The sequence below is a fragment of the Rhinopithecus roxellana genome, chromosome 3, assembly GCF_007565055.1.
Source record: "Rhinopithecus roxellana isolate Shanxi Qingling chromosome 3, ASM756505v1, whole genome shotgun sequence".
In the NCBI taxonomy this organism is placed as follows: Eukaryota; Metazoa; Chordata; class Mammalia; order Primates; family Cercopithecidae; genus Rhinopithecus; species Rhinopithecus roxellana.
In genome coordinates, this window is record NC_044551.1 from 48,480,245 (window position 1) to 48,624,423 (window position 144,179).

Sequence of the window (144,179 nt, forward strand, 5' to 3'; positions counted from 1 at the left end):
TTTATGTGATTCTTTCACTGGCTCACTCAACTATTAATTTTATACTTCTGCATTGTATGAATTTTTGTAAAATTTCTCATTTTTTGTAGGATGAGGTGGCACATAAGAATAATATTTCTCTTTAAATATATACATACTCTGATAATCCCAGGCATTGAGATGGTACTCAAAAAATGCTGGCTGAGAGAAGGAAACTCTGAGAGCTGGCTCTCACCATAACCTTTTACTTACTCTTCTCTTTTCTGTTTCTATGTCAGGCAGGTATAGCTTAAGTCTGATAGTAGAAGAGAATATCAATGAATGGAGACACATTCTTCTTTCTAGTGCAAACAAACAAGCCAGGCCCACTAGAAAATTCAGTTAGCCTTCTTCCTCATGCATTTTCATTGGAAAATTAGTTTGTTCTTAGTTATTAATTTAACTCCCATCCTGCTCTTTTTAGCATTCTTCCTTGACAGCCAGCAATGAGACATGTGCAACAAGGGTTTTATGCCTTTCAGGCTGATCTTCATTGAAAGAGCAGTTTGGAAATTTTTGTTTTTAAAAAAAGACTTCTAATAAACTGTTTTAATGTTGACTTCTCAGAGAAGTTATTTTCTTAATTTCTTGATGTTAATAGTTTTTGCTTTTAAGTCACTGTCCTCACTGTACCATGAAGGGAACCTGTCACTCTCTATTTTACATATTTATTACTTCCTGCTTTGTATCTCTGTTCCCTACCCTTCTTTATCACTTTATTTCTTTCCGCCTTTGACATCAATATTTTTTTAACTTAGGAGAAAAATGTTATTTTCCAGTCTAGCAATGGGCACTTTGAAGTAGAGAGAAGTTATCATTTGTTAGTGCAAGTTGTTTCAATGATATCAAAATACATCTATTTGGAGTTCTAAAAAAAGAAATATCACTCTTTGACAATTTTTGGAGCTCAGAAAAAAAAAAAAAATCAAACCAAAACATATCACTAGTAAAACCAATGATAACATTGACAACCTCTGCCAAACCAAGAACATGTGTGCAGTGAAGCATTTCCTTTTCCTATTAACATAATTATTAGCCATTGCCTAGAAATTTCTCTTTTTTTTTCTAGCCCAAAGCAGTAATCTGCTTCCCTGTAATTTTAATTTATTGATTCCAGCTTTTCCTCTGGATATGGGCATAAAATATAAAATCCCTGTTTCACCTGACAGTTCTAATATCTGAAGATAATCACATGACATCAAATGTGCCACTGCAGAACCTATATTTTTCCATCTTGGCCATAGATAGATATAGATATAGGTATAGGTATAGACACAGATGTAGATAGATCATGAGAGACTTAATCATGTGCTTGGCTGAAAGCTAAATGTCAATTCACTTTACTTCAAGTTAGATTTGCAGAACCCTGGAACATAAAGTTACAATTCCCTAGCAGGCATACACCTCTCTGGCCTCAATCCATGCTAAACATGCTGATAGTCCTGAGGTACACATGGTGATACTTTGAGGATATGAGACTGGGATGTATCATCCCCAGAGGTAATTATTTCAACACACATCCCTAAATATATTACATATTTCCATATTGTTGTGCCTTTCTTTGTATACATTGGTCCTTCAACCGAGATGATGATTCTCCCGTTTCACTGTTATTTTTCAACAGGCAACTTAAATATCACTTGCTAAGAAATTTTCCTCCTCTTTCCCAAGCAGAGTTCATTGTTCCCTGTTCCATTCTTCTTGGACACTTGGTTCCTATCCTTGTTCTTTCCATTCCATAATGAACATAAGTGTCTGAGGTTTTTGAGGGCAAGGACCCTGTCTTTTAAAAATTTTTTGTATTCTCACTACTTAAACTTACAGAGTTGGCCTGCAGTAAATATTACATGAACTCATCATGCCTGAAGAATGAAAGAATGTTCTGATAAAGTTGGAAAGAAAGTTTTGGTAGATGACTAATCTCATAGAAAAAAGAAAGATAATAGAGGAGGAGGTTGCCAGTGATGCAGGAGAAAAGTCTTTGGGAAAAAAAGTTACAGCCTCAGAGGGTTGTAAACCCATGCAGAGAGTGTTCGAAAGGAAACATGTTGAATCAGCCGCAAGGTATCCCAGGCCTACTGCCACGTCTGCTGCAGTGGCCACACAGCACCAGCTTGTGCACTGCCCATCTGTGAAGTTTATGCTTGACAGGGCTTTGAGCCTATGCCTTCCTAAATCATTCACCCTGCAAGGTGATGCACTGGTTGAAGGAAGAAAGAAAGAAATTAATTCTGAAGGAAGACAATAACAACATGAGAGAAGGCTGAAGAAGAGGGCTACTTAGTAAGATATCTAATCATAAAAAGCCTAATTCCAGCTGCAGTGATAGTCTATAGGTTAGACTATCATAACTTGACAGGTGCAAGTGATAAGACTTAGAGGACATGAGGCAGGGACTCATGTCCTCATAATGCAAATAATGCATGCATGTGGTAAAAACAGTAAAAGCAAGGTATCAAGTAAAAAGTGAAGAGTCCTCCCTTTCTCATTCCCATTCCTACTCTCTAACTTTTTACATATCTGTTTTGTAAGCTATAATACAGAGAGATTCCATATATTCACATACTTTCCCCATTGGTAACATCTTGCATAACTGTAGAACAATAACACAATCAAGAAATTGACATTGATACAATCCCACCAGTTTCCCCCTCTTCTTTTTCATCCTGTTCCCCATGGCTTAAATTTCCTTAGGTTAACGTTACTGTAAAACAGAGGCATAAACTGAGATTTCAATGCTCTAGGTATGTTCCAATAACTGCCAAACAGGAGATTCTTTCTTCACTTCTTGTCCTATTGCTATCTCCAGCTACGTCCTTGCCTCATTTACTTGTCCAAGTTATAGAAATACCCACAAGGAAGAGAACTGCTCTTACCATAGCCAAATAAATAAATAATAATAACCTTGACTGTCAATCAATACTTGCTATTCCAGCACAAGATAAAGAAGAAATAAAAAGCAGATTTCTTTCCATCAAAGAACATGATGAAAACCAGATAATCCCAAACGTACCTTGACAGGGAACATCACCCTGGGAGCATCCAAAGGCACAGAGAAATCTTTATTTCTTTGACTGTATTCTCACTCTTGCCTAACTGGCTGATCTTAGGTGTAGATGGTAGAGACTGCTCTTAGGTGATGCAATGTGGAGACCAGGTGTCCCATATTGAAAAAGACAGGCCTTCTTTTCTCTCATTTGTTTTCTCCACTTGACAAAGGCTTCTGGGAAAGCACTTAGTTGTATGATTTGTCTGGAAAGGGAAGGAGTAGAAGGCTGTATATTGCAGTCAGCACAGTAAGCACTGTAGAAGAACTTGGTCCACATCATACAGACAGAAAGATCCTGAGTGATAGTTGCCTGGGACATGGGTGTCAGGAAAGAGAACAGAATATAAGGTTTGGAAAAGAGTAGCTCTAAGTGAAATCAAATGGGGAGGTATCCACTTTTGTGCCTTAGCCTCATCTTGGTACAGTTATATCATTGCTCTATTATTTCTAGTATTACCCCAAAACATATGGCATACCTCACAAACAGATGGATATAAACTATCATAACAACTCTAGGATATTTAAAATGAAACCACAAATTAATGGACACGATTTTAAAACTTTTGAGATTTTAAGTGCTGGCGAGCATGAGGAACAAGGAGAATGAATATATTTTTATATTATTGAGGGGAATGTAAGTTGGTACGTTACTTTACAGTATATTTAGAAACATTTGTTAAAATTGCATACTCTTAGAGCCTTCAACCCATCTATGTCACTGCTAAGTTTATACCCTAAAGTAGAAGTTGACAAACTTTTTCTGTGAAAGATCAAATAATAAATATTTTCAGTTTTGTGGGCTGTGCATTCTCTGTCATAACTGCTCAGCTCTGCCATTGTAGTATGAAAGTAGCCATCAGCAATACAACCACTGCTATGTTCTAATAAAACTTTATTTACAAAAACAGATGGTAGGCCATATTTAGGCTACAGGCATTGTTCGTTTACCCCTGCTCTAAAAAAATACTAAATCATCTACAGAAATAGAATTATATAAAAATGTTCATAGCAACATTGCTGGTAATAGAAAAAAACAAGAAACAACCTAGGTGTCCACTAGAAGAATGAATAAATGAGTTGTCATGTATATGTGCAATGCAAGGTTATAGCAGAATAAATGAGTAAGCAGAAGCCCTCTATATCACTATAAATAAATGTGACAAACACATTGTTAAGTAAAAAAGCAAGAAGGATGCATACAGTATGATACAATTGATTTAAAGTTTTAGAATATATGAAACAATTGTTTTTGTTTGTTTGTTTGTTTTTTTGAGATGGAGTCTGGCTCTGTCCCCCAGGCTGGAGTGCAGTGGCGTGATCTCTGCTCACTGCAAGCTCTGCCGCCTCCCAAGTTAACACCATTCTCCTGCCTCAGCCTCCCTGGAAGCTGGGACTACAGGCACCCACCACCACGCCCAGCTAATTGTTTTGTATTTTCAGTAGAGACAGGGTTTCACCGTGTTCACCAGGATGGTCTTGATCTCCTGACCTCGTGATTTGCCAGCCTTGGCCTCCCAAAGTGCTAGGATTACAGGCGTGAGGCACTGCACCCGGCCTTATATATTGTCTTGAGAGATATTCATATGTAGTAAAAATATGAAGACATCTGTGGGAAAGACAAACACCAAATTCAGGATAGTGCTAACCTATGGCAGAGAATAAGGAGAGTGCTCTCAGGGAAGGGCAAATAGGAAATGTCAATTGCACTTCGAAGGTTTTATTTCTTAAGCTGGTGGAAGATACACAAATGGTGAGTAAAGCAGTATTCATACTATTTCCTAGACCTTTTTGTATGTCTCAAATGTTTTGATTTAAAAGTCCTCAAGGTGATGATAAGCTTTTTTTTTCCATATGTTTTTTGGCCACATAAATGTCTTCTTTTGACAAGTGTCTGTTCATATCCTTCACCCACTTTTTGATGAGGTTGTCTGTATTTTTTTTTCTTGTAAATTTATTTAAGTCCCTGTAGATTCTGGATATTAGACCTTTGTCAGATGAGTAGCTTACAAAACTTTTCTCCCATTCTGTAGGTTCCCTGTTCACTCTGATGATAGTTTCTTTTGTGTGCAGAAGCTCTTTAGTGTGATTAAATCCCATTTGTCAATTTTGGCTTTTGTTGCCATTGCTTTTGGTGTTTTAGTTATGAAGGCTTTGCCCATGCCTATGTCCTAAATGGTATTGCCTAGGTTTTCTCCCAGGGTTTTTATGGTTTTGATTTTCATATTTAAGTCTTTAATCCATCTTCAGTTAATTTTTTTATAAGGTTTAAGGAAGGGGTCCAGTTTCAGTTTTCTGTATAGGACTAGCTAGTTTTCCCAGGACCATTTTTTAAATAGGGGATCCTTTCCCCATTGCTTGTTTTTGTCAGATTTGTTGAAGATCAGATGGTTGTAGATGTGTGGTGTTATTTCTCAGATCTCTGTTCTGTTCCATTGGTCTATATATCTGTCACTGGTAATTAGAGAAATGCAAATCAAAACCACAGTGAGACACCATCTCATGCCAGTTAGAATGGTGATTATTAAAAAGAGAGGAAACAACAGATGCTGGCAAGGCTGTGGACAAATAGGAACTCTTTTACACTGTTGGTGGGAGTGTAAATTAGTTTAACCATTGTGCAAGACAGTGTGGCAATTCCTCAAGGATCTAGAATAAGAAATAACCATTTGACCCAGCATTCCCATTACTGAGTATATACCCAAACGATTATAAATCATTCTACCATAAAGACACATGCACATGTGTGTTTATTTCAGCACTATTTACAATAGCAAAGACTGGGAACCAACCCACATGCCCATCAATGATAGACTGGATTAAGAAAATGTGGCACATACACACTGTGGAATGCTATGCTGCCATAAAAAAGAATGAGTTCATGTCCTTTGCAGGGACATGGATGAAGCTGGAACCCACCATTCTCAGCAAAGTAACCCAGAAACAGAAAACCAAATACTACATGTTTTTCACTCATAAGTGGGAGTTGAACAATGAGAACACATGGACACAGGGAGGGGAACATGACACACCAGGGCAACCTAGATGATGGGTTGATGGGTGCAGCAAACCACCATGGCTCATGTATACCTATGTGACAAACCTGCATATTCTACACATGTATCCCAGAACTTAAAGTAATATATTTTAAAAAGCATAAACATCATTGAACAACAAACAAATAAAATAAATAAAATCATTTGATGGGATTTCATTATGTATAAGGAAAGGAATTTCCCAAATAAAGTTTTGTTGTTTACTTAAAAAAAAAAAAAAAAAAGTCCCTAGGGCTTTTAATTTTGAATGTCTTTGCCTGTGCACTGGACTGCAGTTTTTGAGCCACTGTTGATGCAAGCTGCAATCACCTCGACCCTTTGTCTCATTCAATGGTGTGGCCCACGTGTTCCATGTTTTCAGCCCATTTGATAGCATATTTAACATGAGAGCATTTGTGCTGGACAATAAATATGCTTTAATTGCCTTGGCTGGCCAGCAGGATTATTATTTGTGATTGGAATAGATTGCTATGGAAAATTGCTGGTTGAGGAAGGAAAGAAAGGGTTTCCAGAATTTCATTTTGTTTTTTCTTTTATTTGTCTTTAGTTACTTTACTATGACTTTAGTTTTTTTGCTCAGGTTCCATGGTTTCATTGTTTTTCCTTGTGTTTCTCTTTGTACATCCTAGGAAGAGATTAATCAGCAATATTGTTCTTTGTTATTTATCTTAGCTGGATGAGTTTTGGTCACCAAGTCTTAAAGTTAGGTGACTTTCTTGTTCTCTAGAGAGAATGAGAAAAAATTAGAACTGCCTTATACATGGGGAATTGATTAAGTTCATATTTTTCCCACACTGGAAAGACTCATAGTCATGATATGAGTCAGACACAGCTGGGAACATTTCATCTACTTACAGTGAGCTGTTCTATGCTTGAGAAAGGTGATAGACTGATAGGGCAGGAGAGAGAAGTGTTGGATTTGTTCTGGTGTTTAGAAATTTTTTCCATAAGGGCATGTCTTGGACAACCAACTCACTTTTGCATGGCCGTTAGGCATAGTTGTCAGGGAGGGGCTCTTGTTTTTGTCTCTACTGGGTACATAAGACAAATGATTTTTGAACTCAATAGAATTGAAATATTCAGGATAGATTCTAGCCTATAGATAGTTGATATAGAACCAAATACTGCCAAAGTGTTTCTCTCATATGTCTCATATGTATGGCATAGGCCAGAGTTGAGTTACAATGAAGACATGAGGCATATAGTTTGCATGGTTGTTTTTCTAAAATAGTAGGAATTCATTTCAGTGAGACTTGGCTAGCATTTATCCAGCACACTGCAGTCTATTTTCTCCACAGCTGTTTGCTGCCATACATTTCTGATCCAAAATACAAAGCTGTCCAAAAATGTGGAACACGTTGACCTGATCTTTCCACCAGGGAAATAGCATTACAGGAAAGATGAAATTACTAGAATGAGGCTTTTGTGGGAAATTAAATATGTCTGGATTTATCAGGAAGATTAGTTTCCTACCTCTTTCAACAGCAATTTTTTTATTATTCAAAAATTGGGACTAACAAATGGATTTTCTAACAAATATAATATTGATATTCAAAGAATTTAATATGGTTCTTGGAAACTGAGGTGGCAGCAATGATTGGATTAGAAATTATGAGTAATGTGAGTGAGGTTTACAGGTATGGAATATAACTTGTGAACTTGCTAACTGGTAGTAAATGGGTCAGAGAAGTCTAGGAGTCTCAGTAACTCAGAGGAAGACATTTGTAAGATTGAGGAGGAATATGTTTAATTACTTTCTAATGTACAAGATAACTAAAATATGCTTTCAAATATTGCTTGCGAAGATGTCCTACTTTATGTATAACAATAATTTAAAATCGCTGCATTCATGTGCCATTCTGAAGAGCACTCACCTCTTAGAAGGAGGAAGAGTGTAATATTAATTAATAGGCTAATGTTTATAGGTATTTGAACCTCTATAGATACCACGTGAATGATTTCTCTCTGTAATTATGTTTTTGTATCTGTAAAGAACAGATTACATTACCTCATAGGTTTGTTGTGATAATTTAATAAAATTTAAGACAGTTATCATTAGCATAATTCCTTGCACTTCCAATAAGCTCTCAAAAAATGATATCTATTATAATTGCATAATATAATTTATATGTAAATGTAAAAACATAAACCCTTTTTCAAAGTCAATAAATAACCCTCCCTCCTTATATAATGCAATTGAATATTACCCATTATTTATTATGTAACGTTTCTTATTAACAATACCAAGATAGATAATTAGTTCAGTTCTTAATTGAAAGGTCATTGAATCTGAATTAATAAAATCTGAATCAAAAAGCTTTTTCTCTAGCAAGTTTAGTATGTAGGATCTCCAAAAACAATGTTTTACTTAAGAAAGCATTTTTAAGTAGCTACTGTGTGTAGACACCTATGAGATATTGTGGAGGAGTGGATACAAAAATAGGGACTTCTATAGTTACACATTATTTCTTTGAATTTATACCTTTAAAATGTCAAAGTTATTTTTGTTAAGAACGTGAAAAGTATAAACTGTGATTCGGAATCTTACAAATAGCCATTGTCCTAGGAGAGTTAAAACTCAATAACTGAATTATGCTGTAGAAAAATATTGGAATAGTAGTGAGGAGACTAGTATATTCTTATTTTTATTATATATAAGAATTATATTTTTTTGGTTGATTGGTTTTGGTTTCCCAGTTGGTTGACTACAAAACTGGAAGAAGCAGAGACAATTTTGGAGGAAGACGTGGCTGCTCTTGTAACAATAACATAGACATGATCATCTCCTAGCAGTGTTCCTGATTGGTCTAATTCTGCCCAAATTAGAAGGCCTAATTAGGTAGGGGTGGGCCTGGGCCCAAAAGGAATTTATTTTTTGTTGGGGAAGAAGAGTAAAGAGGAAATTCAGTGCCCTCTACACAGGTGTCAGCCCCTTAAAAAGAGGCCCTGATTGAGGCTGTACTGAGGGACGTCCCTAGGCTTTCTTTACATGTGACTCTACTAGAAAGAATGAGAGTAGGAAGGGAGGAAATGACCAATCCCATGTGACAAATGAGAAAGAGTTTTCAGGGGATTATCTTTTACTGTGGGCTGAGAAACAAATGCATCATATATAAAATTTAAAACTTTGTATTTTCTGGTTTTGTTATTCGGATCAAACAAGATTTAACATGAAAGGCTTTAAAATGAAAATCTTCATACTTGTATAGATTAATGTTGTGAAGAGCTTCAGTGTAGGGCCCACACTTAACTCCAAACATTTGCCATTTGTGATGTTGGCAGTACTTTGTTAAGGTTCATTTGAGGATCTTGTTTTTTGGGAGCAGCTGGTGGCATAAATTCTATGCCCATTTTTTTTTTTTTTTTTTTTTGAGAAAGAAACTAAAGCAAAAATAAAATTGAATTAACTTGACAAAATCTCACCAATGGATGATTAGCAGAATCGGCAACTCCACCTTATTAGATTATCCTGCTCACTAGCTTGTTCAAATTTATTTTCTTATGTGTGTGTGTGTGTGTGATCAAAATCTCTTTGGAGAGTCTCCTCTTTTCTACTCTTAGTCCATTTGTCTCAGGTAGGGCTCACATGACTCCGTAGCTCCAGGAATGGCAATGTGTCCTGGGTCTGCTTACTGTGTATACAACTTGTCTTTGGTTACAGTGATTGGTTAGGGTTGGGCACAAGATCCAAGGTGAGCCAATCTACAGTTAATGTAAGAAAGTTGCTGATGCTGTCTAAATGAGCTTGCTAAATTGGTGATCATCTTTTCCATCTTTTTTGCAAAGGCTCTGATTGAGAATGAAGCAGATACTGAGGAAAACAGGGCTGTGAAATAGAGAGAGACATAGTGTCCTAATGATATCATGTAAGATCCTGGATCCAACTATCCTGAAGCCAGATTCAGTTCTTACATTCCTAGTTCTCTGTGTCAACAATTTCATTTTTGTGGTTAATTTATTTTCAGAGTACAGTATGTCACTTTCAACAAAACAAACCCTTGTTTTCTTTCCTCTCTTCTTCTGTTTCTTCTTTTTCATTTTTCTTCTTTTTCCTTTTTATCCTTTCTGCTCTTCCTTTCTCCCGTTACTTTAAAAGTTCTTAATAAGAAACTATAGCAAATAGGATCAACTCATATGGAACCTTGAAAACTAGGATAAAAGCATTAGACTTTATCATTTATACCCTATTTTTTTAAATTTTGGAAATAGTATGATAAGAGTTAGGATGATAACAAATGTGTAATAAACTTCAAAGAATGAAGAGAGGGTGTGAAGAGCAGTTAGGGTGTTGTCCAAATCTTCAAGAAAGAGTTGTTACCTTAGAATGTTAATCGGTTAGAAGTAGAGATGTAGGGACAGGTACAAATAATACTAGTCTTTAAGAGAAGCATATGTAGACATTGTTAACTAATCAAATATGAGGGATAAAGGAGAGGTGAAGATGATTCTGAGGTTTTAAGTACATATGACTAAAATACAGATGGAACAAAACGTTATTATCAATGGAGAAATGAGGGGGATGAGCTAACTGAAGTCTGCAGGGGACTGTAGGTTAGGTTAACTTGTGTTCTTGCTGAGTCTGAGTAGGGGCTCAAAGAAGTATGTTTGTAACTCAGAGACATCATTGCTGAAAATATCAATCTGGAAGTCATCCTAATCAAAGTGATCTTTGGATACTGTGGGCCAGAATTGAGTCAAGAGAAGCAATCAAGTTAACAGATATTCAAGAATTTAGCTGTGGGAAACAAATACAATTGGAAAGAGAAGAAGGCTGGTTGTGATGGCCCATGCCTGTAATTCCAGCACTTTGGGAGGCCAAAGCTGCAGATTGCTTGAGCTCAGGAGTTCAAGACCACCCTGGGCAACATTGCAAGACCTCATGTCTACAAAAAGTACAAAAATTATTCACGCATGGTGGTACATGCCTGTGGTCCCAGCTACCTGGGAGTCTGAGGTGGAGGGATTGCCTGAGCCCAGGAGGTTGAGGCTGCAGTAAGCCAAGATTACACCACTGCACTCTAACTTGAGTGACAGAGCAAGACCCTTGTCTCAAAAAAAGAAAAAAATTGAGGAAGAACAAAGAGGAATGAGAAAATAGGTACAGGAGAGAGGTGTCAAAGTTCAAAAAGTAGGAAGAAACCTAACAATTGTACCGATAAACCAAGGAAGATTTAAATTTCAAAACAAAAATTGGTGGTCTCAAATGTTACGGCAATAAAAGAGAATGTCATCTAGGAATCCCTCATCCAATATACTAAGAAGACTTTTGGAAATCTTCATAAATAAGACTTCACTGATATCTCATCACAACAAAGTCTAGGTAGAATAGAATGAAACATAAATTAAAAAACTAGGGGACAAATTTGAATATTCATCAGCTCTCCCAATAGAAGAAACATTTCTAAACTTTGAAGTGATAGAAAAACCCATAAAAGGAAAGCTCATTAGATTTGATCACATAAAAATCACAATTTTCTTGAATGCAAAAAAACGTAAGTTGCTGAACAGAGTGTATGCAGCAAAATATGACCAGGAGTTTGTCAGTTTTATAAAGAGCTAATGGGAAAAATCCAAAGAAACAATTCACCAAACCGAAAATTAAGTATGACTTATTTACTTGTTTCCTCTACTATATCCCCCAGTTAGATTCTAAGCTCCATGAGGGCAGAGCCTATGCTTTTGCTGTTTACTTCTGCAAATCCAGCACTTAACCTGTTGAGGTAGGGGTATTTCCTCAGACAGACATGCAAAAAGGGGCATAGCTTCGGCATGAAAATGAATTCAGATCTGTTTGCACTGGCTTGGCAGTGCAGTGGGACATCGAAGTTGAGATTTCAGTGCCCGTGTATAATATAAAGTTATGGAGCTCAGGGTAGAAGTTCAAGCTAGAGATATAGGTTTAAGAGTAATCATTTGGTTTGTAATTGATGACATGGGCTCTTCATCACCCAGAGGAACGTGTGTAGAATGAGAAAGGGCTGGGGAGGGAATACCAAGGAAGCCCAGCATTTAAGAGCAAGACAGAGAAGGCAAGGAAAATCAAGGCAGTATGTTCCCATGAGAGTTCAGGCAAGAAGATGTATAGGGAGTTCAATGTGTTTCACAAAAGGTAGCCTAACCGGCACCTGATGAATGCTCAAAAATGTTAGCTATTATTAATATGGAAGTGACTAATAACAGGCAGCTTTATTCATATAATATTGAACTTGCCAGAGGACAGAGTGGAGATGCAAAAGAGGAGCCAGTTGTCAGAGCTGCCTAGAAAGCTGAAAATGGAAAAAAGAAAAGAGGACTACAGGAGACAGCAGTGATGAGATGGGAGCTGCATACATACAGGAGATCAAAGGGAAGAAAGGGGAGAGGATAACACTTTTAACCCCATTTATTGAGTGCTGCCTAGTGCCAGGTACTGTTCTTAGTGCTTTAACTGATTCAGTTTCAAAACAGCCTTACCATATAATTACTAGACTTAGTCACATTTTATGGTCAAGGAAACTGAGAAATGGATAGTTCCAGTAACTTGCCTAGCGTTGACTGTGACTATGAGATGAACACAGGATTTGACTTCAGGCATTCTGACTCTTGAGTCCATGCTCTTAATCTCTTTTATGTACAGCCTCTTAATTCTATGGGTAATGATAGTAAAATATTTTGACTAAATCTGGAGTATGAAAGTCTATTTTCAAGGCTTTTTTTTAGTACCATTATCTGATGCTGTTTTTTTTTTTTTAAACTAGTGCTTTAGAAGTCTTTAAACAAGAATATCAACTTCTGTATCATTTCAGATTTCTTTGCAATTATTTTGTACCCTCTCCCTGATTTTCAGTCTTGAGTCTCACTTGCTGCTATTTGATAGCACAAACTGCTTTGCAATGAATAAAAGACACCTGCAGTGTTGCAGATGTAGTTAGTATGATGCAGGCAAGACACCAGGAAGGGCAAAAGCGCCTATTTTAGGGACTGTTTTTAAGCTGAACCAGGGAACCGAAGCAATGACTGCATCACATGTGACCATGACTTTCACTTTTCTGATGGAAAGGCAACTCTCATGAGATTTTCTTAAGTGAGAAAATTCAGAATATGAATCATTTTTATTTTACTGTTTGGTGTCATTCTCAATAAAAATATTAAAAGATATAAACATTTTATGGTAAGCATCAGGATTGAAATTTTATTAACAAATAACAATTAAATCCTCAGAAAAAATGTTTGCTAAGATGGTTACCATAAGAAAATATCTTTTGTAAAGCTAAGTTAACTATTTTTATGATAATAAAATGATGTCTCATGGAATTGATCTTTGAGACAAGTACTCTTACCACAAAAGCAAAACAAAACAAAAATTAGTTTTGCTATCCTACAAAATGTTGTACTGAATTTACCAAAAATCTAATTCAAAGTTCACACACAGTATTAAAAATGCAGTCTACAAAGTAGTTAGGGTATTATTATGTTGCTATAACAGGTAGACATGTCTAGGAAGGAAGACATAGTTGTAAATAAGCTAGAATCTATTTAGAGGATAACAGAATGTAGATTTACATTACTTTGATGGGATTCTGTTAGGTCAACCTCTAAATTGGTTGACCTAAAACAGATATGGCATGCTGTGGTCCAGAATCACTGAAGTTTTTAGTATTAATCCCATTCCTAGATGTCCTGTCTCAAATGCTAATATTAATAATAGGCTTGCATTCATCAATTGTAAAAGTGTTATGAGCAGAACTATGTTGTCCCCAAAATTTATATGTTAAAATCTTAACCCCCTAATACTTCAGAATGTGACTCTATTTGGAGACAGGCTGTTTACAGAGTGTGTGCAGTTTACTGCACAAACAGGACACAACAGGTACAAAGGAAAGACCATGTGAAGATGTGGAGAAGACAGCCATCTACAAGCCAATGAAAGAGGCATCAGAAGAAATCAATCCTGCTGACATCTTGATCTTGGAATTGTAGCCTCCAGAACTATAAGAAATAAATATCTGTTGTGTAAGCCACTTAGTACTTTGTAATGGCAACTTGAGCAAACTAATACAAAAAGTTGTGATGTTGGACTTTCACTCAGGTGTTATACTCTAGATTATAACAAGATAATTAAATAGCCAGAAAATATGACTGATTAATAACTTCCCACATGATCTTCATCAATTTCTTCCTTTGCAATTGAATGCCTATTTACAATTGCTTCGTGGAAGAAAAGTTTGATGTCCATTTATTTCCTGGTAACCCAGAGATTTCTGGGATCCCATAGTTATTCTGTGGTCTCTCCAGCAACAACCTTAAAGCAAGAATCAGGGTTTGCTCCATACCCCAAAAAGGGAATGTGTTTTATAAAACATAAATGTACTTTGTGGATTTTATTGAAGACTTATTGAAGACATTGTATGACATATACATACCCAGAAATCTCGACCTTGCCCTATGTGCCTCTCCCTTTGGCTGATTTTTAATCTGTATCCTTTCACTGTACTATAACCAAAAGTATAATGGTTTTGTTGTGTCCTCTGAGTCCTTCTAGTGAATTATGGGGCATGAATGTGGTCTCAGGGACCCTCAAACTTGCAGTGAGTACCAGAAGTGAGAGTGGCCTTGGGCAACTCCGAACTTGGATTAGGTTTCAGAAGTGAGGGTGGTCCGGGGTACTCCTAATCTTCGCACGAGGTCACCTGCCTCTCTTCTCTGTCTTCAGAGTTGGGGCCCATCCCTATAATTATGACTCCCCTCCACTAGGACAGAGTAGGTGGGTGATGAGTGGTGTGTGGTAGAGAAAGCCATGCCTGCTTTAACTCTTCTCTCCAAAGTTTCTGCCAGTTGTAAGGGAGGGAAGATATGTGTCTACTGAATTCTCTTTCTATGGACCTGGAATGTGGGAGACAGACAGACACTTTGATTTCCTTGCCAATACGACTTCATGCCTGCTGTAGTTTGGGGTAGCAGAGAGAAGGTGGCAACTTCCTGGTTGTCTTCTGAACTGCACTTTGATAATCATCAGTAGGTAGAAAAGAGAGGGAACAGTATTTCAAGAATTGTTTTTGTTTTATTTTGTCTTTTATCCCTATCCTTAAACTATATTTTGTTTTTGGTATTTCATAGTCTTCTTTCAGGTAAGGGTATATTAGGCATCTTTATTTATCACAAACGGCTATCACAGTGTTTCCCTTTACATAAGGAGTAAATTTACCTCGAAGGAGTAGTTTCGTTTTGACAACTTACTGTGCTATTCTTGTAGAGTGGCTAGCAATGGCAATTTTTCTTTGAATGCAGTAATTCAGATTTAGATGTACAGTTGATTCTTCTTATTCACTGTAAATCTGTGAAGTTTCTATGAACACCAAGTTAATTGAACATTGAATGATTGCTCCCAGAGGAAACAGTCAGATTCCTATAAGCCTCTGATAACAGTATTTTTGTCAACTGATCAAAACATAACCTTGTCTTATATATGTTTCTTTTTAAAGACACCTTATATAATATGTATCACTGATTCATTAACTTTGGGCTCATGGCCAACAGCATGAATGAAGCTTATCCATTTTCTCCATAAGGCACATTGTAGCCCTCTTGTGCTCAGGAACACTAGATAGAGTTTCTGTATTACACTTGCAAAATCACCAACAAAAAGCACAAAAATTCAAATAACATGGTGCTAAATAGATCGTGAAAATGACACTTGTTTACAGTAAGAGAGCTGAAACAAAGAGGTAGAATGTTGCCTTGTTTGACCTCAGCTACAAACTTGCACATGAGGCAATTTGAGTTTTTTTGCCACACTGTGCTAATGACCACTAATGATCACAGACGTGCTGCAAATATTGATTTCAGGGTTACAAATAAATTTTAGTGAGTAGGCAAATTCACAAATATGGAATCTACAAATAATGAGGATTTCCCAGACAGTAACATCTGGGAAAAATGCTGATTGCTCTAAAATATCTTTAAAAGGGAAATTGATGCTTTGGTTATGATGTCCTGGCTCTGCCAGAAATGATAGCTCCTTGTATTTTTCCTACTCCATCATTCCAGAGGAGACAGGATCAGAATCTCTGCCCCTTGAGCCTACTTTGTGCATCAGATGTTTGCTATGAGAAGTAATGAGTCTTTGTAAAGGAGTTTGGTTCATTTGCTAGGAGGTGTTCCATGCTGAAAGATGTAAGGATCCATGGACTCTTTGCCAGGAATAAAAGTAGTCATAGGGAGAGGGTAGAAAAGGAAGGAAGACCAAGAGCAAGGGGGAGGGTAGTTTCTAGGCATGATTAACAACAACAAAATCTATCTGTGAGTCTATCCTAGATAGATTATGAGTAAGATACTAAGTAAGATCAGAGTCTCTCTAGTATTAATGGACTGATCCAGGTTGCTTTTCCAGCTATTACAAGCCATAATGGCAGGGTTATATTCTTTTCATCCAGTAAGAAAACTACTTTGTTTGTTCTAAAGATGTCATTATCTATCTTAAATACTCGTCAAAAGGTTTTGAGAGTGTTGTTAGAGTTCGGGGTGATCTCTGAGCTGATGACTGCAGTATACTAAGCTGTTGATCAAGAACAATAGTAGTGGTAGCTAGTATTCACCAGCTTTTTAAGCCCTAAGTTCTGTTCCAAGTACTTTACACGTGTGAAGGCATTTAAGCTTTACAATAGGCCTTTGAGGTTGGAAATAATATCATCCCCAATATGTGGCATAGGTTTGGTAACTTGTTCTAGAGGTCACACATATAGTAAGTGACTGATTTGAAATGCAAACTAGGCCGTGTCATCTGCCTACAGAGTCCATACTCTGATACCATTAACCATTACACCATACTGCTTTTTCTCAAGGAGAAAATGAATCTTGAAATTTTAGTTTAAGTTCCACTTGCCTGGATGCAAAGATTGATTTTAAATTGAGTAGCATACTCTTGCCGTGAAATAAAATAAAAATAGGATGCAATTATTGACAATAACTTCCCATACTATAAATCTGGATAATTTTGACTTACAAAATGTTTATCTAAATAGTGTTCAGTAATTTGGTGATCCACCTGATGACTTTATTAAAGATATGGGATAACTGGGAAAGGAAAGTAAGAATCAGCCTTTGTATAACAGAAACAAACTATGAGTGAGGGAATGGAGCGCCCAGAGAGGAATGCAGCAGGGGACAGAAGTCCAGTGCCCTGGGTGAGCATGGCCAGGAAGAATGTGTTACTACAAGAACTCATAGACCAAAGCTAGAGTCACTGGTAATCCTAGAAGGACTGGATGGACACAGAGCCAGAGGAAACCCTGAGGGAAAGCTGAGCCAGAATGGAGTCAAGGCAGAGAGGCAGACACTAAGGTTAGATTACAAGAGCAAGACAGAGCAGCCAGAAATGGGTGCAAACATCAGCACAAGGAGAATTTGGGGAGGACTAAGAAGTCAAGAGCAGGCATAAGTTGGAGGTCAGCTTTGGCCAACCTAAGTTTGAATCAGGTGACCTGGTAAATTGGAGTCATGGACTGTTGGGTCCAGTGCCCTGTGAGATTATGCGGGTGAGAGGCTGCTGCCCTCTCAAATCATGAGTTACCTGGTGGGACAGGAAGAGGGAAGGATCTGGTACAAAGATGAGAAGTAGAGAAGCCTGGAAAAGTACCCTTTAAAGGAGTTCAAAGGAGTTGGGGACTTGGGGCAGATTCTTCCTCTGGGGATAATAGATGGGTCCTTTCTACCTGAAGGTTCTAGTTTTATGTACATAAAACATAAAGTATGTGTTTTATACTTTAACCAAGATTGTGTCTCTTCAAAGTTTGTTGCTCTGTCAGAAGGGAGGATGTTAATTCTCCTTTTCTCTGCATGCAGTTAGAGCAGCAAGTTTCAGGGAAGAGAGGAAGTAAGTGTTGAGAGCAGTATATAGAAAATTAGTATTTGAAAAATACAACAGGAATAATCTTTACCCCATATTTGGAAAGAGACCATTAAAAAGCATTCAAAAGGCTTGAACAATTCAAGTGTGATTTGTCCATTTAGTGAATCATGCTTGAACACTACGTGCAGGATTCTGCTAATCTTGGAAGTTACTCTAGTGAGAAAGACGGATATGACCCCTGGACTCTAGGGGGTTACACGTATCTGCTACACTTTCTCAGTAAAGTCCAGTTTTTGCTTTTGGCATCATTTAAAACTGAAAACCTCAGAATGTACTGAAGTTTAACTCTTAAGCTCTTCTCTGATTATGTTGTGAATTATTTATTAGGTAAGATCCCTCTTCTTTTAAGGCGAAAGGTGCTGTTCTCCTGAAGGGAGTGGTCATTCCTATTGTCAATTGTAAAGAAATTAATCCCAGGGCAGGAAATGGAGTCAGGGAGGTAGATGCTGGACCATAGTGAAGGAGAAATACTTCTCTGGGGGCCTTAGGAGAGCCCACTGTCCAAGGGCACAGAGTCAAAAGCACTTCCATGAGTGAGAATAATTCGGTTCCTGCCCATGAACATAGCACCTTGTGTTAGTCAGAGAAACACCTAGATAGCCTAGATGCCCACTCAGAAAGTAGGCATTATTAGTAGAGTTTTAACTAATTTTCTTTGCTGTGTTACAGTTACTTTTCTGTGCACCTTTAGTAAAAATAAATCGTCAAGTTTCCACTTGGTTTCTCTTCTCTCTGTAGGAAATCAAGGGGATTGTAGTCATGCATTTGGGACAACTGTGTGGGCAGAGTGGCGACAGCCTCTGTACAGGGTTGAATACTGTTCCACTAAAATACATGTCCTCAGAATCTCAGAATGTTAATTATCTGGAAATAGGGTTGTTGCAGATGTAAATATTTAAGGTGAAGTCATACTGGGATAGGATGGGCCCTGTATTCGTCCATTCTTACACTGCTATTAAGATACTACCTGAGACTGGGTAATTTATTTTTTTTTTATTTTTTTTATTTTTTTTTATTTTTCATGTATTTATTTCTTTCAGGAATGTTTTGTAGTCTTCAGTGTATAAATCTTTCCTCTCAATGGTAAAATTTATTTCTAGTTATTCTTTTTTTTTCTTTTCTTTTTTTTTTTTTATTATACTTTAAGTTCTAGGGTACATGTGCATAACGTGCAGGTTTGTTACATATGTATACTTATGCCATGTTGGTGTGCTGCACCCATCAACTCGTCAGCACCCATCAATTCATCATTTATATCATGTGTAACTCCCCAATGCAATCCCTCCCTCCTCCCCCCTCCCCATGATAGGCCCCAGTGCATGATGTTCCCCTTCCCGAGTCCAAGTGATCTCATTGTTCAGTTCCCCCCTATGAGTGAGAACATGCGGTGTTTGGTTTTCTCTTCTTGTGATAGTTTGCTAAGAATGATGGTTTCCAGCTGCATCCATGTCCCTACAAAGGATGCAAACTCATCCTTTTTAATGGCTGCATAGTATTCCATGGTGTATATGTGCCACATTTTCTTAATCCAGTCTGTCACAGATGGACATTTGGGTTGATTCCAAGTCTTTGCTATTGTGAATAGTGCCGCAATAAACATACGTGTGCATGTGTCTTTGTAGTAGAATAATTTATAATCCTTTGGGTATATACTCAGTAGTGGGATGGCTGGGTCATATGGTACATCTAGTTCTAGATCCTTGAGGAATTGCCATACTGTTTTCCATAATGGTTGAACTAGTTTACAATCCCACCAACAGTGTAAAAGTGTTCCTATTTCTCCACATCCTCTCCAACACCTGTTGTTTCCTGACTTCTTAATGATTGCCATTCTAACTGGTGTGAGATGGTATCTCATTGTGGTTTTGATTTGCATTTCTCTGATGGCGAGTGATGATGAGCATTTTTTCATGTGTCTGTTGGCTGTATGAATATCTTCTTTTGAGAAATGTCTGTTCATATCCTTTCCCCACTTTTTGATGGGGTTTTGTTTTTTTCTCGTATATTTGTTTGAGTTCTTTGTAGATTCTGGATATTAGCCCTTTGTCAGATGAGACTGGGTAATTTATAAACAAAAGAGGTTTAATTGACTCATAATTCCACATGGCTGGATAGGTCTCAGGAAACTGACAATTATTGTGGAAGGTGAAGGGGAAGCAAGGCACGTCCTACAGAACAGCAGGAGAGAGAGTGTATGAAGGAGAACTGTCACACACTTATAAAACCATCAGATCTTGTGAGAACTCACTGTCATGAGAACAGCATGAGGGAAACTGCCCCCATAATCCAGCCACCTCCCACCAGGTCTCTCCCTCAACACAAGATTATGGGAATTACCATTCCAGATGTGATTTGGGTGGCAACACAGAGCCAAACCATATCATCCCCTTAATCTGATATGATCAATGTCCTTATAAGAAAAGGAAAAAAACCGCACAGAAACAAAGACACAGGGGAGAACACCATGGGAAGATAAAGGCAGAGATGAGAATGACTCACCTACAAGCCATGGGGCACTGAGGATCCCAGCAACCATAAGAAGCTAGGATGAGGCAAGGAAGCATTCCCTCCTAGAGCCTTCAGAAAGAGTATGGCCTGGTAACATCTCAATTTTGGACTTCTGGCCTCTAAAACTATGGGAGAATAAATTGCTGTTGTTTAAAGCCACTCGGTTCGTAGTCCTTTGTCATGGCAGCCCTAGCAAACTAGTACAGCCTCCTATCCAAGTGTGGTACTAAAGCCCGGGGCATACCATTAAAATGATAGAAAGGGGATGGTATTCCTTTATTCTAAGATGTACATTTTATGTTTCTGCAAGAGGAGTGGACATTACAATTTTACTCTATATTTTAATGTGATTGTTGTGGGGATAATTTTATCCCAAATCAGTTATGCCCTTGTTTTTCTCTATATTCAAACTTAATTTTTATTTTATTCTTATTGGAAAAGTGGAAACTTGATCAAGCTGCCTTTATATCTGCCTTCTCCCTGGAGTTATAACTAAATTTCAAAGTACCTGTGTAGTAAGTGCCATGGTATGGAAGGGAGTAAGACTTTATATGTTCTTTGTTCTGCAGCATGTCTCCCTGCAGGGGTATATCCTCCCCTCTAGTCTTCAGTCTACTTGGTCTCTGTTGTTCAAGGCTTAGATTTCCTTGTTTCTTTGTGCCTGGCCATTCAGGTCCATTGGTCCTGTCTGCTAAGTCCAAGCCATGCTGGGGTAAATTGATCTCTGGGATATTGTATAAGGTCCTAGCTGCCTACATTCAGTAAACAACTGTTCTCTGAGCTCATGAATTGGCTGCAAAAGTTCATTTTTCTGCTTTCCATTGCCACCTGCCTCCCATGTGATCATGAGCCCAGCTTGACTGTTCTGAGTGCATTGTATCAAAGGAGACAGTGGGGAAATATTGGAGGGAAATTATCAGTTTTCAAAAATACTGTACATCTACATTTCTTATCCAGAAAAATAATTACTAAAACGTTTTAAACCTACAAAAGTACTATTTCTTTCCCTGGTGGCCCTTCCATACCCCTCTTACTCACTTGCCCCACCCCCCCTACTGTGTTTCAGATATGGATCAGAATGTGTTCTTCCATGACGGTAACTCCCACGGGCAAAGCAACATCTGGCTCTGTGGGCTCTCCAAATTTGTGTAGGTGAGTCTGGCTGGAATTATTGCCTCCCTCACCTGGAGGTTGCTGCCTGTTCTCCCAGGAGGTTCTCCATCTTTCCAGGACAGGTTTGTTGTCGCCAGGCTGCTCAGCCACCTGTGCTAGTAGAGCTTCCCACTGGGATAATCCTGTGTTGGGCCTCAGATAATGGATATTGAGCAACTCATTGCTTAAGACAGCAGGTAATGTCTGAGCAGCTCATGTTTAACTCTAGGGAGAAAATCAACTAAGGGAGCCTAGTCTATTTTTCTTTTCAGGTCCTATGTGGTTTCACTCAGTGGACCTGTAACTGAGTATTCCCATTTTTCTAAGAGAAAGAAAATGAGTTATTTTAATTACAATTTTTTCATCTTCTTTTCTCTTTCCTCCTCTTCGCCTATTTTCCACTTCCTACTTAGCTCTTTCGAATTACGATTATAACCTTTACCTTCCCTTAACCAGACACTCCCTACATGGTAAGCTTATCTAACTATATGCTTACTTAGAAGTGCCAGACGGCCGGGCGCAGGTGGCTCAAGCCTGTAATCCCAGCACTTTGGGAGGCCGAGACGGGCGGATCACGAGGTCAGGAGATCGAGACCATCCTGGCTAACACAGTGAAACCCCGTCTCTACTAAAAAATACAAAAAACTAGCCGGGCGAGGTGGCGGGCGCCTGTAGTCCCAGCTACTCGGGAGGCTGAGGCAGGAGAATGGCGTAAGCCCAGGAGGCGGAGCTTGCAGTGAGCTGAGATCCGGCCACTGCACTCCAGCCTGGGCGACAGAGCGAGACTCCGTCGCAAAAAAAAAAAAAAAAAAAAAAAAAAAAAAAAAGAAGTGCCAGAGCCAGAATTCTCTCCTAACTGGAGCTTGCCTCAAGAGACAAGAGTCAATTTATAACCCAACGTATGCCCGCAATGGAACTCTCTCTTACCTGGAGAGTATCTTGAGACAACATTCACCTTACAACCTAGCTCTGCCCATGATGGTGCCAGCTCGACCACCTGGTAGATAAGGCACCAAAGCAAGCCATGTAGACCCTGTACCTGCTTGTTCCCTCCTCTGCATACTATTTGTGCCAAGTGCCCCTTTAAAAGCCTCTGCTTTCTGTCCCCAAAAGGAAAATGGTACCTTTAAAGGAAGGAGGCTGTACTTCTTCCCCTAAGCTAAGCTTTGGAATAAAGTCACCTTCTCTATACCAAACCTCGCTCTTTTTAGCTGAATTCTGCAAGTGGCGAGCAACCAAAACTGCATTTTGGTTATAGACCCTTTGTGGTTTCTGCAACTATCTAAGTCCTCCCTAGCTACTGGGTTAGTAGCTGTGGGTTCTCTTTATAAATGCAGTCTACAGTATAGACTTTCCCTCAAGCAGAGCAAAAAGAATTCTTCAAGTATTTTTTAGTTCATAGAAATTCTGGGACTCAGTGATACCCTTCTCAGACTTGCTGATGAATTGGATGTGGGAAATTGGGAAAGCTGTAGACAAGAAATCCCTCATATTAGAGAAAAACTGAAATTTGAAAGTTTGGGGAATGATGGGTCTGAGTGAGAAAAAAACATAGTCATTCTGTCCTTGGCTTGGATGGCAATGCTTCTGTCTCTTAGTAAAGGGGTATGGGCAATGAGCTAAGAAGCCAGAAAGGAGTCCAAACAGATTTACCTGCCATTAGGACCAAGGTGCAATTGTTATAGCATTAGAATCCCATTTTCTAAAATTTGACCACTGAAAAATTATTCCATAATTCCATTTATTTTCTTTTGGAGATCTCTGTTTAGATAACAAATACCTAAATGACAGCATGTCTCCTTCCTACTAAGCATACTGACTAAGGAAGAGAATTTGTGTCCTCACTTGAACCAGAGTTATAAAAGCAGCCTCCTTTCCCGGGTGGCAGACAAAGTGAAAACAGCAGGAATGAGATCGAGAACCATAGGCATGGAGGGAGAAATTGGGGTTACTTATATATCCAATTGCATACATTTGTTTCCATAGATCGCATTTCTGCTGAAGTCTTAGAGGGTGGTTTAATGTAGTTTGATTTTAAGAGTCAAAAAAATTCTTTGAAATGCTAAGGAAGAGTTAGAGGCAATTATTACCTCCTCAAAGCTCCCTCACTGAAGAATCTTTTTATTCTGGGCATGTCAAACTTGGCCCAGCCGCAGGACAGAACCATTTCCTTTATGGGACCTTGTCTGTTTAGGATAAGTCCTACTCAACTGCTGTGAGTGATCTTCCTACTCACTGTAGGAGTGTGGGGCTTCACTCACTTGACTTTGGGGCTTAACGTGATAGAATCCAGGGATTCTGTTGCCAAGGCACTACCAGTCAAGAGGGCTTTGGCTTCCTCGGCAGTATGAATCACAGGTGAGTTACGTGACCTTTTAGTTGGCAGAGGTGTGCTAATTCAGGGTCTTATATACCAGATACCAATATTTCAGAAATCTCTGAAAGTTTTTTCTTTATACCAAATGTTTCAGATGAAACATTTTCCTGCAGTAATAAACATTTTAAAAGGAGGGGGAAAAATGTTGTTTAATAGGAAACAAGAAGCTAATCTGTATGTCTGGAGTTTTGGAGACCAGTCCTGATCTTTTTGAATAAATGTACATGAGTCTTACTTGCTACTAACTGCACATTGATAATTCTTGTACTATTTCTGACTCAAGATCTAAGTCTAAACTTAGATGCTGCGGATTACTCAGATAATGAATGTGACTGTATAACTGTAGGATGGCTATGTTATTTTGAGTGTAGTGTTTTGGATTATTTTGATCATTCATGCTAATACATTCCATTCAGCGTATATTATGATGAGCTCTTCTCATCCACACCCATGTTTCTATGTGTTTGATACAACATTTATGCCCCAAGAAATGCTCATAGGTATGTTTATTGGCGGAAAGTAGTATGGAGGGAACCATCTATAGTCAACCTGCCTTTGAGAAATTCTCAGTTACAAAAATTAAGCAGATTTTTTCTTTTTCTTTTCTTTTTCTTTTTCTTTTTTTTTTTTTTTGCAAAAAGTCTCTATGGCCTTTAATATGCTGTATGTGTATTTTAAAACTCAAAGTCTCCAGCACTCTTTTTGTAGGATATCAGTTAGTATAATTCAGGATACTTTTTCTGTAAGAAAGTTTGGGAAACACTATTCTAAGGATACAATGAGATGCAATTGGTTTAATCATAACCAGAGTGATTTCAGCCTCTCACCAGATGGTTGTGAAAGTAATGCCCTGGAACAACTGTTATCTCCTTTTTCGGAAGGCCTAATGAGAAAGACATCTATTTATCTCAAAGAGCATTACGCAATCTTTCAAAAAAAGAGAGAATGAACCAGAAGACCCATGGAGGAACCTGTAATTCTCTGGTTTTAGGATGCAATCTTTTAGAACATTTTATCAATTACTGTGCCTTTGTCTGAGAAGGTCAGAGAATCCAATATTAGAAATTGTTTTAGTTATCTACTGCTGCATAACAAATGTCCCCCAAACTTAATGAGTTAAAACAACAAATATATATTGTCTCACAGTTCCAAGTCAGAAATTCTGGAGTGGCTTAGCTGGGTTGTACTAAGTTTCTTATGATGTTGTAGTCAGAATGTAGGCAGAGACTGCAATCATCTTAAGTCTTGACTGAGACTGGAAGGTGGGCTTCCAGTATGACTCACCTACTATCGATTGGCAGGTGACCAACTCAGCTCCTCACCATGTGGGCATCTCCTTAAGTTGTTTGGGTGTCCTCATGACATGACAGCTAGCTTCACCCAGTCTGGGTAATCCTGGAGAAAGTGACTAAAGAGGAAGCCACAGTGCCTTTAAGGCTTAGCCTCTGTAGTTGCATACCATCACTTCTACTTTATTCTGCTTGTTAGAAGTGAGTCACTAAATCTAGCTAAATCCACTAAATCATACTCAAGGTAGAAGAATTAGGTTTCATCTCTTACAGGAAACAGAATCAAAGAATTGTGGACATATTTTAAAACCACCACAGAAGGTTTAAATAATAAGGGCACAAGAAGAAGGGGCAAGCTAGGACAGTGCCTGGATTATTTAATTCAGCATCTCAATGCCATTGTCAAGGATCCAAATTATTTCTGTCTTCTACCCTGCCATGCTCAGTGTCTTAGTTGTATACTCAGGCTAGTTCCCCACATAGACACACAATGATTGCTTAAGTACGAGCTATCATGTACCATCACAACATCCAGCAAGACAAGTGGATAGTGTCTTGCTTGTGACTTTATTTTTGAGTAAGGAAACCTTTCCCGGAAGACTTAACCTGACTTCTGTCTTAACTCCTTGACCACATCTGTGTCACATGCTCATGACAAAACCAATAGCAGGCAAGAGGACTGGGACTGCCGTGAGTGACTTAGACCAGAGATGTATGCCTGAGCTAGGTCAAGCCACCTGTGCTGAAGGACACTAAAACAAATTAGAGTTCCCTCTACAAGGAGAATGGGAAATAGCTACTGGGCTGGCAATTAACAACTAATTAGCTGTGAATCCTTGACCTCCTTCTAGTCACAAAGTCATGTGTATAGGTCTGGCAACATCATCTCCTTTGTAGAATATAAAAGCTTACACTTCAGACAGAAGATCAAGTCTAGGGAGCCCTTTAGCAGCTCTTGACATAAAACTCACTCCGGTTAAAAGGTGTAAAAAAAATTTCTGGAAACATAATCATAAAATACATTTTTAACAATATCCGGTGTTGATAGAAGAGAAAGGTTAGAGATTAAACTAAATTCACCACTTTCAAAGAAACCATTATATCTTTGAGGGTGGGGGACTACGTTTATTCTCATTTGTTGTTAGTAACAGATGGAGTGGAATTTGTCCTTATGGGAGCCTAACATTTAAAGAGAAAACCTGAGCTGTGTAATCAGTTAACTTGGTCGCCTTATATCTCATCTCCTCTCTGTTCCACCTCTCCCCTTCTACCATCCCCTCTGCTGTTACTAAACCAGAGTATTGCATCAGACAGGCGATTGAGGGCCATAGGCCTAGTTGCTCTTGCCTCGCCCTGCTCCTGAGACCCTGACAGCAGTTCATGGTGGTTTCAGCATTGCTGGCCCCAAGCCTAGCTCTCCAGCAGTCTGTCATGTCTCAGCTTTACTGTTTTAGTCATTTCAAGGAGTTTTTAGAATTACTGGACACTTGCCTGCAGACAAATTCAGGGAAATAGACGGAAAAGGAAATGAAGGAATAATCTGCTCCTCGAGAGGAGAACTAAACTTGCTTAGTCCAAAGGAATTTGGCTAGATGCTTTGCATTTAATAGGTTTTCATTCATCCATTCAATCACTTAATCACTTATTTAGCTTTCAGTCTATCTGTGAGTGTCAGTTTCTCACCATTCAGAGAGAAAGTAAAGGATTGAGAATGAAAAACATGGTTTGCCACACAGGAATTGCCTTGACAAATTGAATAACACAGAAGTTCCCTAAGAATTTTGCCAGCCATGAAAATGTATAAAGGTTACTGTGTGAATTTCTCATTTCTTATAGAATTCTGTATCAGTCATGTACATGTTTGAGAAAGAAAGGAAGATTTCTTTTTAAAACCAACTTGACAATAATTGTGGAACCTAGGTTAAAAACTGTCTAAATATATGTGGTCAGCACAAGCTCTTTAGAGCATGTGGTACAGAAAGATCCTTGCTCTGAGGCCAGACCTCTGCAGAAGTGGTTTGCTGGTATTGGCTCCAAAGGCCCTGAGGCTTCCTACCATGGTAGGTAAAGAACCAAGGACTCAGTACCTCCCCATCTCATTGGCTCTCCTCTTTAAAACCCTTTGGCAAAATTCCTTAGTATCCTAAATTTTGCTTTTTCTTGAATTATATATTTGCTTTAAGTAGGATAGCACTTTATAAAATATTCATATCATTTCACAATTAAATGAAATATTTTGCCAAGATTAATTTAGAACCAAAGGCATTCTAGGGCCCCGTAAAAAGTTAAGCTTCTAGCAAAAGACAGTAGAATTCAATGTGTAATCTAAACTATTAGTACCATTTGCTAAGTGATCCTTTTTTTTAGTCGTAGAGGGGATAGGGAGGAGGAGAGTGTTACCCATTCCACCATATAAGTACTGATTGACTAAAACACTAGATATAAAACAAATACATTATATGCATCCTGATGGAAAATTCTACATATAATAATTTAAAGATTACTGAGTTAAATATTACTCTAGGGTTTTTTGTTTGTTTTAAACTGGGACATACACACTAATGGGTGGTATATGAAGATTTTCCAATGGGCATGTAAGCTGAGATCTTTTTAAGGAATAAACTTCCATACTTCTAAATGTATTCTTTCCTAAACTGGCAACCTACAAATGTGTCTGTGGTCTATGGGCTCTCTCTTCCCATTTCCCCTTTTGCAGCTGACTTCCTCCCACTTCACGTATCCTAAATTCAACTATGGTGCATTGCTCAGGACTTCACCACTAAGCTACTCAGGGGAAAACTTGACACTTCACAGCTCATAAGGGAGTATTGTATGAGAGGAAACAAAGAGAGCCTCCAGTAGAAAAATATTAGAGGGGGCAACACATTATTTCATCAGACCTCAAACTCATGGCTGAGTTCCATGCCTTCTCTATCTCTTCTAAAACGGGAATTCAGAAGTCAGATGGTAGCACAGGGATGTGGATTCACACATACATTTCAATTCAAATACAGTCAGATTTCTTTCTGACATAAATTAAGTCTGCTTTCCTCAATTTGAAACTGAGAACCTTATTTGTCATTTTCCTTATAGGGAAAGACAATTTCTAAAAATTAAAAAAACTAAATCAGAAGCTTCAAGATTTTGAGGAAAATATATTTAAAGCATCTCTATTATGTGCCAGAAATCACCACATTTTCAGCTATTTAAATTTATGATAAAAATTCTAGATGTTAACGTAAAAGTCTATGGGATATAAATAGTTTGCAAAATTCTTTTAGGGGATATATGAGCAAAAATACTTGAAGTCTACTGCTTCAAGTAGAATGCAATATGATCTCAGGGTGGTGGGGAGCAGGTGTGGTCCATGGTGCAACTGTCAAGTAGAGAGCTCTTTAGCAATCATCTCCTCTCTTCTCTTCACTCTGCCTTGTACCTGGATTTTTCTTCACACTGATTTCTGGCTGCCAGTCTTTTCCAGTCCAGGGCCTACAAAGCCTCAGACCTTTTCACAGTGCGTCCTATTGTAAACTAAAAAGAGAGTGAAGTGGATCTCAGTTGATTTAGAAGTTTGTTTTGCCAAGGTTGAGGATGCACCTGGGGAAAAATAACAACAACAACAACAAAAAACACAAGTTACAGTAGGATCTGTGGCCTCTGCCTTTCCCAAAGAGGTTTTTGAGGGTTTAAATATATAAAAGGAAAGAAACAAATAGGAAGGAAAGGATGAAAGGGAAAAAAAGTTGGCACGGTAGTTATTCTTGTGAGGCCTTGATTAGAGCTTACGAATCTACGTTTTACATGTGAAAGAGGGAGGGAGGGGAAAAGTGAATTGTGTATTCATCTTGTGCTCAGTAAATCTATATTTTCACATAGGATAAAATCACAATGTGAAATTACAGCTATCTGTTTGGGAACAAAAGAAAGGTAGTTTTCACATCACTTAATTCTCAGGCTTAACTTTCCCTTAGCTATAGTGGGTTTGGGCTCCCAAGATTTTCCTTTCCTTTCATACCATGTTCCATTTCCACAGAGTGCTTATCTCAGAGGGCAAGAATCTATCATGAAACTCATCCTTTCAACCATTCTACTAGCTTAGATAATAGACATTGGTCATTCTTTTTTGGATTGCTCATCATGTGGTTTGGAAATTTTCCCATTTTTGAGTTTTGATTGGATGCCGAGCTCATCTCTCATCATAAAATTTGAAACCCAAGATATTCCCTGTTTCAATTCTTCATGGCAGTAGCCATTGTATTAGAGTAGGAACCTTGTCAGCCATCAGCAGCACAGCAGAGGGCTCCCCCACCACACACCGGGAATATTAGGTGACTATCAGGTGATGGTTTGGCAGTTATCAGACCATAATAGCAGACTATAGGGCCCAACTCAGAATGCTCCCTTCATTGAGGGGCCTGGCCCAGATGCAACTATTACATAGTCTCTCCCGAGATCCATCTATAGGGGAGACACGCCGGCCACACAAATCTAAGGAATCAAAGGGGAATTAGCGAAAGACTAGGTTCTCACACAGGTGAACGTGACTATTTCTGCCTGACCCACTCCTCTGGGTCCTCCATCCATGGATCTGGAGGAGTGGGTCAGGCAGGAATAGTCATGCTTGCACCCAGGAGCAGTACCTTTAATGGATGCCAGGGCGCAGGGAACAAAGGAAGGAGAATAGTAGTGGGGATGCCCCCACTGTCTTCCTCTACACCTGGGTCACTCCAAAAGGAGGGAGAAGACTAAGGGATGTCTTTCCTTCCCTATCTCTTTCTAGATGGGTAACAAACCATCTTCAGCCTACACTCCTCTCGAGTGCATTCTGAAGCAGTGGAATTCCTTTGACCCCAAGACTCTGAAGAAAAAGTGGCTTATATTCTTTTGCACAAGGGGGTGGCCTTCTTACTAGCTTGGGGACAGACAAACCCGACCTTCTAAGGGAAGTCTTGATTTTAATATTATCCAACAATTAGATCTTTTCTGTAGATGGGAGGTTAAATGGTCTGAAGTCCCTATGTACAGGCTTTCTTTGCCCTATGGGACAACACAGATCTCTGCAAGCAATGCACAATTGACCCAGCTCTTTTAGCAGTCATATCTGGCACACCCATGGAGAATGATTCCTCAAACCTAAGAAAACAAATTTCTGGGGAATCCTCTGAGACAACTATTAAGTATCTCAGCCCCTCTTGTCCCCATTATCCAGGGCTCCCTCCTCCAACTGTGCTGTTGGCTCCTCTAGTTTCACCACTTCCAAAACTCCCCACTTCCCCAGTTTCACTTTTACCCCTGCATGAAATGCCCAATGGACGTGGTGCCAGTAGGGTTCAGGTTCCCTTCCCATCGAAAGACCTTAGACAAATAAAAGGAGACCTGAGTAGGTTCTCTAATGACCCCAACAGGTATACAGAGGCTTTCCAAAATCTAGCCCAGGTGTATGACCTCACATGGAGAGATGTTACGTTAATCTTAAACCCTAACAGCTGCTGAGAGGCAGGCAGCAGAAAAGTTCAGGGTCGAACAACATGTTTCTTATAGCAGGCCAAAAAAGAAGAGTAGAGATAAGGGAGCGGAGGAAATTATAGAACAACCATTCCCAACAGGAAGAGAGGCAATATCCCCTGAAAACCCTGGCTAGGACTGTAGTGACCCCACAGATGAATGGAAGAGGAAACACTTTTTAATGTGCATATTGGAGGGCCTGTGAAAAACTAGGGCCAAACTTCTTAATTACTCTAAGCTGTCCACAATAGATCAGAGATCAGATGAGAATCCCTTGGCTTTCATGGAAAGGCTAAGAGAGGCCTTAATAAAACATACTTCCCTGTCTCCTGACTCAGTTGAAGGACAGCTAGTCCTAAAGTACAAGTTTATTACTCAGGCAGCCCCTGATATTAGAAGAAAATTACAGAAACAGGCTATAGGACCAGATAGTATTCTGGAGAACCTCCTGAGGGTGGCCATCTCGGTCTTTTACAATAGGGATCAGGAGGAGGCCCAGGAAAAAGAGAGGAAGCACAGGAGAAGTATGGAGTCTCTGATGGCTGCTTTAGAGGCCTGTAAAGTTCAGGATCCACTAATTGCTATCCATGTGGCAAACCAGGGCACTTTAAGAAGGACTGTCCAGGCAGAAGGAAGCCACCTCAACCCTGTCCAGCCTGTGGCAGGGACAACTAGAGGTCGGACTGTCCACAGAGACATAGGTCACCAGGTCCAGAACTGGTCTCCCAAATGCTCCAGCAGGACCCATGGGTCCCAGAGCTCAATTCCTCAGCTCCAGTGGCCCAAACTGCCATTACATCCAGGAGCCCCAGGTGATTCTGGAAATGGAAGGAAGGAGGGTAGACCTCCTTCTGGACACTGAAGCCAGTCTCTCTATTCTCCAATCCAGGCTTCCCCTCCTCCCATAGCACGATTGTGAAGGGTGTCTCAGGAAAGGTTCTAACCCTATATTTTTCCCAACCCCTTAGTTGTAGCTAGGGGGACCTACTATTTACACATGCCTCTTTAGTCATACCTGAAAATTCCACTACCTTATTACGTAGAGACATTTTAGCTAGCATGGGAGCCAGCATCCTTATGGCCCCAGTACAGACTCTGTCTTCCCTTGGTGTCAACCAATATTAACCCAGAGGTGTGGGCAAGCCAGGGGAAAATTGGCCAAGTTATAACTGCTATACTGGTCCAAATACATCCTGAGGATCCCACATCTTTTTCTAACCAAAGAAAATATCCCCTAAAGCCAGAGGCTGGAAAAGGGCCAGAGATCATTATTAATAATCTGAAGAAGCAAGGCCTCCTCAAACACTGCACTGGTTTCTGCAACACCCCAATATTAGGGATGCAGAAACCCAGTGGGGAAGGGGACTAGTTCAGGACCTCTGCCTCATTAATGAGGCCATAGTCCCAATTCATCCATATACTTTGCTAACCCAAATACTTGAGGAAACTAAATGGTCCACAGTGCTCGACCTAAAAGATGCCTTTTTTTTCTGCATACCACTACACCCTGACTCACAATACCTATTTGCCTTCTAAGATCCCTCTGGCCAGACTGCCCAGTTAACCTGGACGATGTTGCCACAAAGGTTTTGTGATACCCCTCACTTGTACGGACAAGCACTGTCTAAAGACCTTTCTGAGTTTTCTCATTCTCAGGCGAAAGTCCTACGGTATGCAGATGACATTCTTCTTTGTGCTCTAACGGAGAAAGCTTCTCTGGAAGACACCAAGGCCCTTCTCAATTTCTTAGCCAATAGGGGATATAAGTTTCAAAATCCAAGGTCCAGCTTTGCCAAACCTCAGTGAAGTACCTGGGTTTAGTGTTATCTGAAGGGTCCAGAGCACTGGGAGAAGAAAGGATTAAGCCCATTTCTTCCTTCACCCTCCCTAAAACCCTAAAGCAGCTAAGAGGATTTTTGGGTGTTATAGGATTTTGCAGGCTATGGATACCTGGGAATGGGGAAATGGCCTGTCTCTTATACCAGTTAATAAAGGAAACTCAGGCAGCCAAGACTCATTCCTTGATATGGGATCCAGAGTCAAAAAGGGTCTTTAACCAGTTAAAACAAGCTCTGAGGCACCAACCCTTAGTCTTCCAATAGGGAAGGCATTGTCTTTACATGTCAGAAAGAAAGGGAATGGCCCTGGGAGTTTTAACTCAGACCTAGGAGCCAGCTCAACAGCCAATGGGTTACCTAAGTAAGGAACTGAACCTGGTGACTAAAGGATAGCCAGCCTGCCTCCAGGCAATTGCAGCAGTGGCCCTACTGGTGCCAGAAGCCACCAAATAAACTTTGGAGAATAGTTTAACTGTTTATACCCCACATAATGTGGCAGAATTGCTGTCCTCTAGAGGAGGCCTTTGGCTAACAGAGAGCCACCTCCTTAAATACCAGACTCTACTAGTAGAGGAGTCTGCAGCCCAACTAAAAACGCTCTCACCTGAATCCTGCCACCTTCTTCCCAGAGGAAACTGAGGAACCTGAACATGACTGTGAGCAAGTTGTAATAGAAACCTATGCAGCCATGGAGGATCTCAGGGAAACTCCCCTAGAAAATCCAGGCTGGACCCTCTTTATAGATGGGAGCTTCTTTGTAGAGCTGGGAGTCTATAAGGCAGGGTATGCAGTAGTCACCCCGAATCTTTGAAAGTGTGTCTCTCTCACTAGGCACAAGCTCCCAATTAGCTGAGCTGATAGCTCTCACAAGGGCACTTGAATTAAGCAAAGGAAAAACAGCTAACATTTATACCAACTCCAAATATGTCTTTCTTATCCTCCATGCTCGTGCCACCAATTGGAAGGAGAGACACTTTCTCACTCCTAATGGGTCTCCCACGAGATACCATCAGGAAATTAGCAGGCTGTTATCTTCAGTTTTCCTTCCACAAGAAGTAGCAGTAATGCATTGTAAAGGACATCAGAAAGGAACGGATGAAATAGCTGAGGGAAATAAGTTAGCCAACTAGGCAGCCAAGTCAGCAGCACGAAAGCCTCAGAGTGCCAACACCCTCGAAGGCCCTCTAATCTGGGAAGGCTCCATCAGGGAAATGAAGCCTCAGTATTCTCCTGCAGAAACAGAATGGGCCATTTCTCACGGATTCACTTTCTAGCCATCAGAATAGTTGCAGTCAGAGGATGCAAGATCCACTTGCTGGCCTCCAACCAGTGAAAGGTCATTAAGACTCTTCACCAAACTTTCCATCTAGGGAAGAGTAAAACTTATCAATGTGTCCAAAGATTATTCTCAGAGGAGAACCTACTAAAAACAGTCAAGCAGGTTGTTAATGCTTGTGAAATCTGCCTTAAAAACACCTCCCTCAACAGATGGCTTCTTCCCCCTCGAGCTCAGAGAATGGGAAGTTATCCAGGGGAGGACTGGCAAATAGACTTCACCCATATGCCAAAATCGAGGGGCACTCAGTATCTCCTGGTATGGGTGGATACGTTCACTAACTGGGTGGAAGCATTTCTATGTCAAACATAAAGGGCATCCGAGGTAGTAAGAGTATTAATCAATGAAATAATTCCCTGCTTTGGACTCCCTAAATACCTCCAAAGTGACAATGGCCATTCATTTAAAGCAGCTGTCACTCAGGGGGTCTCAAAGGCACTAGGCATACAATATCATTTCCATTGTGCCTGGACACCCCAGTCCTCAGGAAAGGTAGAAAAAAAAAATGACATTATCAAAAGACACCTCAGAAAGTTGTCTCAACAGACTCATCTTCCCTGGACTAGTCTCCTTCCCATGGTCCTACTATTAATAAGAAATACCTCTCAAAATTAAGTTTAAGCCCTTTTGAAATGTTGTATGGATGACATTTTCTTACCAATTGTATTAGTCTGGTTCCACACTGCTGGTAAAGACATAACTGAGACAGGGAAGAAAAAGAGGTTTAATTGGACTTACAGTTCTGCATGGCTGGGGAAGCCTCAGAATCATAGCGGGGGTGGGGGTGTGTGAAATGTACTTCTTACCTCATGGCAACAAGAGAAAAATGAGGAAGAAGCAAAAGTGGAAACCCCTGATAAACTCATCAGATCTTATGAGACTTATTCACTATCGTGAGAATAGCACAGGAAAGACTGGCCCCCATGATTCAATTACCTACCTCCCTCTGGGTCCCTCCCACAACACATGGGAATTCTGGGAGATACAATTCAAGTTGAGATTTGAATGGGGACACAGCCAAACCATGTCAGTTGGGAATAGCAGCAAGTGTAGGGACAGGGCCTGAAAGACTAGCAACCTCTCTGTCCTACTATGAAGGCTCATCCAAAGACTTTACAAAAAGTTTAAAGGACATTGTCTGAACCATTGATACTATACAAAATCAAATAGACTCGTTGGCAGAAGTTGCTCTATAAAATAGGCAGGGACTAGACCTCTTAACTGCTGAAAAGTGTGACCTACACCTTGTTTGGGAGGAAGAATGCTGTTTCTATGTCAGCTAATCAGGGATAGTAAGGTATGCCACCCAAAAATTAGCTGATCAGACTTCTGAGATACAACAACTGTCAGAGTTATGGGGCTCTCGGTCTAAATGGCTAAACTGGAGATTGTGGCTCCTCTCTTTGGCAGGCCCACTATTAATGATTGTACTAGCTTTAATATATGGACCATGTTTGTTAAATCTCCTGACCAGCTTCATCTCCTCACCTAGAAGCTATCAAACTCCAAATGGTGCTACAAATTGAGCCCCACCCCCGCCCCACACACACACTTGGACACTCCATTCTCCTGAGGACCTCTAGATTGACCTCAGGAGGAACCCTAGCTGCTGTTTCCCCACTCAGTGACCCTCTCCAGCAGGAAGTAGCTAGACGAGTTGTTGCCCAAACCCCCTAACAACTGTTAGGGTCTCCACTCCTGAGGAAGGAATGTGAGATGGGGGGGCAGGGAGAGAGAAAGAGAGAGAGAGAGAGAGAGAGAGAGAGAGAGAGAGATGAACTAGGCAGATAGGGCAAGGGTCCTCGGTAGAATTCCCTTCTAACAAAAAACATCCTCTCTTCTGACAAAAAACAACCCAAGAGGTCATTTCTCTTTCAGTAAAGAATCACCTGAGAGATCAGGCTGCAAACACAGATAAGGAAGGAAAGCTCTAACGCATCTAACTCAGAAAGGGGCCTCCTGTGTGATGTACAGACATACAGTGGGCCCCAGTAAGCACAGCCCTCTCCTTTCCTGGACATGTTCAGACAAGGTGGCTCACACAGGGGAAGTGCTTGAAGCAGTACCAATTAGGAGAGCTACCTTGAACCAGGCACATCCACCTTGTAGTGTTCTGCCCCCTGCCTTTTTAATACATGAGCAGTAGGAAGAGATAAGCAACATGGAGTAACTCAGGCTAAAAAGCCCATATAAGCACTAGAAAGGGTGGGATGGGGATTAAGAAATTAATGCCTTATGTAAATGAAGCACCCCTCCACACCAGCTTGTCTATTAAAGCCCTTGCATTTCACTGTAAAATGGCAGCCCATCTTTCTGGGACCCTTCTCTGCTTCAGAGAGCTTTCTTCCTTTTGCTTATTAAACTTCTGCTCTAACCTCACCTTTGGAGTGTCTGTGTCCTTGATTTCCTTGGCTGCAAGACTAAACTTCGGCTGACACCTCAGACAATGAGGCAGGTTTCGTTAGGACAAATAGCTAATGCACGCAGGGCTTAAAACCTAGATGATGGGTTGATAGGTGCAGCAAACCACCATGACACACGTATATCTATGTAACAAATTTGCACGTTCTGCACGTTTCCTAAAATTTAAAGTAAGCTTAAAAAACAAAGTAATTTTAAAAAATGATAATTAGCATCCAGCACCAGGGAGACACAATTTCCTGATGGTCCAAAGTTGTCACACTAAAGTGATAATTGATCGCACCAGGGACAGGGAATTGTCCAAACAGATAAAACACTTGAAATTGGTAATCAGCTTCCAATAAAATCTCAGGAATTGGGTCAGTAGGCTCAGGCATGCACATTAAGGGAAAAAATGATGGAGTATGACCTTCCAAGGGTATTCCACTGGAAAAGGGAAGAAAACCTCAAATGACCATGCATACAACTTCTTTTATGTGTTTCGGGTTCCTTTAATACATAATGGACAATTCAGATTTCTCTTTCTTTCTTTCACTTTAAGTTCTGGGATGCATGTGCAGAATATGCAGGTTTGTTACATGGGTATACACATGCCATGGTGGTTTGCTGCACCCATCAACTTGTCATCTACATTGGGTGTTTCTCCTAATGTTATCCCTCTCCTAGGCCCCTAGCCCCTGACAGGCCGCAGTGTGTGATGTTCCCCTCCCTGTGTCCATATGTTCCCATTGTTCAACTCCCCCTTATGAGTGAGAACATGTGGCAGTTTGGTTTTTGTGTTAGTTTGCTGAGAATTATGGTTTCCAGGTTCATCCATGTCCCTGTAAAGACATGAACTCATCCTTTTTTATGGCTGCATAGTATTCCATGGTGGATATGTGCCACATTTTATTTTATCCAGTCTATCACTGATGGGCATTTGGGTTGGTTCCAAGTCTTTGCTATTGTGAACAGTGCCACAATAAACATACGTGTGCAGGTGTTTTTATACTAGAATGATTTATAATCATTTGGGTATATACCCAGTAATGGGATTGCTGGGTCAAATGGTATTTCTGGTTCTAGATCCTGGAGGAATCGCCACATTGTCTTCCACAATGGTTGAACTAATTTACACTTCCAGCAATAGTGTAAAAGAGTTCCCATTTCTCCACATCCTCTCCAGCATCTGCTGCTCCTGACTTTCTAATGATTGCTATTCCAACTCGCATGAGATGGTATCTCATTGTGGTTTTGATTTGCATTTCTCTAATGACCAGTGATCTTTTTCTCATATGTTTTTGCCAGCATAAATGTCTTCTTTTGAGAACTGTCTGTTCATATCCTTAGCCCACTTTTTGATGAGATTGTCTGTTTTTTTCTTGTAAATTTGTTTTAAGTCCCTGTGGATTCTGGATATTGGATCTTTGTTAGATGAGGGGCCTATAAAACTTTTCTTCCATTCTGTAGGTTGCCTGTTCACTCTGATGGTAGTTTTTTTGTTGTTGTTGTTTTGTTTTGTTTTCTGTGCAGAAGCTTTTTAGTTTAATTAGATCCCATTGGTCAATTTTGGCTTTTGTTGCCATTGTTTTTGGTGTTTTAGTCATGAAGTCTTTGCCCATGCCTATGTCCTGAACAGAATTGCCTAGGTTTTCTTCTAGAGTTTTTATGGTTGTAGGTTTTACATTTACGTCTTTAATCTATCTTGAGTTAATGTTTGTATAAGGTATAAGGAAGGCATCAAGTTTCAGCTTTCTGCTTATGGCTAGGCAGTTTTCCCAACACCATTTATTCAATAGGGAATCCTTTCCCCATTGCTTGTTTTTGTCAGGTTTGTCAAAGATCAGATAGTTATAGATGTGTGGTGTTATTTCTGAGGCCTCTGTTCTGTTCCATTGGTCTACATATCTGTGTTGCTACCAGTACCATGCTGTTTTGGTTACTGTAGCCTTGTAGTATAGTTTGAAGTCAGGTAGCATGATGCCTCCAGCATTGTTCTTTTTGCTTAGGATTGCCTTGGCTATATGGGTTCTTTTCTGGTTTCATATAAAATTTAAAGTAGCTTTTTCTGATTCTGTGAGGAAAGCCAATGGTATCTTGATGGGCATAGCATTGAATCTATAAATTACTTTGGGCAGTATGGCCATTTTCACGATATTGATTCTTCCTATTCATGAGCATGGAATGTTTTCCATTTGTTTGTGTCCTCTCTTATTTCCTTGAGCAGTGTTTTGTAGTTCTCCTTGAAGAGGTCCTTCACATGCCTTGTAGGTTGTATTCCTAGGTATTTTATTATTTTTTTAGCAATTGTGAATGGGCGTTCACTCATGATTTAGCTCTCTGTTTGTCTCTTATTGGTGTCTAGGAATGCTTGTGATTTTTACACATTGATTTTCTGTCTTGAGACTTTGCTGAAGTTGTTTATTAGCTTAAGGAGTTTTGGGTCTGAGATGATGGGGTTTTCTAAATATACAATCATGTCATCTGCAAACAGAGACAATTTGACTTCCTCTTTTCCTAATTGAATACCCTTTATTTCTTTCTGTTGCCTGATTGCCCTGGCCAGAACCTCCAATACTGTGTTGAATAGGAGTGGTGAGAGAGGGCATCCTTGTTTTGTGCTGGTTTTCTTTTTTTTTTTTTTTTTTGAGACAGAGTATCGCTCTGTTGCCCAGGCTGGAGTGCAGTGGCCAGATCTCAGCTCACTGCAAGCTCCGCCTCCCAGGTTCATGCCATTCTCCTGCCTCAGCCTCCTGAGTAGCTGGGACTACAGGCGCCCGCCACCTCGCCCGGCTAGTTTTTTGTATTTTTTAGTAGAGACGGGGTTTCACCGTGTTAGCCAGGATGGTCTCGATCTCCTGACCTCGTGATCCGCCCGTCTCGGCCTCCCAAAGTGCTGGGATTACAGGCTTGAGCCACCACACCCGGCCTTGTGCTGGTTTTCAAAGGGAATGCTTCCAGCTTTTGCCCATTCAGTATGATATCGGCTATGGGTTTGTCATAAATAGCTCTTATTATTTTGAGATATGTTCCATCATTACCTAGTTTATTGAGAGTTTTTAGCATGAAGGGGTGTTGAATTTTATCAAAGGCCTTTTCTGCATCTATTGAGATAATCAGGTGGTTTTGTCATTGTTTCTGTTTATGTGATGGATTACGCTTATTGATTTGTGTATGTTGAATCAGCCTTGCATCTCGGGGATGAAGTTGACTTGATTGTGGTGGATAAGCTTTTTGATGTGTTGCTGGATTTTGTTTGCGAGTATTTAATGAGGATTTTTGCATTGGTGTTCAGCAGGGATATTGGCCTGAAATATTTTTGTGTGTCTCTGCCAGGTTTTGTATCAGGATGATGCTGTCTTCATAAAATGAGTTAGGGGCCGGGTGCGGTGGCTCAAGCCTGTAATCCCAGCACTTTGGGAGGCCGAGGCGGGTGGATCACGAGGTCAGGAGATCGAGACCATCCTGGCTAACACGGTGAAACCCCGTCTCTACTAAAAAAAATACAAAAAACTAGCCGGGCGAGGTGGCGGGCGCCTGTAGTCCCAGCTACTCGGGAGGCTGAGGCAGGAGAATGGCGTAAACCCGGGAGGCGGAGTTTGCAGTGAGCTGAGATCTGGCCACTGCACTCCAGCCTGGGTGACAGAGCGAGACTCCTTCTCAAAAAAAAAAAAAAAAAAAAAAAAAAAAAAAAAAAAATGAGTTAGGGAGGAGTCTCTCTTTTTCTATTATTTGGAATAGTTTCAGAAAGAATGGTACCAGCTACTCTTTGTACCTCTGGTAGAATTCAGCTGTGAATCCATTTGGTCCCGGACTTTTTTTGGTTGGTAGGCTATTACTGCTTCAATTTCAGAACTTGTTACTGGTCTAGCATACAACTTCTTAAACACACTGCGCATGCTCACCTCCAAAGTACAAGGACATCACACATGCGGAAGCCCACCCTAAGGGAATAATCATGGGAAAAGGGAAGCAAGACCCTGGAAGCAAGACCCAACATATAAAACCCCAAGTCCAAAGGTCAAATGCCACATTGGATCTCCATGGTGCCCATTTGGGTCTCTTCCAGGTGTACTTTCCTTTCTTTCCTGCTCTAAAGCATTTTAATTAACTTCCACCCCTGCTCTGAAACTTGGCTCTGTCTCTTTATCTGCCTCATGGCCCTCAGTCGAGTTCTTTCTTGTGAGGAGGCCAGAATTGAGGTTGCTGCATACCCATACGGATTTGCTGCCAGTAATTCAGATATTCGTCATAACCCCAACATTTGATTCTAAGCACTTTACTAGTAGTAACTCATTTAATCCTTAAACAACCCTGTGAAGTAGGTACTACTACTATCTAATTGATACAGTTGAGGAAACTGAAGCACAGAGAGAGAAAGTAACATTTTTATGATCACACAGCAAGTAAATGGAAAGCCAAGATTTGAAGCCAAGGAATCTCACCCCAGAGTCTAAACTCTTAGTCACCATGCAAAGGCCCATGGCTCAGATTTAAACAGTAGGATACAATCACTTTGGATTTATATTCCAGAGCTGTTGCTTCAGAGATGTGGTGATAGGGTGCTCCATCTAGTATTGGTGAGGTCTACTGTGGCTGCCACATAGACTTTTCCAAGGCCGCAATGGCAGTGATGTCAGTGATAGCAACTGGGGTCCAGGGTGGGCTGGGAGTGCTGGCCATATATGCTGTAGCTTGAAGGGCTCAGCAGAGGCAGCAAAGTTCCACTTCTGGGGTGCAATGATGACTGTAATTATGGCTGTACAACTCTCTACCTTGTTCTCTCCCTCTCCTGATAGTCCTGGAAAAATGACTCTCTCTCTATCTATCATCAACATCTACTATATCTCTGTAATTTTAAAACTATATACATAGTCATATTGAACACTGTATACTGTATATAATATATATTTCATGTTATTTCAGTCAGTCAAAATGGGCTTCTGTTGCTTGTGACTATGGCTCCTAATAGTGAACTTTTAAAGGTGAGGTTTGATGCCTTCTTCTGTTTGTATCCTTTTGGCTCCCAGCAAAAATGTCCTGCACAGCGCAGATGCTCTGAACACATTTGTTGCATGAATAATGAGCTGCTGCACAAGGTGTTAGTGGATGATAATGACTTATTGGGACAATTCTTCTAGTAATATTAGCATTTAGATGCAAACACTTAATGTCCCAAGGTACTGGTTATAACCCATTAATGGGCCTTGAAATCAATTTAGTTGGTTGCTGCTAGCATTTAAAAAAAATGAAATAGACTCAATTATAACAGAAAACAGTGAAAATGGAGTTTATCACAGGTAGGGAGAACAAGCATTATTTCACAAATATTTGTTTTATGTTTATATGTTTTGTGCGTATGTGCACGTGTGAGGGAATGTTGGGTTGTGGTATTACTATGGGCCAAAAACGTTTGAAAACCATGCCAAAATGGGAGCCATGTCTACCGGTTAATGGGTCATATTTCCTAGCAGAAGAGCAGAGGGGAAGGATTGTGAATGGTTGGAAGAGAAGCACTAAGACCTAAGTGCTTTTGAGTTCCAGTTTCCAAGAGCATGCTGTGCTGTTTCTCTGTCATTGCCTCTTGTAGTAGCCTCACTAAAATGACTTCAGCCTTTTTTAATGTGAGCTGGTATCTTAGGTCAGGTTCCCTAGAGGTTGACTCTGCAATGAGGATTCATGTGCAAGTAATTTATTAAAGAAATAGAGGAAACATTACAGAGAGAAGAGTAAGGTATGATTTCAGGCAAAGTCCCTGGACAATTTCTCCAACATCAGAGCTCTCCTGACCTGAGGCCAGAAAGCTGGACTCTCATTTTCCTTCACCATCAATCATTGTTTTAAAACCACCCTGGGGGAATGGGAATGCAAGTTCTCAGGCACTTCCAGTTTCCTGTGTGCATAGCTCAGTAGCCTGAAGGAAGTCTTAGAAATAAAAGTCCCTGATGAGGCCACAAGAAACAATAGCACAAGGAAACAAGCACAAAGACAAACAGAAATAGTCAAAGGGATTCAGAGGGCATCTGATTGTAGCTGGTTTGAGTGGCTACCTTTACCTACAATGGAAAGGCCTTGTATTGTGCACAGACATACTTCAAGAAACTAATCAATAAAAAAGAAGAGCAAGATTTTTATAAAGTTGGAAAAATCTCTTCCTGAAAGCAAACTTGGGGCACATTCCTAAGTTCATATCAGATAAAATTGCATGTTTAAGCTTTTCTAACAACCTAAGACAAATGTTCAGCCTTAAAAGTGTATTCTTTAAGTGGAGAGAGAGAGGCCAAAAACTCCATTTTGTGGTACTTCAGCTTGTTGGGAACAGATGCTCAGTGTTGCAAAAATCAACACTGAGACAAGGGATCTCTCAGCAAGGCTAGTTTACTTTTTGCAGAAAGGGTTCACTCACTAGCAGTTTTGCCACAAGAGTACACCAAACAAAGGAGACAGGGTCATTTATAACCTGACGCATCCATGCTACTGCTGAGTTCAGTTTCCACTGGCTGGAATGGGACCTCACATTCTGTATTTGTCCCGATTGGCTAGCAACTTACTAATTTCCAACAGAGGCAAAGGCAGAGGAGAACAAAGGAAGGAGGAAGTACCTCGTGGAATGCTGAGAAAGGTAAAAACACCTTCAAATAAGGAAGAGGAACAGGCTATGACCTAATGCTTGCTTGGACCAGTATAAGCATGCCAGGGCAAATATTTAAGCTAAAATGTGGGAGCTCAGAACACAAAGTACATTGATTTCTTTGTTATGGCTAGCAGACATCTAAGAATGTTAGCGCAGGCCTTTGAATAAATTTTGCTTCTAAGAGAAGTTATTATTTATTCCTAATTAGACAGGGAGGAAAGTCTCTTTGAAGAGGAACCTCTATTTCACTTTTTACAAGCTAAAGACCTAGTGGACATGCTTAGATGACTCTTTATGGTGACCTGTGGACCTGAAGTAAGAATTTATCCACAGCTTGGTGTCACCTTTTGCATCTGGTTGCCATTTCTATTACAAATTTTTATCTATTAAATTGACTCATATCTAAAAGTACCAGCAGGCACCAAATAATTTTGCATTTTGATGCATAAGAATGGTTGCTTCCACTTTATTCCCTAATTCAAGCTTGGCATGCTTTTAGTTTTTAAAGTACATCTGTAGTTTGACTTGAATGCCCTCGTCCATCATTAGGTAACTTTTAAAAGTTGATGTTATTTCCGGTTGGAATTATCTTCTACTTCTCTTATCCTCTCGTACCCTGTTAGTTTTTTGTAGTAATAGCCTCATCCCTATAATCAAATCCAGAGATGGGGAGAAGGTAGAGCTGGGAATTCACTTTTCTCCCTACAAGTCTTAATTATTCCTCAAAATATTTGTGAACTAGGAAAGCATGTTTTCAGCACCCATTGCTCACTATCATCCTCTTACCCAGTTGTCTGATTAGTTTCTCCTTTTGTCTTTTGTTACTGTCTCATCTGGGCATTTAGCATTCTAATTTTATTCCTCAGTCACTTAGAGCCCTGAACTATGAACTCACCTCCCTGTTAATCTGGGTAGAAGTCTTCCTCTGAATCTTTTCAACTTCCTTTTCTCACATCAAAATATACTGACCCTGGGTTCCATTTATTCAAGGTCATTCTTTTTTTCTGCTAGGAAACAGCTAGATGATCTTGCAACCTAGTCTGCTGCAGTGTATTAATGAAAAACAATGTGCTAGTTCCATCTCCTGAAAAAAACCTGAAAAATTTTAGCAGGATATTTTATAAGACTGCTTTTACAATGAAGTAGTGCAAAATAGCAGAAAGAGTAAAATGATTCAGAATTTGGAGTTAGAGTGACATAGGATCAAATCCATGACTCCTATTCATTTCCTAACAGATCTTCCACAAATTACTTAACCTCTCTGAACCTTCTATCCTCCCTTTACTGTAAAAAATGGATACTAACACTTACCTTCAACTTTTGTTGTGTTATAAAATGAAAAATTGTGAAAGTACTCAAGATATTGGCTGCTATACAGTAGGTGTCTTACACATTGTAGCTAATAAGTTAACAATATTGTAAGCCAAGTAAGCGACTCAAAATCAATTACTGGTCAATGCTAATAATCTTAATGAACAAATATTTCTTAAACACTTTGTGTAGAAAGAAAAAAATACAAGTGGTACCTATGAAATAATATTCTACTTTACCTATGTGCTATGCCAGCTCTTCTCCAGCTGCTCATCAAACAACCAACTATTCCTTCTTTTATTGGTTAACTTATTCATGTAATATTAAGTGCAGAAGGCTGGGCTGGGTACTATGAAGAATACGAAGATATATAGCACATAATCCCATATTGACTTAGTGTTGAATGTGACAAAACCTTTTGGTATTTTGGATAGGCTAGGAAGATAGAATATCTTGATCCTGCCTTCAATTATTAGCCTAATAAGAATGGAAACTGCTTGCAAAAGTAAGATGCAAGTAGGGTAGCAGCAGGCTTATCTGGGGAATTACTTGTCTGAAGTTTGGGCACAGATTATCAGAGCCAAAGAAGAGCGAAATCTATATCCTTTAGGAAAGTTGAAGTAAAGATCATTTTCAGAGATAGAGATAGAATAGATTATGACTCAAGCTTCAGTGGCAAGGTGTGTATACAGTCACAATAGATAGAAAACAGACTAGTAGTCAAGGGCACCAGGGGACAGGGGAGGCAAGGTGTTGGTTGGATGAAGTGAGGAAGGTCAGGAAGTAAATCCAGATCTGTCTGAATTGTAGCAGGGCAGATGCTAGCTCATTTTGCCAGGGTGGTTTTTAGTCACTTATGGAAGCCATACCATTCTGGATGAGGGAATTGGAGAGAAGAACATGATGAAAAAAGGGTGCAAGGAAAATGCTGGAGAGTGTTACCATACCAAAGTGTGTAAGATGAAAGAAAAAGTGGCCAACAAAAGTTCAAGGAATGCTCTAGTTTAAATATTGGATATTCTAGCGTAAAATTTGCAATTCAAGAGAAGCTGGCTCTCCTAAATTTACATCATTATAAGGTAGATAGATAGGAATTTATATTTTGTCTTTGGCACTTGTCAGTCGTGTACTATTAGACAAATTATTTAGCCTCCCCACAATTTAGTTACCTCATCTATAAAATGGGATGAAGACTAGTACTTGCTCATAGGATGGTGGCAGGCACTACCTGAAATGCTGTGTACACATGGCTCAGCACAGTGCTAGGTACGTAGTAGGTAGGCAATGAGTATAAATTATTTTGGGTTTGGATTCTATGTCTATCCAGAGGTCTCCTCAAGCTTTCGCAATTTGTCATAAAATTGGTGTCTATTTTTATGTCTTTTAGATGGTCAAAAAATAGACCCTCTCACCAAAACCAAAAAGAGGTCAGGATGAGCCTGAAGAATAGTAGCACACTTCTGAGTCATTTAATTTCTTTGACATCTCCTTTTCTCTTCTAGTTGTGAATTATTTATGAGATCTGTGCTCTTGGGAAGAAGTCCAAGCATATAACATATTTCCAGCTCACTCCTGTAGGGTCTTTCCAAGGCCCAGGGTTTCAGCCACTTAGTAGGTGCTTACTCAATGTTGTTTTGATTAATGGCATTGGAAATAGAGATAATAGCAGTGCAGAATTAATGGGCTAGATACTTTGTTATTGAACACAACTGTGTAGGGTTAAACTAACATATAGATAATGCTTCTGCAAAGTGTGTAAATAAAAAATACAACATAAGTAAATAGATTATATATTCATCAATCTATTGAGAAAAACTTACTGAGTAGCTACTATGTGTCAGACACTGTTCTATGCACTGGTAATATCCAGAACTCTGGATGCAGATATGAACATTGGGTACAGGGGTGATATCCAGATTACTGGGTGCAGAGGTGATATCCAAAACACTGGCTGCAGTGGTGTTATTGAGATCACTGGGTACAGAGTGATAGCTAGGATACTAGATAACCAGTGTTCTAGAGTATTAGTCAGAACTGATACTGGTGGTGCTCAAACAGTATCCTGGAGTTGCTCTTCTCTGCCAGATATGACCCTTCTGCCAGGTGATGCCTCTCTGAAGCATCTAGTACCAAGAAGGGGCTGGAGCAGTAGGAGATCATTTGGAGGAGTCACAACAGCAGCTATCCATGAACTAGTCAGTAATAATTTAATATTTTGAAACTTTTGCTTTAATAAGTTGAGCAAACTCATGCTTCTGGCAGTGACCAAGATAGATAAGGTCTCTTAACACAGAGCTTCCTTTTGGAGGTAAACTTGGTGGCATCAGAGGGTTTCTCTCCTGAGGGAGCTTTGAGTTTGTTCCAGCCACAGAAGCCAAGTTCCTCAGCTCCACAGCCTGGTGCTTTGGCAGTGCCCAAAACTTCATGCGTAAACTCATACTCGGTCAGCATTTTTTATCCTTGGCACCTTTCAGACTTTTTTTGAATCTTACATTTACATAAAATATATAATTTTCCGTAAGTTTCTTCTCATGAAGAAAACCATTATAAATATGTGGGTCTTGGCCAGGTGCGGTGGCTCGCACCTGTAATCCCAGCACTTTGGGAGGCCAAGGCTGGCAGATCACGAGGTCAAGAGATCGAGACCATCCTGGCTAACACGGTGAAACCCCATCTCTACTAAAAATTCAAAAAAATTAGCCGGGAGTGGTGATGGGCGCTTGTAGTCCCAGCTACTCAGGAGGCTGAGGCAGGAGAATGGCGTGAACCCAGGAGGCAGAGCTTGCAGTGAGCCAAGGTCACGCCACTGCACTCCAACCTGGGCGACAGAGCGAGACTCCATCTCAAAAAAAAAAAAAAAAAACGTGGGTCTTTCTGAGTTATTCCATTCTTAAGGCCTTTTTGATTGTGAGAACACTCTGCCCCTAGTCCCCCCCCAAAAAGATAGTGGCCAATTCATCTCCACACATTGACCCTCTGTGCTATTCCTTTGAGAACTGTTATTATGGAAGAAAAAGATGCTTTAACTTGTCTTTATAGGGAGGTAAGCAATAAGTTCTTTGTTCAATCTGTATTCAGAAAAATTGTAAATGCTTCCATGTCAAAGATGAAACTGAATATTATCCTTCTTTGGTATCCAGAGTGAAAATTCAGGGAGGTATATGGGCAATCAAAAGTGCAGATGTTTTAACCAGGATATAATCGGGATAAATGTGACTTGCTGAGGATAATTGAATTTAAGGAAATGGAAAATATAACAGTCTAGTCTACAACAAATTCAGTAATATACATTCTCTTGCAAATGTGCATTATATGTTAACAGTAAATTATACTGTGGCTGCTAAAACTTACTAATCAAGTCAGTCTTTTACATGAAAAGAAAGAAATCACAAGTATAGCTGTGGCCCAGGCATTTAATCATAACTGCCTACTTAATCCATGAAATAAGCATTTTATAGTTAGAATTGCAGGAATAATAATGCAGTGACGGTAGAGCAATCTATCCAATTTTGCCTAACATGTTCATCACAGAACTGTCAGATAAATTGTTATCTCGTGTTGATAGAAAAGGCTGAGAGAACACAGCTTGGCATTGAGGCTCTGGGAGGAATTCGTGTTAGAAAATGAAAACTTTGACATGTAGGTGGAATACATTTCATGTCCAAGCCATTATGAAAGGATAAATGGAAATTCACATAAAAATCTTTCCTGCTGCAACCTCAGTTCAAGTATCTGTTCTCTCTTTGGTAGTTTTAGATCATAAAGGCTTAGAAGGCTCTTGGACTGCTTCGTGTGGGGGAAAGCACATCTGTCATCCAGCCTATTTCCCAATGATACCTTGAGCTGCTAAATATACTAACAGATATAGAAGCTGATTGCATTTTATTTTAATATATACTATTAATAAATTCTTTAAATCATCATTAATATGAAATAGATTAGAAGGTTTAAAATATTTATAATCAAACCAACTCCAAGTATGCAAATTAACTCATTATGTTTTGTTCTGCATGTTTTAAACCATTGGTTAAAGGAAGATGCTAAGCTCTAAGTTCATCTTCTTACACCATCTTAGTCTTCTTTTTATGTCTATGGCTTTGTTCCCATTGATAAATTGGCACTTATTACTTTGCAACTTAATTATTTCTGATGGCAGCAAAAGAAACTCAGCAGAGTAAACAGACAACCTACAGAATGAGAGAAAATATTCACAAACTATGCATCAGACAAAGGTCTAATATCCAAACCACATAAGGGTTTGGATCAACAAGCAAAAACCAAAAAGCCCCATTAAAAAGTGACCAAAAGACGTGTACAGACACTTGTCAAAAGAAGACCTGCAAGTGACCAGCAGACATAAGAAAAATGCTCAATATCACTAATCATCAGAGAAATGCAAATCAAAACCACAATGAGATACCATCTCACACCAATCAGAACGGCTATTACTAAAAAGTTAGAAAAACAACAGATGCTGTTGAGCCTGCAGAGAAAAGGGAATGTAGTATGGAGATTTCTCAAAGAACTAAAATAGAACCACCATTTGACCTAACAATTCCATTAGTGGGTATATATCTAACGGAAAATAAGTCATTCTACCTAAAAGATACATTCACGTGTATGTTTATTGTAGTGTTATTCACAATAGCAAAAACATGGAATCAACCAAGGTGCCCATCAACAGAGGACTGGATTTTTAAAAAAAGTGGTACATATACAACATGAAATACTATGCAGCCGTGAAAAAGAATGAAATTATGTGCTTTGCAGCAACATGGATGTAGCTAGGGGCCATCTCAGCAAATTAATGCAGGAACAGAAAACCAAATACCACTTGTTCTCATTTATAAGTGGAAATTAAATATTGGGTACACATGGACATAAAGATGACACTAAAAGATGCTGGCACTCCTAGAGTGGGGAGGAAGAGATGTGGGCAAAGGTAGAAAAACTATTGAGCATTATGCTTACTACCCAGGTGATGGGATCAATCACACCCCAAATCTCAGCATCACATAATATCTGTGTAACAAACCTATACATATACCCCTGAATCGAAAATAACAGTTAAAATTTATTTCTTAAAAAATTATTTTTTGTGATGGGCTTAGGACATATTTTACTCATTTTTTTTTGTTCTATTAGCATTTAGTACAGAATCCAGCATTATAAAGAAACTATTAAATAAATAGATGAATAGCAGTAATAATCAATGAAGAAAATATTGGTTCAGACAGAGGAGTGAAGTTCTCCGTGGAAGCTTAGTAGTCATTTATTAATTTTTACCAGCTTTTTAATCAACTAGTCATCATTCATTTTCCAAAATCAGTTTCCTAGCTTACTGTTGTCTTTAGCCTAGTTTTCAGCTATGTTATATTTATATACAGACAAATACTCATTAGTATTTTCCTAACCAGTGTTTAAATGTCCATGTGCCAGCGCTGATCTTGGTAACAGGGATATAAAAAAATATAGTAATAATTCAAATAATTCCTTTGAATTCCAAAAATTCAAAGAATTCTATGGAAGTCCTTGAGAGAAACACTTCCTCCACAATGGTACAGTCTTAAAAGACTTCTTGGAAGAAGTGTCTTATTAAGTAGGAGTTTTCTAGGTGAACAAAAAGGTAGATAAAGTGAACAAATAAAGTCTTGAGGGTTAAGAACAGCAGAATTTTACAATAGAATTGGTATATGCTAAGAAATAGAAGTAAAAGTTTAGGGTAATAGGGATTATTTGTGCTATTATAAAGATTATTTAACAATTATTATTGAAGACATACTATAAAGTTATAATAACCAAGATGGTATGGTATTGGCAAAGGAATAGACAAATAGGCTAATGGAGCAGAAAAGAGCCCAGAAATGGATCCAAACAAATATTGCCAATTGATCTTTGGCAAAGAAGCTAAGGCAATTCACTGGAGAAAGGATAGTTTTTCAAAAAATGTTGCTGGGATAACTGGACATCCAATGCATAGGTATAAATCTAGACATTTCCTTACACATTTCACAGATACTAACTCCAAATGGATCATAGACCAAAGTAAAATATATAAACTATAAAAGTACCAGAGTATAACAGGAGAAAATCAAGGAGATATTGGGTTTGAAGATGTGTTTTTAAATACAATATCAAAGACATAATCTATGAAAGAAAAAATTGATATCAGACTTCATAAAATTAACTGCTTGGCAAAAAAACACTGTTAAGGCAATGAAAAGACAAGCCACAGGCTAGGAGAAAATATTTGTAAGACTTCCCTCTGAGAAGGAACTTGAATCCAAAGTATACAGAGAGGCTAGGCGTGGTGGCTATAATCATAGCACTTCGGGAGGCCCAGGCAGGAGGATTGCTTGAAGCCAGGAGTTGGAGACCCAGTCTGGACAACAGTGCGAAACCCTGTCTCTATAAGAAATTAAAAACATATTTTTGTAAAAGGAAATAAAATATTTAAAAACAAGCTATAGAAAGAATTAAAATCACATAGTAAGTAAAAAATTTCGTTTAAAAAAAGGACAAAAGATACGGACACTTCACCAAAGAAGATACTAGATGGCAAATAAGCACATGAAAGATGCTAAACACCATATATCTTTAGAGAACTGCAAATTAAAACAGCAATGAGTTCACTACACACCTATTAGAACAGCTAAAATCCAAAATGCTGTAATAAGTATTGTATATATGCTAAAGGCACCAGGAAAAAACCTAGGGAGCCCAGTAGAGTGAGTAGTTAACTCTGCCAAAGGGGATTGTATCATTTGTGATATCACTAAAATGCTTTATTATCTAGGGTAAAAATTAATTTATTTTCAAGCAATATTATACACTAGCATTAAAGCATAGCAATTTTGTATTAAAATACAGTAATTTGGATACATCATTATGAAGTACTCCATCATTGTCTATATTCTTAAAATTGTATTTTGTGTTCCATTTGCTTAATTGCAGCTGAATATAGTTCATAATTCTTAAAAAGCTACTTGCCATCAATTTCGTAATAAAATTCAGACAAAATCCAAAGACTATTTTTTTCTGTGTGCCTCTATAAAAATATTTATCTTTTACCACATGTAATAGAATACAATAAGAAATACAGTGCAAAATGCCCGCCTCTATAGAGATGCCAATTAAAAAACTCTAGATATGCAACAGATATTAAAAGCCAAATAAAATAATGGTTATGTTATGAGGCACCGGCACAGTGGTATCACAGGCTTATGATGGGGTGCCAAATGAACTCTGTAATTCATAAATGCTTTACACTTAAAGGAATAAAAAAATTAAGAAATGGTCAGCAAAAATTTTTAAATGGGCTCTAATCCCTGTTTTCTTGATTATATTCTTTACTGTTTTTACTGATTCTTATCATGAATTAGTAATCTTAACTTTACCACTTCATAAACCAATGTAAGTATTACTATGTAAGACATGTCTTAAACTTTTCCAGATTACTTTTCAGAGATTTGGTTTATTTATGTACATTTACACAGGAATGGGTCAGATGTATTTAATTTTATTAAACCAATCAATTTGCACTAAAGCCTTAAAAAGTCATATGAGTATAAAAATACTCTGCATGTGTTAGTAATAGTGTATATTTGATTTAAGTCTAGCTATGATGCTTATAGTACTCTCAGCTTTGGTGTTTTGTTTCACTTGTTTTTTTACCAACAGCACTAAAACATTGAATCATAAAGTTCTCTTTGCATTTGAATTTTGCTGTCTTGTGAAATTAAAATGCTGCTGTATACATGCAGTAGCATACATATTTTCAAGCTGTAATCCATGATCTGTATATTTGGAATTAGAAATAATTTAAGCCATGGTTTATTCTTCATTCTGCCATGGACTGCTATTTATATAAGAATGTTACCTTGTGTTATTGGTTTAACTGTTTTATTAAGTCTACTTCAATATTTTAGCACAATTAAAAATCAATACTTTTTTAAAAATCCAAACTGCTGATGATAACAAATATCGGCAAGGATGTGGAGTGAAAGGAGCTTTCGTTCATTTCTCGTTGGAATGCAAAATGGTGCTTTGGACGACAGTTTGGTAGTTTCTTACAATGTTAAACACGGACTTACCACATGATCTACCAACTGCTCTCCTAGGTATTTACCCAAATGAATGGAAAACAAACTATGGTACACACGTATGTAGAGTTCAACAGAAAATTTTGCCCTCTGCAATTTTGCTGAAAAATCATCTGAAAAAAGGCATATTAATAGGAGAAATAGCATACAAATTTATTGGTGTGCATAGGGGAATTTACAGGGTGATTACCCAATATCCCAGTGGGGTCCAGATACTTACATAACCTTATGTCAAAATGGAGAGAGAGAGATGGGGAATATAGGTAATTCTTTTGGAAGCAATAAATGATTACTAGGGAGGATGAATGGATCCTGAAACAGAGGTTAACTTGGAAATGGTTCTCTTTGGAAGTTGAATGAGCCTGAGAGACTGATAATATCTTGTGAAGGGTCTGTTCAGATGTGGTTATGTTCTTGGTCTTCTTTTCTGCAATAGATAATGAGATAACAGAGAAGGGAAGGAAAAATAATTGTTCTCCTTGGTGGGCTCCTGCTGTCTTTATTTAAATAGCAGGGAAAGGTTCTAGCATCTGTCGATCTTCAAGGACCTTTAATTCAAAATACTCATTATACCAAGGAGCCATATTTATGATGAAGTTCCCTGGGCTTCTTCACATACAATGAAATATGATTCAGCAATAAAAAGAAAATTTAACTATCAGGCCACAAAATGACATGGAGGAACCTTAAATGAATATTGCTTAGTGAGAGAAAACAGCCTGAAAAGCCTGCATACTATACAATTCCAATGATATGACTTTCTGAAAAAGGCAAAACAGTAGAGATAGTAAAATGATCAGTGGTTGTCAGGGGTTTGGGAAGAAGACAGGAGAGATGAATGGGTGAAGTACTTGACAGTTTCTGGCCAGTGAAACTAAATACATGGCTAGTGTAACTAGCAGTTTATCAACTTACTTTTTTTTAAGAAAATAACTTTTCATTTTGTTGATTCTTTGTATTTTTTCAGCCGCTATTACATTTAGGCCTATTTTGATCTTTATTATTTCTCTTCTACTAATTTTGGGTTTGCTTTTTCTAGTTATTTGAGGTGCATCTTTAGACTGTTTATTTGAATTTCTTCTGCTTTTTTATTTAGGCATTTACTGCTATAATCTCTCTCTTACCACTGCTTTTGCTGTACCCCATAGGTTTTTGATATGTTGTATTTTAATTTTCACTTGTTTTAATATTTTTTAATTTCCTCTTTAATTTCTTCCTTGACCTGTCAGCATGTTGCTTAATTTCCATGTATTTGTGCAGTTTCCCAAGTTTCTCTTGTTATTAATTTCTAGTTTTATTTTGTTATGGTCTTACAAGACACTTTATATAATTTAAAATTTTAAAATATATTGAGACCTGTTTTGTGTCCTAATATATGGTCTCTCCTAGAGAATGCTCCATGTGCTGATGAGAAGAATGCGTAGTCTGCAGCTGTTAGATAAAATATTCTGTAAATGTATCTTGGCAGATTAAGTCTGATGTTTGTTGATTTTTTGTCTAGATGATCTGTCCAATACTGAAAGTGGAGTGTTGAAGTCCCCAGTTATTATTGTGTTGGAATACAAATCTCTCTTCAGTCTAATAATGTTTGCTTTATTCACGTACATGCTCTAGTGTTGGGTGCATATGTATTTTGGTTTCTATTTGCATGGAATATGTGTTTCCCATTTTTCAACTTTCAGTCCATGTGTGTCTTTAGAGGCAAAGTGAGTTTCTTGTAGGCAGCATATAGTTAGGTCTTAAAAAAATCCATTCAATCAGTCTATATCTTTTAATTGGAGCATTTAAACCATTTACGTGGGTTGTTATTGACAGATGAGGACTTACTCATGTTATGTTGTTGTTTTCTTTTTCATCTTTTTTTAAGTTTTATTTTTTCTTCTGTTTTTAGAGACAGGGTCTCATGCTGTTGCTGAGGCTGGAGTACAGTGGCACAGCCATAGCTCACTGCAGTCATGAACTCCTAGGCTCAAGTGATTGTCCTGCCTCAACCTTCCAAGTAGCTAGTACTACAGGAAAACACCATTACACCTGACCGATTTTTAAATGTTCTGTAGAGATGGGATCTTGCTATGTAGCCTGGGCCAGTCTCAAACTCCTGGCCACAATCAATCCTCCTTGATTGTTCTGTATGTCCTTTGGTTTTTATCTCCTTCTTTTATTGTTTGCTTTTATGATTTGGTGGTTATTTTGTAGTGATAAAATTTGACTCCTTTCTCTTTCTCATTTGTATATTTGCTCTACCAGTTAGTTTTATACTTTTGTGTGTTTTATGATATTATATATTGTCCTTTGCTTCCAGATATAGCACTCCCTTAAGCATTTCTTGTAGTGCCAGTCTAGTGATGATGAATTTCCTCAGTTTTTCCTTGTCTAGGACTTTATTTTTCCTTCATTTTTGAATAATAACTTGGCTGGGTATAGTGTTCTTGGCTGACTTTTTTTTTTTTTCTTGCAGCACTTTGAATATATCATCTTATTCTCTCCCAGCCTACAAGGTTTCTGCTGAGAAATACACTGTTAGTCTGATGAGGATTCCATTATATGTGACTTAACAATTTGCTCTTGCTGTTTTCAGAATTCTTTCTTTGTGTTTGACTTTTGACAGTTTGATGATAATGTGCCTTGGAGAAGAGTTCTTTGGGCTGAATCTGTTTAGGAATTCTTGAGCTGCATATATCTGGATGTCTATATCCCTTGCAAGACTTGGGAAGTTTTTAGTTATTATTTGTTGTTCAAATTGTTATTTCCAAGGGGAGACAGTTGCTTCTGAGTCCTACTCTGCCATCATGTTCCACTCTCTCAAAAGTTTGCTGATCCCCAAATTTCTGTCTCTGCTCTAAACTTCTCTCTTACACTTCAAACTAATACGGCCGCTCCTGCTGACTGGGAAATCATTAGATAGTTTGATAGCAACATATCAAAAATATATTTCCTCCCAACCTGCTGTACACTTAGATTTCCCCATGTCAGTTGGTAACAATTACTTGTGCCAGAAATTTTGAAATTCAGTCCTTCTCTTTCTCTTCCACCCCTCAGCCAATACATAAGAAAATCTTGTCTCTATCTCTAAATTATAGTCAGAATCTTTTAAATATTTTACCACCTCTGAATTACCATCCTGCTCCAATTCATCTTTATCTCTTGTCTTTATTACTGCAATAGCCTCCTTCCATATTTTCCTGCTTCTACACTTTCCTCTTTATAGCTATTCTCAACAGAACAGCCAGATTGATCCTTTAAATTAGATTATGCCACTGCTCTGCTCAAAACTCTCCAGTGGCTCTATTTCCATCTAGTAAAAGCCAAAGTTCTAATACTTACTTGTAATGCTCTAAATGATCAGATACGTGTTACTTCTCTCAATTCATGTCCTATCATTCTCTTCCAAGGTTACAAGATGTAGTTGAAGTTGTATTTTGAGAAAAATTTATGGACTTGAATACTTTTGCTATTAGTAAGAAAAAATTCAAAATCATTAATTAAGCATTCAGTATAGGAAACAAAAAAAAGCAATCGAATTTTACCTCATCTTTGATTAGTGAGAATATGGGTAATTTATATTTTTATCTTTTTACTTTTATGTTATTTTCCACAATTTCATATATAAATTTTAAAATTAGTAAAAAAAATTTGTTAGTACAAAATGAAAAATTTGGGTTTGAAAAAGATAGACTTATTAATAATAGAGAACACAGTTAGAAAGAACCCACTAAGCATGGAAAAGAAGAATGTAATTCCAGTTTAATAGTTGGTGCACTGTTTTAGCAATGGTAGGATTGAAATAATCAGGGAAAAGTTAGGATGACATCAAAGAAGTCTCAGGAAGATAAGTAGAACAGAGACAAGCAGGACAGAGACAAGTCAAGAAAGCAGAAGGAAAACTAGCATGTTCAACCCAGCTGGCAGTCACATGAATTTTATTAAGTGTGGGAAAAGTGTATTATATAGAGAGAGCATAGGAAATATGCCTGGGTTGAGAACCAGCTCAGATTATTTTCTGGAAAAAGTAAAATGAGCCGTTAACATTTGGTATCACATATAGTGTGAGCTGCCTTGTAGAGTGCACTGGCACAGTGTTTTCTATTATTTCAATGCTGGATCAGTTTTTAAAGTACTTGTGTTCCAGTTGTTTTCCAAACATTTACCAGCTGTAGGACCCTGGGAAAATAGTGCAATCTGGTTGAACAATATTTTTTTAAATTTAAAAATGGGTATCCAAATATCAGCCTTCCCTGTGTTATAAAATTGTGGTGAAAATAAAAAGGTATAATGAAAAGTGCCTTGAAAACCACAATGTGTTATTTAAATATAATAATTTATACATTATAATAGTAGTCTATGCTGGTATCTGTTACAACCAGGTTTGAATCTAATAGAGTGATCCCTATTCTCCAAAAACAATAGTATAATCAAGAATTTAATAATATTAAATGAAACATGTGATGATAAACTGTTTTGAATATTGAGAGAATAGATAGTATTTAATTGAGAGTTCCTGAGCTGTCTGGGCCTAAGGATAGTAAATCATATTGTAACTCAAATATCTTCTGTTAGTATTTGTCTCTGTTCTTACCCCCACCTCAGTATCTAATAGATTTACATTCAATTTTGCATTATCAGGAAATCTTGTAAAGATCACAGGGATATTTGCTCAAGATTTTTCAATAGACAAAGTGAAGTCTAATTGTTAATTGAGAGTAAACGAGGCTGATCTTTGTCAAATGTTAGGAGGATAAAATAAATTATAAGAAGTAGGGCATGAAATATGTAAGTTAATCCCTGCAAAATGCACAGATACTCTGGTTTAAATGGTTGGTAGCCTCTCCTGTGTTGATTACCTTTGTGAACATAGGCTTCAGGATATTAGCTGTTTTTATATTGTGTATACTAGGGATGATAAAATGTGTATGTTGAGCTCTGACCACTCCACAGTCCTCTAGACTCAAGTACCCAAGTACCTGCTAGACAAGTTCATTTAGTTGTTTCACAGGCATCTGAAACTTAACATACCTGAAACAGAATTTTTGGTTTTTCCTCTAAAATCTGTTTTTCTCTTAGCCTTCCCATCTTAAAATGACCACTATCCACTCAATTGTGAAACCAAAACTTAGTTACAATTCCTGATTCTTCACTTGCCTTCCACCTCTGGAATCTATTCTTATGACTTTGATTCATCTTGATGGCTGCCACCCTAGTCCAACTCAACGTTTTGCACATAGATTTCTTCAATAGCCTCCTACCAATCTCTCTACTTCCTCTCAAGCTGCCCTGCCCTGAAATCTACTCTCTGTTTAACAGCTAAGATGATCTTTTTGAAAACAAAAAAGAATCGTGTTACTCTCTTAAAGCACTAGTATAACTTTCCATCACAATTATTATAAAATTCAAACTCTTTACCATGAACTATAGCAGGGTTGATGTTCATTCAGGATGTACTGAAACAGTCTTATCAATCGTTTTCAGATAGCACACATTCCAATTTGTTGCTGCCTATGCCATGAGTTAAGCATTTTGCCCATCACTCCTGCTTCTAAGGCTGTACATGAACCTGTGGTTCTCAGTTACAGAGTTTCAAATGTCCCAGAGGAAATTTGGTGATACATGGAAATATTTTTTGTTGTCATGACTGGGACGTGCTACTGGCATTCATTGGGTAGAGGCTAAGGAATAATGTTAAATATCTTACAGGGTAGAGGACAGCACCCTGCAACACAGGATTATTTGGTCTCAGTGTCAATAATTTCCAAGTTGAGATAACTTGGGTATTAACCCAAGTTAAAGTATTAACCCAAATTAAGGTATTAACCCTTAGATAACTCTCTTATCCCTGCCTGCCTCACCCACAGTATCCTCTCCCTCACTCATTATGTTGCACTGGCCCCCGTGCTCTGCCTGGCAAATTTACTAACATCCCAGGGTTTCTCTATCATATAACCTGCCTAACTTTTTTTCCATAGCACTGAAATATCTAAAATTACCTTTTTTTGTTATTTTATTTGCTGGTTCTTCACTGTCACTCCGACATGGAATGTCAGCTGCTTGAAAGAAGAAAATGTTTCTCTTACCCAGCATGGAAAACAGTGCCTTAATATTTGCTAAGAGTATGTCTTCCCTATTCCTCATCTCCTCTAGAAGCCTCACTCATTTTTCACTACCATCAATTCCTGAGCCCCACTCTGTCCTCAGTCTCTAAAGGGTGTAGTAAGGTTTGAGAATAAGTTGAGGATATTGATTTCACACACTATTCTGTAACAAACACAATTGAAAGTATATCGATTTGTTTTTTAGCCTCTATCAAATTATCTCTAAATTAAAACAACTATTTTGTCAATATTCCTAGTATCAGCAGCATAAAGCAGCTTCAAAAGGCATGGTAACCAAAGCTATTCTCTGGAACCTTCTACTCAGATGGTATTCTAAGAGCTCTTTAAATAGACTATTTGCCTAGACTTTCTCTACTTAACTTGAGATAAGTTCTTTTATGTTGATTAAATATTTTATAATTGTTATTGTTGCAGAAGATCTGATTGCACTTTGCCATGATCACCATATAAATATTGTAATGACCCTTCACCTCACATGAACAGCCTCCCCATTCTGGTCTTGATATTATGCCAGTCTGGTGATGATCTTAAGGACCACATCTATAAGGCTGTCGGCTGTTGTGCATCAGCAATCTTAGTTTCATTGCCTGTAAGTAAAATTCATGCAGGCATTCTGGATCATAGGTACAGTAAAGAGCTGGACCAAGTTCTTTGTTGCTTTGAATCAGTAGGTTAATTTGTCTTTAGAACTGGAGAATCATGTTTCAACACAGAAGCGGCTGTGGTCTTGGAAAGCTGCTGTTTTTCCATTTGGTTTGACTCAAGAGATCAAATTTAGAGAAAATGATAGGAGTCTCCAAATCCCACCATATTCAATCTTGTTACAGTAGTACCTCTAACTGAAAAAAGAAAAAAAAAAAAAATCTCTCAAGATTATGCTGACAGGAAACCTGATTAGAATGCATTTATTCTGAGCCTTAACCACAGAAATGTCCTTAAAAGAGGCCAGCTTTTTCCCTTAAAACAATAAAATTGCACATTATAAATATAGCCACTTAAATTGGTTCTCTTCAATACCCTACACTTGAACTAAGATAAATCGAGTCTTTATGTGAAAAGAGTATTATTAATTGTTATTATTGTATTTTATTTGAGATGGCATCTCGCTCTGTCGCCCAGGCTGGAGTGCAATGGCGCTATCTTGGCTCACTGCAACCTCTGCCTCCTGGGTTCAAGAAATTATCCTGCCTCAGCCTCCCGGGTAGCTGGGATTACAGGTGCCTACCACCACGCCTGGCTAATTTTTTGTATGTTTAGTATAGATGGGTTTTCATCATGTTTGCAAGGCTAGTCTTGAATTCCTGACCTCAAGTGATCCGCCTGCCTCGTCCTCCCAAAGTGCTGGGATTACAGGCATGAACCACTGCACCAGGCCTATTATTATTATTATTATTATTATTATTACTACTACTATTATTTAGAAAATAAAGCAATTCATAGTTTAACATCATTTTTTAAACCACCCTTTAAAAATTCTGTTCCCATTCCTATACGCCTCATACAGTTACAAGATGGTAAAATGAATTATGAACGCTCAGGTTTTCCCAAAATAAATGAAAAACGCTTAACCAATTAGCAAGTTAAATTAAGACCAAATAAAAGGGTACCTAAAAATGCATCTATCTTAAGGGTTAAATATATATAACCCTTAACCAATTAACAAGTTGACCAATTTTGGTTATATTTACTTATTATTTGGTAAATATTTACTTATTAACCAATTTTGGTTAACTTGTTAATTGGTTAAGGGTTATATATATTTAACCCTTAAGATAGATGCATTTTTCATACACCTTTTTATTTGGCCTTAAATTTCTATTTTTATATTTTAAGCTAAGTGTATAGTTCTCTAATTGTAAGTAGTTTTATTTTGCTTTGAAAATAAAAAAAAATTTCACCAGAAAACTTTTAAAATGATGTTTGAATGTCTCTCTAATATAGTACACAGTGAGAACCTAGAGAAGAAGGGTAAAGAAACTGTAAGAATTTACCTATTTTGTCTAATAGATGAAACAACTGCACTATTTCTTTTCTTAAAAGCCCTCCATTATTTTCTTAACTTACAGTGTACATAGAATCTATCAACTGAGTATTGCCCAAGTTAATGTTTTTGTGTTATTTCCCTGTTTACTTCTGAACTTTTTGTATGGTAATTGCAATGAAAGCAAAAGGCCATCCTGATGACTGGACAGAAATTATTTGCAGCTGCTGGGATTTTTATCCTTTGTTTTGTTTTTCTGGGATTTGAATGGTATCTTCATCTAGACAGGAAGATCTGGCTGCAACCGTCCTACAACAAAGCAAACTTTTCTGCCTGAGCTGGACTTCCTGTGTAATATCATGAGACCTGCTGTGGGTATGTCAATGGCAAACATCGTGAATCAATAAAGTTGTTTTTCCACTGGAGTTTTAGATTTTCTCTAGTTTAATGCTTGGTTTGGTTAATCAGTATTTTCCTTTCACATAGTAGAAGGTTCATATTGCTGGTGGGCTTGGCTTTTGTTAATGAAAGATCCACTACCCTCAGATTCTACGAAACCCAAATTTTTGTAGAGTTTACAGAAGCACAAACCAGTGTCTTGAATGGCTGCCCTGTGGCACTCATTCTCCAGAGCCTCTCCTTATTTTTTCTGGGTGGTTTTGTTAATACATTCAGAAGAGAAAGTCACACGTTTAATTATATTAGATCGTAGGCAAGCTGCATGCCAAAGTTTTAACCCACATTTCCTTCAGGCATTCACTCCCTTTTTTTCTTTTTCTTTTTTTTTTTTTTTTTTGCAAAAATATGGAGCAAGTTAAACTTTTTCAGTGTATCACAATGTCCGTTTATTTCTAACTTTAGTTTTTTACATGTAAGTAACATATAAACATAATGAAAAAATAAAATGGTTTAGATGATCATATGATGGAAAGTGCATCTTCAAGTAACCTCTTCATATGAATATGTGGGATTGTGCCCTGAGTGACTCTCTTTTAGCACATTCTGAGATAGGGCTTTTCATTTCCTGTTTCATGGAACCCATTTTCCATTTAATGGTTTTTTTGTTTTTGTTTTTTCTGCAGGACCCCAGATACCATGAGCAGAGCACATTGTTTAGCAATTTAAGTAGGTGCCTTCTATGTTTGTTTCTCTTCTTCTCCAATCCTATTCTCATTCCTAGCTACCTCTCCCTCATAGGTACCCAGGGTAATGTATTGATATGCCCTTAGAAGATATAGGTAGTCTTTTATAATATGCAGTATTATGTGTTAGAGTCTTTAATTCTCATGAATGAGAGTGTGGTTTTTCATTCCATTTCTACTTTTCTCACTAAATATTTACTTATTTTGTTCCTTACTTTTCTACTTATTGCTTTCTAGTGTCTCATACAATGCATTCACTGCTCTAATTCTCCATTCTGCTAAGTTTCTTCTGGCTCCTTACTGTCATAATGACTGATATAGTTTGGATATTTGTCCCCACCAGAATCTCATGCTGAAATGTAATCCTCAGTGTTGGAAGTGGGGCTTGCTGGGAAGTGATTGGCCCATGATGGTGTATTTCTCATGAATGCTTTAGCACCACACCCTTGGTGCTGTCGTCATGATAGTGAGTGAATTTTTGCTAGATCTGGTTGTTTAGAAGAATGTGGCACCTCTCCCCCATTGCTCCTGCTCCCACCATGTTAGATGCTTATTCCTCCTTTGCCTTCTGACTTGATTGCAAGCTTCCTGAGGCCTCCTCAGAAGCAGATACTGGCATTATGCTTTCTATACAGCCTGTAGATCCATAAGCCAATTAGATATCTTTTCTTATAAATTACCCAATCTAAGTTATTTCTTTATAGTAGTGCAAGAATGTCCTAATACAGAAAATTGGTATTGAGGAATGGGGCATTGCTATACAGATATCTGAAAATCTGGAAGTGAGTTTGGAATGGAACTGGGTAATGGGCAGAGTTTGGAAGAGTTTTCAAGACTCAGAAGAAGACAGGCAGATGAGGGAATGTTTGATATTTTTTAGAGACTGTTAAATGATTGTGACTAAAATGCTCATAGTGACATGGACAGTGAAACCCAGGCTGATGGAATCTCAGATGGAAATAAGAAACTTATTTGGAACTGGAGCAAAGATCATATGTGTTACGCTTTAGCAAAGAACTTGGCTATATTGTATCTCTGCCCTCCATATTTGTAGAATTTGAATTTGAGAGTGATAGGTTAGGTATGTGGTGGAAGAAATTTCTAAGCAGTCAAGTGTTCTAGACATGGCATGACTGCATCTAATAGCCTATTCTCAGATATCTGAGCAAAGAAATGACCTAAAGTTGGAACTTATATTTGAAGGGGAAGCAGAGCATAAAAATTTGGAAAACTTGCAGACTGGCCATGTGATAGAAAAGGAAAAGCCCATTTTTAGGAGAAGAATTCAAACAGGCTGCTGAGCAACCTCTTGCTAGAGAAATTTGCATAACTAAAAATGAGGCGGGTGCTGATAGCCAAGACAATGGGAAAAAGGCCTCAAAGGCATTGCAGAGAACCTTGTGGCAGCCCCTCTCATCATAGGCCTGGAGGCCTAGCAGGGAAGAATGGTTTCATGGGTCAAGCCCAGGACCCTGCTACCTTACACAGTCTGAGGCACTGTTTCCCACATCCCAGCCACTCCATCTCCAGCCTTGGCCCAAAGGAACTTAGGTACAGCTTAGGCCACTGCTTCAGATGGTGCAAGCCGTAAACCTTGGCAGCTTCCATGTAGTGTTAAGCCTGTGAGGGCACAGAGTACAACAGTTGAGGCTTGGGAGCCTCTGCCTAGATTTTAGAAAATGTATGGAAAAGCCTGGGTGCCCAGGCAGAGTTTGGATGGGGCTGTCACAGAGAACCTCTACTAGGGCAGTGCATAGGGGAAATGTGGATTTGGAGGCCACACACAGAGTCTCTAACAGGGCACTGCCTAGTGGAACTGTGAGAAGAGGGCCACCACTCACCAGACCCTAGAATGGAAGATCCACTGGCAGCTTGCACCCTGCACAAGGAAAAGCTGAAGGCATTCAACTACAACTTCTGAGAGTAGCTGCAAGGGCTGAACACTGCAAAGCCATAGGGGCAGAGCTGCCCAACGCCTTAAGAATTCACCCCTTACAACAGTGTGCCCTGGATGTGAGATATGGAGTGAAAGGGGATGATTTTGGAGCTTTAAGATTTAATGACTGCCCTGCTGTGTTTTGATCTTGCTTGGGGCCGGTAGCCCCTTTCTTTTGGCTGATTTCTTCCTTTGGGAATGGGAATGCTTACCAAGGATTGTACCTGTAAGGTCTCTGAGCCCAAGCCTGCATCTGTACCTCCAGATGGTCTGAGGCAACTGAAGAACCACAAAAGAAGTGAAAATGGCCAATTTCTGCCTTAACTGATGACCTTCCACCATTGTGATTTGTTCCTGTTTCACTCTAACTGATCAATTGACCTTGTGAAATTCCTTCTCCTGGACAATGAATATCAGAACCTCCCCCCACCTCCCCGCCACCAAGAGAATAACCCCCTTTAACTGTAGTTTTCCACTACCTACCCAAATCCTATAAAACTGCCCCACCCCATCTCACTTTGCTGACTCTCTTTTTGGAGTCAGCCCACTTGCACCCAAGTGAAATAAACAGCCTTGTTGCTCACACAAAGCCTGTTGGTGGACTCTCTTCATATGGACGCGTGTGACAATACCCCCATTGTATCTTGAAAGCAAATAACTTGTTTTGACTTTATAGACTCATAGGCAGAAGGAAATCATCTCCGAATGAGACTTGGGACTTTTGAGTTAATGCTGAAACGAGTTAAGACTTTGGGATACTATTGAGAAGGGGTGACTGTATTTTGCAATGTGAGAAGGACATGCAATTTTAGGGGGAGTAAGGACAGAATGATGTAGTTTGGATATTTGTCCCTTCCAAATGTCGTGTTGATATGTAATCCCCAATGCTGGAAGTGAGGCCTGGTGAAAAGTGATTGGATCATGGGGGTATATGTCTCATGAGTGGTTTAGTGCCATCTTCTTGGTAATGTCTTTGGTATTGTGAGTGAGTTATGATGAGATCTGATTGTTTAAAAGTGCATGGCACCTTCCATGACTCTCTCTTGCTCCTGCTTCCAACGTGTGAAACACCTGTTTCCCCTTTTGCCTTCTGTCATGACTGTAAGCTTCCTGGGGCCTTCCCAGAAGCAGATACCAGCATTATGCTTTCTGTACATCCTGTAGAACCATGAGTCAATTATTCTTTTCGTATAAATTATCCAATCTCTGGTATTTCTTTATAGCAATGCAAGAACAGCCTAATACAATGAACATCTGTGTACATGCTCCTACAGCCTAAGTGAGAATTTCTCTGACAGGCATTTTATGAGTGATTGCTGTGACATAGACCACAGACATCATTTCATTTTCTGTCTTTTATATATTTATGGAAATCTATCAATCCACTGATGATCACGATCCTACTCTTGTTCTCTTTGCAGTTACATATTTGCTCATTTTGTACTCCTATATTTTTATTTCAATGATGTCTCAAAAAAGACTGAAGGCAAATCTGTGGGTTTAACCCCACATTTGAAATAGAGCTCAATCCATCTCCTTTTCAGTGCATTATGTTTGCTTGGGGTAAAGCACAGAGGGAGAAGTAGGAGAGAGAGAGAGCATGGAAAAGACTTTGCTAGCAATGCTACACTGTGTACAATAGGTTGTACACTTTTTATTGAAACCTATTACCTAATAGTGGGACATAGACTGGTATGGTTCGGCCCTGTATCTCCATCCAAATCTCACCTTGAATTGTAATCCCCATAATCCCCACATGTCAAAGGTGGGACCAGGTGAAGGTAATTGAATCGCGGGGGCAGTTTCCCCCATGCTGTTCTAGTGATAGTGAATGAGTTCTCATGAGATCTAATAGTTTTATGAGGGGCTTCCCCCTTTGCTTTGTAAACTCACTCCATCCTGCCACCCTGTGAAGAAGTTGCCTTGCTTCTCCTTTGCCTCCCACCATAACTGTAAGTTTCCTGAGACCTCCCCAGCAATGTGGAACTGTGAGTCAATTAAACCTCTTTCATTTATAAATTACCCAGTCTCAGGTATCTCTTCATAGCAGTGTGAAAACAGACTAATGCATGGATTAAAATAAAATATTGCATCTAACTAAAGATAATTATTGGCAATCATTAATGCTTCATAATTTAAAAGATAAGAGACTGACTTCCAACCTAAAAGCATGACAGCATTTCTAGACCCAAAAGCCCCTTGCCTTAGCTGACCCTCACCTCAAACCTATAGTCATCAGGATCCTATTCCAAGGTCATTGTTTTCCTTCAATATTACAACAACTGTTCTATGTAAGTCTTGTAAAGTACAATCATTTTAGTAATTCATTTGAGAGGACTTTTCCTTCAATTTCCAAAGATTTTGTAATTGCTGTAACAAGGTACCTCTGGGAATACTGCTATGAAGGAATCAGAATTGTGTTTTCTGGTCCTGTCAAGTAGGTGGCTGTGGGAAGTCTTTATCCAATTTGTACTTGGGTAAAGCTGAAGTAGAAATTTATGAAAAGGTGAATGTGTTGCTATCAAGTCTGCCTGCATCTCAACAGTAATGTCCATGGACATGTGAGCACTTTTTAAAGTTGGAGTTTCCTGGGTAAAGGAATGTCTTCATTTGGATGTGAACAGTCTCAGTGAAAAATAGCCAAGCAAATCCCAAATGCCAGCACATCCAGCTTTATTTTGAGGTACTTAACTTCCTCTTTTCCATTCTTTATATTCATTGAAGTTCCAAATTATAGGCTGCTACTCTGCATTGTGCAAGGCCTCTGTCCCATGGCAGGCCCACTCTGCCTTCTCCAAATGGACTTCAGCAGTTTATAATTGTATCTCACTGAGAGTCATGGAAGTGACAGCATGTAGAGGTATTGTAATCTTGGGGATACAGTACTTAATTTGAAGTAACAATTCTGCATATGGTTAACCTCAGTTTTCTTCTTTTTAAAAAATTCCCTGGAAATACACTTACCCAACCTCGGTCTTCATATGCGCACTGAGGATAATGGTAATACAAGCCATTCTGCCACATTAGAAAGTTGCTATGGAAACCAAAGTAAATAATGTACCTGAGGGTTTAAAAGGTTTATGTACACTGAGCATGGTAGTTTACACCTGTAATCTCGGCACTTTGGGAGACCAAGGAAGGAAGATTGCTGGAACCCAAGAGCTTGAGAGCAGCCTAGGCAACATAGTGAAACCTCACCTCTATCAAAAATTTAATAGGTAGCTGGGCATAGTGGCATGCACCTGTAGTCCCAGTTGTTTGAGAGGGTGAGGCAGGAGGATCACTTGAGCCTGGGACACTGAGGCGGCAATAAGCCATGATCATGGCACTGCACTCCAGCCTGGATGATAGAGTAAAACCCTGTCTCAAAAAAAAAAAAGAAAAAGAAAAAGAAAAAAAGCCTTATGTTCCTAGTGTTATGCACTAAATTGTATCTACCTCTGTAATCCATTCATGTTGAGTCCTAACCCTAGTACCTTAGAATGTGGCCACAATTGGAGATGGTCTTAAAGGATTAAGTTGAAGTCTTTATGATGGCCCCTAATCCAATATAACTGATGTTCTTATAAAAAGAGAAGATTTGGACACACAAGGAAAGAAACCAGAAAAATGCTCAGACAGAAGGACAGCCATGCAAGAACACAATGAAAAGTGGCCATGCCATCTGCAAGCCAAGGAAAGAGGCCTCAAAAGAAACTGAACCTGCTGACAGTGTTTGATCTTGGACTTCTGGCCTCCTGAATCATGAGAAAACATATTTCTATTGTTTAAGCCACCTTGTCTATGGTATTTCTTATGAGAGCTCTAGAAAATGCATATAATTAGTCTACCCACTTACAGATACTTTTTATTTTAAAAAATCATATATGGAGTTTTGTGCCAGGTATTAGCACGTTTAATTCTCATAACCCAACGAGGTAGATACCCATTTGACAGATGAGGAAACAGAGAGAGGTAAAAAAATTCTGCCTAGTATCTCACAGGTAATAAATGGTAGATGATGAAATTCAAACCTATGTACACTGGCTCAAGATTACATGCTCCAAATTTTGGATCCAATTTGCTCAGATTCCTCTACTTAAGGAAATGAATATTAATTTTGAGCACTGTTGTAAACTGAATGTTTGTATCTCCCCAAATTTATATGTTGAAGCCCCAGCCCCTCTGGTGATGATATTTGGAGACTGACTTTTGGGAGGTAATTAGGGTTAGTTGAAGATGGGGACCTCATGACAAGATTAGTTCCCTTACAAGAAAAGACACCAGAGCACTCGTACTCTCTTTTTTTTTCTCTCTCTCTCCCTGCCATATGGGACTACAAAAAGAAGTTGGCTTTCTGCAAGTTAGGAAGGAACTCTCACCAAAACTCAGCTATGCTGGTACCTTAATCTAGGACTTCTAGCCTCCAGAGCTGTGAGAAAATAAATTTTTATTAAGTTTTCCAGTCTATGGTATATCGTTATGGCAGCCTGAGCAGACTAATATAAGCACGAACAAAGATTCATTTAGCATCTACTATATGGGATCAGGCACTGAGTATATGGTGGGAATAAACTGTACTTGTACTTAAGACATTTCCAGTCTAGAAGACAGGACAGACAGTAAGTATACAGACAAATATTTTCAAAAAATGCCACTGTTTCTGTGCTTTTAATTTATACTTATCATTGAGCACTTAATATGCTGCAATTTTGCTTATATATTTTGTTAAACTATTTTCTCCATTAGAATGCAAGCTTCATGAGGGAAGGGATCTTTTATCCTCAGTGCTTTATCTGATCTTCCTAGAACACTGTGTTAGTCCATTTTGGTTGCTATAGAAAAATACTTGTGACTGGGTAACATACAAAGAAAATAGATGTACCATGTCTTTGGCTTGGTTTCTGGTGAGGCCCCAGGAAGCTTATACTCATGGCAGTAGGCAAAAGCGGGGAGCCAGCATGTCTCATGGCAAGAGAGGGAGCAAGAGGTGGGGTGGGAGCTGGGGCAGGTGTCAGGCTCTTTAAACAACCAGCTTTTAAGTGAACTCATTACTATGGGGAAGGCACAAAGCCATTCATGAGATAATTCACCCCCATGATCCAAACCTCTTCCATTAGGCCAGACTTCTAACATTGGTGATCACATTTCAACACAAGACTTGGAGAGAACAAAACATCCAAACTATACCAAACAGTGTCTAGCACATAGTGGGGGATGAAGGAGTATTTGCTGAATGAGTAATTACAACTTAGGCTAAATAACATAAAATACATGAATGGAGGAGTGCCATGATCAAGAAAAGCTTGTAAGCATCTGAAGCTTGGAGATGGTCAGAGCCCTTGCATGGTTACAGAGCCCATGGATGAGAGAAGTGCTCAAGTGGTGGGGGTGGGGGACAGGCCTATCTGACTGCCGACCTCTTACCATTTTCACTGCAACCATTTGCTGTCTTCTGAACAGTGTCTTTACTAAGGCCTTTAAGACAGTGGCAAACAAATTCGTTAAAATCTAAAGCTGTGCCATGAAGCAAACTTCTTATCTGTGATATGGTTGGGCTTTGTTCCCCACCCAAATCTCATCTTGAATTGTAATCCCCGTAATCCCCACGTGTCAAGGGAGAGACCTGATGGGAGGTGACTGAATCATGGAGGCAGTGTCCCCCATGCTGTTTGGGATAGTGAGTGAGTTTTCATGAGATATGATGGTTTTATACGTGCCTGACTGTTCCTCCTTCACACTCTTGCTCTCTCTCACCTGCCACCATGTAAGAAGTGCCTCTTCCTTTTAGCCATGATTATAATGGCCTTCCCAGCCATGCAGAACTATGAGTCAATTAAACCTCTGTTCTTCATTAATTACCCAGTCTTGGGCAGTCATAGTAATGAGAGAACGAACTAGTACATCTATTGTATTAATATTTGATTTTAGCAGACATAACAAAATGATAAATAATATACAGCTAAGCTTGGGTTTAATGGTCAGTTCTTCTTGGGTATTGGTAAAGGCCTTCACCAGGGGAGGTTTTGGCACTGTCTCTGGTCTAGTGTTCATCTGAGTCTTCCTGTTCAATGATCTAGTTCCATGTCTCTAACCTGAGTTACCCACAATTTAAACTGTCCTCCTTGCTTCAATATCAATGAAGTGATTGTCTGTGGTGGATGTCTAAGGCATGTCCTTTCACTTGTCCCTCTCTTTCACATAGCTGTAGCTGGGGATGCCATATTCCAGTGTGGCCCTATGTGTGGCCCCTGGTAACACTGGTTGGTGAGGGGGGAACACCCAACTCAACTTGGTCTGAGCTTCTTCCCTGAGAGTTCAATTGGGGCCCCTTTAGAGTCTTCAACTGTAAAACCTAAAACATAAGAGTTACATCAACCATGTTTTTGGTCACCTGTAGCAAAAGTGATAAATGAGCAAAGCTTAGGAATGGGAGATTCCAAGCAGTGTTCAAACTGTCTCATGTCCTGTTGCATCTTTAAGGCTGAGTTTTGTAAAATATTCTAGTATTACTGAAAATAAGGTTTTCCTTTCCATTTACCCAGTTCAAGTTGGTTTCTGTCACATGGTTACAAAAGCAGATTAACTAACACAACCAACTCTCTATCTCCCTGCCGTCAGTTGCTTAAAGTTTGTTTCTAAAGAGCAAGCAAATCTCTATTGAAGATCCTTAGAGTGATTCTGATGTTGGTGATCCATGGAGAAACACCTCAAGAATCTCATGTATAGAGGGTGGAAAATTATATAAGGGTTTTTATGAGTGTGAATAACATGATAGATTGTGGTTTAGAATGATTGGAGAGAGAATGAACAAAGGATTGAAAAGAAGTGACAGGGCAGTCATGGATGGAGTTTATTGCAGGAGACCGGGGGGATAACAGGGCCATAGCAGCAGCAATCAAGAATGAAGGAAAGATGGACAGATATGTGGGAAATAGTATTGATATGTTCTAGTGACAGGTTAGCTTTAAGGAGTTAAGATGAGAATATTTGGCTTAGGTAACTTGTTAGGTTTATTATACTGGTAACCGGAATCAGTAATATCTGAGTAAAAGCAGGTTTTGAAAAAGAAGGTGATTTCAGTACTGAAATGTTAAGTCATACAAAATATATTGTTATTTTATTATTAGAGAATGAGAAGCAACTTAGTGTAGTGATCAAGAGCACAGACTGCCTGGGTTTACATTCTGGTTGTATCACTTACCAAAGTTATGACTTTGAATAGGTTATTTAACTTTTCTCTGCCTCAATTTCTTCACTTGTAGAATATATTTAGTAATAATTTCTTCCTCACAGGATTCTTATTAAGATTAAGTTGATATTTATAAAAACACTTAGACTAGTGCCTGGCAGAGAATAAGTACTACATAATAAATACATGAACTATGAATAAAATTTGATTAATGTTATGGATATGCATAGTCAAACAGGAGAGTCTGTGTTGTGCTTCATGCCTCATCCTCACAGCTTTTAAATAAGAGAATGATGATGGTCTTTCCTTACGTTGGCAGATTGCATTTTCTTTTTGGTTTTGTTTTGTGAAGTTGAAGAGTACAGTACACACAGTTCAAGAATTCCAAATCCTATTCCTTTGACTGTCTGTGGGAACTGTGTTTCATTGGAGACCAGTGGCTTGCCCCCTGAAGTGCTTTGGGATTCTGCTCAAAAGGAAGAGAGTTGATCAATTGGTACCCAAGCTTTATTCTTTTCTCTGAGCCCTATCACTAATGGCCAATGACGTTGGGCTGTGAAACCAAGAAACCAGTGATACAGGAGATAGTAAGAAATTGTTCAGGCAGATAGTGAGGGCAAAAGAATCCTCACCAGAACTTCCCTTGTAACAAAAGCAGTCCTAGAAATTATTTTTTTCTAACCGAAAGCAGCCTGAAAACTCGAGCTGGAAGCACATATAAGGAAGCTAGAAGCTTGCATGGGGATGTGGGAATGCTGGCAGCTGTGCCAATAGAAAAGGGCTACCTGGGGGTCAGGCATGTCCACCAGGGACAGTAAGAAAGAAGTGGGCAGCATGATACAGCTCAGGCTGAAAACCTGCCTGCATAATTAGATTGGGGTGTGCACTGCCAAAGATTTGCACCCTATGCAAATGGCACAACTGGTCCTAACCAGTTATTAGTGCCCTGTGTAGATCAGATGCTGCCTCCCCACCAGCTCATCTATAAAACCCCCTACATTTCACCACAGATCGGCAACCCATTTTTCCAGGACCCCTCTCTGTAGCAGAGAGCTATTCTCTTTTTTTGCCTACTAAATTTCCGCTCTTAACCTCACTCTTTGTGTATCCACATCCTTGATCTCTGTGGCCATGACACAATGAACTCCAGATAACAAGGCTGCTTCACCAGCATAAGGTGGAATTCCTTCAACCAATTTAAAATTACTTCCGCTAGTAAGAAGTGTAATGAGAGTTAAGCAGAATGTACCAAAAGGGATGAGCTAGGTTAGCTTGATTGTTTCTGAATGATATTTATAAATTGTAATACTGTTTTATCTATCATGTAACGAGATATACTGGAAGTATACATAGGGAGTAAACTTCTGGTGTTCTAAGGAATTTTATCTGGCAGAGCTCTGCATCCAAAAGTCATTATATGAATTGTTGTGTGATATTCTGAGTGGTGAAAACCACAGTAAGCTTTCTATGTTATCCAAATTTTATTTTATTTTTCCTGATACACTTCTGGAAAGTAATTATCTCAGCAAAAATGTAATGAGAGGTTTTTATTGTTTTTAATCAATGGACAGCTCCAGATCTGGTAAAAAGCATTTTCTATCTATCTCTTTTTCTATTTGTCTCAGAGGCCGATTATTACAAGATGTTTTTAGGGTATGTATTATTTTAAAACTGAATAACTAAGGGGACTTTTAGAAAGATAAAATTCTAAGAAGCTTTATAGTAAATAAAGTCACAAAATAAGTGAAAAAAATATCTCTTGGCAAAATTTTGGAAAGTATACCTTGTCCTTGTTTCTTTCTGATTTCACTGCTTATCCCCACTTTTGCTCTTTCTCCATGACCCTTCTTATACAAATCTACTCTTTGGAAAAGTTGTGATAAAATAATGATCTTGTTCAAGAGGTGAATGACTGGGAAAGATTGTTTTTCTTAATCTGTAGTATTTGCATTTTAACAGTTTGGAGTCCAAAATAAAACTCTTTGGTAATGTGATTTCAGATATCCTAATTAACTCAAAAGTAGAGGGACATTGTTGTGTTAGATCTGGTGTTCCAAGCCTATCTGAATCATCCTACTTAGTTCACTTTACAATGGGGAGTATAGAAGAGAGCAGTCTTTGAAGCACCCACCCTGTGATAGGTGGCCAGAAGCAAGGTAACACCGAAGAAGCCTAAAAATGGGTTATAAGGGACCAACTAGTCATGCCTCACTCACAGAACTGATTTGGAGGGAGAAGTGTCTCTCTTTCCTCTACTCCAGCCCCAAGCAATCCTCCAAAGGTTGCCTCCAAAGGTCATTACTGTCTTTAGTCAAAGATTTAGTCACCTTAGCCTAATTCTCCTTATGCCAGTCCCAACAAGCCAATCTAGAAAAAGCCTGTTAAATTCCCCAAATTTTTTCATAGACAGGGTTACCCTCACTTGGGCCTACTATGAAATCCACAAAGCAAGGAACAACTCTACTGGAAAACTACCTTCTTAGGTGCAAGTTATTGGATAGAGAAAAGGTCATTTGGGAATCAAAGCACATTCATCTCACTAAGTGAAAGAGTTTATACTTTTCCATCTTGAACTTATGAATCAGCTGTTTTTAGTTTTTTCCAGATTCAGTTCTCAGTTTTACCATAGAGCACACATACAGTGTTAATACAAGTGATTCATTTTAACATCTGGACTATAAAGAGAACAATATATGGAGAGTTTTAAAACACATGGCTTATATTTAAAACGTATATGAAAATGAACATGCCCTATCTTGGGCCTATTCATTGGATACCCCAGTGAACCCTACAGAGAACTAGCTCTGGGGCAAGTGGATAATTATGCATTCAATCTCCTTATCAACATCTTCCTATCCATGCCTTCCCGTCCCTGGGAACATTTGGAATAAAAATCACTCACCCTAACAATGAGGCCTCATCTTTTTTTCTTTTTTTTTTTTTTTCTTTTATTTATTTATTTATTTATTTATCTATCTATCTATCTATTTATTTATTTATTTATTTATTTATTTATTTATTATTATACTTTAAGTTCTAGGGTACATGTGCATAACGTGCTGGTTTGTTACATATGTATACTATAGAGGCCTCATCTTTAAGCTGTTGTTTGTCTCTATCTCCACCTAAGACTCTGACTACTTTTGTTTGTAGAAAGAAATTCAGAGGGAATGGGAAGAGAGTGGGAAGAAGATGCAAGATTTGATGGAGTAACTAGTGTTTTGCCTGGAGTCTCTCCCACAGCCCTTGTAGTAGGCAAAATAATGCTCCCCACCAAAGATGTCCACATTGGAATACCTTGAACCTGTGAATACATTACATGACAAAAAGGATTTGCAGAAGTGATTAAGGTTAAGAATCTTGACATAGGGAGATTATCCTGGATTATTTGGTTAGGCCCATTCTGATCATATGAGTCCTGAATAATGGAAGAGGAGGTCAGAAGAGTGGGTCAGAGGGAAGAGATGTGAGAAGGACTTGACCAGTCATTGCTTGCTTTGAAGATGGAGGAAGGGACCAGGAGCCAAGGAATGCAGGTATCTTCTAGAAACTGAGAACAACCTTCAAGCCAGCAAGAAATTGAAGACTTCTGTCCTACAACTGAAATGAACCCAGTCATTCCAACAATTTGAATGAGCAGGAAATGGAGTGTCCTCTAGAGAGGAACATGGCTTGTGGATACCCTGATTTTAGCTCAAAGAGACCCACACTGGACTTCTGGCCTACATAACAGATAGTAAGTTTGTGTGGTTTTCAGTCCCTAAATTTATGGTAATTTATTACAGTAGTGATGGAAAACTGATATCATTCTTCTCTGTGTCCTTTCTGACGATTGCTCCCATTTATCTCTCCTCGGTTATTCTTGTCAAACATCATTTAAGATGAAAAATAATAACAGCATCCTTTAATGGATATTTAAAATGTGCGAGGCATTATGAGAAATATATTACTTGCACTATCTAATTTTCATAACAGCAATTGAGGTAGGTATTTTTATTTCCCTAGTTTACCATTGTCCAAATGAAGGCTTAGTAGCTCAATGATACCTTGTGGTTAAATAAGTGATGTGACCTAGATATCAATGGAAATGCCTTATCCCTGACACCCAAGTTAAAATGACTGAAACACTGGCAGTTCCCCAGCCTGTGAAAATCCAAAGCTTGGCCGGGCGCGGTGGCTCAAGCCTGTAATCCCAGCACTTTGGGAGGCCGAGATGGGCGGATCACGAGGTCAAGAGATCAAGACCATCCTGGCTAACACGGTGAAACCCCGTCTCTACTAAAAAATACAAAAAACTAGCCGGGCGAGGTGGCGGGCGCCTGTAGTCCCAGCTACTCGGGAGGCTGAGGCAGGAGAATGGCGTGAACCTGGGAGGCGGAGCTTGCAGTGAGCTGAGATCTGACCACTGCACTCCAGCCTGGGCGACAGAGTGAGACTCTGTCTCAAAAAAAAAAAAAAAAAAAAGAAAATCCAAAGCCATTTCCAGGAATTTTTTCATGTACTACTCTTACATTCTTTTGGCAGCTAATGTAATCCAGGAAAACTGAGAAAGGTTAGAGCTAACTACTTCCTCTCAAAACTTGCTGTCAAGATATAAGGGAAAGAAGTCTCACTTCAAATTCTGTCACAAATACAAATATTTATTAAACAAGCAGTTATCAGTATACAGGGCCAACACAATTTGTAAACTATAAATTAGAAAGTTTCAGTATTTTGTCCTTTAAGGTGTTCTAACCATACCTTGTACAAAAGGTTTACTCAAGCAGATAGGACCATATTCCAGAGAACATACTCTGTTAGCCTTAGAACTGGCACAGACAACCATCAATCCTCCTAAAATAGTGGCTGGACGTCGAACTTCCTAAAGATCAAGCTTGGATATAGTGATGATTAATTTTATGTATCAACTTAACAGGACCTTGAGGATATCCAGATATTTGGTCAAACATCATTATGGGTGTTTCTGTGAAGGTGTTTTTGGATGATATATACATTTAAATCAGTGGACTGAGTAAAGTAGATTGCCCTCCACAATGTAGAGAGGCCTCACCCAATCAGTTGAAGGCTTGAAAAAGAACAAAGGCTGACCCTCCTTTAAGTAAGAGAGAATTCTTCCAGGTCTGATGGCCTTTGAGCAGGAAGTGAAATGTTATCTCTTCTTGGATATCTGGTATGCTGGTCTTTGGACTGGAACTACACCAGCAGCTCTCTGGGTCTCCAGGTTGCTGGTTCAGCCTGCAGATCTTGAGACTTACAGCCTCCATAATCACCTGAGTGAATTTATAATAAATCTCTCTCTCTCAAATATATGTGTGTATATATATTTAAATATGCTATATATAGATTTTATATATATATGAAACAGAACCAACAGAAAGATTTTACATATGTGTGTGTATATATATGGTACGCACACATATATATAAATGGAACCAATAGGATATATATACACACACTAAAACATCATTATGCAGTGTTGTGCTATATAGAAAGAGATTTTCGTATATTTTATATATATATACTTTTCTATATATAGTCTGTACCACATAACATTTGATCAATGACAAACTGCATGTATGACAGTGGTGCCACAAGATTATAATGGAGCTGAAAAATTCATATCACCTAGTGAAATCTTGATGATGCTGACCCCATGTAGGCCTAGGCTAATACGTGGTTTATATCTTAGTTTTGAACAAAAAAGTTTATTATTTATTTTTTTTTTGAAACGGAGTCTCGCTCTGTTGCCCAGACTGGAGTGCTGTGGCGTGATCTCGGCTTACTGCAAGCTCCACCTCCCGGGTTCACACCATTCTCCTGCCTCAGCCTCTCGAGTAGCTGGGACTACAGGCACCCGCCACCACGCCTGGCTAATTTTTTTTTTTTTTGTATTTTTAGTAGAGACGGGGTTTCACCGTGTTAGCCAGGATGATCTCGATCTCCTGATCTTGTGATCCGCCCGCCTCTGTCTCCCGAAGTGCTGGGATTACAGGCTTGAGCCACCATGCCTGGCCTAAAAATTTTTTAAAGATTTTTTTAAATAGAAGAAAGCTTATAGAATAAGAATATAACTGTAAAATGTGTTTGTGTTTTAAGTTTATAAGAGTCAAAAGTTAAAATTAGGTTTACAAAATAAATAAGTTATAATAAGCTACAATTAATGTATTATTAAAGAAAACTATTTTTAAAAATACATTTAGTGTAGCCTAAGTGTACAGTCTACAGTAGTATAATATACTAGGCTGTCACATTCACTCACCACTCACTCACTGACTCACCCAGAGCAACTTCTAGTCCTATAAGCTCCGTTCATGGTAACTGCCTGTACAGGTGTACAATTTTCTTAATCTTTTATCTTTCCCATACCTCTTCTATGTTTAGACATACAAATACTTATCCTTGTGCTATGATTGCCTACAGAATTCAGTGCAGTAACATGCTGTACAGATTTGTAGCCTAGGAGAGCAATAGGCTCTGCCATACAACCTCAGTGGGTAGTGGGCTATATACTATGTGTATGTACACTCTATGATATTTGCATAATTATGAAGTTGCCTAACACGCCTTTCTTAGAACATATTCCTGTTGCTAAGCAATGCATGGCTACACACACACACACCCATTGGTTCTGTTTTTCTAGAGAACCCTTACTAATACAGATGCCATCCCTAACGGTTCAGGCTATAGACCTTTCCAGAATTGTATACCTTGTGTTAGTTTCAAAGTACTTTTAAAAATTTACTCTGTACTGGTTCTGGAGTCTAGAAGTCTGAAATTGAAGTGCCAGCAGGGCTATGCTTCCTATAAAACTCTGGCTAGAATTCTTCCATGTCTCTTCTTAGCTTCTGGTGGTGACCTTCAATCCTTGACAGCCCTGGCTTGCAGCTGCATATCTCCAATCTGCCTCCATCTTCATGTGGCATTTTTCCTGTGTCTCTCTCTCTCTCTCTTCTTATAAGGATGTCAGTTATACTGGAAATGGCCTACCTTGCCTTAACAGATTATATACCTTCCAAATAAGGTCCAAATAAAGTGCTGGAGGTTAGGACGTCAACATATCTTTTGGTATATTGGTATATAATCCATAATTTATATTTATGTAATATTTTAACTAATCCAGACATACTGAAGACCTTTTAATTTTACTAATGAAATCAATTTTTAGAAATTTATCATGCTAACTAAGGCATTAGTTTCACCCAAGAAAATTCACTTGATGTGCTAATTTTTTTTTTCTTCTTGAGTCAGAATCTTGCTCTTTCAACCAGGCTGGAGTGCAGTGGCACAATCTTGCCTACTGCAAACCTCTGACTCTCAGGGCTCAGGTGATTCTCCTTCCTCAGCCTCCCCGAGTAGCTGGGACTACGGGTGTATGCCACCACACCTGGCTGATTTTGTATTTTTAGTAGAGACAGGGTTTTGCATGTTGGACAGGCTGGTCTCGAACTCCTGACCTCAAGTGATCTGCCTGCCTCAGCCTCACAAAGTGCTGGGATTATAGGCATGAGCCACTGCACCCAGCCTGATGTGCTAATTATTAATGTCATGCTAAAAAGCCTTAGTTGTTCATGGAGATATCAAGAGCTGTAAGTACAAGCTGGTTGGCCATCCCTACAAGGGCATTAGTCTACCTGTAGAGTTGAAGTTTAAACTAAGAGGCATATACACAATATAACACTATCTGTGCTGAAGTTCTTTAAAGTAAGTCACAGACATTGGAACATGTGTACCTTGCCTCTTCTGCTCTGCATTGACTCAGCTGCAGATACATATTTCTTCATTAACAAATTCATTCATACAAGGCACTTCTTATATTTGCTCAACTTTAGGTTGGTCCCTCCTCTTTTTCCATACTCTTTCATCAGTTAAGAAACAAATTCCTCTCCTTACTCCCTGCTTCTGTTGTTATTGAGCATGCTCTTGGGTTGTCACTCTTTACTCCATAATGCTTCTCCAAATATATCCCTTCCAAGAAAATCCACTGTTTCTCCTTAGGAGAATCCTCATGATTCAATTTTCTTTCTCTCCACATGAGCGTTTGAACCCAGGCCTGTCTGACTGTAGAGCCTGAGTTAGCCATGACATTATGCTGCTTCACCTGTATTACCCTAAAACCAAGAATAGCCCAACTATAAACAAGTCCAGCATATCAGGCAACTGCTGATAAGACCAGGGTAGTTAAAACTTTATTAACTACTATTAACTCGAAAGCAACTGTACTATTGGGTTTTAGAGAGAAGACGAAATGTAAATGAAATAATTTTGGAAAGTCATTTTTTATTTAAATGAATTGACCATAAATACATATATTTGAAATAACTTTACGATGGAACTTCAACAAATGGAACTTAAGGAAATTTTAAAAATTACTGTTCCACTGAGCAGACGAGTCATTTTTGATGAGCCTCTAGGCTTCACTTGCTTCCTCTGATGTTGGCAATATGTATCTCTCCTCAACTAGTGAGTGTGGAGATTCTATATCTACTTCTATATCTGTATGAGAGATAAACACTTGCATACAGACTCATAGTTGCATACAGACAAATAGCAACATTTGCTATTGCTCAAATCATTCCCACCTTGTGGCTACCACATATCTCTTACTAGGTTCTAAATGAGCTTGCATGTTCCTATGATGAGACCCAAAATACAATGGCTATCAGCCACACAAGCAGAAATATCTGAGTACCTTTAAAAATAGTAAAGTGTTGTCACTGGCCCACTACTCAAAAACCTATACTTCCAATTCATGTTGCTAAATCCTTAGGAATAGCATCCCTCCTTCATTTTGGGTCTGGAACATTCACAATTGTGGTAAAAAAAAGAAAAACTGGGTGATGCTTCAAATTTGTCTGCCATTTAGATGAACTTGTTTTGAAGTGTCGTTGAAAGAATGCATCTCTGCAACCTATCTGCAGAGGCAGTTCTACAATACAAGAGGCAAATTCAAGTTCCATCAGGGGTCAGGCAGCTGACAAGTATGAAAATGGACCAGCTAAGTGCTATAGTAAACTCAGACATGCCTGGCTCTTCTAAAAACAGCAGTTATCTCTCATCTTCACCTCATTGTTATCAATGGCTATATATTGCCACTTAATCCAGTATTTTTAACTGAAGCTAGAAATCTATAATTTTGTGTGAAATTTATAGATATTAAATTTATGGCTCAATTTCTTTGAAAAATAAAATCCATTTGCGACTTTGGTCCATTTGCTGTGAAAAATCACTAGTTCGCAACTGGTATTCTACAGTGATAACAAAAAGAATAAAAACCTCCCTATTGGTGTTCTATTCATTTTCTTTGCTCTGCAAAGAAATCTGTTAACAGTTTAACTTAGGATTTCCTAACTTATTTCGACTTTAAATTTGTTTGTTTCCTTGTTGAGAAGGGTGTATGAGGGCGTGCTAGCTATACCTTTTTTTAGTTGTTCAGTAAAACATATTTGGAGAGACACTGGAAACTGACATCCTCTGTATAATCTGTGATTCCATGTTTCCATGAAGTTGTCTATTCCATAATGAAATGAGATAAAGATGCAATGTTTGTCTTTGAGTTAGTGTTTCCATTAGCTTTTAAAATGCCATCATGTTTTTCTCATTTTTTAAAATGAGAGTACCTTTATAACTTTTTTTCTTGAACTTTATAAGACCAACACCAGAGACTGGGGTAAGGGAAGTTGGTAGTGACTATTTAACAGGTATGGGGATTCTTTTTGGAATGATAAAAATGTTCTAGAATTAGATAGCGGTGATGATTGCACATCATTTTGAATATACTAGATGTCATGAGATTATACGATTTGAACTGCTTAAAATGGTGATTTTTGTTATATAAATTTTACCTCAATTTTCTCAAAAACAAACAAAAAAAACTATTGTTACAGGGCTAGGACGTGTACTTACTATTAGAGGGGGCATACAGTATCAGATAAGGGTACCATATTTTATTTTGTTTTGTATTCTTATTCGATGGCTCTATTTATCAAACTCCTATGTAATTCTTAATTCTCCCTAATATTCAACCAAAATTTTCCTTGCTGATATTTAAACATTTCTTGTTCTATACTTACAGGTGCTATGAACTGAATTGTGCTCCCCATCCCCAATTCATATATTGAAACACTAACACTCAAGATCTCACACAGTATTTGAAGATAAGGCTTTTAGGAGTAAGTAAGGCTAAATGAGACCATAAGCATGGGGTCCTAATCCAGTAGGATTGGTGGCCTTATAGGGAGGGAGGGAGTGTTGGGGCGGGAGAGAAAGCGAGAGTGCACGAGAGCATGAGCACGTGCAAGGAAGCACATCCTCCCCATACATGCATGAAGAAAAAGCCATGTGAGCACATAGCAGGAAGATTAAGTCTGCAAAGCAAGGAAGAGAGCCTTTGCCAGAACCTGACCTTGCTGGCACTCTGATCTCAGACTTCCAGTCTTTAGATCCATGAGAAAATCAATGTCTGTTGTTTAAGCCATTCAGTCTATGGTGTTTTGTTGTGACAGCCCAAGCTAAGACAACAGGTTAGATGAATGTTAACCATCACCTTCTTTCTAACAAGTCCTACCTGAGTGTCCATAGAGAAAGCCACAAGAGAGCTCTGCATTTTAAGGCAGTGGAATGCACCTAAAGTTCACAGAGAATGGCTATGCATCCCCATCATGACCATTGTGTATTGTAGCATTAGTTTTTATGCATTGTTGAACAGTTTATGATCTAGACCTGTGTCACATATATTTACAGCCTTCTCCAAAATGTAGTTTTGATCAGAGCTGCTCACGCTGTGACCTGGAAGTCAGTCTGGGGAAGGATGAATGGTCTAAGTGGACTTTTACAATTAATTTCCGTGCTTTGTATCTACATGTTACCTCATAGTGCTCTCCGTGGAGTTTCCATGCAGTTAGAATTCAGTTTTATCCATATCAATTGAGATCACTGAAGAAAGATAGGAACTCTGATGACAAAATAGCTGCCATTTTGCAAGGTCAGTATTAGGCTAAGCCATAACTGTTTATTGCTTCCAAGTTTCTTTATCTTTTCATGCAGCTCTCTATTAGTCTTGGTGCCATCATAATGTCATGTGGCCTATACCATAGGTTGCTGCTTGCAATACTGGGCAAGGTGATTCAGTAGAACATGGTCCAGTTCTCAGTGTTACCTGCTGCCATTCACATACCAGAGTTAAGTCTAATGTTGCTCATCCCTGGTAGCTTTAGCAGTTGAAGAGCTGCAACCCTCCTATGAATTTTCAATGTTAAGGAGTGGAGATTACAACAAGGACATAGTTGGTTTGCTTTTTGTGTAGTTGCACCCAACTGCAAGAGGATTGCCAAGCATTTATGATGAGCATGTTGTCTTGTTGGGTAAGCTATACCACTGATACACTTTAGGAAAAATTTTTGCAAATCCAGATGTTACTAAGAGCTTTTGTTGTTCACATTGCATCCACCTCTCTGGATCTTATACTTGCTTCTTCCATCCTGGGGTGTGAAGGAGGAAACGCTTTAGCACTGGGAGAACTGTAGTGGTCCTTCACAGCTCTGGGAGAGGAGCATGCTGTCTATCCCTTCAGAATGAGGCAGGTACACACACTAACCTGTCTTTTAAAAGTGCTTCATTTGAATACACAATAATAATAATTACAGACAGAATTTCATGCACAAAAAGTTACTTTATCAGCTTCCCCTTTGAATAGCTAAGATAATTGAGCAAAATTGGTATTTCTTTGCCTGCACTAGACTTTTAAAAGTGTAAGATTTATATACACTAAAATGTATGCTGAAAGAGTTCCTACTCAATAATGGCATGTCATTAAATAAAATCAGTAACCTTTTTAAATTTTCTTTTTTAATTTAAATTTTGATAGATATTATATTTCCATGGATCTAATATCAAAAAATATAAAAGTACACATTGAATATTCTCATTCTCCTCCTCTTTTTTCCTGATAATCCATTTCTACTCACAGGCAACCATTTGGACTCATTTCTATGTTCCTTTCAAAGCAGTGTTTCTCAAACTTTTTTTTATTATCACTACCCTAAGGAGATCTTTTAAAAATACATTATTTTCAGATTACTTCATCCCGCTCCATTTTAATACACAGATATACTGTCTATCTGCTTTTTCATTATATGTGTATCTTTCCTTTACATACAAAAAGATTAAGACTCTCCCCTTGCCCAGTAACTAATTTTGGCCCCTTTGGGGAGTGATACCTCCCTATTGGAAATGCCTGTTTTAGAGATGTTTTGTTCATATTCCTATATTGCCATGAGATACTATTCAGCTAAAAGAGCAGAGCAGTGCATGCCTTCTTAACTCAATAATATCTCATGGCGATATTTCCACAACATTACATTAAAAGTATTTCCATCTTTTTATTGGGTTACTTAGTATGTCATCTTATAAAGTTTAATTAATTTACTTATCCAGGACCCCAGTGATGGATGTTTAGTTTAAATCCAGTCTTTTGTGCTTATAAAACATGTTTCAGTGAATAGGATTGAACATGTCAAGTATTGAGGTCTTTGGTAGATTAGAGATGGCATGATTTCTTTGACAGTTCTCCTTCAAGAAGTGTGGTCTATGACTCATTCTCTTGAATCTTTGTGACCTCCATAACTGCATGACAAATAGAATATAGTAGTAATGATGCTGTGCTCATCTCTGGGCCCAGACATTAAAAGACTCCATATACCTTGGAACACTTGCAGATGGATCTAATTTCCAAGGTATGAGGAAGTCCAAACAATCCCATATGGAGAACTACTGAGGATCCCAGGTGATAGCTCCCCATTGAGTTTCTAGCCAAAAGCCAGCACTAATTTACTGGCCATGTGTATCAGCCATCTTTGAAAGAAAGAACAGATAATTGGAATAAGGTCTTTATGTTATTCAACTGCTCATCACTGCTTGACATTAATTATGATTGCTTATTGAAGTACTTACTTTCCCTTGATTCAGTGATACTACACTCTCATAGCTTTTCTCTTATTTTTCTGGCCACCATTTCTCAGACTCATTATTGTTTTGTTATCCTGCCCTCAAACTTTAAATATGAAAGTTTCTTAAGGCTTGGTCCTGGACCTGCTTTTCTCTTCCTTATATTATCTTGAAGCAAACTCATCTATGCCCAAATCTTTAGCCATTTATGGAGATAATTTCCAAATGTGCATTTTTGGCACAGAGCTCTTTTCTGATTTCCAAATCTGTGTATCCAACAACTCACCTCAACTTCTCTATTTGGATATTTATGGGTATATCTCACTTAGCACATATAAAATAGAACTCAAACCTTTTTTCTCCCCGGTGTAATCTGTGAATGGAAGACCACCCAAAGAGAGACCAGGAAATCATTTCTTCTATCACTCACTATCCATATCTAACCCATCACAAAATCATCTTGATTTTAGCTCTTACTCTTTCTTATGTTTTTCATGTTTATCTATGCCTACTACCATTATTCTGTGCCTAACCACCACCATTTTTTTACCTGGACACTGCTACAGCCTTCTGACTGATCTCTAGGGTTAATTCTTGCTCCTCTTGAATCTATTTCTACCTTAAGGTCAAAGTGATCTCTTAAAATTGCAAATCAGATCATACCATTCCATAATTAAACATTTTTAATGGCCATTGCTCTTAGAAGCAGTATCAAGATATTTCATATGTCTTTTAACACCCCAACTGATCTAGCATCCTGCTCACCTCAGCAAACCTCCTCTTGTGTCACCCTCCTCTTTCTTCGATAAGATGAGCTACACTGGCTGTCTCGTGTTTTGTAAATATGAAATGCTTCCACCTGACTCTTTCTTCTAATATACTTTCCACAATTATAAGCAAATAATAATGCCATAGGTAGTTTTGTCTGTCTAGTAGATTGTAAACTCTCTATTTTAAGTCCTTTCTGTCATGTTCACTGCTGTGTTCCCAGAACATAGCACAGGACGTTGTACAGGAGTTACATAATAAAAGTTGAAGGATAGATAAATAAAGTTGGTCTTCTTCTGGACGATGGTTTATAAAAGATTTATAAATGTGTAAAAAGATACAGCATGGCCCAGGCAGGCAATTTTTTGAGAATGTTGCCAACTGTTTTGCAACAGTCATACATCCCTCAACCTCCCAATATTGCTGCCTTAAAGGGAAAGAGCCCTGTGTCCTGTAGGACTCAGTAGGACTGAAGCCGCCCCTGCAAGCCTCACTGTACTCTATCATTCCTTGGAAAGAGTTACAGCTTCCTTTTGTGGAATAAAGAAGTGGGTGCACATACTTAGCTGGCTTCCCTGCTATCTGACATATGTCTTTGGAAATATTTCAATGACAATCTGTTTTCTGCACCAGCATGCACCCTAAATCTACCTACTATTGGATAAATGTATGTACATGCTTTGTGCATGGATAAATGCTGGAATCAAAATCCACTGTAACTATACTCAGGGAGTTTTAATTCTTGTCTAAAATTGTAGACATCTTGCCAAACATAATTGCCAAGTGAATCTACTCCCAGTGGAGGTTTTATACAAAGAATTGCACTTGATTATTTGCTTGTATGATGTGACTTAATACATTGTATTGATAAAAATAAATGTATTTCCAAAATTATACTAATTTCTTAAAAATAAGCAGTTTTCTAAGTATTTAGAATAATATAAATATAGTCATTATGTTAAAAAGGTAAATAAGAAAATCATATGTAGATGCACTGTTTCATTTCATTTTTTACTTGATATCTGAATGACATAATGTCCTTTATATCATATATTACATAGCCAGAACTATAATAACTATGTGCTGTGCTTTCCATTGTTATTAAAAGCTTTTTGTGGGATATTTAGAATTTTACTGGGGAACATGATTAGGATTATCATTAATACTTATTTCATACCTACTATATCCAAGCTATTGTTATTGGTCATATTCCTACATCTAAAGCAAAATGTTTTTCAGACTAGCGTCTAAGACAACGTAATGAAAAGCATTTCAAGTTATTCTCTATAGCAGTATAGCGGCTGCTCTAGTCTCATAGTTCTGAAATCTAATCATAAAATGACACAGTAATGTTTGTTATGGCTCCTTCTGCTATCAAATATAATGCAAAGTGATAATTGATACAAGGGAGATCTGTAGAAGTTATGATAAGCACAGAAAAAAAAAAAAAGGAGCCTATCTAACCCTTGGGAGATCAAGGAAGACTTCCCTGAAAACAGGATGTTGAGTCTTTAGGTGAATGGCATCAGTTTCTCTTTGCATTTAGCGCCTTCTTTTCCCTGGCATATCAGTAGCCACCAGAGTCACTACCATGTCTCTCTGGCCCAAGCATTTCATGCATTAATTTGGGGGCAAAGATCTGGGCAGCCACTGCTTGGCCCAAGCAGAAATTAGGGAGGGGACGCTGCATACCTGGCTGTTTCCAAAGCAGAACCCAAACCCACCTCATGGCAGGTGCTCTAGGAAACACTTCCTGATCTCTGTACCTGAGGTCTCTGAGTTCCTGGTGCCTTTGGTACTTCCTACTTTCAGAGCAGTTCACTTCTGAATGCATGCTAGCTTGTGGCTTCCTCTACTATTCCTTTCCCATCTATTTCTTCCAGGGATTCCTTATACTTTTTTGGTTTTTCTTAGTTTTTACAATTTTAAGGTTATTTTCCTGGTCATTTCTAAAGCTTGATGGTAGAAGTAGACACAGTCTTGTGTTCTCAGAACACCATCTTTATCCCACCTCCAGAGCATTCATTGTTGAAATGTTTTATGAGCTGTGAACCTTAATCTTAGATAAAAGGCATGTTACAAATGTTTCCTAAGTGTTTTTGAAAGATTTGTTTCTTTGATTCTTTACTTTGGTATAATGGCTTCTGAATACATAAAGTGTTTTCATATGAATTATCCATCCTTTCCTAACACAACTAATTTTCACATTGCCATTTTTAAATGGTGTCTATTATATGTCGGGTGACAAATAGGAAATAAAGTTAGAAATATGGAATATTGTTAGGGATTGCTCTGAAAAAGATGCAAAGAAATTTCCTTTGGGTACCAACTGGAAGCTGAGTTTATGACAGACTGAAGGAGAGAGAGAGATTGGACTCTGGGAGGCCAGCTAGGCAATTTTGGCAGTAACCTAAGCACTAACTGACTGGACTCAAGATTAAAGTATAAATTGCTAGAATGGATAAAGTGCAAATGGAATGAATAATGAGAAAGAATGAGATCCTGGGTCTCATCACTAACTGATCATATCTAAGATTAAAGTGTGGTACAATGAAGAAGAAGGCAGAAATGGAAGAAATATTTCAAAGAAACACCTGGCAAATCTTGTTGAAATGTTGGCTCTAAGTAATGGGAAGGGGCAATCAAAGGGGGCACTAAGGTCTTCAGTGTAGTCTGAGCAAGACAGTAGTATCATTTGTGGAGACAGAACTCAAAAGATGTGCTTCCTATTCCCCAAGTACACACACTCACACTGGTGCCTTGCAACTGTTGCTATAATCCCTGAGTTCAGTATAAGGTGATTTCATCTTGGACCCCATCCAAGAAAGTTTATTCCTGGAAGTCCTAGAAGGATTTCGTTACAACATCATTTTTCACTCACAACATGATTATGCAACTTGCATGTAATAAGAGAATCATAGGGAAGGCTCCAGAGTATTTGCCTGCCCTGAAAATTAGCCCAAAGACCTGAAGTCTGAAAGAAATTTGGGTGAGCCTATAAAATCAAATTGATGGAGAGTTAAGAATGCTAATAAAATGTACAACATGACCTGTGCTTTGATCCTGAATTAATTTAGGTTTATGTTTACTGCCCCCCAAGAAACAGAATTGCCATGGCACTGTTAGGAGGATGACCTGATTTAAAAAGACTGGGCAGATAAAGTTGCCTGTGGGATGGTAGATATTTTTGGACTTCTCAGCAAGATTCCTGGAACCATTCTGTTTTCAGCATGGCCGGGCTTGACCTCTTTCAGTTTTTGGAAAAATAAATATCTACAGGTACGGTAGGGTAGAAGAGGGGTGAGCCAGCGGGGTAGAAGGTTGTGCCTGACTCCAGATCCCATTAGCATTGCCCTTTTAAGACCTGTCTCTCAACCTTCATCGCTCATGGCCTCTAACAAGCTTCCAGCCTTGGTTTCCTAATTTACACTAAACAGCCAGAGGAGATGCTATGGGACACAGCTGCCCTGGCACTCTCATCTCTGATTCAAATATTGACTTTTTTCCTTGGCAAAATTTTTTTCATTCTTAAAGCAATTTGCCTTTCTAAACTTTTTATCATTTCCCTTTCTTTGGATCGATATTTTGTTGCACCATTTAAATTGTGCCTGAGATTTTTTTTTGGCTAGCTACAACTAATATCTACTTCATACTGTGAAGTCCCTTTCTGAATGTCTAGCAGCCAAAGACAACAATCTTTGTTCAGAATGACTCCTTTCTAGATAAAGGGTTTTCAGTGGGTGAGAGACAAGGAGCTAGCTGTGTAAGCTATAATTTGAAGTACTGGGAATGACCTCTTTAACCATCTTCTTCAGTCTCAACAATTCACATTATGTGAGTCAACTGATGGTAGAGGACACCAGAGGCACACGGGCAGCAGGATCCACCCCTATGCAGTGCTGTGGAGTAGAAGGGAAAATAATTTCCTTGGCTCATTTATTTTTCATGACTGGTTGTTTGGCTGGTTATTCATATATTACCTTTCCCTTTGCTTTCTTGGTGGGAAATGGGAATGAATTTGAAGGTTCTTGTGAGAATTACTATACCATAGAAATGTTTCATGTACTCTTGGTGGTGGTTGATGCTCATAAGGTTGTTTGGAGCATTTTAGCATAATGGTAGGGGAATCTTGTTTAAAATGGCCAGATCAAGTTCTAGCCTTTTAACAGTCTTTGATTTGGGGTAAGATATTTAGACTAAGACACATTTTCCTTATATGTTAAAGTGAATGAATCAGACCTTATGATCGAGAAAGCCCCTACTAGCTCCCAAATTCTTTTGAGTCAGGGTCTCAATCTCTTGCCTAGGCTGGAGTGCAGTGGTACTCTCATGGCTCACAGCAACTTTGAATTCCTGGGCTGAAGTGATGCTCCTGCCTCAGACTCCCAAAGTGCTGGGATTACAGGCTGAATTCTTATATTTGCTAAAGATTTTTGTCTAGATTTCTTCATGCGAGCTACCCTACTCCTTTCAGTCAAAAGCTGAACACAGACGCTTCCAAGACATACAGGATGAGACTAGACCAGTTGATGTGGGTGCTCTGGACTTGGTGGGAGAGACCCGGGTTGTGGAAAAACCAGATCATGTAGGGAGAGAAACATTTATTTAAGGAAAAAAAATAGAAAGAAACCTTACTGCAGGGGAGGGAGGGGAGTGTAGAAACATGCGACACGCACCTCTAGGTTGTGGTTCTTAAACTTGAGTGTGCATCACAATCACCTGGGAGGCCGGTTAAAACAACGACTGCTGGCTCCACCTCCAGAGTTTCAGACTCAGTAGATCTGGTGTAACACATGAAAATGCGCATTTCTATCAAGTTCCTGGCAAGGCTGATGATGCTGGTTGTAGGGAACTCAGAGAACCATTGTTCCCTGTCATTTTCTCATTTTTAGGTGTTGCTGTCTGAAAGTGAGCATGTTAGTTATAAAGTAGACTCAAATAGTAGAGGACTGAATGGGTCTTTTTCTGTTTTCTTTTTTTTTTTTAATCTCCTTTGGAGTTGATTCCAGGCTTGGTATTGAAAGGGACTGCCCCTTGGGACAGTGGCTATTGTCACTTCCTATTGCTTTTATGTGCTATAGGAAGGTAGACAGCTACTCATTTTCTCTCTGCTGCCATCCTGAGGAAAATAGAAAACAGGAGATGCATTCATTTATTTTCTCATTTAACAAATATTTATTAAGTTCTTACTGTGTTGTAATCACTTTTCTAGAAGCTAGGGATCTAGCAGTGAACAAGACCAACAAAAAGCCATCTACTCATGGAGCTTCTATTCCAGAGTGTGGTGAAAAGAATTCAAGGAATTTCTGCATCCCAAAAAAGACAATTTAGTGATCAGTTGGATATTTTATTGATCACCTACTCTACACCCATCACCCCAATACACAGCTGACAGTAGGGTGAGACTACCATATGATCCACACCCTCAGAGTTTGATTTCAGGAGTATTTATGGAGAATGCTGGAGTTTGATTTCAGGAATATTTATGGAGAATGCTTCATTTTTTCACTAAGTGATAAGTTATGTGATACTTAAGTTATGTGACACTTAAGTTATTTTAAGGCTGGTAGTTCAGAGGAAGGACAACCATCATGTGGGCTGAAGAACTGTCATTTGGCTTTTGGATTCTGCTCTCCTGTCTATAACAAGCACACCTTGTGCTCACAGTAAAGCCCGTACTACATAGCACCACATGGCCCCAAGGCCTGACCTACTTCCTGCTCAGATAAACTTCCAGACGTAGGGCTGCTATGGCCCACATTGTGGGGTGACAAACACTAGGACAAGACTCCCACGCTTCCTTTTGGCGCTCCCAGCCTTGCTTTCCAGGGAAACCTGCAGGCTAGCTTCCATTTGTAAATCAAGCACAAGCACTTTGGATTCTGGGGAACTTTCCTATTACAGCTGTGTTTTGTCATTATGCAGCAATATTTAACTAGCATGTTTCTATAAACATAAAAATCTGAGGTAAAATTACAAAAAGGCTAAACTGAAACATACAGAAACAAAAGCAACTTAAAATCAAGACATACTGGGGCTGGCATCAAACTTATGAAAACAATATAGCACAGAGTAGATGACGACTGCATGTTGAAAGTATGACTACTCAACCAGCTGCCAACCAATCAATACAACTTTACTTTTTGTCAAAAGGAAGCTGAAAAGAGGACAAAGATTTAAGTTTAAATGTTCTTTCAATGTCTCTGAAGGAAGTCATCAAACCAGTCGATTTTTTTCAAGTTAAAAAAAAAAAACTTCATATCATAAAATAGGCAAATTTGAATGCCCCAGTACAATCAACTTGGTGATTATTTAGGGTACCAGATTATTCACTGTCCCAGGTGGTCAGGTAGTTGAGCTAAGGATAGAATTCATTCCTTCTAGTAAAGGCAGTGTGCAGACTAGTTAATAACATGGGCTCTGGAATTCAGGTGGAGATTTGGTGACACTCTCAACCTTTGCTCTGAATCTCCCACCATACTACTTCGAACACAGTACTTTATACAGAACGCCAAAGTCCAAGGCATTATGTCTGAGAATAAATTTATGTCTTAGGAGCTTCAGTATAAGAATATGGGATTTTTCTTTAGTTGGCTTATTGTGTATATTAAAAAGTGAGTGTCATGTGTGGAAAGGGCATTAGGCTATGAAACAGACACTGGGTCCTTTAGAGGCTCTCACACTATCTGTATGACCTTAAGCAAGTCCATTAACCTTTCTAGGCATCAGTAATTTTTCTGTAAAGATTTACCAAAAAAAAAAAAAAAAAAAAAATTCTAGTTCATGTTTTTACAATCCCTTTGAAAGCAACTAGATTTGGTAGCCCTTTGAGATGAGCATCTATGTGGGCAGACAGCATCCTCGGTGGAAACCTCCCAGATCCCCCATCATGCTTCCCCTTGCCTCGGTGGCAGGTGCACTAGTATACAACTAGCAAAAGAGGGAGGAACAAAATGGAGAGAGGCCTCTCCAGCTGTGCCCAGCAAGTTAACCAAAGCTGGCCCACCCAGGGTCTGTGCATGCTCAGGTCTTCTGTAGTAACACCAAAGAAAAATAGACAAAACAGGACCTTCATTCTTTACAAACATCCTTTCAGCTGCAAATAGTTTTCTTTCATCTTTCTTTTTTTCCCCTCCAAGCTACTTTTGGTGTGCATTTTCACCTGATTTCACCTGCATGGAAGTATTATTGGGGTGGTGGGCTCTGTGTGATTTGTCCTGGTCCTACAACCCCTAGGGTTGGCTTTGCATGTGGGATCAGGATGGTCTGTGTTGGAGGTCTTTTGCTTCTTAAATATTAATGAAATCAGCCTCTTCCAAGAATATTCTCAAATCCTCTGAAGGTTCTTAAATGTTGCAGTTTGCATTTAGCTATTTACATTAGCAAAGATTGTTGTACAAACAGGTTCTGGCGGCCTGTCAGTCAGAGAGCCCTGCTGGCTTCGCTTCACAGAAAGATACAGAAGTGTGAGTTAAATGAGCCCAGCAGGCATTTAACCTCTGGGTCTGGAAAAATGTTGACTCATTGAGTGATTTGGGAGGTGGGATTACAGACCTATTTGGTTAAAAAGCTTGAAGCTCCTCAAACCAAAGCTAGTAAAAAGAGTGATTAGAGCTAACATTGATTAATTAACTGTACCAACAACTGTGCTAATAATCTCCAGAACAAGTTATCATGTATAAACATTTTATTTCTATTTTATATATGTGGGAACACAGGCACAGGGAAAAATATCTTGATCAAAGTCCCAGACCAATAAGCATTGGTAGGCAGTCTCTTTCCAGATCCTGTGCTTTTAACTATTAGTCCACATGACCCTTTGAAAATGTATTCCTTATAGGTGTACAACTTGGCATAGACACTTTCTGGAACAATTTAATACCTATTAAAATGAAGTAATTAATTCAGGAATTCCACTTACTGATGTCTACTTTAGAAAAATATACCCACTCATTCACCAGGAGGCATTGACTATATCATGATATTAATAAAAAAAAATTCAATGACCTGAGTAGACATTAGTAGGGAGGCAGATGAATAAACAGTAATTTATTCATTCTATGGAATAGTACATAACTATTAAAAATAAAGCAACTAATATTACATCATTTACATAAAACCCGAAAACAATATTGCCTATTTTCTCTGGATCTATATGGGTGTGTAAAGATCTGGAAGAATGCATGCAGAGTAATAGCAGTGGTTATTTCTGGGACACGGCAGAAGGGAAGGTAACAGAGCTGGTAATCAGAGGGGCTCTGGCCTTATCTGTCAAGTTTTCATTTTCATGTTTTATAATTCATTTTCATGTTTCATTATTCATTTTCATGTTTCACTGTTCATTTTCATGTTTCACTTATGCAATGAAAAGAAATAGAAATTGAGAAATAGACATATACATTAATTAATTGATTAGAACTATTTTTCACAAAGGATTTCAGCTCTGGAAAACCCCTGAATAGGAATTTGGAATCACAGGATGGTGGGGCTGGAAGGGACCCTAGAGATTTTCTAGTCTAACCCACATGTTTCACCAATGGAAAAAGTGAAGCTCGGGGAGATTATGTAGTTTGTCTACAGCCTCACAAAGAGTACTCATCTCAGTGAGCTTGGGCTGCAAGACTTCTGGCACCCTGGGAGTGCTCACACCCCCACTATGAGCTTGTCAACTAGGGCTCCATCAGCAGATGAATCCCTACAAAGTCCTCCCTGGCAAAGTCAAGGAGAGGTTGGCCCCAGGCTGGGTGGACTTGGGACATATGCTCTAGTAACCCTCAGCGTGAAGAACTGCTGAGCCCCTCAAATTAAAAAGCCTGTGGCCATATTTTTCAGAGACTTTATGACAATTCTTCCACATGCATATTCATCATGAAGGAGAGTGTTTCTATATTTGAAACTACATTTTTCTTGTTTGTTTTGGGTGGCTGGGTGACTTGGATTTTTGTTTTTAATTCTTCTTTGAGAATAAAGAGAAGGAAAAATCCTACATTGCTTTCAGCTTGTGCAGCCTCCCCAGAGGTGTGAGATATAAACACAGTCTGTTTCCTGTATGGCTTTCCCAAGGGCACTGAAAATGTGATATTTAATTGGCTGTTCCATGTCTTCAGTTCCTTGGTAAAACGGCAGACACATCATGAAATGAGAAAGAGCATCTGTGGCTGAATCATGGTGAGCAAGAGCAGCTCAGGAGAAAAGAGCAGCTTCCACGTGTACTTCAGACCTCAGATGCTCAGAGAAGGAGACACTTACAAGCTTATATTAACCTTAAAAATAAGTATTTCAGAAGTTTATATGGGGAGGAACCACCCTCTGTTGCCTTTTCTTTCACTCATCTCCTAGAGATCCAGCCCAAGCCTAGGTATCTCAGCATGTTTTTAAGGAAAAAAAAAGAAAGAGAAACACTTTGGTTATTTTTATAGGAAGGAATAGTAATAATAGTAACTAACTTACCAAGTGCTTTTTTCTATGTAAAACCTTTTTTTATGGTAGTCGTAATTTTTTTGTAATTAAGTTGACTTTTTAGAACAGTTATAGATTTATGAAAAAATTAAATGAAAAGCATGGAGGGTTCTTATACACAACCCTCCCCCATCCCAAAGCTCCCCTTATTATTAACATCTTGCATTGGTGTGGTATATTTGTTATAACTGGTGAGCCAATATTTATACATTATTACTAAAGCTTATAGTTTACATTAGGGTTCACTCAACATGATACATTCTGTGGGTTTTGACAAATGTATAATGACAATGTGTCCACGATTGCAGTATCATAAAGAATAGTTTCACTGCCCTAAAATGTCCCTATGGTCCACCTATCCATCCCTGCTTCCCTGCCTCTGAACCCCTGGCAATCATTGATCTTTCTACTGTCTGTATAGTTTTGCGTTTCCCAGAATGTTATATAGTTGGAATCATACATTTATTTTTAAAATCAGATTTATTATGGTAAGTTAACTCTTTTTAGGTATATAGTTCTGAGTTCTAACAAGAGTGTAAAGCAGTGTGACCACCACCACCATCACCAAAACCAAGATATAGAGTGCTTCCACCACCCCAAGCAGTTCTCTCATTCATGCCCCTTTATATGAAGTTCTTCAATAAACTCTTTCAATCCTCCCAACAACCCTTTGGGGAAGCTTCTCTCACTCTGTCTACTTTAAGGGATCTAGGCACAGAGAGGTTTAGTGATTTTCTCAAGTTCACACAGTAACTAGAGTGGTAGAACCAAGATTTGAACCTTAGTGATATACCTCCAGAGTCCATGTTCCAGTGTCCACTTATAATGGTTTAATGTCCTGCTTGTACACTCCAAAAACAATGACACTGTATTGAGTCACAGAACACATTACGCTAAGAAAGACTTACCTCCCAATTTGCTAGTAAAATACATAGGCGCCCCTCTCGCCCCCAACAAAATGGAAAGGGCTTTCCTAAGGTCCTGAGGTCATTGATGGGATGGAACTAAAACCCAGGACTCCAGTTTTAAATACAACCTCAATAGCATGCTTTGCTCATAATAGGTACTTCATAAATATCTCTTCATTTGACAAGAAGAATATTTAAATTATCAAGAGTAATGATCACAAACAGGGTGACTGTAAACCTGAGAGGCTCTAAGATGCTGCATATGTTCAGCTTTGAGGCTGTGCCAGTATTTGAGACTGCTCTCCTTGTCAGAGTGTGAAGGGGGCCTCACATACACTAGAAGATGTAGGGCAGCACCATAACACTGATAAATTCTGAGGCCTTCTTAGAGGCTCTGATGCAACAGCAAGAGATACAAAAAAATAAACTATACATGTGAAGCTAGAAAAATCACACAATACTCCCTCACTTCCCACCCTTCCTTACCTTCCACCACCACTTGGAGAAAAAGTCTTATTGCTGACAGCTGAATCCCCTAAGGTGATCTCTGGAACTCCTCACCTGGTGGAATGTGGAAAGCCAAAAAGGACCTAAGCTAGTTCCCTCCAGCTCTTTTATAAGGCCCTAATCCACTCATGAGGGTGGAGTGTCATGATTTAATCACTTCCCCCAAAGGCACCGCCTCTTACTACTACCACAATGGGGGTTAAGTTTCAACATGAATTTTGGAAGGGACACACATTCAAACTACACTAGTATTCATGTCTTACAGGACATTGTCTCTTTTTAAAACATTTTATTTTAAGTTGACAAAAGTGTTTATATTTATCATGAACAACATGATGTTTTGAAATACATGTTCCTTATGGAATGGAAAACATGAGCTAATGCACACATTACCTCACACAGTTATTTTTTGTCATGCGAACACCTAAAATTTATTCTTAGCATGTTTCAAGAATACAGTATATTGTTATTAACTGCAGTCACCATGTTGCACAATAGGTCTCTTTAGCTTATTCTTTCTAACTGAAATTTTGTATCCTTTGACCAACATCTCCAACTTCCCCACCACCCCAGCCTCTGATAACTACCCTTCTGCTCTCTGCACTTTCATGTTAATTGCAGTAATAGTCACAAAAGCCAAGATATGGAATCAACCTAAGTGTCCATCAACAAATGAACGGATAAAGAAAATGTGATCTGTCTTTCTCTCTGTCTCTCTCTCTCTCTCTTTCTTTCTCTCTTTATATTGGAACTCTCTATATATGTACACATACATATGTATATATAAAATTCCATTCTATCAGTGACTTTGGTAACCTTAGGAAAGCCACTTCCCTTTTGCAGGGGTGGGGGGTGGGGGGCATATGTATTTTACTGTTGTAGACACCAGAGTATCTGCAGGAGGCTTCATGAAGCTTGACTACATCATAAAAATGAGCAGGATTTAAGTAAGTGGCTGGAACAGTGCCTGGCACATAGAAGGCTCTTAATAAATATTTGTTGAATAAAAAAGGAAAGGAAATATGTATCTTAGGGGATATACATATATATACACACATATATGTGTGTGTATATATATATATCATATACATATCTATGCCTCAGTGTGGGCAGAGGCACAGAGGTGGAACTGATCCCAGTCAGCCTGAGGCAAAAGAAACTAGATCTTAGACATGGTGAGCATAGGAGTACTAGATTGTCATGACCCAGAAGGAAAATGACTCTGACTGTGCCAGACCCCACAAGGTGTCTTATTTGAGCCTAACAATAACCTCCACATGTGAATTTTTACTGTCTCTATTTCTTATATGTCACTATTTAAGCTTCACGCAGTAAAAAATTTGCTAAAGATCACACACCTAGTGATTAATGAATTAGTAATTCAAACTCTGTTTTGTCAACCTTTAAAACCTTCATTCTTTCTACTGCATTACAGTCTTTCTTAGGGAGCTGGTGTGATCAAACCTAGATATCCTCCATCAGTTCTTGATGAAGGGAAAAAGAAAAGTGGTGATTTATGAAATTGGTCACAGTTTTACATATTTCAAAAAGGGTGGTAAAGGAAGAGAATGGAAGAAGGGGACTCAGCTGACAGGCTGAATTGAAAACTGGCAACAATAATAGGAAGAACAAAATATAAATGTTATTTGACGCAAACCAAAGCAACAAGACACAAGAGATGAAGGGGATAGTGAAGCAGTAAAGGTTAACTATAAGATTTTGGGACTGATAAGGTAAAAAATATATATATATATTGCCTTGGAAAGAAAAGACTGGCCCAAGAAATGGAATCATGTGGGTGAGGGGAAGAAAATGACAAGCTTTGTTTGGGATATGATGATTTGGAAATGATAGTTAGAGACATAAATGGAAATATGCTGCAGGCATTTGAAAATGAGTCTAGATAAAGATCAGGCTAAAATACAAAATTGGAAGCTGGCTGTATTGAATAAAGTCATGAGTCCAAAGCAGGAAGTGTAGAACAGAGCCTTGAATCACACCCACAACGGGAAAAAGACAGAGAATTCAAAAAAACTACTAAATAGAGAGTAGCTAAAGGATGAAGACATAGCTACTAAATAGTAGCTAAAGGACGAGGACATCGATGGATGGATGGATGGATAGACAGATTATAAGCTGTAGATAGGTAGACAGGGAAGTTTTTATGAACAAGAGGTAGTAGAGTTTATGGAGAAAGTGATTAACTGTCACATGACATAAAGACAGTGTATTAGGATCCTAGTTTAGCTTCTATAACTGAGAAATCAAAATGGTAGTGTTAGATGGTTCAGGGCTAATATGGCGATTCCTCAATCATCAGAATCCCAGGCCCCTTCAGCCTTATTGCTCTGCTTCCTTGGCACTGGGCTTCCATCTCATAATCTAAGGTAATTCCTTCACTTCTTGCATACATTTTTATTCAAGACTGCAGGAAGGAAGAAAAGGAAAACGGGAAGGGCTTGCCTTAAGAGTTGTATGTATCATTTCAGTTTAGATCCCATGGCCACACCTAGCTACAAGGGAATCTAGAAAATGTATATTTCAGTTGGGCAGCTGTGTGCCCAGATGAATTTTAACTTCTTACTATATATAATAAAGAAAGCATGATATGGAAGGACCACTAACAGTCTTCACTACAGATGGATAAGATAATAATTCAAAAAAGACCCTTGAATTTGACAAGCTGTTGGCTACTAAAAAAGCCTATGTAACTCTTCTTCCTGCCTCCGATCTTGCTGTCTTCCAATTCATTGTCCATACTGCAATTAGAAGTAAGTTTCTAAAAAGTGTTACTCCTCTGCTTAAAGCTTTCATTGGCTCCTCAGTGCTTTTAAGATAAAGTTCCAAACTTTAAACATAGCTAAGATCTCATAAGTAGAACCCTACTTACCTTTGAAGACTCATCTCTCTTTACTCTCCTCCCTCACACAGCCTATTACACTCTGTGTACCTCCCTGAATTTCTTCAGCTGCCTGGAACATCGTGTTTTTTCCCTAGTGCATCTGAGGATTTGCATCCCCTGTTTCCTCTTCTTGGTATGCTTTTCACCACTTTGCTTGGATTCCTCCTATCGTCCTTCAGGTTGGATACCGTGTCTGCCAAGGTGCTTTCACTGTCCTTCTAAGACTGAGTTTTGTTCATAAAGTTTTGTTCTGTGTTCCAGAAGCACCCTGCTTGTCACATGTACCACTTATCCAAATCTGCTTTGTAGGGCTCAGTTTCTCTGTGTTACCCACAAAACTATCAGCTCATTGAGGAAAGAGGTAATCTCAAATCCAAATTTGTACACCAGAGGTTATCCCATGGCCAGTGAAGAGTATGAGATCCCAAACTATTAGTTCAAAGGAAGAAAGGCATAACTATAATGAGAAAAAGACCCCAAAGCCATCATTTATTGAAGCAAGTGAAAACACTAAATTTCCTGCCCACTCACTGCTGTTTCTTAGGCTCAGGCTCCTCTGCTACATAATGAGGGACTTGTAACTCTGCTGACAAATGGCAAAGAAAATGAATTACTTTGACAAGGAACATTAAAGCATGGCATTCATCTTACATCCTGAAACATTGTTGGATGCCATGGTTCCATGTCTTAGAGTTAGTCATATTGTTTTTGGCAATTCCCATTTCGAGGCGGTGGGGGGATGGGGGGTTGGGAGGAATTGTCTATTGCAAAGGAATCATCCACAACCCGCTATTTAGCAGAGCTGTAAAAGCTTATTTGAGCATTACCATGGCAACCACTGGCCTAACACTGCACTGTAGTATACTTGTCTAGACAGCACCAAATTCATCAGCACTTTCTCTTTTGTATGCCTGATTTTAAACAGGCAGGTGTATATCCAAGGTGCTACTGGGACAGAAAAAAATTTTCTCCATGTAGGCAAATGAGAATGTCAGAAGCATCCTGTGAGCATCTAAATGGCTAGCATTGAAATCTGTACTAATTTGAAAGCTTTTAGCATTAGTCTGTGTTTTTCTTTTTAAATAAAACCTTACTAGAAATAAAGAACTAGAAATATATCCATATGGCCTGCCAACTGTGTCTAAAAATAGCTGATGTGAAAGAAAGAACTTACTAACTTTTAAATTTATATCAAACTAAGAATCAAGAATGCTTTTTAATTGTATTCTTCTTGTCACTAGTATTTGGACACAATACCAAATTGATACGAAAGACCATAAATCAGACATACATTAGCTTAGAGTTTTTATAGTGTTCTCTTCAATGGAGGAATCTGGATAGGACCAAACCTTCAGGACCCACCAGTTGAGTTTTACTGAAACTCAGTGTCATGCATACGTGAGGAAAGAGCCTTTCCTAGGTCTTGCTTGGTCTTGAATCTTTAGCAGTGTTGCAAGAACCACACCAAAGATCCTCCAGGAATATTTTGGAACAGAAGAGCTAGAAAGAATACATGTACATTTCCCTTCAGACTTGATACAACCAGTGGTTTTGGCTAGCTTATGGATTTGAATAAAAACTTTGAATTATATTTGTATATAGTTAACTGTGTGTCTTGTATCTGTATGTGTAATTTACTCTAATTTGCTAGTAAACAACTGGAGCCATTTGGCCTAGGCCTCACATTCATAGAAGCCATAAAATTTAGAAATTTGACCTTGTCTCCAAACAAAGATATACAAATAGAGACAGGATGACCAGATGGCATTTATCAGATAACGTTAAACTTGGGTCTATTATTGGACCATACTGCTTTGCAGGACATTATGAGTTAGTATAGTTTATAAATCCCACTATGATTGCATGGAGATAATACTTATATCACATTGCTTTGTGTGTGTAAAAAACATTAGTTTGTTAAACGTAATATTATGTGCTATGGACTGTTTATGTCTTCCCAAAATTAATATGTTGAAACACTAACCTCTAATGTGATAGTATTTGGAAGTGAGACCTTGGGGAAGTAATTAGGGTTACATTGGGCCATGAGGGTAGAGCCCACGTAGTAGGATTTACTCCCCTACAGAAAGAGAAAGATACTCAAGATTTTTGTCTCTCTGTGCATTCACTAAGGAAAGGCCATGAGAGGGTATGACAGGAAGAGGACCCTCACAGAGAACCCAACCATTCGGTAGCTTGATCTTGTATTTCCAGTCTCTAGAACTGTCAGAAATAAACGTTTGCTGTTTAAACCACCCAGTCTGTGGTATTTTGTAATAGCAATCCAAACCAAGACAGTGTGTTAAAAAAAAAAAAAAAAAAAAAAAGTGTGTCTTGTCTTCATTTTAAAATATGTGTCAGTAGTCTCATGGAACTGAGGAAGCTTAGGTCTTTCTCACAGCTCAGAAATCTCTGGCATGTGTCATCACCTTTGTTAGTGTTTGGTCCCCTAAGATTTTTTTATTGACTTTATGACATGTAGTAGATGCATAATGAAACATTAGTTTAATTAATACATGAATGAATGAACAATGGATATGAATGAAATAAACAAATTTTGGTTTCTAATCAACTTCTCTTAAATTATATACAAATAGCTATTAAATGTGCCTTAGGCATGGTTAAGCAAGTGAAAGAAATCTGATAAACAAGGAGCAAATCCAGGAAAATATAGATTTTGGTATTACTTCATGGAACTGTGAAGCCAGACAGATGCAGAGGGTAGTAAAATATCACTAATTAGGAAAACTCCAAGGAGAAGGTAAATTTGAGTTACTGAAAAGTGAGCTACAGAATATTTTTTAAAGAAGTAAAGTTTCAAGAGAACTAGCAGTATCCAGGCAGCCCTCCTTGCTACCAAGATGCTCAAGAGAAGGTCAGCCCCGTTGAAAGAACAGTAAAGGAAGAGCCCAAGAGATCAGTGAGCTAAGCCTGCTCCTACAAAAGTAGAAATGAAGCCAAGAAAGGCAGCAGGAAAGGATAAATCTTTAGACAAAAAAATGCAAACAAAAAGGTAAAGGGAACAAAGGGAAGTGACTAACCAAGAAACCAAATAAAATTTACCTGCAGAAAACAGAGAAACTAAAAATGAGGAGAGTCTAGCCTCTGATGAAGTGAAATGAAAGAAGCCAAGTGTGGTTAATATTATATATCATGCTTTATCGGTGATTCTTGTCTTCCCTCTTGTAAATCCACAGGAATATTTTTATTAACCATTTTGTAAATGCAAGTTTTTACTAGTTCTAGAAGCATTTTTGAGAAAGGGGAAATCCCACCTCTTCTCATTTTTTAAGTGCAATCTTTTTTTTTAAGAGGTAGAATTATTTTCTGGTTGTTTATTTTGTATTTTTTTGGTGTAACCAGAAAATCGTGGGATATTGAATTATGGGAGACTGTGATTGTCTTGGGTATCAGCTTAATATTCTAGCTGGTGGTACTTTTTATCCTGTAATACAAAGCATACTAAATGGCAATACAGAGTCATAGTTACACACTTAATGTGTCTTGAACATTTAAAATTACTTCTATTCCCATGGGCTTTCGTTTTGTTTCGTTTCTTTTCTTTTTTTGGTAGAATTACCAAACCACTCCTTGATCATAGCTTTCCATGTCAGAATTACATGCACTCTGTAACATCTTTGGTCATGTTAGTCCTGTTTTCCTAGTAATTTTGTGAAAGATTAAAAATTTGAGTGTGTAGTATGTATGATATTAAATTGTGCTGTTTTGGAACTTATGTAACAGCTTATATCAACCTTTCAAGATAGTAATACTTGATACCTTCTTAAGGAAAATTTGCTTCCAGATTTTAAGCTGAAAAGTCACTGGAATAACTGTTTGAAAAAGATTTATAACACATGACTTTTTACATTTTGGGTATGTCTGTTAACAATTGTGTACAAATTGTAACGTCTGTGTACTAATCTCAACCATTTAAATCTCAATTATGAAAGAAAAAAATATGCCTTCAGAGGGTGACATCAGCAAGATGACAGAATAGGAGTTTCCAGGGCTCATCCCCTCACAGAAACATCAATTTGAACAACTATTCATGCATGAACATCCTTTCACAAGAGCTCTGGAATCTTGTGATTCCAGATCACAATTCCAGATTCTGGAATCTGTGAGAGACTATGGCACCTGTGCAGGGCACAGAAATTAAAAAAAAAAAAAAAATGCATTGAGTGAGGTAGACAATTTCACATTATGTTTGTTACTCCACCCCAAGCCCACACAGTGCAGTATGGAGAGAGATATCCTCCAAGTAGGGGAAGGAGAGTGAAGTGAACATGCAAATTAACCTTAGACCCTAGCACAAGGCCTGCCCTATTGAACCATGATTCAAAGCTGGTTTTTGCAGTCCGAAGGCACCAGGCAGACCTCTGTGGCCCCAGGCTCCAGACCCACCCCAGCACCAGGCTGGCCCTCAGAGTCGCAGAGTCCAGTCCTGCATCAGTGCCAGGCCAGCCCACATGGGCCCAGGCTTTATAATATTTATTAGTTATATTCATGTACGATATATAATAATAATAGAAAGATAAATAATCACTAGGTTGCTGTGAAGATTCAATAATTTAGTAAACACAATTTGCATATAAGAACACTGGCTCATAGCACTTGTTAGGAATTATTGGGGTATTTTATCTTCAGAAACATAGTTAATTTGAGAACAGAAATTTCAAAAGTAACAATAACAGGTGACAATGGAATATATTTTTCAATGGCTAAGAGAAAACAGCTATTAATATAATGTATATCAACTAAATATTCAAGAATGATGGCAAAATAAAGAAGTCTTGAAATAAATGAAGACTGGGAGGGATCACCAGCAACTCTTTGGCTCTGTATTTCCTATTAAATATTACTTTTCCATATGTAAGAAATTTATCCAGATGGAACAAATGATATACAAGAAGCAATGATGAGCAAAAGAATGCTTTAAATTGTACATAAATATAAATATTCATTAACTGTAAAAATAATTATTAATTTGAAGTTTATAAGAGGAAATTGGAAGTAAAATTTTGAACAATTTAACATAAGATGAGAAAGAAAATAAAAGTCAGGTAGTCTAACTGCTGAATAAGGTTTAGGAGGATAGTAGTAATGCTAACTAAATATAGAATTTTATGTCAGATAGTCACATTAAAAAAAAGCAAAACAGTGGAAATTATTTTTATACATTTTATACTTGTTTTGGATTTCCACAGCAGCATTCTTTTTTCACTTTATAACTCTTTTATTCTATCTTTTTAAGCATGCATTTTATATGTAAATATGTATACTGAATATTAATATTGCTGCATCAGATTTTTTTTCATATTTACCTGCTATACCTTTCTGTTACACCTATACTTGTCCTTTTACTCTTATCCTTCCATTATCTTTTGTCCCTCTGTTAAAGAGCATATAGCTGACATTTAAGAAATCAAATCTGAGAGTCTTTGTTAACTAAATAACTTAGGCTGTTCACATTTATTTTGTTTAGTGGCCCAGGCTTTAGACTATCCTCTGTGAATCCCAGCTATAGGCCTATCTCTACAGACCCAGATTCCAGATATACCTCAATGGACCCAGAAACCAGGGCAAGCAGCCTGAGGACTTCAGCAACATGGTTGCCTGTACACCCCACCATCCAACACTTCCAGAATCTCTAAATGGACTGACTGGTAAAGGGCTTTCTCAGCTAAAACCAGTCTGTAAAGACTGGAGGAGGTGCCTACCTCTTCAAATGCTCAAACATCAACACAAATCCTCAATGATCACTAATAATCAGGCTCAAGAATCATAATGACATCAACAAAGGAACAAAATAAAGCACTGGTAACTGGCCATAAAGAAACAGAGATCTACAAATTGCCTGAAAAAGAATTTAAAATAATCATCTTAATGAAGTTCAATGAGCTACAAGAGAACACATATAGACAACTACACAAAATCAGGAAAAAAATAATTTCAACGAATAAATATAAACCATTAAAAAGAAAAAAAAAAAAAAAAAAAAAACAACAGAAACTCAGGAGCTAAAGAATACAATGACCCAAGTGAAAACTTCCATATAGAGCTTAAATATTTGCACAGTAAACTCAGTCAAGCAGAAGCAGCAATCAGCAAGCTTGAAGAAAGGACATTTAAAATAACCCAGAGGAACAAAAAGAACAAAGAATTTTAAAAAGTGAAGAAAACTTATGGGACTTTTAGGGCACCATCAACAGAATCAATGTATGTATTATGAATGTCCTAAAAGGAGCAGAGAGAAATAACGGGGAAAAAAGTCATTTTAAAGAAATAACAGAAACTTCCCAAATCTGAAGTGGGAAATGAACATCTAGGTTCATTAATCCCAAATAATCAAAAACAGATTAAACATAAAAAAGATCTTCACCAAGACACATTATAATCAATTTTTTTTTTTTTTTTTTTTTTTTTTTTTTGCCAAAGACAAAGAGAATTCTGAAAATAGCAAGAGAAAAGCAACTTGTCACATAAAATGGAACCTCTATAAAACTATCAGTGGATTTCTTAGCTAGGAAGAGTGGAATAATATATCATAAGTACTAAAAGAGGAAAACTCAATCAGGAATATCACACCCAACAAATTTGTTCTTCAGCAATGAAGGCGAGAGAGATAAAGACTTTCTCAGCAAAGCAAAAGTTGTGGGAGTTCATTACCATTGAACTTGCCTAACAAGAAATGCTGAAGGGAATTCTTCAAGTTGAAATGAAAGGACACTATTAACAACTTCAAATGTATGGAAATATATAATGTAAAAATCTAGTCAAATATAGTCAAATTTAAAACACTCTAATATTGTAATGGTGGTATACACATTACCTTTATAGCATAAAAATTAAAAGGCAAAAATGGTAAAAAATAACTAAAATAATTTGTTAATGTATGTACAATATAAAATATGTGAATTGTGACAGCAATAACATAAAACATCAGGGCAGAAGAAGTTAAAGTGCAGAGTTTTGGGATGTGGTAGAAGTTAAGTCTATCAATTTAAAATAGAATGTTATAACTCTAAAATATTTATATAAATCCCATGGTAACCACACAGAACTTGGTACTAGTTTCTGCTTAACTAAATTCACAATATTCTTCTGTTACCCTTGAAAATTCTCTGGAAGGAATGTAGTTACAAACTACATTGTCTCTAGCATAGCAAATCATATTTCATGGGAAAATATGTCCATGTTCCAAATTTATTATTGAAATTGAGGCTCTAGAAGTTTGGAGAGTGGAGATATCACAGACTTTTTCCAGCCAACAATTACTGAAAAGAGCCTAGGAGTCGGTAGGTAGGTGCATCAAGGAGTCGCATCTTATACAAAGATATGACTCTAAACTCTGTGGATGTTGGGAATCATGTCAGAATGAAATGAGATAACATATTGAAGTCTACAAGAAAGTATCAGCACTCAACAGCAATGTTTCATAACAACAATACAATCACACCAGAGTTTTCCATCCAGAAGGCCCATAGATATTTCAGGGTAAATCACGGAATGCTGACCAGAGAGGCTTGTCAGTAAATGCATCTTGGACACTAGCCTTCCAATCTATAAGATTCAAAAAACATGAAACATTAGCAGTAAGCAAAAGCTGAAATGTGAACCTAACCCAATGTTTTCTTATCTCTACTCTGCTTATTGAGTAGAAGAGGGGTCTCTAACCTATTCTAAATCACTGAGTCCTCTGAAACTCTAAGGCCTCCCACTAAGAAAAAATACAGGACCGTACTTATATAAACAAACCCTTACATATAATTCAAGGGTGTGCCCTAAGGAGGAGGGAACCCCAGGTTTAAGAACTCCCCTGCCACCAGAATTTAAGGCTTTAAAAAAAAAAAATACCTTGTCTACCCTTCTAGTCTCATCTGTAGGCATTATGTCTTCCACTAGAACCATATCACAGTGTATCAGACCATCTTTTGTGCCTGGCCTTATATCCTATTGGTCTACCTTTTAGTCCAGCTACGACCATAGAGACCAGTTTTCTGAAGGTATAACTTAACAATACTGCACTTCAGCTTGATTTCTGTTCGGGGATCTTTCTGAAAGGATGGAAAGAATGCTGTTGAGAACTTTCTTGATATATACAAACCTGAAAGTACAAAGTAGTTAACAATTCATGGGTCAACCCTTGACCAGTGAAGGAAAGGTACTGATGGATAATATCCCCATGTTCTAGCCTTCAGGGGCACAATTCTGAGGTGTGTTTTATATAGTTCTTCAGGGAGTCCGAGTAGAATTGTGCTCCAGATACCCACAGTAGGACCCTACTTGATAATGCACCCTTGTATTGATTCTTCCCTATCCTTATTTCACTCTTCCGAAACTCCTGTACTTATTCTCTGGGATCATGTTAATAAATGACCTACATGCAATCCCTTTTCTAAGACTATACCTTCAGAAGAAACAAACTTAAGCACACAGATCTACACAAAACAACTGCAGTTCCACCTGTGTGCCTTTCCTGCTGCTCTTCCTTGAAGCTGAAATACCCTTCTCCTTTTCTATTAGGCAAATCTTTCTCTTTCAAACCCTTGCTCAAATATCTTCTGAACCACAGGTCATAAACTGGATTTGCCTCTAGACCTATTTTGTTTGGTTCATAGTTTTCCTGTCAACATCTTTACTATTCGTATTTGTTTGTAAACAAATTTTGTTTATCTCCTTGACTTGTGGAGTTAAGGAAAAAGATTATATCTTATTCATCTTAGTATTTATAGTAGCAGTTTATAAGTATTTAATAAAATATTGTTGACCATTACGTGGATATGAGACAGCTTTGTAAAGAGTAATTGACTTAACCTAATCTTACCTGTGTCTTTTAAAGGTGGCACGAGCTTGGGAATATCACTTCAACATTCAGTCTCAGACTCAATTGAGAATGCATTGGACTGCAGGTAACAGAAAACTTAACTACAGTCTCCAATGAGAGTTTATACTATCATATTACAAAGTCCAGAAGCAAACTGCTGAGCCAATATTTCTGATTCTTTTGGTCTTTCCTCCCTGGTCTCATAATGCTTATGGTAGCTATAGTCCTTAAATTTACCACACAAGGCAAGAAAACGAATGACAAAGAGAGATAGCTGTGTTGGTTCTTTTAATTAAGAAAGAAAACAGAACAAATAACAACAACCAAAAAAAAAAAAAAAAAAAACCCAAGCATACAAAGACCTCTCAGAAATACTAGCAGATCTTTTGTTTGAGTCATGAGCATGAACCGTGTTATATACCCCTAACAGCAGGGCTATGACATATATGTGTGTGAGTGTGTGTGTATGTGTATAAATTATATAAGACACATACATATAATTAATAATGATATATACTTATGTCATTACACCTGAATCACCAAATAATGATTTAGTGTTTGTGAAAACAAGTACTAAATTGAGGAAAAGCACATTTCTGTCTCAAACACAATCAGGATTTTGTTAGCAATTTGGATGCGTTGATCGGATGAATGGATGTCAGGTGTCTTCCAAGTGTCTGCCACATTCCTACTCTGTAAAATGGAGTTAATGGTAACTAACCTACCAGTTCTACAGAGTCTCATGAGGTTCAAATAAGATAAATATATGTGAAAGGGCTTTGTAAAAAATACTATACAAATTAATATATTGTGCATATAATATTTTATCCAACACTAAATTCATTTTAGGTACATAAATATTTATTAAGACTTTATATTAATAAAACAACTTTTGCTTCTACTTCTGACAAAGGGTCTTAAATAATATTATATATTGAACTAATGTGGTTTTTCTTTTGGAATGTATAGGACTATCCCCATAGCAACAATGGTAACCGTAACAGAAAATTCACCAACACTTCATTATAATTTAATGACAGGAAGGGAAGGAAAAATATCTTGTCATTTTAGTTGTACAGGAGAATTTTGGTAAGAACATACTGTAACTTGACCAGGACAACTGCACTCTTAAGAAAACAATAAAGAGAGCCAAAATACCCATTTAATAGCTGATTTCAAAGAGTCAGCATTCTGAGGCATGCTATCCTTGGATGTGATGTAGAGACATGGGCTGAATGGGAAAAACTTACATATTGAACCATCCACATCACCCCCTATGACTCTGGTCATTGCCCTTCATGCTGTGGAAGCAGAATGCCTTGTGTTCCTCCAGCTAGGAAGAGACAACCACATTACAGCCTTAGGTTCTTGTTTAATTTTTTAAACCAATTTATCCTGCAGTAAAATTTTATTAAATATTAGGCTGAAACTTTGATAACTATGATTTGCTATGCTAGAGACAATGTAGTATGTAACAGTGAAGATGAAGTCTGAGTATGTTTTGTGCATTGTACTACAGGATTATGATTTCATGTATATTTGGTCAATACAGTATAATCTAGAAATATCATGACATCTCATTCTGAAATACTTCAGAAGGTATTTTTTTAAAATACGGACATTTTCCCCCATTGAAACATTAAATTATCCCACTTATCAAAATTGACAATACTTTCTTAATTGTCTAATTAAATCCATGTTCAAAATTTTCCAGTTGTCTCCAGTATGTCCTTTAGAACTCATTTGTGTATACATCAAATAGATACACATATGTATCTATTTCTATATATGTGTTTTTTATAGATTATATATGTATCATGAATTCTACATATGGGTCATATAGATTATATATCTCACTATTAATTATATGAATGTATATATATACACAAACACACACATATATGTCATCATGAATTTCAAGGAATTAATTTATAATATTGTGGGGGCTGGCAAGTCTGAAATTTGTTGGGAGGCCAGCTGACAGGAAATGCTTGGGTAGAAGATGATGCTGTAGTTTTGAAGCAGAATTTCTTCTTCCTCAAGAAAATCTCAGTTTTGATCTTAAATTCTTTCTATTCATTGGATAAGGGCCACAACATTATCAAGGATAATTTCCTTTTCTTAAAGTCAAGTGATTGTAAATATTAACCATATTTACAAAATACCTCCACAGCAACACCTACATTAGTGTTTGGTTGAACAAGGAGATACTATAGCCTAGTCAAGTTGACACATAAAACTAACCATCATGGTATTATTTAGCTTATTCCTGTGGCCCTGTGCTGATCAATGTAGTAGCCACTAACTTTTGAACACTTAAAATGTACTTAGTCTAAACTGAGGTGTGCCGTAAGCACAAAGTCCACGTCAAATTTAGAAGACATACTGCAGATAAAAAGAATATAAAATATCTCATTAATAGAGTTTATATCACATATTGAAATAATAGTCTTTTAGATATATTGGGTTAAATGTCTTAATTATTGATATTAATTTTATTTCATTTTACTTTTTAAATGTTGCTACTAGAAAAATTTAAAATACATATAGGGCACATATTTCTTTTGGGTAGTGCTAATCTAACTCCTGTATTTTCTGTAATCTAGAAATTAGACTCTAAAGGTTTAATTAGATGAGTTAGCAAAATTGCATTGTAGATGGTGTTATATACTTCATATAACAATAGAAAGTATTATATTGGCACTATCAGTTATTTATGATTTGACCACTGGAATGAGGTGACGACCCTCTGATTCCTCTATGATAAAATTATGTTTTTCTTCTTTGTGACCAGAAGGTAATCTGACTATGCTACTTTGCCACCATATGAATGTCTGATTTTTCCTGAACAATTCACCTAATGATTTCAGTAGCAATTTATAATTCTTTCCTGAATCAATCTTTTCATCAAGCATTGAAAAATAGCTAATGTCCAATCTTGTCATTCTTTGCACATAATTATTATTCCTCTATAACATGTGGCTTTCCTGTTTAACTCAGGCTATTTGGTTGCTATGAATATTTATTAGAAAGGTAAAATAAAGTCTTATCTCTTTTAATTACCACTTTTCAAAGTAAGGAAGTGACTTAATAGCTACCATGAATGATGACAAAGTACTTTTTTCTTGTTTTCTCTTTTTGAATATCATTATCAACTCATGGATTTTTTTCATATATACAGTATCTTTCAATCAGTTTCAACCATTATTCTTTTTGATGCTTGAATTTTTACAACTTGGACAGTTGGAGCCCCTTCAGTAAGGTTTCAGTGTCCTTTTCAAAAACCTCATCAGTCGGCCGGGCGCGGTGGCTCAAGCCTGTAATCCCAGCACTTTGGGAGGCCGAGGTGGGCAGATAACGAGGTCAGGAGATCGAGACCATCCTGGCTAACACAGTGAAACCCCGTCTCTACTAAAAAAAAAATAAAAGACAAAAAAAAAAAATTAGCTGGGCGTGGTGGTGGGCGCCTGTAGTCCCAGCTACTTGGGAGGCTGAGGCAGGAGAATGGCGTGAACCCTGGAGGCAGAGCTTACAGTGAGCTGAGATCGCGCCACTGCACTCCAGCCTGGGCAACAGAGCGAGACTCCATCTCAAAAAAAAAAAAAAAAAAAAACAAACAAACAAACAAAAAAAACCTCATCAGTCCTGAAAAACTTTCTTGCTTTCTGGAACAGCAATACATCTCAGACTTACTTTGAATCTTCCCTACCTGGATCTTGAATCAACAATTTCTCTAAGAAGCTCTGGTTCTTGGTTGTAGGAAATGTATTTAGAAACTAGGATCTTCTGTTTAGAGTCAGAATTTATTCATGTGTAATAGTATCTAAATTTCAGTCATAAGCTTAGAAGCCAAAAAAGAAATTTTATTTTTCTATAAGTGAATTTCCACTGATGTCAGAAAACTAAATCTTGCCAATCAAAATAAACGTAGTACCTTCTGGATTTTCTTAGGCTTAATTGGAATTAAATTCAAGTGAGTTCAAGTCTTCTTTCTTTCTCTCAATTCTTTTCCCATTTTCCCCAAGATGATACAGACTTCAAGGTTAGGGTGGAAAGAGTGTTTTGTGTTGTCCTAGCACCCAGAAAGAAGTGTCTTATTCATGTATGGATTGCCAGATTTCACAAATTAAAACACGGAACACGCTTTTGAAGTTATATACACAAAAAATGTACATATTCTCTCTGCTCCTCGGTTACCAGGTCTTTGCAGACTACCCTGAATCCTCCTTGTCTCGACCTATAGGAATTTCCATATCTAACAGTTCATTCACAACCACTGCCAGCTCTCCCTGGGCTATAAGAAAATTTAGAATGCTCTCTCTCCCTTCTCTGGGGCTCTGGGAGGTTCAAGGCACTGTCTTCGTCCTATTTGTCACATGTCTACTTTAATGCTGGCTTCTCTTTGAAGTATTTTGTCTCCCACCCAAAGCCATAAATACCACTAATATTGATGTAGAGAGCGAAAGAAAATTGAAAGACTTTTGTTAATGTTGCCAATTTTATTTTGTTGCATATTCCTCAGAAGAGATTTGCTCTTCCCTGTCTCATGTCCTATCCCTCTCCACCTCCAGAATTTTGCTGATGTATTGCTTTTGTACAGACTGACCTTCCCCACCCACAACCCTCTCTGTATATTCAGATCTACTCATTCTTCAGAACCCACACAGTTCTAAAAAGCATGCCTTTCCCTTTGTATTCTAATTATACTTCATCTTTGCCTTTTTTGAGGGGCAGTGTTTAATTTACTCATTCTTTCTATAGACATATATTAAGTACCTATTGCCTACCAAGGTTTATGCTCTTTTACCTGAACTAGATTGCAAACTCTTTGAAAGGAGAATCAGTGTATAGTTCATCATTACATTCCTGTGCTCAGTAAATATTTTTGAATGAATTAATTAATTAATGAAGGGAGGAAGGACTGAGTGAGTTAAGCATATGAATTGCTAACCACCCAGATTGCAGGAACCTTATCTCTCATTCACCTGCTAGTGCCAGGAAACCTGAATTCTTGGCTTTTCTCACTTCTCTTTTAAAGTTTCTTACATCTGCATCCATTTTCTTTTTGTATATCTTTCTAAGATGAAGAAGGGACCCATTTTCAGTCTCAGACTAACCTTTCCTACTCACCTTCTGGTCAAGAAATCATTTCGTCCTAATTTCCCTATGAACTTTAGACAGCAGTGACCTTTTTCCCCCCATCTTCAGCCTCTCCTGTCTTCTTCCACTCAGCATATAAATAGGTTCAAAAGCCTCAAGTTTTAAACCCCCAAACCACTTGTCCCAGAATGTTCCTATCTGCCTATCTTTACTTCTTTTAAGGTTACAAGTAACCTATGTTCCAGCCTTATTGAAGTATCTGATCTTCTATTTTGGTTCACCTCCCTTGCTTTTATATGCTCTTTCTTTTGCTTGAATATCCTCATTCTTTGTCTACTTAGTCTTACCTATGAACCCCTGAAATCTTAGCTCAATGATTTCCTCCTCTGAGAGGCCTTTTAAGACTTTTATAGAAGAGCTGTTCATGCCCCTGCCTTTATAATTTTAGCCTGTATCTGACTGTATTATAATTATCTGTTGGTAGATATGCCTCCTTCAGGCAATTATGAGATCCTTGTGGGCTGGTATAAGATCTGATTAATACTATTAGTATTCCTATTCACTGGCTGTGGTAGGTCCTAAAAACTTTACTAAAATAGACAAATGAATGAACAAATTAGACTAATAATTTCATTATTTTATAGCTATTACACTGTGCCCAGAAGAAAATCCTATGATAGTCCAAGTGAATGGGTGTGTTCCTTCTGTGGCTAGCCCTGGCAAGGGCAGCATGACCTTGGCAAAGTTGTGTCATGTATTGAATAGGAAATCAACTAACTTTCCTGTTTGTGTAATATGCTGGCCACAGGAAAGATGGATGTGTGTGGTGAGAGCAGCAAATAAAAAGACCTTCTGTGCAAGGAATGTTCCTCTCTTACATTTCATTTCATAGGATGTGCCTCCTTGGAATGTGAACCCTAATTCAAAGAAGGTTAAAACAGATCTTGCTTACATGTGCAAAGACAAGTAGACGGTTGTAGAAATCTTTATTCCTGGTCTGAACCTCCTGCTAAAGCAAACATAGGGAGGAAAAGAAACTTCATAATTTCCCACTTGGCTATAAATTCTTCCTACTATTCGTTGAAAATAAGAACTAGGGGGAAAAAAACTTAAAATTATCTACCAAAATGAATTCATTTTTCCCACTCCAATATACATCTTAAAGATGAATAATCTGAGATGCAAATCACTGGGAGGTAATCTGTCCAAGGCTCCACAGCCAGTAATTGGCAAAACTGGCTTTTCAACTCAAGTTTCATGATATTTCACCCTACATCTTTTCAAGTTCATTATGCTAATTATCTGCATAAATTTTAAAAGCACCCAAAGACTAAGGGATGGCTGCAATAGCTGGAATATGTTGTGATAGTGTAAAATAGTTTGTTCGGATGTGTTTCCAAATATTACTGCATTTGCCATTTTCTTAATTGGTCTATGGCCTGATGTTGATACTTTCTGGCACTTAAAATATTATTAGTTTGAAAATAACTATTTCATATCTTGGTTCTTCAACTACAAAATATATGGTTCTACTTTTGGAAGCATCAGAGAGATGAGTGGCAGAACTAAAGAGAGCCACAGTATTTGATAATGAATCTCCCCAATTGCCATAGGGTAGCTGTTAAGAACTGTGAAGTGTCTGAAATTTTATCTTACTTGTAATTTTACAAGTTTGCTTCGTGGATGCTGACAGAAGACATGAGACTCCTGAGTTAGGATCAAATACTTAATTACTCATGGCAATGGCAGTAGCTAGAATCTCCTGGCATTTGCTCTAGTTTTCTAAACTCCAATTCCCACAGGGCAACACAAAGAAAGTCAAGTGACATCTGCATTCCGTAGGCTGGTGTTACAGGAGAGGAGCCTTAGCTTAGGGAATTTGAATCTTTTATAACAGTGAGTGAAACTGCCTACCCTTTGCCTTATAGGGAGACACCATCTCTATCTTCCAAGACTGTTTGCTGCACAAACATATACAAATATCTCAAAACTATAGTCTGAAACAAAGGACATCAGTGCCTCTGTTCAAAGACATGCAGAAACAAAAGGGACCTATGGAGTATTGTCTACCACTAATACCCACCCCATATTTCTATATTGCCTTGGCTTCTAGTGAATTTCCCATGAGTATGCCACTCCATCAGTCACTCTGATCAATCTTACTGACAGAGGCCAGGACTAAATCTGTTCCAGTAGTCTCAGGTAGCATTTAATTAAGGCTACCACCATCAGAATTTCAAACAATAGGATGAGGCCATCCTGCAGTACTGACCTCAATCATGTCCCCAGGGTATCAGACCCAACTAACTCTACAAATCCCATAAACCATCAGTATCTACTGTAGAAAGTCAAGTGGTTTTCTCCCTAAATTGCTTGGCCTGAGGCATTAATCCAGATACAGTAGGATTTATTAATGACGAACAGATTTTACCTTGGTCTGCAAGGAGAAAAGTCTAGAATTATTCTGTCATCCATAACAACCCTGGAAAGTGAATTGAGACTGACCTAAATGCCTTTTGGCGCTAAACTGGTATCATTGATCAGTTTAGGTAAAGTCAGAAAAACATTTTGTATTGGCTTTTCTCATGGAATAATTCCCATTGTAGGATTAACTGTCTGAGGGTGCACATAAATAACAAGACAGTTATCCCTCTGAGGATTTTCTTTGAGTAACTAAAAGTAACCTCATTTTGGAGAGATTTTTTCACAGTCATCTGAGGGCTACATGATGTATAGGTGGTTTTTCTTTAAACACTTTCAGGTCTTTTATGAATACCTTTAAGGTGTAAAACAGTGTTTTAAAGAGGGAAACAAGTCCATTTCTGACTTCTGCACAAGAAGTACAGTCCTGGGGAAGTAATTGCTATTTGTAATCATTGGAGCCTGCCTGGTGGGAACTACATTAGTCAGGGACAGGTGAACAGTGCTTCCAATGTGGCCTCCAAGCCAGCTTAGGGCTCTACTCGTATTTAGAGTGAGTCTAATCCTTGATTTTGGAGGAACTTCCTGAGAGAGTCCAACTTGCCCCCTATTTGTCCAAGGTACCACCTGGGTGGCATTTGTCCTACCATGGAATGACTGCATATTGGCTATGGGAATAGGAGTGGTAAAGATATTCAGAGATGCTATCAGGCATTTTGCCTGGGAAATGTAGCAGCTGGGACCTTCCCCTGTTGTTCGAGATTTCTCAGTAAAATTAAGGGAAATAGTAACTGTATTGAGGTCATAACCATCTGGTGGAGAATGGCAGACACAGAAGTTAAAGTGCTTGCAATGGTTATAGGGAGAGTCACATTAGGGCATTTTCCTTCCTGAGGAAGCCTCCACGATGGTCTTTTGTTTGTTTGCTTTTTGAGACAGGGTCCCACTCTGTCACCCAGGCAGGAGTGCAGTGATGCTATATTCGCTCACTGCAACCTCCACCTCGCAGATTCAAGCAATTCTCCCACCTCATCAGTCCCACAAGTAGCTGGGACTACAGGCCCATGCCTCCATGCCCAGCTAATGTGTTGTTGTTGTTTGTTTGTTTGTTTGTTTGTTTGTAGAGGCGGGGTTTCACCATATTGTTCAGGCTGGTCCCTAACTCATGAGCTCTAGCAATCTGCCTGCCTCGGCCTCCCAAAGTGCTAGGCACCACACCCGGCACCAGGGTGATTTTGAAAGACATAGCTCATTAATGTCCTTTTTTCCTCTGTACCTACTGAGGTTTAAGTTTTCCTTCCCCAGAGGCCAGGGTTGTGGCTCTACCTCCACTGCCACAAAATTTGTATGTTCCATTCCTGTAACAGTAACTTCACTTTGTTTTAAATCATTTCCTACTCACTCTTAGACCTTTTGTCCAGAAGGTTCCAATACATCCAGAAGGTAGAAAGCATTCTTATAACACTTACAGAGACCCTTTGTCCTACATTTGGCCTGAGTGGGCCACTCAGCAAGCAATGTACTCAACCAAGTGACCATTATCTTGTGGGGGATGTCAACCCCACAAGAGAGCCAGATAGTGGTACCAGAAATAAGTTTTTATTCTCTAGGCCCTTTTTTGTCTGGAGGCTATCTTGAGAGTGTGCCAACCAGACTTCCTTGAGGCTGCCATTAACAGAAAGAAAGAAGCATTGTGTCCAGCAATGATCAGGATAGAACCACAAATTTTTAAAACAGATCTGGATAATACCCATACCCCTTTCATTTTATTTATTACTCAGGGAGAGGCTGAGAGAAGATGATTCCTTTCTGGGGACAGCCACCTACAGTGAACAAATTATCTTGCAAAAGTGGGTGAACCAGTGGGAGGAAAGAGTGGTGGAGTCAAAAATCCTTTTGCATTGTTTTTTGAGAAGGATATTCCAGCATGCCTTGATACAGGATGCCTGTGGATGATGAGGAGAGTGAAAAGTCCATCAAATGTGTTGACAACCAGCCCATTGTTGAGTGACTTTTGTAATAAAAGTCATGCATTTTCAGACTCCAGATGGACTAAAAAACTGAAGACACACCATAGACTAATTTCAATGGCCCAATGGTATGACCTGAGTTGGCTGATGGGACTGGTGCAATAACACCAGAAACTGTGAGGATGTCAGTGGAGGAGAGAAACCACTGATAGCCACCAAGAGAAGGGTAAGCCCAGTAGAAAGCTAATTGGTACTTCCAAAAGGGATGTACCCAGTAGCCATGTCAGTAAAGTGATGAGTGCAAACCACAGATGTGCTTCCAGATGGAAAATTTCAGTAAAGGTTCCCTTTGCCAGAGACTCCAATAGGCAAAATCATCAGTTACAGAGACGTGTAGCTTGTAGAGGTCATTATGGTTTGGAGGCCCTGCTTAGAATGGGCCAGAAAGATGGCTGGTTTACACTAGCATTTTTCTACTTGTTGCTCTTCCCATATAGGAGAATTCCTTCTAGCACTTATGGAACAGGGAAGTACAAGTAAATAACACATCAATTTCTGCTGTAGTTTCGATTTTAAAAGTAACAATAATAGTACATTAAATCAGACCAAAGGGCCCTGCCAATAAAATCACATTAGCTTTCCTTTATTACTGTGGTTCTGTATAACTCTTATCAGTAGAATCATGGTGTCCCTATGCTTCATGGAACTGATGGGATGGTAAAGTGGGCACCTGTAACCAACAGAACCATAAAAGTTTGAGTTCATCTCCCTGAAATTCCTCAGCATACTCAAACAGGTATATCTAGCCATTAGAGACAAAGGGACCTCAGCCACACCCCTAATCACACCTTCTGTTAAAGTAGCTTAGGCTGGAAGGAGAATGGCTTTGTGCTAATAAATATGTCTTTGCATTCACATTCAAGTTTCAGTGTTGTGGCTTGTGACTCAGCCAAATAAAGTGTTGATTCTTTATATCAGAAGATGAGATCATCATGGTTGACAACACTCATTTCAGCTTTGGCTACCTCTTGACTCCTCAGGAAAGCCACAATGTTTTCCTCTGAGGTTTGTATCCTTTGCCGGATTTAGGATTGACTATTCCAGTGGCATTTTTTGTTTATTTGTTTGTTTCTGAGAAATCCATCTTAACCTAGGGTGTTGGCTCCTTCTGTGTCATTGTAACATCTTTTAAACTTCACCTGGCTTTAACCTAAGACAGGAGTGTTCAATCTTTAGGGGGCCATATTAGAAGAACTGTCTTGGGCCACACATGAAATACACTAATATTAACAATAGCTGATGAGCTGCAAAAAAAAAAAAAAAAAAAAAAAGCAAAAAAACTCATAACATTTTAAGAAAGTTTACAAAGTTGTGTTGGGTCACATTTAAAGCCACCCTGGGCTGCGTGCAGCCTGTGGGCCATGGGTTGGACAAGCTTGACCTAAGATCCAGGAAAGTTTTCCTGAGTGACAGTGCTAATTACAAGAATCTACCTAGATTCTTTTGGGAAATTTTCTCATTCTTGAGTCACTTTCATCAGCCCTGTACACCCAATCCAGGGCTGTAAGAGCCGATATAATAATCAATACCTCAGCTGTGGTTTTCCATGGGAGTTTTTCCAGCCCACGGCATGCTATGTGGGTGAAGTCATTGAGTTTAAAAAGCTAGGAATGGGTTGGATAAATTCAGTAGCTAGTCAATGTCTAGATCTTCTGTCCTCCAATACAGAAAAATAGTAGCAGGGTGAGTGGGCTATTATCCCTCAGCTCAGCAGATTGAGTTCAGGTAAAGTCTGGACTGAGAGTCAGATACCAGGTATTTACAAGGGATTTGATCTCTGAGTGCATCCATTGTGAGGCAAGAAAGAGGAAGAAATTTGGTGAGGAAATTGAGCTTAGAAGCCAGAAAGAGCAGATGTAAAGGGACAGAATTTGGAATCAAAGGTCAAAAACCTAAAGGGAACTCGATATACGTGGGTGCAGATTGGGAAGAAGCCAGAAGTGTCAAGGCACATTACATTGTCTTTATGGGTTGATGGGTGTCAGATTATCTTGGAGGAACATGTTTATGATAATCATCTCTCATTTGGTCTCCTGAATTAGAGTCTTAACTGGTTTCTCTGACTCCAGACTCCCCCTGCCAGTTTTTCCTCCATGTGGCTGCCAGAGTTCCATTTACAAAATACAAATCTGATTATGTCAGTGCTTTGCTTGAAAACCCTTTTTTGGTCTCTCACTGCAAAATGACAGTCTCAGCTCCTTAGCATGCCACTTAATGTCCTTCACAAGTTGAACACAGTTTGCTTTGCAACCTCATCTCTGTGTCTTCCCAACAGGTACCCAATGTTCTAGCCACATAGAATTATATGTGTTTTTTTTTTTTTTTTTTTTTTTCCCAGACACACTATGCTGTTTCATGATGGTTTGCCCTTGTTTCCTTGCCTGGAATGACGTTGTCTTTCTCTGTTGGGAAAACAACTAGCTTCAGCTCAGCTGTCTCCCCCTCTAAATGTCTCTCTAATCTATAGGCTGTGATCCCATAGTATCATATGCACATTGATTATGATGTTGTGTTGGTTTAATGTCTTTGTCTGTACTGTCCACCAGGCTGTGACCTTCCTGAGAGAACTTGTCTTATTATGGTAGCTCCTCTACCTATTTCAAACCTTGGCATACAGTAGGCATTTATTCAAAATTTGTTGAATATAATAATATCTTAATGACACAACAAATTGTTTCTTTGAAGCAGTAAGTACTTAATTTTATCATGCCAAAAAATCAGATGGGGACCCAAGTATCTAAATTATTATTAATAATAACACCACTCCACCAAGTATAATATTAATGATTTTATATTAGATAGTCATTTTTTATTTCCAAAGCAATCAGTGGTAATTGCTGTAATTAAGCGCCTAATCTTTAAGGCTCTTAAGTGTGAAATTAAGCTGAAGTCATCCAAGGGACAGCAGGTAAACATTGTTTTAGGGAATTAATATTTGTGGTTTTTCTAAAGAGACATATAAGTTATACATATACTCAACAAATTTCTTTTCTATAATACTCTTACTTGGTCCCAAAGTAGCACATCTTCTCCACACTCCCTCACTCCCACCCCAAACTCCAAAGTTTCTCTTCACCTTTTGCCTAGAAAACAAATATCCGGCCAGGCGCAGTGGCTCACGCCTATAATCCCAACACTTTGGGAGGCCGAGGCCGGGGGATCACCTGAAGTTGGGAGTTCACAACCAGCCTGACCAACATAGAGAAACTCCATCTCTACTAAAAATTCAAAATTAGCTGGGCGTGATGGCACATGCCTGTAATCCCAGCTACTCAGGAGGCTGAGGCAGGAGAATCGCTTGAACCTGGGAGGTGGAGGTTGTGGTGAGCTGAGATCTCGCCATTGCACTCCAGCCTGGGCAACAAGAATGAAACTCCGTCTAAAAATAAAAAATAAAAAAAAAAAAGATTCCAAAGGAAATGTATATTTTGTATCAAGTTACCTAAAAATACAAAAGGTGCTGTGGAAGCACTATTTGAAATAGTTTTCTGAAGGAACCTCTGGAAAACATACTTCTTGTGCCTTTGGTACTGTCTTGGATCTCCAGAGAGTACATAGGTTTTTTGTTGTTGGTTTTTGTTTGTTTTGTTTTTTGAGACGAGTCATCCTCTGTCGCTCAGGCTGGAGTGCGGTGGTATGATCTTGGCTCACTACAACCTCCGTCTTCCAAGTTCAAGCAGTTCTTCTGCCTCAGCCTCCTGAGTAGCTGGGATTACAGGTGCACACCACTACACCCAGCTAATTTTTGTATTTTTAGTAGAGATAAGGTTTCGCCATGTTGGCCAGACTGGTCTCAAATTCCTAACCTCAAGTGATCCACCCACCACGGCCTCCCAAATTGCACGTGTGAACCCCCACACCCGGCCTAGAGTACACAGGTTTTATTCAACCTGAAGGGCAACTGACATAACCATTTTCTGGAAAAGCACTGTAAATGGATCACCTCATAGCCTTGGAGGAGCAACCTGGTTCCTCAGTAACTTGGACATTGTGTAGCCATTTTGTAAACATCTTTGACTCTGCCAGTGATCCTTGTATTCATGATAAGTATTATTGAAGTGGAACTAAAAAAAAAAAATTAGTAGCCCCAAGCAACCCTTCTGGTGTAACATGTTGGTTCGCTAACATTAAACTACAAGTATATGCAGGAAGCAATCCAAATATATGCATCCCTTACACTGATGGTATGCAGCAGTGCCCATTATTTCACTAGTGAAGTTTTATCAAACATATATTTAGAGTAGTAATAATCCTTCACTATATAAGGAAAACATCACTGATCAATCTCAACATTTTTCCCACTGGGCATGGGAAAGCCGGCTATTAACAAGCAATCAGAATTAGTGTTTAAGAAAATATCTATTTACCAATTTTACTCCAGTGCATAAGGACACACTCTTAAATAAGAAAATCTTATTTGTAATAAGGCAACCCAACAAATATTAATTGGATATTGTAATGTATATTACATGTGGGCTTATTCCATACCCATTCTAACCCTCTTTCAACTTTCCTTCTTCCACTAAAATTGGGGACAAGCTCAATTGGACACACCAGCTGGTGTGGTGGCTCATGCCTGTAACCCCAGCACTTTGGGAGGCCAAGACAGGTGGATGACTTAAGGCCAGGAGTTTGAGACCAGCATGGCCAACATGACGAAGACCCTTCTCTAGTAAAAATCCAGAAATTAGCCAGGTATACTGGCACGTGCCTGTAATCCCAGCTACTGGTGTGTCCGGAATTGTTTCCTTCCAGTAGGTTCTTGGTCTCGCTGACTTCAAGTATGAAGCCGCGGACCCTTGCGGTGAGTGTTAAAGTTCTTATAGATGGTGTGTCCACAGTTTGTTCCCTCAGATGTTCAGATGTGTCCGGAGTTTCTTCCTTCCGGTGGGTTCGTGGTCTTGCTGACTTCAGGAGTGAAGCCACAGACAGACCTTTGCAGTGAGTGTTACAGCTCTTAAAGGTGGCTCCTCCGCAGCTGTTAGTTCCTCCCAGTGGGTGGGTTCCTGGTCTCTCTGGCTTCAACAGTGAAGCTCCAGACCTTCCCCATGAGTGTTACAGCTCATAAAGGCAGTGCAGACCCAAAGAGTGAGCAGCAGCAAGATTGATTGCAAAGAGCAAAAGAACAAAGCTTCCACAGCCTGGAAGGGGACCCTGGCCGGTTGCTGCTGTTGGGCCCATGGCCTGCTTTTAATCCCTTATTTGGCCCCACCCACATCCTGCTGGTTGGTCCATTTTACAGAGAGCTGATTGGTCCATTTTACAGAATGCTGATTGGTGCATTTACAAACCTTTAGCTACACACAGAGTGCTGATTGGTGAATTTACAATCCTTTAACTAGATGGAAAAGTTCTCAGGAGTCCCCACCCGACCCGGAAGCCCAGCCGACTTCACCTCTCACTGGGAGAATGAGGCAGGAGAATTGCTTTAATCTGGGAGGCAGAGGTTGTAGTGAGCTGAGATTGTGCCACTGCATTCCAGCCTGGGTGACAGAGCAAGACCCTGTCTCAAAAAAAGAAAATCCAAGCAAACAAAAAGATTGTATTTCCACACTCCCTGCAATTAGAGTGCAGTCATGTGACCTAGGTGCCACCCATCAGATGTCCCTGAGGGAGACTTGAATATTAAAATGAGAAACTTTAAGCTATGGCCTCAGATAGAGAATAGACTTCCTGACAAGCACCATGGAGTTAGAAGCTGGTTCTCATGGAACCACTGTGATGGTAGGTAGTTGTGTTTGTATCTAAGCATGCCCAGGGCCAAGTTTTGGGCTGCAGCTGCAGTGATTTTATTAGAGTAGTTCATGATGTGAACTGAGCATTTGTCCTACCTACATTGTTCCTGACTATGCAATATCCACATCTGATTTTCCTGCATTCCAGGAGATTTGTGAGCTACCAAAACTCCTTTCTGTTTCAATAAACTAGTATCTTCTGTTGTTGGTAATCAATAATTCTGCATGTGCCTTTCATGTGCCAATCACATATTCCCTGCTTGTTAGTGTATTCTCGAAACAGAGAGAGACAGTAAACAAAAATAAAATTAAAAACATGTCATTGCAGTTGTGGAGTTAAAATGGAAAAAGCATAGGAAGCTATGGAAGATAATGCAGTTTGTATCTGTGGACCTGTCCTATTCTCCCACCCCAATACTTAGTATCCATTTGGACTGAAGACTAGAGGGAGAAACAATGAGCACTTTGCTTTGATATGGACATTGCTGCCTAGGCCTTTTCTGAAAATACAAAGAAGAGTTTTATTTATTTTCTATATTTATTTATTTATTTGAGTTTTATTTTAATCCATTAAATGTCAAAGGATCTAACACTGCTATTAATGAGCATGTATGATAACAGAATATGAAAGCAGTTTAATGCAAAAGGAAATTAGAGTCTACATGATAACTGCATGCTTTTTAGCTGTAATATATCACAGTTCTTAACTCTGACTAAGGAAACACTTAGGTTCTGAGGAGACTTATATCTCTTCTGTGACTATTAACTTAAGCACAATACACATATCAACATAGATGATGTATGTAATGCATTTATTGAACTATTCATAGCACTTTACGTAAAGACCTATGTCTTATTCCTATTTTGCTTCACATAATTCATTTTAACCACTGTATACCTATGCACTCAAGGCTACGTAACTGGAACCTATGCACTCAAGGCTACGTAACTGGAACAACTGTGTGCTAAATTCACCTGGAAAAGATTATAAATAATAGATATAAAAATATTTATAGAATTCTATACACCTTTGAAATATGAGATCTAGTTTTGATGAACTTTCTAGCCACAGTCAAATTAGGAATGTAGTAGACTTCATTTAAAAATCCTGTTAAATTCCTAACGGGATTATAGCCTTACCAATTTTAACATAAATGTACCCTTCCATCAACATATTTCTATAGATAAAAAAGTGCAATGTGTTTGAAAAAACATGGGCTTTCAAAAATAAAAAAGAACTGTGTTTGCATCCCAATGCTTCTGTTTACTAGCTTTGTGCCCATGACGAGTATTACTTACTTTCTTGGAACATCATAGGATAATGGGAAAAATAATACTGCTTTACAGAGGTTAGGCCCTAAAACACATTTCTTTCCCTTTGTCCATTAGTGCCACTCTTACCTTTGGCTCATCAGAATTTCTAGAAAAATCAGTATTAATTTCATTAATCTGTGAACCAATTAAATAGATATTTATCTGTATGCATGTATTTATGTGCTTAGATACATGCTACACTAAAAATAAACTTGTAAAATACCTAAAAATACATCTGTAACTAGGAAACATCTACTTTAAAAAAGTAGTGATTAAGCTCCTGTTTGTCATCTGACTTTACAGAGTGATGATTTTATTAGAATTAGTAAGAGCGTGAGATTTTTCACTGAGAAGATACATTGAATTACTCTGGACTTCTGCCAGGACATGTAAAACAATAAAAATTTAGTGATATTTTGAACCCCAAAGACTTTATCTATAACCGACAGTTTAGACTATAATCTTATAGCACTCAGGTCAGACATTCTTCATTCATGATAAAATGTAGACAATCCTAGTTAATGATTTTATATTTGTCTATTAAATATCAACATACATTTAGAAAGTATAGTATATGTAAAGAGTTTTTATTGAACTCTTTATATCATTCTATTTTAACAACTGGACATTTTCCTTCCTTAGGGAAAAAGTATATTGATAAAGATAAATATATATGAGTACCTTAGTTAAAGTTAAAATTCAGGTTAATTCCAATTATCAGGAGACAGAGCTAGACTGGGGATTACCTAGGAAGATAAAGATATATGCAAACATATATGGTGCTATAGTTTGGTTTATTTGACCCATCAAAATTTCATATTGAAATTTGGTCCCCAGTGTTGGAGGTGGGTCTTGTGGGAGGTGTTTGGGTCATGGGGTTGGGTCTCTCATGAATAAATTAATGTCTTCCCATGGAGGAGGCAGTGAGTGAGTTCTCACTCTATTAGCTCCTGTGAGAGCTGGGTGTTAAAAAGAACCTGACCCCTACCCTCTCACTCTCTTGCTTCCTCTCTTGCCATGGACCTACACATACCGGTTCCCCTTAGTCTTCCTCCATGAGTTGAAGCAGCCTGTGGCTCTTACCAGATGCAGATGCCCAATCTCAAACTTTTCCAGATTCAGAACCAGAGCCAAATAGACCTCCTTTTTTCAATGAATTACCCAGCCACCAGTATTCCTTTACAGCAATATAAATGGGCTAAAACATATGGCTTTTAGTTTTATAATTTTTACTTGATTCTTATTTATTGATTTCAGTGATATGTTGATGTTCTCCATTTTTCATTTATACTTTTCTGCATACTAATGACAAATATTTTACAGTCTGTGTCACATAACTACAATATGTGGATTTTCTGTGTATCTGTTTCTATTTTCAATTATTTTCTGTTGATTTTTGACTATTTGAGCTTGTTCACTGGTATACCAAGTACTGTTTTTTAATTACATCGTGGTGGACATTATCCGTGAAAGCTATGGAGAAAATTTCAGACTCTGAATGATTTGATGTTTTCCTAGAGAGTATTCATTTTGGATTTATGCAGGCAGCTACAGTAACGGCAAATCACTAGTCTAATAGGAACAGAGATGAAGCTGCGTTTCAATCTTTGTAAGGACTGGTATATTTCCATTTGACTTTACTCCTAGCATGTAGCCTTTTCAGGAATCCCAGTTGATAGCCTGGATGTTTACCAAGGTCTCTCCCCTTTTGAAAGCTCTAAACTCAAATTTTTGTTGCCCTAATTCTATTATATTAAACTGCCTGAGGTTCTCCTCAGCTTCTCAGTCTCTGTCACTGACTTCCAGCTTCCCAGTCTTCCAGCTTCCCAGTCTTTTAGTTATCTGTTGTAAGTTTACAAATACCTCCAGGGAAAAGTGACACCAAATCTTGGGTTCATTATTCTTTATTCCCCTTCTCTCCAGGACCTTGGACTTTCAAGTCTTCACTGCTTTGATAACTTTCCAATGCCTTCAAAGACTTGATTTCCATGTTTCCTACTTTTTTTTAGTTGTTTTCAGTGGGAAGGTTGGTCTGAAACGAGCTGGTCCACACTAAATGGAATTTGCCTATGTTCTTCAGCTCTTGCTGATTCAAAATTTGATTAACTAGTTTGCAAATTAACTGTGGTTTAAAAATAATAAAATGTTTACTTAAAATATATATACAGAAAATAGTTTAAGCATTTTCATAGTAGAAGAGGTTGTTGGTACCATTTACAAAGCAACATATTCTACATAATATTACTGCAACATAAGATGCTTTTGTCTTCCAGGAAAAAAAACATAAATATTTCTTCTCTTATAAATACCCTCTTCTGAGTTGTTCTGAGCCACAGCCAGGCAAAAAGTGAAGGCAAGAGAGAGCTAAATAAGGAGTTTCTAATACCAAAGTAAGGACAATGATGCTGAATGAATTTGGTGAGGAGAGAAAAGGAGAAAGAAAGGACATGAAACTAAATTCACATCTCTGCTCTACTTGCTTCTTATTTTAATGTTTTTAAAAACAGGCTCAGCTAAAAAATACCAACACAGACATTTTAATAAAGAGCACTGTCTGCATTTTTTTGGTCAAGAAATTTCTTTGATGTTTACTGGTTCTAAATATTTTTCCTTTGATGTGTTTGGATTCAGATTTAGAAATATAATTGTGTCCCCAAATATGATTACATTAATGACTTTAGGATTCCATTAAATCTATTTATACCACATTTGAAAATTTTTGTTTTTCATGTACACATGCTTGATTTTAAAGCAACCGAAGAAAGGAGTTGATTTTTTTTTTTTTTAAAGAAGGGAATGATAAAATGGAACTAAAAATGTTTGTGTCTGGAGCTACATTTCAGATTCTATAGTCTTAAATGATTCATTAGATCTTATAATTCCTCATAGTCCTAATCAGGAATACAAAAATAATATAACAGAGAAAGCATGAGAATCTAACAGGGCTGCTACACTGCACAGCTCTAAGTAGTACCAGTAGAGTGCTGTGTGCATGGTATATTCTGAAGTATTGCAAAGCAGTGGCCCTGGGTCTAAGGCTAACATCTAGTCTATTGGCTCTTTAACCTAATTATATATCAGAATCCACTTGGTGTGCTTTTCAAAAACACTGACTTCAGACCTACCCAATTGAAATCTGAAAGACTGGGGATTCAGAGGTCTGTCTGTATATTTTTGAAAGTTACTCAGTTACTTTTACAGTACAGCTGACTTTAGAAACTTCTGGTCAAATTACTTCTCATCTCTGTTTCTAAAATGTACTTATAGAATTAGACTTTTCTTGTTTTTAGGCAACATCATTAATCCACTTCAATCATTGGCAACTTCTTCCACAAAAATTGTTTATATCTTCTCTAATATCATTCAGCTGCAAATTAAGCTTTCCCCCAGGAGCAGTGGTTCACTATTTGCTAATTCAATATTCATGTCTACTTCATGGAATATGTTAGAAGCAAAATGCTTGTTCCTCAGTGCTGCAAAGAAATAGCACTCAAACATAAATTTAATTTTCTCAGCAAGGCAATTTTTACTTCTATAGAAGGGTATGACTAGTGGATGGAGTAATGGCAAGAGCACATCTGGACAAGGGAGGGGAAGGGGTTCTTATTCCTGACGCAGATAGCCCCTACTGTTGTGTTGTTCCCTTATTGGCTAGGGTTGGACCGCATAGTCTAAGCTAATTCCGTTTGGCTATTTTAAAGAGAGCAGGGGTACAAGCCAGAGTGGCAAGATGGATAGTTTGGCAGGAAGAGCGGTTACAGAACAGATGACTCAGGATGATTCAGGTCAGAGCAGGTGCCTAGGGGTGACTCAGGTCAAAACAGGCAACCAGAGAAACAGATGTAAACTACTGATTAGAACTGGTGGGAAAGTTGTTTACTGAAACTAGAGGCAAGGGAGTGAAGAGAACCAGGAAGTTAAACTTTAAAATGGAGAATCAAAGAATAAGAGAGCTGAACATACTGATATACCGATTCTTTGAAGAGAAACTTGGAGTTCACTATATCTAACAAGTATAACTACCGTAAATAACGGGAATCAACTCTACTTACAAATAATAAATGGTATTATTTTATGCATTGTAAGTTTAAATGTACATCTACCTATCCTTTTGTTACCTTTTTCCATTCCACACTATACTGTTGATATTTATACATCTCTAATTCTTTCATTTTAACCTGCAAAATCTGTACAAAAAGACTACAGTTTATTTATCCTTACCACTGCAATTAGATTATTTTCAATTTTTGGCAAACAATGCTACACTACATTACTTTACACATGCATATGCATGAGTGTTTCTTTAGTACATTTCTAGAAGGCCACAGTTCTTCAGTTGGTGTTATTTCAAATACTTCAGAGAAATAATTAACTTAATCCCAATATCTCCTCTTCAGAGTCATGTAAAATATCCTAATTGTTTACATTACTTTGTAAAATGAATGCTTTTCAGTAAATCATAGCCTTAATCTCAGTCAGTTTACAAATGAAAGTCATTGGCCACACAACAAAACAGAAAACAAAAAAATCTTTATATTGATTATGTAAATATTAAAAATATTAGCATAATAATTATTCTTGGTACATAATCAAGGACTTCATTTTACCCATATCTCTATATAACACGTTACTGCTATTTTTCTGAAGAATGTATTTTTTAAAGTTTGTTTTTATAAGGAAGTTGCTTCAAAATTGCATTTTATAATTGCTATGTTTAAAATTGTTGACACCTTCAGTTAACTCTTCACAGCAGATCAAACTATTAGATTGAATAATGTGCAATTAATTATGACACTGCAGATTTTCTGAAGATTACATTTTTTAAAATGTATGATCTAATTATTTAATATTTTTCTACAAAATTGCCTGTAATCATCTTTAAAGCTGCATTTTGCAGTTAATACATTTCAAATAGCTGATAACTTTAATTGGGAATTCTGGGTATACCATAATAATTAATTGAAACTTGTGGAATTTCTGATATTTGACTTTCTTTCACCTTCCAAAAAATGGCTCTTTCAGATGATTTGACATAATATTTTTATTGAGAACATATTATGTTTATGTGTTGAACTGATAAACTCAGGGTCAATTCTTATACATGTGAAATTTTTTTGTATTCTAGTGTGTGTGTGTGTGTGTGTGTGTGTGTGTGTGTATATATATATATATATATTTTTTTTTTTTTTTTTTTTGACAGTCTTGCTCTGTCACCCGGGCTGGAGTGCAGTGGCATGATCCTGGCTCACTGCAAACTCCACCTCCCAGGTTCACGCCAGTCTCCTGCCTCAACTTCCCAAGTAGCTGGGACTACAGGCGCCCGCCACCACACCTGGCTAACTTTTTGTACTTTTAGTAGAGATGGGATTTCGCCGTGTTAGCCAGGATCATCTCAATCTCCTGACCTCGTGATCTGCCCGCCTTGGCCTCCCAAAGTGCTGGGATTACAGACATGAGCCACTGCGCCCAGCCTCTAATATTTTTAAAAGGAAGAAAAGTTAAAAATCAATTATCTAAAAAACTTAAAGTTAAAAAGCAGTCAGAAATCAATTATCTAAAAAATTTAGAAAATAGCCGAATCATAATAGAAAGGATGTTCTTTAGTCTGATTGACAAAATCTTCAGAAATCCTGTAGCATGCGTCAAAATTAATGATAAAAATTTAAGGTTTCCCACTGGCACTAAGAATGAGAAAAGGAAGCCTATCATCACCACTTCTATTCAATGATGCGCTGAGGTTCCATCCAGTGTCATAAGACAATAAAATTAATAAAAGATAAAGAGTTGTGAAGGAATAAGTAAAACTGTCATAATTTGTAGATAACATAATTCTGATTGTAGATAACAATAAAAAATGTACAAACTGTTAAAGTAAATTTAGCAAGATGGCTAGATTCTAGATCAATATACAGAAATCAGTTGTGTTTCTAATTAGAGATAAGCACTTATAAAAGGAAAATTTAAATAGTATAATTAAAATATTATTAAAAAGCACATCAACTAGCTATAGGAATAAGTCATTTGGTTCAATATGTTCCAAATTTCTATTATAATTTTGTTGTAAAGGCTACATTTTTTTCTTATTAGTATAGTTACTTCAACTTTATTTCTGCTAGTGTTTTTACAATTTATCTTTTCCATCCTTTTACTTTCAAATTTTTGGTTGTTATAGTGAATATTTTATTTTTATACAGTCTGCAGTGTTAGAATATTAATTGGAAATGTTTACACTATTTACCTATTATGGAATTGTGATATGTTCAGTTTAAATCTATCATCTTACTATTTTTTTGTTTGATCAGTTTTTTTCTCTTTTCTTTTGGATGAATTATTTTTATCATTTTATCATTCCATTTCCTTTTCTTATTGATTGTTCATGTTCTATTATGCCCTTAGTATTAGGTATTATGTATATGCTTAGTATACCCTAAGTATTTTGTATCCCCTTAGTATACCCTAGGTACTACGAAAAACAAGTAGATTTATTAGAGTCTAAGATAAGTTAGTAATTTTAGTACTTCTCAGACAATACAAGGATTTGATAATACTTTAAATCCTTTTACCAGACTGTCATCTTACCTCAATAGTTGCTAGTACTTTTCGTTTGTATGTTTTAAACCTCACAAGACATTATTAAGCATTGATTTAAACATCCATATTCATTTATATGTACCTTCTTATTTACTCTTTCTGGAGCTATGTATTTTTTCACGCAATATTGTGCCACTAAGTAGGATCATTTTACTGTCAGTAGAATAAATCTCTTTGGTATTTCTTTCTATGCAGGCCTCTTGGCAAACCATTCACTCTGTGTATGTTTGTTAGAAAAGTCTCTATCTCTTATTCAAAAACTTTTTTTGGAAATGTATTTTTAAACCATCAAAAATAGCATTTTTGATTAACATTTTGACTGATTACAGAATTCTTCATTGGCATTTAGTTTTCAGCGCCTTAAAGGTGCCATTTGATTACCTTCTGGCTTTCATTAATTTTGTTGAGAAATCAGCTGTTTGTATTACCACTGCTCCCTTTGAAAGCCATATATATCTTTTTTCTTCTGGGTGGTTTCAGATTATTTTCTTTATGTTTAATTTTCAGCAGTTTCACTTTGGCGTGACTAGATACGGTTTTCTTGGACCTTATCTTACATGTGGTTTCTTGGATCTGTGAATTGACATGTATTTTCTTGGAACTTTTCTTACATGGGGTTTCTTGGACTTGTGGCTTGATTTGTATTTTCTTGGACCTGTATCTTACATGGCGTTTTTTCTGGATCTGTGGCTTGATATGTATTTTCCATTCCTTTTCCTTTCTGTGCTTCAGTTTGAATATTTTTTGCTGATCCATCTTCTGTGTCCCTAATCATACCTTCGGTCTTGCTGAGTCTTATGCCGAGTCTTATTTTAATTCTTTATATCGGTGATTGTATTTTTCAGTTTTATAGTTTTCATTTGATTTTTTTTATAGATACTCTCACTGGTGAAAAGTTCTATCTTTTGATTCATTTTCTTCAATGTACTTATAATAACTAAAAAAAAAAAAAAAAAGGCCGGGCGCGGTGGCTCAAGCCTGTAATCCCAGCACTTTGGGAGGCCGAGACGGGCGGATCACGAGGTCAGGAGATCGAGACCATCCCGGCTAACATGGTGAAACCCCGTCTCTACTAAAAATACAAAAAAAAAAAAAAAACCTAGCCGGGCGTGCTGGCGGGCGCCTGTAGTCCCAGCTACTCGGGAGGCTGAGGCAGGAGAATGGTGTGAACCCGGGAGGCGGAGCTTGCAGTGAGCTGAGATCTGGCCACTGCACTCCAGCCTGGGCAACAGAGCGAGACTCCGTCTCAAAAAAAAAAAAAAAAAAAAAAAAAAACTTTCTTTGATCATTCAGTCCTTACATGCCTGGTAATTTTTCTTGAATTACAAAGTTTTTGGTAAAATTACATAAACTATAGATAGTTTTATACCTCATCAGAGAAATTTTACTTTTCTTCTGGAGAGAAATTAGAGTAAAAGAGGATCATTTCAATCCAATCAGTTATGGGGATGGCTCAACACCAAGTTTCAGGCTTGCCAATTTCCAATTTTCTCTTATTCCTAAGGAATAGTCCTACTGGGTTCTGAACTATCAACTGAAAGCCTGAATATTTATCAGGCATATCCTTTTTGGTGGATCCAGAGTAGAAATTCCTCTTTTAACCTATGAGACTGTGAAAGTCTATAGTCTAGCAGGTTTCTGTTAGGTTTCTTCCTAACTTTTCCCCACACAGTTGGGGATTTGGCATATGCTTCAAGGGAAAATGTCGGCTCATTGTTGGATTCACTTCTCTAATATTCCTTGCTAGGTTAAAATCCTTTTTTATTACATCAGTTCCTTTGGTATTCCTTTTTTTTTTCCTCTTGGTAACTTATCCCATTATTTTTATTTCTTTTAATATTCTCCATATCCTCTCTTCTGACTTCAATGCCTCCTTATTACTCCTTTCAAACCAAATATTCCTCAGTTCCTACTAACTATTCAACAGCATCCCAATACTACCAGACCAACCAATTCCTTCTCATTACCTCCTAGAGCAATATGTTCTTCCAATATTTTGCATACACTCCCATTCTTTTAGCCTACCCAAGTCTCTGCTTATTTCTTTAAATCTCAGTCTCTCCCAGTTAATAGTGAGTTAATAGCAGCAGTACCCCCTAAAAGTCTTCAGCAATAGTCAGTACTGTACCTGGTACATAGTAGTTGCTCAATAAAGATCTATTCATTGGACAAGTCAATTAATAGTAGACAGGATAAATTTCTAGACCTTGGGAGTACTTTAATCCTACTATTTCTCAAAAAAGGGGCAGAAATCAAGCAAAAAGAAAGATACAGAGGTGGTGGATGGGAAAATGTTATTTTTCTGCCTTTGACCTTTCTTTAAGGTTAAGCTCTTTGAATGGCATATAATTATTTTCACTTTATTTTGGCCCACAACATATCCTACTACAAAGATGAATAAGAAATCTCATTCGGGTGTTTGCCTGTTTCTTGTATCTTGATTAAACATTTGAAAATTTGTATAAATAAATAGATAAGTCAGAGACTTAACTCTCTTTGCATATTTTTAACTGATCATATCTGCAGGTGTTCAGTGTCCTAAGTAAATATATCAAATAATCTAAGGACATTATATTTGCATAACTGAAACTAGTGCCTTTTGATTTTTGCATAACTACCTGCCCTCAGCAGAATCCTAACCAGACAAATACTTCTGCAACAAAGAAAACTGGCTGAAGGTTGAAACTGTCTTCTTCCTCCAACATTTGTATAGTGTAGTTCTATAGCTATAGGACTAAACTATACAAATGTTGGAGAAAGAAGAAAATAATATTCATAAGAAAATTATGAAATAATAATTGTGTGTTCAGAGGTCAGAGCACTTATGTAAATTATTTAAGGGTATGCACACAAAAGGATAGCAGATGTCACTTCTATGGAATCTGGAATATACTAGATACCAAAATAATTAAGAAATAGCGCTTCCCATGCTTATGTATATTAGTTCTTTTTTTGCTGAGAAGATGGTGAAATAATTCAGCTGGGAAACTGTGAATGTGATCGCTCAAAACAAAACTCTATAGCACTTTAAAAGTGAATCCTCTTTCCCCTTCTCTGTTTTCTGTGGTAACCATAACAACCAGTTCCTTTCAGAGAGGTCAATTACTAAAAATAGTATGATCCATATATTACTTAATATGATCATCTGTAAAGTACACTTTGGACAATATTTTTTAATAAAAATTTTTGACTGTGAAATATCCTCAAATTACTGATTAAAATAAGAAAAAATCTATAGGAGTGTCTGGAAAATCAAATGGAAAGGACATGTTAGAATATAAGCGTGAATGAATATAAGCAAGTTAGAATATAAGACAGGTTAGAATATAAGCCATCACTTTATATGCATGATTACTAACTCACAGGGTTTGGTAAACAATTTATCCTCAAAAGCATGAAGATAGGTAATTTTGGAAAAATGTTATAAGTGTTATTAAGATTATTTATTGAAACTGTAACAACAAAAGAGAGACTTTTTTGTAGCTCTAACCATACATGCCATGTATGCCTTGAGGTCATCTGTTAGAAAAGTCAATAAATGAAATCGCCATCAAGAAGCCAGCTCTGCCATGGACCAGCTAAATAACTTTGGGGAAGTCACTTAATATACCTGGACTTCAGAATTTTAATTTATGAAATGGGCATGATAAGGTCTTCTTTATATACTGATACTCAAAGTTAAATGATGTACTTACTGCATGGGAACACACTTTAAGGTACCTCTAAGATAAAATCCAGTATAGTTATTAAAAGGTGGCATTTGGGTTAAGGTGGTGTGGATTAAAACCTGACTCAACAACATACTATCTATTGACTATGGTCAAGCTACTTAATTATGGAAATCTTTAGTTTCTCACCTACAAAATGAGAATAAATCATACCCACCTCTTAGGAAATCATGACATTTATGAAGTTCTAGCTAAGATTAATATTATTATTATTCTAAATTGATGTTTATTCAGTAAGTAGAATACATAATAACTAATGATAACAGTATAGTGACTATAATTACTATATTAGGACTACCACTGAGTTACATAGAAATGGCACCTTTGAGTTATACAATCTGAGAATGAAGGTGTAGAGAATATTAAGTGTTCCAAATACTTAACATTGGTGTGACTTTTTAGAGGAAGGAGGTAAAAAGCAAAGATGTTTTTGGTAAAATTTAAAAATCTGTTACTTCTAAGTCATTGCTTAAATTGTTTAATACTGTATTGACTATAATGTAGAACTGAATCTTGTTTGTGTTAATAATAATTCCAAAGCAATTTTCCTTCATCCTCTCTTTTTTTAGCTATTAATACATTCCATGAAGTAATTACTGGAGACCTACAATCTTAAAATATTTAGTTTTCAAAGATAATACTTCATGATCTTTGCTTAGGTCAAAGTAAATATTAAAATGTCTAAGCCACAGTATCTTACTTTCTTAAAAATTAAAGTTTGATTTTTTGTTTGTTTGAGACAGGGTCTCACTCGGCCACACAGGCTGGAGTGCAGTGGCAAGATCTCCCCTCACTGCAACCTCCACCTCCTGGACCCAAGCAATCTTCCCACCTCAGCCTCCCAAGTAGCTGGGACTACAGGTGTGAGCCACCAGGCCCAGCTGATTTTTGTGTTTTTTAGAGATGGGATTTCACCATGTTGCCCAGGCTTGTCTCAAACTCCTGCACTCAGGTGATCCACCTGCCTTGGCTTCCCAAAGTGCTGGGATTACAGGCGTGAAACACTATGCCCAGTCAAGTTTGATATTTTTTGCAGCAAATTTTCAGGGACCAAACTGAGATGAAACAAGTCAAGTCCAATTTCATCCAGTTAGAGAAACATTAGTTTTTAATTTCTTTAAGTTATATTTTCCTTTTGGAAACTGATCTTTGCTTCTCTGGGACTCGGTATCAGTGAGGATCAGGCTGAGAAAGGATCAGATCATTTCCTCTTATTTATCACTGTAGAAAAAAGCCCTTCGTGATCATTCCAATAATTTGAAACTTAAAAAAAACTGCAACCACATCTGAGCTTCAGTTTAACAAGAGAAGAATAAATATCCCAGAAAAATATTTGTCCTACTCAGAATACTCCCAAAAGCCTTGTGTGGGCAGCATTCCCTTCAGGACTTTATGAGTTTGTGCTTTGATATGTCCCAGCCTCAGAGACTGAACAGAAGGTCAGAGATAGGTTCAAACTTAGGTACCTTGCAGGAGGTGTTATATTTTGAGTGTGTATGTGTGTATGAAAGGTATAGCAAAGTCTTTGTTGAAAAAGGTGGGACCCGAGTTAGGGGACTCAAAAAGAGCAACTCAATCTTGGTTTCTCTTCTATAGGAATAAGAGTGACAGCTGACCAAGCACATAAAAATATTTAGCAAGCCAAGGTTGAAGACTGTATGTCTGATACACATATGTTAATACTTGTTTTATTTTCTCAGTGGTGTTCAATATTCCAGTAAAAGAAGGGGCAAATAGAAGAATTCGTCAGAGGCTGGGTCTTGCAGAACAGTAGAAAGGACAGAGGAACAAAGAAAGTAAGGCTGATGACAAGAGTAGGCCTAAAGGGGGTCATAGGCATAAGACCGAAGTGATGTTCAGTTCAGGAAGGAAAGGGTAGCCAAGGTTCAGGAGCACAAGCTAAGTGTTTGTTCCACGCTATTGTGCTGTTTTTCTCAACAATATGTGGTTTTATGCTCTGTACTTATTTCATGTAAAGCTCCTCGGTTTTTCTATTCCCAGTGAGCACCAGGAATCAATTGCCTCAATTAATTTGCAGAATATTGACCAGATAAGCCAAGTAATTTTCAATAAGTATGTAGTACTTGTAATGGACTTGAAAGAATTACTTTACTTAACATTCAATCTTACCTGTCAATGTTGAAATGTAATTACAGAGCTCACACAATTCAGTAACTATTTTGTACCCGAAAATAAAAGACTCAATATGTATGAGACTTAATAGGGAAACCATTTTTTAGCAAGGCAAGATGCTCATTCACTCTTCGCAGTAATGGAACAGCTTATAAAATTTGGGTTCCAGAAACTACATGACACAAGAGGCTATATTGTGGTTCTATAGGTTGAAAGTTGAATGTTATTTCCATTTCATGAGATTACTCCAAAATAAATTGTATTGTACTGCTTTACAAAGGCAAAATGAATCTATGTGAAGATTTTCAGGGTAACAGTAACAGAGATTGACTCAGGATACTTCAAATTGAATATGTGATTATTATGATAGTACAAATAGAAATAAGGGAGGTTCCAATCTGGGCCATACATTGGGCATTATGGAAACAGAACAAATAGTACAGTTGATTTTGTGGAGACTGGCTCATGGCCCAGGAACTGGAAGGTTATTCTTTGTCTAGTTGGCACTGGTGAGCCAGTTATCTCACTGCTCCACAGCAGCAGAGGGTCATTCATTTCTGATTTTTCAACTGCTATCAACCATCTCACACTCTATTCTGTATATTTTTCTGCTTCTTCCTCACATTTTCTGTTGCCTCAGGGGCTCTGTACACAGAGCTCATTGTCTACTTTTCTCATATGTATCTGCTATTTCCTCTCTACTCCAACTTATTTTTTACTCCTTGTCTCCCTCCCCCAACCCCTCTTTCAGTCTAGCTATATCTCTCTCATTATTTATCTGGCTAATATCCCATTTAGTCTTTTTTTATGAGATTAGTCTGATTGGTGCCTGGATCACTACTGTTTATACTTGGCAGAACTTGCACCCCAGGCTACTTCACAGAATCTAGCTAGTCTAGAGATTTGCTGGTATTGTATCAATAACTCCACCATGAATACACACACACACACACACACACACACACACACACACACGCCACAGGCCCAGTCAATGAGGTGGTAAAATTTATGTGTATCAGCATATTAACTTTAGTGAAAAAATACTCTTTGTCCATTTTGTATTGTTATAACAGAATATCAGAAACGGGGTAATTTATTTAAAAAAAAAGTTTATTTAGCTCATGGTTCTGCAGGCGAGGAAGTTCAAGGGCGTGGCCTTGGCTTCTGGTGAGGGCTTACTGCGTTGCGTCATAACATGGTGGAGAAGGTCAAAGGGGAAGTGGACACATGTGAAGAGGCAAAACCCAAGGAATATCCTGACTTTATAACAATCCACTCTCACAGAAACTGATCCATTCTCACAAGAACTAATCCAGTCTCACCTGGGACAGAACTCTTTCACTACTGGGAATGGCACTGAGCCATTCATGAGGAATCTGTCCCCATGACCTAATTACCTGCCACTAGCTCCTACCTCCCAATGCTGCCACATTAGGGATCAAATTTCAACATGAATTTTGGAAGAGACACACTCAAACCATAGCTGACTTCTTGAAAGGGAGATTATGGTCAAAACTTTAGAGAAGGGAACTATGGATGGAGCAGGCATTTTCAGGGTTGGACTGAAAGAATCATAGACTCACAAATGAACATATAATTTGGTTCAGAGTCATATAAATCTACAATAAGGTAGTTGGCCTATCTTGAGTGGAAGATACAATTGAGTGGAAGATACAATGAGAAGTAGAAGGACCAAAGGTGAGACTTGTAGAGGCAAATTTTTAAAAATGACTTAACATCTAGATACAGAAGTTTATTATGTGGTCATTAAAGTGACATTAAAAGATTTTGAGCAATAAGTTGATGAAGGCAAAATTTAAGAAAGGTCAACCTGGAAGATGTACAAATGATGGAGAGGAGAACGATAACTTGAAAAGAAGAAGGTCATTTGTAATTATACATAATTACAATAGTGTAATACTAGTCACTCAACAAATATTTCTTAAGTACATACTACATACCAGCATGTACCACATGCTAGAAACACAAAGGTTAGCAATGTGGCATGGTCCCTGCCATGATGGAGCTTACATTCTGGTAGAAGACACAGAAAAGGCAATGACAATACTGAACAATAAAAGTTATCATAGGAAAAGTGTAGAGTGCTGGAGTGGCACATCAGAGGGATACCCAAACATGGCCGGAAGCACAAGGAAGGCTTCCTTAAATGGAATATTATCGAAACTGAGATCTATGAGCTAAGTAGAAATGATTCCAGCAGAGGATGAGATTGAGGGGGAAAGGATGAGGGGCTCAGTTCCAGGACAAAGAATAGTTTGCTAAACAAAAAAGAACAATATTATTGTTTATTAGTTATTAAGAAATGTTTGAAGGAAAGGATAGGATTGTTATTCTGTAATGATGGAATAACCTGATGGGACATGATAAAGTTAGTTATTTTTCCCATCTTATAAAACAGATTGCACTAAGCAGTTTTGCCTGATTAACCAGCATAACAGAGAAGACAGGTTTTGGTTTGATTTTAAACATCAAATGTTCAGCATTCTGCTGAAAGCAGGAGATATAGTTCTGCCTGAGATACACACCTCCTCCCCAGCAGAGACTTCCAACACTGGTGGGGAAGGCAGACAAGCAATTAGAGTAAGTGTGAGAAATTTCTGAACACCAGAAGGACCTGAGATGGTAGCCCATTGGAGGAGAAGCCTACACATTCTTGGGTACAAATTTTTGTGCATTCTTAAAGACAAGCAAAAGTTAGCCAGTTAAAGAAATGAAAGAAGATTATTGCACCAGGCAGAATGAAAACTATGTGTATGTGACCAGATGCAAGAGAGTACAGAACTATTGAGAGATTGTAAAGCAGGAGAAAAAGTCATTTCTGTGCTTCCCCCACAGAAAGGAAAACCTCATTTATGCCTTATTTAACTGAATAGAGAGCGTTTTGTTGTTGTTGTTGTTGTTGTTATGATAAAGAAGAGCCTTTTCCTCTTTCAAACACCATCTTCACATGATATTCAGAGCTGGTGGGTTAACATTCATGAAACTATTGAGACATTCTCTGTGGAAATTTTATAAATTTATAAATTCTGATATTCAGAGTTGGTGGGTTAATTTCATTCATGGAACTGCTGAGACATTTTCTGTGGAAATTTTATAAATGTATAAAATGTGCATAATAAGGCATATTACAAATGTTTGAAAATTGTCCCTGAAATCTGTTTTTTTCCTAAGTTTCTTTAGAGTTTCTAAGCAAGCAGCTAACTTTCACTCTAGAATCTCAATCCTATCTTATAAAATTGATTTTTACCTTCTACTGTTATTCTAAAAATTATCTTTAAAATCTGCTATCTTAAAAATAGAAATTTTCTTGTTTAAAATGAAAATTTTAAAAATAGAATATATTTCCATAAAGTTTAACAATCATAACATGATAAATAGGTTGAATTGTCTTAATCAATATCATTTACATAATATTTGGTAACTTCCCAGCAAGATTCCTTAGTGCTTATTAGTTATTCTTAAGAAACATCTGAAAGAAAGGTTAGGATTGTTATTCTCCAATGATGGAATAACCTGATGGGACATGATAAAGTTAGTTATTTTTTCCATTTTATAAAAGAGACTGCACTAAAATTGGGCTTGAAATAAAGAATCTCTGGCTTTCCAGTTTAACAATGAGTCAACAACTAAGAAGTGTGAGGTTTTATTTGGGGGTTAGTTTTAAGCCGAAGTCAATAGAAACATGAAGTTTTTGTTGTTGTTTTTTTGTTTTTAAGATAAATTAGGTTTAATTATCTTACATGCAGCCTTGTAAAGACATCAAAATTTGCCAGCCCACATTTTTTTTTTTTTTTTAAATAGATTTCCAAGTTGCAAATTCCCCAGCACAGTCTGTTCTCTTTCCTATAGCCAAGAGCCACATCAAGTCTGGCTCTCCCTGGAGGTCTAGACAGGACCAAGACAAGTTGCAGGGTTCTGCTCCCAGAGAATGATCTCTGGGAGTCTTATGCCCATACCAGGAACCTGTTAGTAAAGTATACTCACCTACCCCACTCACACACATAAGTTGAGATCAGGCCTGTGACCTAATCCATACTTTAGTTCATTTCCAAGACAAGGCCAGAGGGACCCATTCAAACTCCTAAAAGAACTGCATCCTTCCTTTAAAACGAGTAAAAGGAAACTTAGATTGGCACCAGAATACCAGAATCTAAACAGTCAGGGCTAGAAAGGACTGAATTCAATGCTTAGTGTCTTTCTAACGTTGGATCAAAAAATCTAGGCTAAATTGCAATCAGATCAGTTTCCAAGGCTGATGGCTGTAACAAATTCACTGAGTAATTCACCTCTCCCCCAAAATACTGATGAGAAATCATTTTTCTCTTCCATATTCTTATCCAAAGGCTGCTGATTTACTGTGACAGAATATGAACACACGATTGTAAATCCATTACCCTTTTCTGCAGTAGGCAGAGATGAAAGGATGAAGAGTAACACATTTTTAAAACCACACCAATCTCCAGTTTTCTGCTTGTGTAGAGATACTCAGGGACAGGGCAGGATGTAGCTAAATTGTTACCAAGGCTGTGCCATCAGAGGTAGCAGTACACATTCATAGGGATAGTTGGCTGTATGTATTCTTTGACATAAGGGGGCAAGAGGTGGGACAGGGGTAGAGACACAGCTATTTCTGTCCCTGATTTATAAGTCTATGCATATTCTTCTACCCCTAACCCCCAGCTTTTTGTTTTGAAAAATTTCAAACCTACAGAAGAGAGGCAAGAATAACACAGTAACACTCATATACCTTTCATCTAGATTTACCAATTATTTTTCTTAATTAAGAAATACAAATTATATTTTTAGTGTGCAGTACGATGCTCTGACATACATGTACATTGTGGAATGATTACATCAAGCTAATTAACATACCCATTACTTTGTCTACATTTTTGTGATGAGAGCATTTAAAATATACTCTCAACAGTTTTCAATCATGCCATACATTATTATTGATAACCGCCATGCAGTACAATCGATCTCCTGAATTTATTTATCCTGCTTACTGAAATCCAGATTCACCAATTGTTAACATTTTGCCATACTTGATTAATTTTTCTCTTCTCTATCTCTGTGTAATAAACATATATAATACATATTGATTGATTGATTCATTCAGTCAGTCATGCATTTATTTGCTGAAATATTTGAGAGCTAGTTGCAGGCCTTGTATCAGTTTACCCCCAATTACTTCAGCATAGGATATATATATACGCACACATATATATATACATGTGCACACATCACGTATACTATTTTGTATCTTGCTTTATTCAATTAACAATGTATTCTGATAATAACTCCATATCAGTTTATACAGGTCTTCTTCAATATTTTTAGCCACTACAAAATACTCCATTATGTGGCTATATCATAGTTTATCCAATCTGTCTCCAGTATAGGGGCATTTAGGTTGTTTTCAATATTTAGCTACTACAAATATACAATGAATAACCTTGTACATATTTTTTCTGGGTTGTGGTAGTCTTAACTTTAGGGTAAAATTCTAGATGTGGAATTACTGGTTTGAAGAATGAATGTCTGTGAAGCATTTTTCCCCTTCAGAGCAGTTGTGTAATTTTACATTCCCACTGGTGATAAATGAGAGAGCCCATAGCCTGTGTGTTGCCACACTTCTGAAGTTTTACCAACTTGACAGGTGAAAAGTTCTATCTCAATTGAAGCTCTATTTACCTTATCATCAGTGAAGCTGAACCTTTTTTTAGGTTTGAGAGCTTTTTGTAGATGTCTTTATGGCTGTTCGTGTCATATGCCTATTTTTCTAGTAGTTTTTTGTTTGTTTGTTTGTTTGTTTTTGCTCTTGTTCTCCTCTACTCTAATTAAGAATTTTATTACATAGTAGGGATAGCAGCACATCCCCTGAACTATATATTGCAAACGTGTCTCCTGATTTACATGTGTCCTTGATTTTGGGACAAATGATTTTCTGCATGGAAAATTTTATTGTTTAATGTAGTCCAAATTGTCAATCTTTTCTTTTGTACATATACATACACACATCTGGATTTTGAATTACAGTTAGAAAGTTTTACCTACACTTAAGTTATAATGAATTTATCTGTGTTTTCTTCTAGTCCTTTTTTTTTTATGGTTTCATTTTATGTTAAGATTTAGATCACTGATGTATTTGCAGTTTATTCTTTTGTAGGATCTGAACTATGGCATCTTTTTCTAATTGGCTATTCAGTTATTCCAAATCATTTCTTTAAAAGTCTGTCTATTCCTCCAGTGTTTTGAGGTGTGACCTTTATCATGTGCTAAATTTTCATATATATATTCTCTTTCTGAATTTTCTATTCTATTATGGTTCTAACATTCATGTGCTAGTACCACACTATTTTAATTCTGAAGCCTTTTTTACATTTCTAATGGGGCAATCCCTCTTTCATTTCTCTTACCTTTCTCATCTCATCTCACATTCCTCATTAAACTTTCCCTGACCACTCCAGAAAGAGTTCCATAGCAACTTTGGAATCAACTTATTAGGTCCAGGGAAAAAAGGGATTACTAGCTTTATTGGGGTTGCATTATAGTTATAAATTAATCTATGGAGAACTGATATGTTCATGATTGTATTCTTCTAATCTGAGAACAAGGAATATCTTTCTATATTTTCAAGTCCATTTTTGTGTCACTGAGGAGGACTTGTATGTATCTTGTTAAGTTTATTGTTATTTCATCTTTTGTACCTGCATAATTTTTATCTCCCACCTTCAAAATTTTTGAGCTACCCGCTGTAAGGGATATACAACATAAAATGACAATGAAAAGTTTCTCTCAGGAAATATAACTGAGAATATTTTAGGTGATAGGACTATCAATTATGCTAAATATTCTTGCTTTGTGACTATAATAAACATTAATAGACATTTAAAATGCAACTTTGTCTTTCCTACTTGCATTAACACAAATGCTTTGAGCAATAAAAGATAAGCTTTTATTGTCCTGCTACAAAGGGAAACCCCCAAATGTTGAAATATCAAAATAAGCGTGTAATTAAAAGGAACCCAATGAAAGGATGAGAAAAAATAATTATTGGAAAGATGTGTACAGAATTCAGACACAGCAATTTGCTGTCTAGTGAATGTGCATTTTAGACAAAAAATTTAGTTGATTCCTGCAACTCTGTATCAAACTAGATTTATTGTAATCTCTATGAATTTTTTCTTCTCTGCCTTTGATAATCACCTCTATTCATTTTTGCCAAGATCTTCTCTATTTAAAGTTTCTCCTTTGAAGGGTTTACCTACTCTCATAACTTCAAGCATCTTTTATTCAAATTTTATTTTATAAAATAAAATCCCTATTAGCAGACCTTACCTGAGTGATAACTTCTTTCTATGAACTCTGTGTGGCTGGTATCAATGGCACTTGTGAATTTCCATTGGCCTGCTCCAACATTATATTAAAATCACCTTATCTAAAACTAAATTTCTCTTTTCTGAAATCCCAAGTTTTGTCTTTGGCAACACCATTCTCGCAGTTTTTTTCTTTCATCATTCCTTAGTTATTTGCAGTCAATCAGCCAACAAATTCTATGATTATCTTTTCATATCCTTTCTTGCTTCTGCTCTTTCAACTTCATTCTTTGAGCCATTGCCATAATCCGGTCCAGTTTTGCTCAGTCATCTAAGGAGCTCATAATCCCTTGCAACCCATTAAATATTCTGTAGGCTGTTTTGCATTTTCAGATTTAAAAAAAAGTTGTGAAATGATTATTTCCACACGCATTTTGTAAAGTTGAACTGTAAAATTATAATTTTCAAAAGAATACATTATGTTTTAAATAATCTTTATCCCTTAACATGTGCTAAAGGACATGTTGATCTGCTTTGACTAACATTCAGATAATGGGATGCACTTCAGGTGACATTTTTCATGCCATCAGTTTGTTATTTTTTGCATTTGTTAAATTGCATTTTAAAAAATACAATGCTGATCTAGGCCTTATTCATCTCCTGCCTGGAGCTCTG